Source organism: Vidua chalybeata, chromosome 3, assembly GCF_026979565.1.
Source record: "Vidua chalybeata isolate OUT-0048 chromosome 3, bVidCha1 merged haplotype, whole genome shotgun sequence".
NCBI classification, from domain to species: Eukaryota; Metazoa; Chordata; class Aves; order Passeriformes; family Viduidae; genus Vidua; species Vidua chalybeata.
The window spans coordinates 2,655,945-2,800,123 of record NC_071532.1 but is presented as its reverse complement, the minus strand read 5'-3'; the positions used below and the strand labels follow the sequence as shown (position 1 = coordinate 2,800,123).

Sequence of the window (144,179 nt, the reverse complement as noted above, 5' to 3'; positions counted from 1 at the left end):
GCATCTGTTGTATGGGCTGCATTGCTGAATGGGAAAGGTGGGGGTTTTGCTGGTGCTCCACGTTAGTCCAACATCATTCCTACCAAATGGGCAGAATTCTGGGCACTGCTGAGTGTGGTTGGAAGCCCCCCAAAAGCAGATGGAGTTTCCAGAAATCTGAAGAGGGCAATGAAAGGCACAGACCCCATGCCAAACACAGTCCTGCAGGTCTAACACCTCCTGAGACAGCTGTGAGGGAAAAGGAGCTGCAGGAAAAGTTTACATCAGTGCTGAACCTTTCTCTGTGAGAGATCTTTGAAAAAAAAACCCCAGTGATTATTACCATATCCTTATTTTTCCCATATTCATGCAAATGGTGAGGAGAATTCCCCTGGAGTACATGATTCAGATTAGCACTTCTCACTGCAAGGGGACACAATGTTAATTTGGTCTCTGTTCTCTGCCTTTAAAATAAATGGCTAAAACACCATCAGACAAAACCTGCTTTGTTTTGGGAAATGATCACTTTTAGAGCAGTTTGCTAGCATAACTTTAATGCCTATTTTTCAAAATTACTCCTTATTTAAATGCCACTTATTATGAAGGCAATTTTGCTACTTTTTTTTTTTTTTTTTGTGAGTCAGAAATATTTGCTTTAATTTTATTTAGGACAAGTGAATGTGCTTAGTACAGCATAATGAAGAAAAGCATCCTACCTATATGAAGTCATGTATCTCCCTCCACTGAGGAGCCTTCCTGATTCTTGAAAAGAAACAGCAGCTCCCAAAGAGTCTTCTTTTCTGGGGATAATTAATGCAGAATTAGCTCATGTTTTGTTTGCCAGCAGCTCTGAACTTCAAATGGCTCTATTTGCAATTAAGGCTTGACCAGCCTCTCAGATGTCTCAATTAGAGGGAGCAGATCACTCACAGCTCGTGGGCCACATGCTTTGTAGTGTGGCCATTTTCCCAGCCAACACAGCCTTTTCTTTTAATTCCTTATTTGAACACTTTTGATCAGGTGCAACAGCTCTGATCCCAGGAATCAGTGCTCCCCTCCTAAGCAGAGGGAAGGCAGGAATGTTACTGTGCAAGCTTCCTGAGAAACCTTTCAGAAAGCTTTGATAAAAAAAGCTTTGATAAAACCAACGCATTGGTGTGGAGGAATTGGCTCCTGAATGTCTCTTCACAGGGGTCTCTGAGGGTAAGTTTTGCTAATTAGAATTTGAATTAGAATTGTTCATCAGATTTTTAAACTTGTTTTGCTTTTGCTCTTTCTTCATAAAGTATTCCCCAAACATTGAGAATGACAACTTAATAGATGTTGATAGATGGTATGGTCCTGTTATTTATGGGCATTATCAGTGTATGGTATTTTAAGTACATTTATATAGGGTATAGATAGATTAGACACTTATATAGATACAGGGTATCATAAATGACTATAAATCACAATCAGAAGTTGCCTTCTTTATTATTTTATAGTATGCAGTGATTTGCTACAATTTACTACAATATATATTAAATATCCTTACTCTTGTAAGCTGTTGCAAATGGGATTACAATATTAAGTAACTAAAATGCAAAATTAAAGTGATTTGAATACATTCATTCTTATTACATCTTTTTGTCCTCTGCTCATACCTCTGACAAGATGCTTTTACATTCTGTATTTATCCAGTTGCAGTTCCTCCCACCTTCCCACCTGAAAACTCAATCAGCTAATGCTTCTTCTATCATACAGGTTATTGATGAAAGTATTAAATAATGCCAGGCACTGTGCAATCAAAATGACTTCAATTATAGGTATTAAAAAGCTTTTAATAGAATACTGATAATCCAGGGGCAGCACTTTCCTGGGGGTTACATCAGTTAATCTGTAACTTAGGATACTGTTAGCAGAAAATCCCAGCCATGGTGCTGGGGATGGAGCTGAGGATGGCAAATCCATGCAATCCCACCTGGATCCTCTGACAGAGACACCTTGCAAAGCTGCCACCCAGCACCTCCAGTGCCCACATGGCCCTGCAGGAAAGGGCCTGGAGCTGGCAGTGCCTGATGCTTTCAGAGCAGTGGTGATGTCCCCTGGACAGCTCAGCACGTCCCAGGGAGACAGGCAGAGGAGAAGGGCACAAAACCACAAAGGGAAAACTGCCTACAAATCTGTCCATTCCCTGCTGAATGAACCTCCGCTGAAGCTTGTCCAAAATATGAATCTTGGATGATGAATGATTTGGAATAACTTCTAATTCATTTACAGTTTATCATTAGTAAGTGTATATTCACAAGTACATACACATATCTACGGCGTGCACATAGAATTTTTCACTCTCATTTTTGAATTACATTTCCTGAACTTATAATAATTTCCTGAAATTATTGTCTCTGGTTTATTCTGTACCCTTCACACACCATTTTCAGAGTGGAATTCATGAAATTCAAACTGCTCAGCAAAGCACTAAAACAATTTTTTCTCTGCAAACATTTGCTGCTGGAATTTAAACAAAAATCCTTCGGGTTCCACTGTGCTGAGAGATTTAATGTCCTGTCACGCTTTTTCTTATATTTAAAAATTAATGACTTTGTATTTGCAGTCAGTTTTGCATCAGAACATTCTTGCTTGCAATTAATTCCTTGTAGTCTCTCTCAGCAATGCTCCTTCCCCTGATTCCTGATGATGATCCAATTCTAGACTCCACTGAGGCTTCAAGTAATCAAGAATGAGGAGGTTCTTTCACTTTTTTACAAGTTGATTTATTCACTCCTACTAAGAATTTGTTCCAGTTGCTATCTCCCATCCTCTGATATATATATATATATATATAATTTCTAGATGTATACAGACATGCACATATAAAAATATGTGTGTATACACATATTCTGCTAATTAAATGCTGCAATATGGGATGACCTTCACAACAAGCTGTTTGAATACTGGGCTTCCTTCCATTACACTGAAATGAATCCAGACCCAGGAAAAAGGTACATACTTCACTTTGGGTAGTGTTATTTTGGCAGCTTCTTTGGCAAGTCTGTTTCTTGTCCTTGCCCATGCTGGCTTCAAACTACCAGAAGGAACAGACATATCAATAAAGCAAGAAAATGAAAGTAATTTGGTCAAACTGTAAAGACAACTAGTGTTGGAGAAAAGTAAATTATATGTCTTGTCTTGACTGAAGCCTAGTCATGCTGTGTAAATTATAATTTCCTAACTCCTTCGATTTTTTTTTTCAAATTTTAGCTCATTGAGCTGGATTTCCCATTGCCTTTTCTGCTGTGGCAGGCTTAAACACTGCTGTCCAAACCCAGGAGTGTCCTGCTTTGCCTTTGCTGCAATAACCACAGGAGATGCAAATTTACTGACCCAAATTGGTTTTATAAACATGCTTTGTACCAGTGGGTGACTGCACTCTAGAAGATATGCCAGCAAGAGCCTCATTTCAGTAGTGCAAATCACTCATAAATAGAGTGAATGTTTAACTACTCCCCTTAGTGAAGAGGCAGTTGGAGGGTTTGTAGCAGTGCAGGGATCAGGGGGGTTGAAAGGCTGCTTGCAAAAAACAGATAAGCCTTGAATCTCACAGCCACTAATACTGGGGGGAGAATCAGAGATTTCTTCATGCAGCACAAGGAAAAAACTTGTTTTGCTGCAGGATTTCAGATGATAATTGGTAGACAGTTACTTTAATAAGAAAATATGCTGCCTAGAGTCAAAATCACATGCTGCAGGAAAGGCCATAAAGATATTACCTTGCAAAGCTGAAGAGCAGCAGCATGAATACACAGAAGGGATGTGTCTGTACCTTCTTTAGCCTAAGCAAACTGCAGGGAATGAACCAAACCCAGCTTCCCAGAATCAAGATCTGGGCCATCCTTGAATGATTAATCAGCTGTCCCCCAGGGAGAAACTCCCTGAGGAATATCCTTCCCACTGAAAATAAACCCAAGCAAGATGTTCTGCAGAGACAGGAGGATTCTGCAGAGGCAGAGTTTCTGTGCCTCTGTTTCTCCCTCAGAAACCTGTGAGGTGAGCGGCCTCAGGAGACTGGAATTCCTGCAAACCAAGTGTGTGCCCTGTGGGCTGTGGTCCACTTTCCTGAGTGACCTGCAGGCCACGGTGCTGGGTTTTGGAGGAAGGCTGTGGATAGGGCAGGGCAGTGCAGGAGAGAGGATGGAAGCTCAGGCAGGTGTGGGTTGGGCAGCACTGAGGGGTGGAGGACAAGGCCAATGCCACTTGTCACACCCATAACAACTGGAGGAAGTTTTCCATCTTCCTGTCCAGCCAGCTGGCAACTGATTCTGTCAATATCCTTTTAGGATTTGCTGAGGAAGGATGAGTATTAAATCACCAAAACAGAGATATAAATGTACAGAGTGTAATCCCAACAAACTTCAGAAGCGCTCTGCTTATCCTTTTTGTTCTCCTTCCAAGAGCAGAATTTTAAAGGTCTAATTTTACAAGTAGTAAACTTGTAAAGAAATTGGATATGCTGCAAAACTTCTTTCAGAAGGTTAATTTTAAAAGAAGCGTTTTTAGTTCTTTGAAGATTGGTGGGAACACAAAATAGGAGAAGTTAGTGACATCACCACCATTTTCTAACTCACTATTTCCTTAGCAGTCTTTTTAAAGTTTATATACAGCTCATAAAGTGATTGGAAACATCTCTGTTACATTTATGAAGATGTTCGGAGCTTTCTGTCATTTCCTGACAGTAAGCTCTTTAAAAGTGATCATGAGCATTTTTCTAAAGTTAAATTATCCTGACCTGCAATAAAATGCTAAAAAAAAATGAGTGCAGCCTTATCCTGGGAAACAGCTGACATTCCAATCTGCATTGCTGCCAAGGCATCAGCAGTTTGTGAACACTTCAGGAAGAGAAAGACACTATCAATTACTGATTTTAAAATCACAGTTATTCAGAACTTGGAAGACTGTGAATCTCCTAAAGGTTGTTGATAACAGCAATAAACTTTGCAGTTGTCTATCCCCTGATGCTCAAAAATTCAAGGCCTATCTTAGCATCCTCTCCCTTCAAACACTACTTTTTGAAATTAGTTTTCTGAAGGATATAATTTCTGTGTGTTTGCTGCCTAGCCTTGCCCTGGAAAGGCAACTCTGTCCTGGGGAGCAGAGACAGATTTCACTATCAGTGGACTCAGAACAGCATGGGTCATTTCATTTTACTGTTTTGGGTATTTTTTTTTTCCTAACAGTATATAAAAAAAGATTGAAAAGTCCAACTGAACATTTCTCTAAATACTGTCATTTTCAGGGAGCATTTGGACTTTGCTTTTTTATTTACCTGAGTGATAAAACACCAGCAGATATGCAAAACATATATATAAAAGCTTGGGCAGTACTTCTGAATAGCAATGGTCAGAGAATCCTTTTGCCAGGTATTCACAAATGCAAGATCTATATTTAAAAAAAAAAGTAGTTGTATGTGATAACTTCTTGATACATTAGAAGAGTTATTTTTCCTTTAATAAATGCAGTCTCCTCCAGAGGAAAGCAAATGTATTTGTAACTGTCTTTTGCATCGACTACGAATAAACTCTCTTGTCCTTTGTTACTGTCAACTGCCATATATCCTCTCCTTCTTCATGTGGTTTTTGTTTGGTTTTTTCTTCCCCCAAGAATAAGAAATAGCACTTTAGGAACCCTCAGTTTAGCTCTGATTTATGAGGGGTTGTACAAACCTGACGCTGGAACAGCTGTGAAAGAGCTCACCCCCAGACCTGTTAGTACCTTGGCTGCAGGTCAGGGAAAGATCAGAAACAGCTGGCCAGAGTCCAGATGGAGAAACAGGGGGTCATTCTGTTTTAGGCTATTTTCATTTAATAAACAGGTTTTGCATAAATGTGTCTGGTGTTAATCTGGCATTCAAACCAAATGTCCAAGATCTTATTGCACTACTAATGATAGTGGGGGGTGTCTGTCTTGGTGTCCTACACAAACTTCTATATCCATATGTAAATCTTGCATATAAATGTCATATTAAATGTTATATAAATGCTATAAGAGAGGTCCTTTTCCACCAGGAATTCAGACTAGTTACTTGACCTGGCAGCTGATGGAGAAATTTCACTCAGGTGTTAACTGGCAGGATGAAGATGCAGAGCGTGGGTTTGTGGGTGAGTACAAAACAAGCTGCTGGAGAATTACAATCCTTGCAGGGTAAAAATCTCTGGGGAACAGTGCAAGAGCAATTTTTACTACAGCTCTGCCCAAATAACCCTCCCTGCTCTTTCCTCTCACAGTCAGTGCATCAGCAAGTTCATGGCCCTTCTGTGCATGGACTGGAATTGGCTGATGAGAATGAGAAGGTCAGACTTGTAGGATATATTTTAGGGGAGCATGCACCTACAGCTGAGCTTGATATTAGCAGGATAAGACAGTTTAATAGGCTTTTCCTAACTTTAATACATGCTGGAAAATCCAGTGGGTGCCACTGAATAGGTTTACTACATCTTGAAGCTAACTTTCTGGAACATTTAAATTTGGAAAAGCTGAGACTGAGACAAATTCATAGCAAGGCTGGTTATATTTAATCCTAAGGCTCAGCAAAATGTCAAAGATGGCGTTGCAGTAGGAAATCCTATTTTTCTCAAGAACTGTACGTGGCCTAAGCAGACACATTGTTTTCTTCTGGAACACCACATGCTGTGGAAAATGTCAGTTTAGAAGACAGACCTTCCAGGCTGCTAATACAGCACTTACATAGATTCCTAAGCTTGTAAAATGGATCATTACACATTGTACAAAAATCCATACCATCTTCTTGGCTTAATATAGTACGGGAAGAAATATTTCCAAGACTTCACTGGAGGAACAGATTGGAGATCATGACAAAGAATGAGCATGTAGTGTAATTTATAGCTTGCCTGAATTAGACTTTTCATGTCTGATCTGCAGTTAAAACTGGATACAGAAGGCTTAAGTTGGCTTCGTCAGCTAATGAAGAACTTCTATCAGGAGAGTGGCTGTTCATTTAGCCCGGCTGGGTGCTGCGATCCGGTCCCTGCAGCTGTTTCCTGATCTTGTTGATGTGTTTAAGGAACACACATTTGGTACTACATGCTTCTGGAGGTGGTGTATCTTCACACTTCCTGCGGAGACTTAGCACTCTACTTTGCAGAGTAGTAGAAACAAAAGCCTGGAACATAAACAATCAAAATTCTTCCGGGAGAGGGATCTTAATGGAAAGCAAAGTCTCAAAGTTCAGCCCCACAGAGGGGCTCGTGGCCAGCTTTGCTGTAGCTCAAAACTGAGATCTGAAGAATGCATGCAAGACGTTGCTCTACCTTAAGCTAGTTTGTCAGGGTAAACATTTACATATTTTGAAATACAAAATAGGTAAGAATCATAGTAACAGACAAAACAATCCAACAGGTAACATTTATATGCAAGATTTACATATGGATGTAGAAGTTTGTGTAGGACACCAAGACAGACACCCCCCACTACCATTAGTAGTACAATGAGGTATTAGACATTTGACTTGAATGCCAGATTAACACCAGACATATTTATGCAAAACCTGTTTATTAATTGAAAATACCCTAAAAAACAGAATGACCACCTCTTTCTCCTTTAGAAATACTGCCTTGCTCCTTTAACTCAAGAGCCTCATGGAGTTTCCACAGGCTGCAAGCCTCTGGGAACCCTTGAAGGATCCTTTGGTTTACAGCTGTAAGGAGCAAAAAAAAAAAAAAAAAAAACAACAAACCCAAAACATAAAAACAAAACAAAAAAACCAAAACAAACACAAAAAAAAAACAAAAACCTGGAGAAGGAAACGGCAAAATCCAATCTGGAACGATGTCTGAGGACATATGGAATGGCAGAGATGGAGTATACAACAGGAGGATAGTGCAAATCAAGGCAGTGTGGTGGAGAGGCAGATGGGGAACAGAAGTGTGTGCACAGGAAGAGGATGGAGAGGGATGTGGCTTGGGCAGCAGCTTCTCCCATCTCAAGTGAAACTTGCAGGGAAGGAGGGAGCGTTGGAGCGGCACTTTGCCTAGGTTTTCTCTGAAAGGAATTGCCAGTGGTAGATGGGAAAACAATTATGGATTTGCAATAAAGAAAAAAGGCAGTTTGGGAGTCGTGAGCAGAAGTGGCTTAAACTTGGGGGATTAGCAAAGCTTTAACATCATTGCAGGGGTCTCAGGTATGGAAAGGAAAACTCAGCTCTGCCCACAGACTGTGTCTTTGGATGGTTGCAGCAGCTCTGAACTGATTGCATTTCAACACCCTGTAAGAAGAGTTAAAGGGTGTCCAGCAGGGCAAGCTGTCATTTTTTAGAGGATTAGATTGCTTCTACCTGGCACTAACCTTCAGGTTCCCAACATTCCATCAGTATTCTAAACACAGTGGTGTCTCTCTTGTTCCTGAAAGCAGTTGTAGGAGTGGTACTTTTAAGCTCTCTAATTGTAAAAATAATTTTCAGTTGCGTGAGTACAGGGGGAGGATATGAGTAAAGAAGTTAAAGAGTTCACTAAGATGAGAGATGCCACTTAAAAATTTTATCTTTGAAAGAGGCTTTTACAAAATTTTGTTACCCTCACACTGCTGAACTTGCCTTATTTCTGACCCATTACACTGAAAGGGGAAGGCTACTTTTCCTATTTTGTTTGTGTGCTGCACGTGTTTTTTCTGCACTGTTAAACCCACAGCCTATAGCTTCTCTAGAAACCCTTTGGTCTTCTGGATGCCTGTGCAGAATGGTGACTCAACAATTTTTTTTTTTTCAATCTGCCTGCATCTTCCTTTAACAGAGCATTCAGAAATGATTTCTACATTTGGCAATGAGGACCATGCAGAAAGTTAAGTGCAAAATGTAATGAGCCCGAGGGTACAGCGGAGGCTGCATTTGTGCCTGCTCTTGCCACCCTGTACTTATGTGTGAGAATTATGTCAAAAATGAAAATCGAGGAGCCTGCCAGATAAATGGGTGATTTATGCCTGGTATATAATGGTAAGAAATGCAGATATGGAAATCTTGTCCACCAGGCCTCTGTTTGATGAGGATCTAGTCAGCAAAAATTCTTCCAATACAAGGGAAATCTAATAGACAAGCTGGACATAAGATCAGTTGATTATGACATGAGCAAAACGATCATCAGTGCCTGGGATTGCTGGACTGCTCATCATGGAGAAGACTAAACGTGGTGTTATAGCAAGGATGTCAGAAGAAACAAAAATCCTGTGTAATTTTGGTCCAAAAAGAACAGCAATGGATCTTGTTCTCCCGCAGCTTGAAGCTCACCAACACTGCAAATTTAATTTTTCTCACCAACAGATCCTATTTCTTACCATGCTCATTAAAGCCTTTCTTCCCCTGTTTCTTTGAAGAATGCAGGAAATGACTGGTGACTCTTCCATGCTGGTGGAACACGACATTTCCATGATACAGGACAACATGGAAACATCTGCTAGGGAAACAAGATGTTTCCACGTGAGGTTTTATTTTAAAATCTGGGGTTTTTTTGAGCAAAAGTGGTGTTCACAGCCTGTACCTATGAGGGGAATAAATACCTTTTGCCAGGCTTTCAAAAACATCTGTCCAATTGACAGTGCAGCAGCTATTGCTTTAAAAGTTGGTGTCCAAGGCAATAACACCCAAACCCACAGAAATCCTCTTGGAGTAGGGTTGAGATCAGCATTTGCATTCATGTGCTGGACCTAGTCTTGCAACTTTCTAGAAGGTAACATACTTTTGTGGCCATGGCTCCCTGGGAAAATCAACTTCTGCTCAAATAATGAACTGTCTATGCAAGGGAGGGAGCAAAAGTGCAGGGGACAGAACTGCCCTGGGAAACAAATTTGGATTATGCCATTTATTTTAAAATATATCAAAGTGATCCCAGTTCTCACCATTTTCAAACCTCATTTGAATTAGCATTTCCTTAAAAATGCATCCTCATGTACAGCCTTATACACTGGTATAACTTTTAAAGTTATATATAGTGTATATAAAGTTTATACTGGTATAAATTTTAAAGTGCTCAAGCAGTTTCTTCCCTAGAGGTGGGGGAATTGGATTGGATTGGATTGGAGATGTGGGATTGGAGAGTCTCAGTGTCTTTCAGCTACTTAAGGCAGCATAATCCTACAACTCTGAGGTGACAAAGAAGCTCTTAATACCTGCATAATTTCATGTGGTCTTATTATACAAAGATGAATTGCCTTTTCTGTGGAGCCTTGCATTTAGATTAATAACAAATGTAAAAGAATAGGTAGAATTGTATTTCTGCAGGAGAAATTGATCTGTTAACATTTGAATTCTTTGCCACAGGCTTTAGTAAATCTTTCAGTTGAAGGTAAGATTAACTTCTTCCCTACGGTTCCAACAACTTGGCTTGCAGTACTTTTAAAAGATGCATGAAGGATAGATATCTTTGCCTTTCAGCATTTTGATCAGATCACTTTCATTTGGCCAGATGCTATCACAGCTGTAAATTTCAAAGCTAAAAATAGACTTGACTTTTTTCCCCCCTTATCTCTTAATTCTTTCAAATAGATAATGATTCAGTGCCACCTTGTGACCTTTCAAGTCTAGCTCGCTGCATGTTAAGTGAGCACACTAATTTGGAGAGCAGAAGTCTTGTAGCTTAAGGATTTTAAGGAAGGAGTTAGGTTTTTTGATCTTTTATTTAAAGCAGTAGGTAAGAGCAAGATGATTTTTTTCCCTCACTGCAGGACATATGCATGCCAACTCCAGAGCCTAAAAGCCTGATTCTGGCGTTTCACTTCAAATAATCCTATCAAAAAATCTTTATTTTTCACAAGACTACTTCATTCCATGTCATACTAATATTTAAAACATTATGTCCTGCTTTCACTTGTACTACCTTGCATCTTGAGTAATTGATCAAGGCAAACTGACACCAGATTTATGTCATCACAGAAAAGAGCAAAGTTCAATTGCTGGCTCTTGCCTGCTGTGGCTGCAATATTTATTGCTACAAAGGGACTTTGTTATCATCTTCCTTATTCTGTGACAGGAACTTGTAATGACAGGCTTTGCAGAAAGAATAGACTGTAGCAGAAGATTTGCTTCAGTTTTTTAAAATGAAATCCAGTAGCACAGCGTTGAAACTTGAAAGATCCAGCAGGACACATTAAATAATCCAGAATTCAATTTTTGTGGAGGATGCCCCTCAGCCCCAGATTTTCTGCCATTTCTTCAGCATGCCCTTGTGTGTTATTTCCCAAAATTTCCTGGCAGCCTGAGACAACTGGTATTCCACACACACTGACACCATGCATCTCTATAGAAGGGGCTTTTAGGAAGCTGGGGAATTCAAGACTGTAAATCCATTTTGCTGTTTTGTTTTCTGTTTATGTGCAAGAAGGAAAAAAAATGGTTCTGGTCAAGTCTGAATCTGAAAATTAGACATTGAGTATGAAAAAAAAAATTGATGTCAAACTGAGCATTGGGTAAAATCAGGGTCTGGGTGTGGGAAGGGATATAGAGGGATTGAGTTTGTGAGAGAAGGAGACCTGGCAACAAGGATACTGGAAAGGAACTGCACTGAAATCAGTGCATTGAACTCTGATCTTTCCTTACTCCTCTGGCAGGGTTTTTCTGTTTAAAATTTCTCCTTCTCCACTCATGCCCACAAACCAAGTAAGAATAACAAAAAAGCCAAAACCCAAAGCAAAAATCAAATTTCCATCCCACAGGATGTTTGATGTTTATAGGACACCTCATCAAGAGGTGTTGGATTAGAACACAGAGATTGAGCAGATCATTTATATGCCATTTGTTTCTTCTGTTCTCTGTATCATCTGCCTCCTTTGTCTTTAAGCAATCTTTGGGAAAGGACATCTCAGTATTTGTAGTTAGCTACAGCACAGGCATGCTTCTTGCTTTGGTTTTGCTGGTTAATGAATTGACTTTGCTTTTTAAATGGTGAAAGTTATAACTAAGACAAGATATCAAAACAAGGAAGAGTGCTTAGAGATTCTATGTCAGTTCACTAATACACACAATTCAGAGAAATCAGTGAAGTCCTCCCTGCTTTGGTTTTGTTTAGCTGAATATCAGTTGGTGGGGTAAATGTAGTCCTGCTAAAAGTGTTGTGTTCTCCATCTCTCAGCAGAACTTGAGCAGCATCCCTTTCTAGTGGAGGCTACTCTCAGTGAAGTCACAATGCTTTGTGTGTAGTAGAAACAACCTCAAAATATTGTTTTGAGCAAAAATAGAGAGCAAAATAACACCTAGGCAACCCAGAGATGAACAGTCTGGGCCACACCTGTAGGGGGGGATCAGTAACCTTTTCCTTTTAAGTGGGACAGAGTCTGTCTCTTTTACCACATCACACAGAAATTCTGTTACAAAACAAGATTGTGAACCTGCATCACAAAACTGTTCTCAGGAGTTCAGAAAACACCAAATTCATAAGCAGACCTAAAAAAAAATAAACCAAGGACTGTATTTCTGTTATCACCTGAGCTGGGACTTCATGTACCCATTTGATTTTGTCCATAAAATAACACTACCAGCTTTTTTGGTGTGTTGAAAACACAGTAACTATGATGTGTACACTGGATGAAAATTATTTATTTGCACTTGTCCTGGTTGTCTTCCTTGTGTGTTTCCACCTTTCAGCTGTAGGAGAGAATGATGGAACTGCTACAGTAAGGAAAAATACAATTATAAGAGCCACTCCTACTAGCTTGGATGTAGATCTCTCCCATTTACTGAGAAACACAGACAAGCAAACAATCCCAAAAAACTAAACTAAAAATGATTGAAACCTGTGTTTTTCAGAACTCCTTGTTCCATATGTCAGGGATATTTTCCCTGAAGGGACATACCTAATTCTCAACTTGGCCCAAATGAATTGAGAAGATCCCCAGCCAGAGTGAAAAAATAGGAACTTCTTCAGAGGTAGGAATAAATAGTTCATTCTCCCAGCTGTCTCCTTCCCAGCTCACCACTATCCCAGGGTGCAGTCAAAGATCACTCTTTTATTGAGAAGCAGTCCCTAGGTAAAAACTGCATCATGGAAGAATTTGTTTGGAGCAATTCTACAGTTACTAATTCTAAATTTAAAAATGCCAAGTCCTTCACCCTGGATCTTTGGGTTTTTTTCCTTACTCCTCTAAGCAGCCACCTATCCTCACTATCATTTTACCTGTTTTTTCAGGGGACAGACATCTGTGCTGGGGAGTAATCATCAAACTCTGAATTGTGGCTAGAAGGTATTGTCAACAGAATCTCACTACAAGGACATGAATTCCAGGAACATATATTTAAATTACCTATTTAGAAGAATATTCAGATTCCAAAATCTATAAAACAGGAACTGATGGCATCAGTGTTGCTGAAGCAAGCAGACTCCTTAAATGCAGGCATAAACTATTGGGAACTTCCCCCCTGGATCTAGCAATTTCTCTTAATTACAGATCTCTATATTTTTCTAAATTGTACTGCTGTGTTGCTGGCACTCTTCAAGCCAGTGGAGTTACTGGTTAGATGACCCATCCTTACCACAAAAAGAAAAATGGGAGCAAATGTGCATGTGGGAGAGTTCAAGGTCCAGATTTTGGAAGGAGATAAATGCCTCTTAATTCTATTGACTGTCAGGAACACAGAAAATTTCCAGCATTCCTTGTGACCAGGCCCTCTATCCAAGTGTTTGAATAGAATTAAGTTATGTTTACAAAACTGCTATTACTGTCAGCTGAAATAGGCACTGCTGGCAGTCAAGAGAGCTTTTAGAATGATAACAGCTCACTTTTTATTTGACATGGAGAGAGACTTCTTAAGTAACTCAGTTTTCTGTACTTGATGCTTTTGTTACTGCTGAAAATACACACTTTACTGTTGTGGGAAATGGTTCTAAAAAATGACCTTTTTTTTTTACAAACTTCCCAACTTATAAATTACATGCATTACAACATAACGCAGGAATAGTGAAATAAAACAAATCCCTTCCCTGTTCCAAGTAAAAAAAATTTCTAATCAACCCCTAAAGGTCATTATCTTCGTAACATCACCAATGCAGCAGTTCAGTTCAAAATCATGGGAAAGAGGCCTGGTTACAAAAGCTATGGTTGTTCTGTGGATGAACTGCACTCAGCTGTGGGATAATTGCTAATAACCTCGTGCCCTGCCAGTCTGTCCTTGAAAGAGGATCATGACCTGATTAAAAAAGCACACCGAGTAGGCAGGCAGGGAGGAGGCTCCGCGCAAACTCCGCCTGGTGTTGCCAAAACAAACGTGCCTGGATTGCTGCAGGGTTTTCTGCCCAAAAAAACGAGGCTAGAGCTCACCTGGGGGCAAAGGGAAGGGAACAGAGGAAAAAATAACAGTCTGGCACCTGAGCTGAGAAGGGACAGAGCATCGTGTCACCAGGGTAGGACTTGTCACACCAGTGGTCATTGCAGGAGGACCTTTCCCCTCAAGTCAAGCAGGAGGCACCTTGGCATTCTCCAGGATGGAGCTACAGGGGCTTTGCTGCTCTGGCAGATTCCTCTGGCTCCAGCAAGTGCCTCAGAAAGATCTGCATCCACCCATAAACATTTCTACGTTTAATCTTCAGCCATGGGGGGTTCAAACAATACTCGAGGTCAAGTATCTGTCACTCAGCAGCCTGCTCATGGATGTGAGTCTGGACCTTGATTTTTGCATATGGAAATCTGTTGCAGATGCCAAAATATATTAATTTCTCATCTTTCCCCTCCTCTTTTCAGGAGTTTGGTTTGATAATCCTTGTGTGTCCCTTCCAGCTTGAGGTGTTCTAGGATTCCATGATTTCATGACCTATTTTGCTTAATGATTTAGGTGACTTGAACTCTCACCATTACCACCTGAGCTTTCCTGGAGCTCTGCTGATTCCCTTTGATTTGCCTGCTCCTCCATATGTGACAACAGTCTGTGAAACAGGTGAGATCACAGCAGTCGAAGTGAGAGCTGGGAAAGGAAGCAAACTCCACAAAAGCTTTGGGCACAGATAAAGAATTAGCTGAGGGAATCTTCAGCCACCACCTGTTCTGCTGGTAGCTACCATTCACAAAGGAGAGGCTGGAAGCAGTGAGTGAAGTGGTTTGTGAACAACATTTTCACTCTTCCTGAGCCCATGGATCAGCTCCAGTGGTTATGGCATGTGGAAGCAGAGAGCACAATTTCTCAACAATTTCTGCTCTGCAGCACTGCAGCAGGTGAGTGCTGGGAAGGGTTACATTGCCTCTCAACAGGGCTGAGCTCAGTGAAGGAGGAGATGCAAGATCTGAACGGAGAGTTGGGATATTTGAGCCTAGATTGAGCCATTTTCAGCTAAGGGATATGCTTCTGTAAGCCAGAATTCTGGAGGGGTTCTAGGCAGAGCACAAGTGCTGCATACCACTGCATTTTGAATATGGCAGCTTCATCATGAGGCAAGGGACATCTGGAAAACCCTGTTCTGACCTGACCTCACATAACCTGCCCGTGGATGTGCAGGACTGGTCATCCAGCAAAACATGACGTTGTAAAATAGAAGCAAATTGTGGATTGTCAGCACAATCTTCCCAGCACAAATGATAACAGACCGAGGGAAGAATGTAATACAGGAGGGGGCTGATGCAAGCAAGCAGAGAGCAGTGAAAAAGCAGTAAGCACTTTCCTGATAAGCTCTCGGGGAACATCCATACTGCAGGCAAAAACAACAGAGCTGGCAGCAGTGCATAATGGATGCCACAGAAAATCTAGTTAACACATATCTGTACACAGGCCAGGAGCCAGTGTCATAGCACTAAAACTATGGGAATTTTGACAAGGAAAACACAAGCCACAGATCTAAAGATCACAGGTTATTAGAGAGGATTCAGTGTTTTTTTCTTTAGGCCACCTTTGCTGTAGCAGCACAAATGCACTGAAAGCCTAGCAGAACAAAAATAATAATAAGCAGCTCTTTTGTTCCCCTGATGCTTTCTGATCCTGTAACTTCCAGATGGCCAGAGTGTGGGGAAGAAGATGGGGCACTTCCACATCTCTCACTTTCTTATCTTCTTCCCCTCAGTCTTTTCTACCTTTTCCTTCCTACCTTTTTTGAAAAGGTAGCCTTCCTACCTTTCCAATGCCATCCCTGCCAGCTCAGCCTGCTGCACGTCAGCAGTGGCAGCAGGAATTACAGAAGTTCTGGCATTCTTGCACTCCCTTGATACCCCTCACACGGGTGCAGGGTGCATATCTTTCTTCCTCTGCCCTGGGGGAAGCAGTAGGACTTAGATGAATGTCCAGGAGAGATCTGACCCAGGGTGCAAGAAACACATCAGGTTCTCCTTGCTGGCAGGAGCAGTGTGAGCTGTCCCACTGGTGAGCTCTGCCTGGATGAGGTTCAAGAAGTGCTTGAGAAACTGTCAACCTGCTATTGAGGCAGCAGGATGCATTTCCCTGTCGTCAGGCTCCTGCAGACAAGCAGAGTCAGCCTGGAAGCACAAGCCATGGCCCCAGAGCAGTGGCCAGCACTTATTAGGATCTCAGGAAGGATGAAGCTCAGGGAAACACGTTGCCAAAAATACACTTGGCAGTTGGCAGGAGAGAAGAGAGGCAGAAGTTGGCATCGCTCAGCGCTCTTTGGCCACACACCCTTAAAAGAGCCTGCAGCAGGCATTCCCTGAACCTCATCCTCAGTGGGACCGAGTAGTGGATCTGCATCCGTGAGGCCACACCTCAAATCCTGCATCCAGTTCTGGCCCTCTCACTACAAGAAAGGCATTGAGGTGCTGGAGCGTGTCCAGAGCAGGGCAGTGGAGCTGGGGAAGGGTCTGGGGCACAAGTCTGATGAGGGGGAGCTGGGGGTGTTTGGCCTGGAGAAAAGAAGGCTTGGGGTGACCTTATCACTCTCTACAACTCCCTGAAAGGAGCTTTAAGGCAGGTGGGTGCTGATCTCTTCTTTCAAGTAGCAAGTCACAGGAGGAGAGGAAACAGCCTCAAGTTGTGCTAGGGAAGGTTTAGATTGGCTATTGGGACAGATTTAGTCACCAAAAGGGTTGCAAAACATTGTCAAATAACAGACTATGCATGGAAGGGGTTGAGTCACCATCCCTGGAAGTCTGTGCAGCACTTAGGACATGGTTTAGTGCTGGGCTTGGCACTGCTCAAGTTGGATTCGATGGTCTTTAGATCTTTCCCAATCTACACAGTTCTGTGCTCCTGTTGTATCTCACCAGCCAGCTATAACCTGGTCAAGGAGTGTGGTATCAGGTAATTAAGTAACAAGGTGAAATTGCATTTTAACTGTCAAAGTTATTTCTCCAAACTTCCTAAGAAGTATAATTTTGTCATCATAGCCTTCCATTTCACTGTGAAGGCACCGAAGCAGGTCAGTCTTTGGGTTTTATAAGGAAAGTTTAAAAAAAAAATCCTCGTCAATAGGAAAGCTAGAAAGGAAGAGAACTTGGGGTAGGAGAGCAGATATGGAGGAGGAGATGAGGGGGAGGTGATTTTTATTTACTGTCAGGGGTGATATTGTCTCCTAGAAGAGGAAAAGTGCGCAACTCTTGCAGGGCTTCTGCTGCTCCAAGTATTTTTACTCTTTATAAAATATGAGGCATACTTCCAAAAATAAATAGCTGAATGGGCTAAATTGTGCTGCTTCTCCAGATGCCCTACACCAATCCCAACCTTGTATAAACTTTCTGACACACAAAGGTCCAGATTGTATTTGTACTCTTACTGCTTGACGTGTGTCACCCACGCAGCGTGGTAAAACACTTTTGACATTCCCTTCTAGGGAACACCATCCAGGGGCAAGTGGAGAGTGGCTGTGAGACAGAGCAGGGTTCCTTGCAAAGACTTCTAATAAATCATTGCACCTTCTTGTCAGATTTTTGCATCCTGGATGCTTCTGTGAGGGCAGAGCTCCTATACAGCTTTGGGGAAGATAAATCACTCCATCCCAGTGGCAATAATGCCTACAGAAGAACTCCTCTTCCTTTCTAAAGTGCCTAACTAGCTGACTTCTGACTCTTCAGGGGGTAGGCCTGGTAAAGCAGACCCAGACAAGCAGTATCTTATTTCTCCTGGTTATTTTAAGTTTTCAACCTTTCAGGCCTCTGCCTTGGTCTGGTAACCAGAGTGGGAAGGTAAGGGAAAACTGCTTCTGGCAGCAGAATGGGAGGAGAGCAATATGCTGTCTCCTTCCTTGCAAAGTACAACAGCCTCTCTGGTAAGTGTGTGAGTGCACAAGTGACTGCTGCTGATGGCCTCTGTTGGAGTTAAAAACATTCTTCAGCTTATGAAAAATAGCAAAGTGCCTGGCAGTCCTGAGTGAGTCCCACACAATCTTTTGGGGTAAGGCTGTGTAGTTTGTGCTATTCACAAATACAAGTGGCCAAAAAAAAAAAAAAAAAAAAACACAAACAAAAAACAAAAAACAAAAACAAAAACAACAACAACAAAAAAACAAACAAAAAAACAACAAAAAAACCAAAAAAACAAGTGCAGGGATGTAGCCCTCTTCATGTGACTCAGAGCTTTAAACCTGTCCTCTTTTTAAATCCAAGAGCTGTGATTGCATCACAACACTTTGCTGGCAGAGCACAGTTCTGCTAAAAGCAAGCTGCTCCCTATGGGCCGTTCTGTGCAGAGAAAGTCTCCTTGGAGAGCTTCTGAGAAGGTTAGTAAAAGAGATCCCTTACTAACTTCTGCTTCACTATATAAACCCATGTTACCTGCTATCCAAATAATTCCTGCCAGGCGATGTTCACTTCAGCAAAATTTAAGAGCAAACTGTGACAAACTGAAATTATTACATTAAACTGCATCTGGAAAAACAAGTTTTTCTATTCGACCAGTTCTTGGTCAAAAAAATTATGACTGGTCAAAGTTTAGATTTTCTGGCATTGATTCAAAACCAATCTGGACCTTTGTGTGTTAAGAAGTTTATACAAGGTTGGGATTGGTGTATGGCACCTGGAGAAGCAGCACAATTTAGCCCATTCAGCTATTTATTTTTGTAAGCATGCCTCATATTTTATAAAATGCTCTCATTGTAGCTATCGTGACACCACAGATGTAAAAACTCAACAAACTGGCTGGAATACTGGAATCAGACTGAGAAAACCTCAGGATTCAACGGATGTTTTTTCTCTCTTCTGTAAGGTACTGCAGCCATGTCCTGTCCCATATACTCCTTGCTGCTTTTCATCACATATGGTAAAAATGTGTGAAATCCCAGTCGTACATTCATTCCATTTTTCTCTCTGTTCAAAAACTCTGAAGAGTCTACTTCAAAATGTTCAGTATTGTGCCTGTGATAGTTTCCAGTCCTTGCTAGAGGATGCTGATGTCCCCAGTCTGAAATGAGGAGACAGTAACCCTGCAAACAGGAATGCTGCAGTTCCCTGCCTGTCATTAGTACATGTCAACACTTCATTAAACTGCCCAGAGCCTGCAAGCATTAGACAAATGGACTTTATTCTGCAAAACAAGCAGGAGCAAAATTAATAATTTTTCATCCTCTGTGCTTTGTGGATTAATTGGACAGACATTCAACTGAAAGGACAAGAAAGGCAGCAGTTTAAAATATCATATTCCTACAGCTGGAAGTCAGGTGTTTGTGAGCCATTAGGCTTTGTAAAGACTGAGAGATTGATGTTTCCTGGCATGGGCCGTGAGATAGCCACCTCCAGACACCCTGGGAAAATCAAAAGCTATCATGAGGTCTATTAGCTGAGAATTCCAGTCTGTAAGGTCAGGGCTGAGGCACAACGGATACAAGAGCGCATGAGACATTTAAATCGGTGCTGCATCTCTTGTGTAGGCAAAAAAATCTTCAGTTTCTGGTGGTGTTTCTCGTGCTGAAAGCCATTCTGTATCCCTGAGCATCCATGATTTTTAAATGTAAGTGCTTGGAGCTGCTGAATTGCAGTGGAACATTATCTGTGGGCAGAGAGATCAAGGCACTCTACAGAAGCACGCTGACCTCAGAGCGGAGGAGAGAATAAAGGCAAGGGAAATGAAGCAGCAAAAGAAGCACACTGATGAACATAATTTTGAAAGTGTAAAGCTAAGATAATATTTTGTGAAAATTAATTTATTGCTGACATTGAATATACTTTTATCAGGTTAAAAAGCAAAGGCAAATCATTATAGGGACTGAGCTTATTTTTAGTCTAGAGGAGGAAGAGAATCTAGGAAAGAGGATAAGAATAATGGTAAAGGGATGCCAGATAATAGTGTGAGTGAACATAGAGGGAAAAAAGGATAATCATCATCCTGCAGTGGAAAATGAACCTTTGGGATGACAGGGGTTACTGTGCAGGATGCCTCAAACCTCTTTATGCTGTTCAAATTCGTGAGTGACCAAAACCACGACTTGTTCGAAGCCATTTTATGTTCCCAAAAGAAATCTAAAGTACTATTTCATTAAAATTCTTGGCCAGTCTTTAAGTGGCTGAAAGGTGACCTGTTTTTCCATGTCTATCTAATAAAACCTATTTTTTCTCTTTATCACCCTCTTAGACCAACAATACTACCACTGATGCCTTAAACCACTGGGTGATGAAAAAACCTGAAATAATCAGAGTGAAAAATACAAGAACTCTGAAGATCAGCGGGGGGAAATGTAGCTTAACTCTGTGACAGTTTATGGGAAAAGAAAGTCTTTAGGTAAAGTTAAACCAGATTTCCCTGGAAATCACAGATTTATTGCAAGAAGACAAAAAATGTTCAGAAGAAGGGTAACAAGTGCACAGTCTGTGAATGTGAGACCCCAAGGAGATGCAGAGCTCTTCGGTCCCACCTCCACCCTAGGGCACAAACATGAGTATCCACCCTCCCAGCAAGAGCAGAAAGCTGGGTAAAGGTGCAGGATTTGCAGATTGAAGTGGTTTTGCTGTCTCATGAAAGAATAAAATCCTTTTGTTTTACGTGCCGTGTGCACAGGGCTTTGCACCATCTCATACTGTATTTCAAAATTGGTCTTCTCCTGCTCTGCTTGCAGAAGTTGCAGCTTTAACACTGGAAATGTTATAAACAAAGGCTGAGGGAGCAGACTCATGGCTCTAGCTCCCTGCTCAGTTTTTATAACATAGACCTTGCTACTTCAGAAAATGGGAGCTTTTTTCCCAGTGCCTCTGGAATTTTTTTTTTCCTGAAATAAAAAGAATCTCCTGATTCTGAAGGGAGGGAAAGAAAAAAAAAAAGAATTATTTCCTGAATCTCAGTCTACTTACAGGCTGGAAGACCACTCAGGTGGGCAAGACAAGCAAATGTAGCACCAATAGTCACAAAATTACAGCAGGTATTCATGACCATCACACAGATTTCCAAGAGTTTGAAATTATCTACCAGAATATTTTTAAATGTTTTGATGCTTCTGACAAGCATGAGACTAACTCTAATAAATTACTTATGAGCTCAGATCTATCAGAACTCATGCAGCAGCTGTCTGAGAATCTGAGAAGGGATAGCAAGCTCCTGAACAACTGATTTAATTGAATGCAATTAAGGACTGAGAGGTATCAGACACATGCAATCATATTCTCTCAATCTAGAGATTCATATTAGCATCTCTCAGAGAGCATTTTCAAATTTGCTATTTGCTGATGCTCAATTTTTTTTGTGTGTGTGTGTGTGTGAGATTTATTCCCAGGATACATCTTATTGTATTTAACCAGCAAATTCTGCTTTATTGTGTTGTTATTTATTAAAATTGTCTTTATGGAACACAAGCCAGGCCTAGCAAATCCGAAGAGCAAGGGATCCTCTCTGTCCAGTGGAAGCTACCTGAAAACTAAAAATACTTGCTCCAAAAATTTCCTGTGAGTATAAAATGCAACCCTTAAAAAAAAACATGTCTGGACTCATTGTGTAAGTAATTTTCATGTGTTAACTACATTTATTTGCTTTGTCTGACACATAGATTGGTTACCAGCTCTATCTCCAAATTATTTTGGCAGAAGTTGTGCAGCACCCTTACAGAAAACATAGTTTGAACCATATTATGAACTAAAATGTTGGAAGACCTAACAAGTAATTCCTTCTTAGCAAATAACAAAACAGAAATAAGGATCAGATATTTACTGTAGAGGAATATTATTGTTTCAAAGCTTATTCTATAGAAGTAAAGTATTAAGAGAATTAGACCTGTTTGGCAAAATATTAAATCAAATTATTTTTCCCAGCCATAAAATTGATATTTCTTTCTTTAGGTGATGAAGAATCTACCTTGTGTTTGACATATTATCCCTTACAATTTCTTCAATCCACATCCTGGAAGTAATTAAACTGAAATTACTTTGTTCAACACAGAGTCAAATAAAGATAATAGTTCAAGAATCTGAACATCAGTTTTGGCGAAGTCAAGCTGTCAGCACTCATTTAAGAGCAGGCTGGGATCTGAAAGAACTAGAGAGTCTTTCCAAATAGAAAAAAAATTAAAAACCACACACTGGTGAGTGCTTCCCTGACGGGGGACTGCATTTGTCAGCATCACACAAAGACAAAGGAGAGGGAATATTGTGCTCCTGGAAACCTTTCATCTCTTGCTTCACTGCACATGCCAGATAGCTCGAACCTCTGGGCGTGCCTAGAACAGCATCCAGGCATTCCAAGTTTCCATAGGAATGCTGCAAAGGGAGGCCTGGGCTCTCTGGAATGGTGTGGCTCTTCTTTTATTCTCAGTGCTGTCGCAGAGCCTGACAGGACAAGGCCATCCAGGATCCCTAAGGAACATCCCCTGTGAAGATGGGACCATCCCACGCCTGCCAGTCTGGGGCTCCCTGAAATACTTCAGGAGCTGACACAGTGGGATGCACACAGGAGACACTACCCAGTTTTTTGCAGCCCCTGCACTGTTTAAATGACTTACAGTCCTGTTAGCTCTTGCACTGGTAGAGCTGTTCTTCTGTAGGAACTTTTAGGGAACACTGTAAATCCTTCAGTGATTTTATGGTCGAGGCAGTACAATGCAGTTATTTTGGGCTCCAGCTCAGAGTGCCATACAATTACATCAGATTCTGCATTTTCATGATATAGAAATGGCAAGTTTCTTGCCCTTACAGAAAGCTTTAAGCTTTAAGATATGAAATTGATGCAATGTTATCTGCCTGAGGGCCTGAAACAAGAGCTCTAGAGAGACTGATGCAATGTGATATGCTTGAGAGCCTGAAATGTGCTCCAAGGAGTGTGAACTCCTGTATGCAACTTCATTTCATATTTATTCCTGAATCCACGGTCCCAGCAAAGCTAGGGACAACCATCCCTGCAAAGAGCAGGGAAAAGGCAGGAACAGATAATTGTGGCAAGCCCTGCCTACTCACTAAGTCATTGTGCCCTGCAAATTAATGTAGGCATCACAGGTTACCCTGCTGCTCTTCCTTCTCCCCTTGCAAAAAAAGAGAGGTTTTGTTTTGTTTTGTTTTGTTTTTCCCCACTGTTACTTGCACTGGTTAAGTACAACCAGGAGCAGAAGGCTCCTGAGTAGAGAGTCGTGGAAGGCTCCTTGGCAACACCTATGGGCTCTGAGTTATTTTATTCCAGCCACCACATATTGGGAATGTCATTTAATAAAAGGGTCTAATGAAAAGTAATGTTGAGAGTTCATGAATGTTGCATAGCTTGGTAAACTGTTGTTTTTTTCTGTGTAAAGAGCCCTGGAAGTACACATGGGGATAAGGGAAAGCTGAATCTGTCAGGAAACCGTGTTGAACAATTAGGCACTTAAGGCTAGCAGCAGAAAAAAGCCAGGACTCTGCAGAAAAGTAGAATTAATGAAAGCCATTCTTTCCTTTGAGCCATAATGTTATCAGCCTGCTTTACTCCTACTTTACAGAATTGGCTCATCTCCATTTTTTAAACTCAATTATGTGATATAACCGAAAGCATCATCTGGTCTTTCGGTACTTGTTACTATTTTCATCTGTTAAATCATTGAAGTATTTTTGTAATTAATAAAGGCTTTTAAATGGGTTTTAAGGTGTGGGAGGGCCCTCTTTGGGCAAAGCTGCTGTAATTGCTTTGTTTCTAATCAGCTAACAGTAGCTGGTTTGAATATTTGTGATCTGACAGTGTAATCCCAAGGGACTGAAAATATGCTTATTTCTCATTTACTAGAAGAAACCATGACTGAGGTCTCTATCCCACTCTGAACTCAGTATAACCTTTGGTATACTCCTGGCTTGCAAAATAAAGAAAACCTTAACAGGGAGTTGAAAGGAAATAGAACTGAAGGAGGGAGTCATAGTAAGGCATCTGGAATACAGACAGAAACAGAAATATAACTATATAATATACCTAGATGTGAATGCATTTCTACTTCTCCTTACTTCTCTCTCAGTAGCCCCATTTATCTGGCTACATTTCTGGGGAAAAGAAGCTGAAATAAAGAGATGCTCAGACCTTTTTTTTTTTTTTTTTTTTTTTTGGAAATAAGGGAAATAAATTGACAAACAATAGAAGCGGAGAGAATGGAGACAGCACCGTAGGCTACAGCCAGATTTGCTGCTGTGACTTCAGTTAGGTAAGAGGTTACTGCTGGAACTCTGCTCACCACCTCCCCCTCAGTGTTACTGCCTCTCCAAGATCTGCAGTTGTCTCTGAACATGCAGATTTGAGTTTTGCTCTGTGACTTCAGGGAGTCACTGAGTGTGCAACCCTGCCAGCAGCTCCAAAGGCAGCACTGCTGCAGGGGCAGGAGCACCCAGCCAAGGATCCCCCCTCCTTGGGGGTGGCAGTAACCCCAAAAACCCAGCTCAGCTGCCAGGACAGCACTTCTGACCAGCTACTCTGGCCTCATGCCAAGCCCACCAGGTTTTTACTACGGCAACAAGAGCAGAATGTGACGCATAAAAGCTGCAAACAGAACGGGAGCGCAAGTGCAGCAGTTTGGAGGAATAGGAAATGAAGGAGAAAAAGTTAAGAGGAAAAAAAAATAATATGAAATGAGACAGAATCTGGCTCAGATGTATAAACCATCTGTGGTGTGTATCAGTGTAGCAACAAAGATCACAAAAGCACAGAATCACAGAATATGCTGAGCTGGAAGGGACCCATCAGGATCATTGAGTCCAACTTCTGGCCCTGCACGGCGTTGTCCAAATCCTTCTCGAGCTCTGCCAGGCTTGGTGCTGTGACCACTGCCCTGGGGAGCTGTTCCAGTGCCCAGCCACCCTCTGGGTGAAAAACCTTTCCCTGATATCCAACCTAAACCTCCCCTGACACATCTTCAGATTCTGTCACTGGTCACCACAGAGAAGAGGCCAGCAGCAGCACGAGCCTCCAGGCCACATGGAAGATGAAGAGACTACAAGATGCAGTGGCTTCTTTATAAGCAAGACCTGCTCCAGGGGTTCAAAAGGTTTCAGGCCTCCAGAGGAGTCTTTGGCAGTGCTCTGTGCTGCACAGGTTGTCAGTGAGTCTCCACATGCAACTCAGGTTTAGAGAAGCTTTTTTTTGACCTTTAAAGCTAGAAGAAACACTACTTTTGCCAGATAAATATTTCCTCTCTAAGATGCAGCACAATTCTGCAAAGCAATCCTGGCTTTTTTTTTTTTTTTTTTCTGCCTGAGTTGTGGATCTCGCAATTTTGTCAATAAACCATGAAATATCTCAGTTCACCCTGCACAGAGGAGTGTGAATGGAGGTGCTGGGGTGAGACAATGAGAGACCACTTGAGCATGAAGTCTTCCAGTTGTGATGCTCTCAGGGCACCTGCTCCAGTGGGAAAAACAACTGCTGGGTGTTCTCTCAAGAGCCTGTTGAAATGTGGGAGGGTGCTTAGCACCGAGCTAGTCCTCAGCACAGTAGTCCTATAAATCCAAATAAGTTGAGGGAATAAAGAGCTGTTTTTCATGACTTGAGAGCCCCCTGTGGCTGCAGATTTGGCAGCAGCATCTGACTTCATGTTCCAGAAATCTCACAAAAAAATCTTTATGGTGGAAAAGCGAGGCACATTAGATCTCTAAGCCTTTAACACGTATTTCTCATCATAAACCCTAGGGGGTTTCTGTCCTTTCTTGCAGGCTTGTGGATTAGTTTTGAATGTCTTATATAAAGACTGTAGCTTAGTCCTCCATATTGTTGTGCCCTCAATGCAGACTTGCTTTTTATCTCTTACAGGCAGTATTGGCACCCCATAGGCAGTCAAAGCATTTGACATTGTGGGTTGACTTTTACACCAAGAGGGAAGGAGTCTTGTGCCAGCCCAGTTCTTTTCTGCTGGAGTTACTCCTTGTTATTTATTAAGAATGAGTACTTTTCAAATTGGCTTCCACAGCTATGAGCCTTTCCAGCACAACACAGCTTTGAGATGTCATTTGGACTGGGCTGGTGACTCAGACAGAAGTGTGTCTTTGCTAATTCACAGTTTATTCTGTATTTTAAAAAGCTCCACAGAAGGGGCTGTCACTGTCTGTGAGAAGAGACTTCTGAGAAGTGACTACTCCCTGTCATTTCATGACTTTCACACACAAGTAAAAAGCGTGTTCTCACCTCTATAAAATAAAGGTAACATGAGAAAACTTTAGACTGTGCCCAGGAAACCTGTGAAGATGAGCAACTACAGTTCTTCCCACTTTAAAAACCCCTTAGTCTGGTACTGAGCCCACCTGCACTGGGGTGACTGCTCTGCTGAGCTACTCTTTGTTCTGTAGGGATTGACCAGCCCAGGCTTTACTGAAGATGTGGAATACAGAAATAAAAGAACCTCCAGGCTGGGTCCAGCTGCTGGGACCATCCAGACCAAATGCTGTGTCTCCAGCAGTGGCAATAGGAGAGACCCTCAGAGGAAAGTAGTTTGGGCATGTTTTGCAGCACATTCCCTCAGCTGGACTGGGGGCTGTCCTGGTTTCAGTCAGGATAGAATTAACTTCTTCTCAATGACTGCTACAGGGCTGTGTTTTGGATTGAGAAGGAAAATAATTGTGATGACACACTGATGTTTTGGTTTTTGCTAAGTCATGTTTATCCTAAGTCAAGGACTTTATTATTTTTTTTTTCCCATGCTCTGCCAGGGAGGAGGTATGGAAAAGAAAAAGCCTGTGAGGGGGCATAGCTGGGATAGGAGATCCAGACTGGCCAAAGGGGTATTCCACACCAAACATAATGCCCAGAATATAAACTAGGGGAGTTACCCAGAAAAGGGAATTATCTGAGTTCAGGAATGGGATGTGGCATCAGTCAGTGAGTGGTGAGCAATTTTATTGTGCATCACTTGGTTTTTTTTTTTTTTTTCCCCTTCAATTTTTCAATCACTATTATTAACTATTTTAATTTGTTTTCAATTATTAAATTGTTCTTATCTCAACCTAAAAGTCTTAGTTTCGAGTTCAGACCTTGCTACGGAGAGCAGTACATCTTTCATCTCTTTTAAACCCACCTCCTGTTATTTTCAATTAGTGTTCCTCAGCCCCCACATTGCACAACTTGCTGAGTAACAGCTCCGTGTCCAGCTTAGAGTGACTTTGTAAACCTCAGCTACATCCCACTCCTCCTTCTCCTTTCTACACCAAACAGCCCCTCTTTGATCTTTCCATGCAAGGCAGTGGCTCCATCCTTTGGAAACCTCGTTGCTGTGTCCAGTGTCTCTCTGCCCACGTTGAGGTTCTGGGACCAGATCTGCCAGCAGACAGAGCACATGCTGTGGGTTTGTCCTGCTCCTTTTGTGAAGGCACCCAGGTGCCATCAGTTCTGTTTCCAGGACCCTTTCTGATGGTGTTTTGTTGCTTTTCTGGCTGTTGCTGTGTCCTGAGCCGAGGATTTCAGTGACCTGCCAGTGGTGGCTGCAGGAGCACTTTCCCAAGGGCTCTAACTGCCTCTTTGGAGCTCAGTTTTATGTGAGAGTGACTTTGATATACAAAATACACTTTTATGTGCTCTGAAGTGCATCTGCCACATTTTTGACCTTCATCATCTGCCACCTTTTTGACCTTCAGGGCTTTGTTTGACTGCTAATCTCCACAAACTTGGGGATATTCATTCCACCAGCCTGCACAGGTTGAGATGTTGAATAAAGTCTGCCTCACATCCAGTCTCTGAGAGAACTGATGTTGACCCTTCTCTGCCCTGAAAATGACAGTTTTGCCTTTCCTTTTTGCTTCTTACCCCATAATCAGATTTCAAACCATAAAAGCACCTCTCCTCCAATCCCATGGAAACCTAATTTTTTTAATACCTTTTCATGAGGAGTCTTGTCAAAGGCTTTTTGAAAACCCAAGCATATCGTGTCTACTAGCAATCTTTCCTGCAATTCACAAAACCCTCCTTGTCCTTGTAAGTCATCAACACACAGGGTTACCACATGAGAACTAAATCCACTTGGTTTCAGAATTACAGAATTACAATACAACTTAATTACAATTAAGAAAACTTAATTACAATTAAGTTGTACACTTTTATTTCTCAATTCCACTGTGCAAGGAATAGCCCAGGTTCCCCTCTTACATGATGCACCTGCAAGCAGAAGGTGAGTGACAGAGCCTCATTTGTTTATTGGCAGCTCAGAGATTTTCTAAAATGAGACCTAAAGAAGCAATACATTCTTTATTTAAATTAAGAGGTGGAACAAATATATGGGTTTAAAGGGTAATTATTTAAAGTCTAGTCAAAAGAATAATCTGGGCTTTCATGCTGATCAAAACAGAAAATAACAATGATTTTAGGTTAAATGAAATTGTTTTGAAATCAAATACCATTATTTTGTGAGATTTTAATATACTTTCATGCCATTTTAAATAGTTAACTTCAAGGCACACCTCATTAAAATATATTGTATTAAAATAAACTTTAAAAAATTTTAGAATGTTTTCTGTATTTGTTGATGAAGCTTACTGGCCAAATTTTGGTCTGGATTTACAAATAATTCCAGTTGATCCAAAAGTGCATTATCAGCAAATGAATTTTTTGTATGAAAAATTTCAGCAAACTTTATATGCAGGTCTCCCCGTTTGTAATCACAAATAAAATTCTGTGCACTACAGGATCACGTGTTCTGACTGAATACCAAACCACAATGTTGTAATTCACGCTCAGAGAAGTTTTGTTTCAAAGCGATTCACAGTTCTTCCTCTCCAAACTGCATAAAGTCACCAACTGTATAAAATCACCAACTTTCAAGCTGCTCCTCTCACACCCTCACTGACACCTTGCTCATGCTGATCCGGGGTACAAAACTGAACTACGCTGGTGATTTGATGCCCAGAGGGCTGGAGCCCCTCTCCTGTGGAGACAGGCTGAGAGAGCTGGGCTTGTTCAGCTTGGAGAAGAGAAGCTCTGGGGAGACCTCAGAGCACCTCCAGTACCCAAACGGGGCTACAAGAGAGCTGGAGAGGGACTTTCCACAAGGGCATGGAGTGACAGTGTTGGGGAAGATGAAATAGGAAAGCCTTATAAATATGATTGCCTGGCAGAAGAATTAGAAAGTACAGATATTGAGATGAGAACAAGATTTGCGATACCAAACCTTAATTACTGAGCAACTGGAAAACAATAGTACAGCCAGATTGAAAGCAACCCCCCCTTCTGATTAAACAATGCCCTTTACCTACAGATAGGTCCAAGGGTCAGAGGGAATGTTGTGTCTCACCCCCCAGTGTATGCTTCATCCCACACCTGTAACCCTCCCCTGAAGCATCAGGTATCTGTAACTCCACTGGCTCAAGTCCCAGCCCACCTTGAAGCCCCCGATAAGGTGTGGCCGAGGGACCAGATGCTCTCTTGGAATTTCCTCTTGGGACCCTCACCTGGAACCCTCTCTCCCTCTCTCTCCCTGGGCCTGCCACGAGTTGCAGCCGGCATCTCCAAGCAGGGCCCTTCGCCCTTTATAATAAACCACATCTTCTAGGACCTGGCTGCAGAGATCCCTCGTCTCCATCCATCCAAACCGTCCTGGAGTTCAGCGCTCTCTACAGAGTGGCGCCCAACGTGGGGCTCAAACCCACGACCCTGAGATTAAGAGTCTCAGGCTCTACCGACTGAGCTGAACTAAGTTGGTGATTTGATGCCCAGAGGGCTGGAGCCCCTCTCCTGTGGAGACAGGCTGAGAGAGCTGGGCCTGTTCAGCTTGGAGAAGAGAAGCTCTGGGGAGACCTCAGAGCACCTCCAGTACCTAAAGGGGGCTACAAGAGAGCTGGAGAGGGACTTTTCACAAGGGCATGGAGTGACAGGACAGGGGGAACGGCTTCAGACTGAAAGAGAGTAGGTTTAGGTTAGATATGAGGAGAAATTCTTTACTTTCAGGGTGGTGAGGCACTGGCACAGGTTGCCCAGAGAAGCTGTGCATGCCCCATCCCTGGAAGGGTTCAGGGCCAGGTTGGATGGGGCTCTGAGCAACCTGGTGGAAGATGGCCCTGCCATGGGACGTTGGAACTGATCTTTAAGGTTCCTTCCAACCCAAACCACTCTATCATTCTATGGATTTGCAGTAATTCATTTTTAGATATCAATCCTCTTAAAAGCCAGACCTGTTTTGTGCCATAACTTTTCCTGACATTAAACCTGAAAATCCCTGGAGTGTTACCTTTGAATATACCTCATACTACAGCTAAATTTTGAAAATTTTTACTTATAACATCTTGGAAATCCAAGTTACAAGAGGTTGCCATTGATGCTCAAATCAAAAAGTCAATCAGAAAGAGGGATTTGCACAGGGTGTAAGTGTGGTATGAAATCACAATCAACTATGTATGAATCTCTCTTTCAGAAGACAAATGCAGGTACTTAGTGATCTAACCACATGCCCAAGGGAAATTTGCATGCCAGTGATGTACTCTTCAGAATTTAATAACCCATATGCATCATTAATGTGCTACTTTGCAAACCTAGGGAATATCATTTCTCAGTCAGGCAGAGTTTTTCTTAGCTTCATTTTTTTCCTGTTACCTCACACTACAATTCAAAATGAACAATCGTCTAACATTTTTACTTAATAAAAATTCATTTTAAAACATTTTTTTGTGTTGGTAGGGGAGCTCTTGTTTATCACACAGCAATTTGGGAATATATTGAACAGTAGAGATATTAACTTGCTTACCTTTTACCAACAGCAAAAAGACTAGGGAAAGTGGGGACAAAAAGTTAAGGTGTCAAAACCTGTAAGCAGGGAAAAAAAAAGACAATTTCAGCATAGAAAAACTGAAAAACATTTAGAAGAACACACTACTGACTGTGCTTACTGGCAGGATTTGAAAACACCACAAGAGGGATGCTCCCCCTGCAAACTTCTTTGCAGTACTATGTAAACTTGTAATTTTCCTAAAAAAATATTACAAAAATCTGCAATATTACTGTTTTGGTTTGACTCATAAAATCTTTCTTTTTTTTTTAACAAAACTCTGGAAGAGGGGGAATATTGAGCAATCAGGCTAACTGGTAGTCTCAATGTGTTACACAGGGATATGAGAAAACACAGTTTATAATATCGTATAAAGGACAAAAAAAAATTGTCTATATTTTTTTTTCCTATTTTTTTGATTCTTAAATGTCTTTAGAAGTCCAGCTCTTGGACAATAATAATAAAAAATATATATATTACTGAAAGACACTGTACCTACAGGATCAGTTAGGGATGGTGATGGTGGGGCTCCCTCTACTGCAGTATCCTGGATGGTGTTGCTGGTCCCTGCCTCGGTTCCTGGCTTGGCTGTGAGAGAACAGAAGCAGTCCTTCTAAATAAAAACAAACCGACCAAACACTACACCAACAGATTTCTGATCACTCAGAAATAGCTTTATGATTCTCTGGACTCATTTCAGGCAGCAGGGCTGGCAGGAAGACACAGACACTCTGCTTAAAAGAGATTCAGGTGCAGCTGTTGCCTTGTGGCTCCTTTTGAGGCAGGGAGGGACCTTAGGAAGAGATGGGGTGTTCCTCCAGAATCATGTCTTAAGATTCCTTTCCCTCCTGCTTCCACTGATTACTCTTCTCTTTGTTCAGCTCCTTTTCTTTTTCTCTCATATGTCCTGATTCTTCTTGCCTCATTTTTTGTGTGTTGGGGTTTCCCTCCACCCCCCACCCCGTTGCTTTATTATTTTGGGTTTATTCTTTTTGATCTTTTTGTCTCACTACTTCTTTATATGGCAAAATGCTTGGAAAGGAGTTGTTTTTGTCTGACAATAGCATAGACCACTGCCACAAAATCCTTAAAGTGGAGAAAAATGCACTGGCAGCCCAGAAAGAAACTGGTTCAGCATCCTGATGCTGCATTGTTACAGTCCCACTACAATTCAGCAAAAATATCTAAAACCCTGCAATTTTTTTTTTTTTCCAGAACGATATACTTTGTATGTGTTTGGCACCTGTGTCATACATACAATGAACAGAGGTGGTGCCCATCACCAACACCATGAAAATTAAGCATTAACCACATTCTTCCACCCAAACAAGCACGGGAGGAAGGACGCTGGGGCAGATCTGTGCTTCTACACGTGCCCCACCTCAGTGCGGTGTGACATCAGCGTGACCTGATGCCACATCCCTGTCCTACACAAAGCTGGGCTGGCTCTCAGTCAGTCAGGTGGAAGCAAGAGATGAGGGCTGGGGGCTGCATTGGGAACTGATGTGGGAAATGGCTGAATGGCAACTGGCACTTGTTTTAGGCAGACCTGCTTGAAATGAAGCAGGAAATTCAGACCTGCTTTGCAGGCCCCTGGGGGGACTGTAGTGCTTGCTCAGGAGGTCACTGCTTGGCCTCTCTGCTGCAGCAGAGTGACCCTGTGGAAGTGCTGCTGCTCTCATCTTGGCACTATCAGTGAACATCTGTGATTTGAGCTCGCATTTGCCCGTGTGGTGGAAATGACTGGCAGTGGAGTCGATCACCTCCACCTGAAGCAGGTGCAGAAGGTAACAACAGCTGGTGGGTGACTGTGAGCACTGAGCTCCTGTGCCCTTCCCAGCCCCTCCAGGCAGGCCCATTGGATGATGTACAGCTGCCTCCTCAGGCTCTCCCTGCCTACAGGTGCTTCCCACAGCTCGGTGGAGAGTTCATGGAGACAGACCCTCCTTTGTCCACTCCTGGAAAGTTGATCCCTTTTTGGGAAAGAGAACTTCCTGAATTTAACACCAGGTAGACACTAACAGACACTAACCCATACCCATGGGCACACACAGCAGATGCACCCCAGGAGGGTGCAGGGCTCTCCTCTTGTGCACTGCCAGCTGCACTGTTGCAAGTCTCAGGGTTTTGGGTTTTTTTTTTTTTTTTTTTTTTTTTTTCCATGAGATTCACAACAGATGACACCTTCTGTGAAACCTTGGTTTTAAAATCCCCAGGATTGCATGAGAATTTATTTGAAAGGAAGGCAAGTCCTTGACTTTCATTTTTCCAGGGAAATATTTGAAAATTAGACCACTCAGTGCCTTGGACTGAAAAATCACCAGGCAAATTTAAAAGCTCATTATATTTTAAAGACCTGTTATTTTTTAATGCCCAGAGTTGGCAATGTAGCATAAGTCTGTTGTCAGCTCACAGATTTTACCTAAATTAGATACCAAAGGACTTCAGCAGTCCTTACAAAAAAAAAAAAAAAAAAAAAAAAAAAAAAAAAAAAAAAAAAAAAAAAAGGGCCATCTGTTACCAAAGAGTTTCTTCTAAAATTAAAAATCTCCTTTGCAAGTGCTGCCCAGCTGTAATTGGCTGTGAGGTAAGTAAGCCACCACCTGAGGGCAGAGAAAAAGACAGTGAACAAAAACTTCACCCAGAAAATGATCAGATTTTACTGCATCTATTTCGTCATTTTTCCAACACAAAATGCTTCAAACTAACGAAATGCATTTTCCATGCACAGAAAAATGACATGTAAAAATATATGCATTAAAAAGTACCAATTCACTGAGCTCGTTTAAGTGTGAAGCAGGATTTTCTCTAAGAGACCCTGAGTTAAGATTTAAGGAAGAATGTAGGAGGAGACAGCAGATGCTCAGAGACAAGTGAAAATGATTTAGGTGTACTTCTATTAATACAAAACCTGCACTGCATTATTACTATGAACACAGGATGTTCAAGACACGTGGTAACAGACAAGTCAAGCAGTGACGTGGGAGTTTTCCGGCTGCAGTTGCCTTCCTGAAACCAGGAATAAAAGAGAACGTGTCAAACAGAAGACCATTAAATGTGAGGCTGAAAAAAAAATAGTAATGAAAAGGAAGTGTGTAAAAATGAGGCCTTGTTTCCTGGTAACCCTGTGGAAAAGTCCAATTTAGTGATAGAGATTATACCTTAAATTATGCATGAATGAATGTCACAACTATAAGCTTTAACTTCTGAAGTTCAGCACTGACAGCAGCAGACTTGCCATGTAACCTCCCAGCCACTCTGTCAAATTTGTGAAAAGGAGAAATACAGATGTTTGCTGTCTGGCACAGACACATGAACTCCCATTTCTGATGAAAATCACAGTTCACAGGTTATGGAGTCCCATAGACAAGATTCATGGCTGCAGCAGTTCTGCTCACAGAGAGATAATTATCCCACTACAATTCAGCAAAAATATCTACAACCCTGCAATTTTTATTTTTTTTTTTTCAGCACAATATACTTTGTATGTTTTTGGCCCCTGTGTCACACACACAATGAACAGAGGTGGTGCCCATCATTTTTTAACACCCAGCTATGCTGTGCCATCAGGGTGAGCTGGAGTGGGTTCTGCAGAGCAATGTGGGGAGCCCATAGGAGCTATGGGGACTGCTCCTTGGATGAGGAAGAGCTCCAGCAGGGTCATCCAGCATTTGAGGGGCAGAGCAGCCTGCGTGGGGTCTGGATCACACCAAGGGGCTGCCTGAATGTCAGCCTCAAGGTGAGCACGTGAGGACTGGCTGCACATCCTTCTCAAGATTTCACACAGCAGGTTACCCGCTCCGTCCTGGCAAAAAAAAAAAGTGTCTCTTCCAAATTCTCCACAGGAAAACAGACAAGAAAATGCTGCAGTGGTCCTAAAAAGGAAGCTTCAAATAATGTTTTTGCTCAGTGCAGACCACCAGGGCTGCAACTGTCAGTGCAGGACTGCAGAGTTCCATGGTAATACAAATGTCACTGGATCGTGACTGGATTGTTGGCTTTAGCAGGCAGTTAAAGGAAGGGGTGGAGGAGGACACCTTTTTTTTTATTAGCTTATTTTAAATATCAATCACTCAGCTCAGTCAGAGAGAAAGAGAAAGGTTTTCTAACCAGGCAAGAGCCTGGGAAACAGTTGGGAAAGAATGTAAATAATTCTCTAATCTGTCTTGTTATTCACATTGTTTATAGATATGTTCTGCCACTGTGCATCATTCACTGCACACCAATGGTGTGGGATGTTTTTACTCTTAGACCAATGAAATGTCTTCTCAATGTTCCCTATATATAGAGTGGTACATTTGAAATAAAGAGAGAATTCATTTTCTTTGCCTTCTGATCTGGAGTTCTCTGTTCCCGTCCTGCTCAACAGCGTCAAATCAATCTTAGGGTTTTTTAAAATTAAAATAGAAACTTTCTTGAGAAAGAAAATAATTTTTAGAGCTGACCTATGGAAAGGATTAGTGTATTTGGCACTGTCCCTAATTTGTCCTTACGTGAAATGAATTCAGTTTTAAATTCTCTGCCTCTCCAAAGTGTGGATGCCAGCTGCACAAATAGATCCAAAAATCCTGTACTGTAGGCAAATTGTCCCCGTGTCACTCCTTGCCTCACTGCTTCCCCAGCCTGCTTAATTGCCATATCATGAAACAGCTGCCGTCCAGGTACACCTTATGTATTTTTATTTTCTTTTTATCACTACAATAAGAGATTATGAAACTGATTGCAGGTTGTAATAGAATTTACTATGTACCAAAACAATTATACCAGCAACTGTTTTCAATAATAATTATTAGGGAGCCACTAGAAGTGCCAGCTTTAGTATTTGATGCTTTGATATTTTTCCAAATTTTAAAGCAGTACTAAAAAATAATGAGCTGGACTTTATATTCAAATGTGGTGGTATTTGTCTGCAGGGTTTGCTGCTGTTTCTGTTCAGTTATGGTGGCCAAAACTTTGTGAAAAGAAGGAGGGGAATGAGGACAGATTGATAACCACCTACAGATCAACACCTTACAGCATAACATTGTCCTCATGTCTGTGAACAGCAGCTTGGTGGAGAACATAATATTTGCACCCTGCATGGCTTCCTTCTCAATGAGAAAGAAAAGAAAAGCACCTCCAAGAGGGGCTCTTGGCAGGGACTGGAGAAGCCCGTAGAGAAAAGTTAAGAGTTGCAGGAAAAATTAAATAATGGGAAACCTTGTGTCTGTGGCATGTAAAGAGAGATTTGCTGTATGCAGCAAAAAAAGGGAGACAAGCACAGAGAGTATCCTGCACTTGTGAGGGGTGGCAAAAATGGCATGGACAGGAGCAAGTGAAGTGACAGGAAGGAGAACAGATTTACCACCACGGAGATGAGCAGCATGAAAGCCCTGGTAAATCCATGGTGAGCTCTCAGCCTCCACCTTCCCCCTGGTTTATATTCTGCCACACACAGCAGGGAAGGATCCCTGCTCTACCTTGGGCCAAGCATGACTTGTTCCAAGGAGAGGTCATTAGTGCCACCTCAGAGACCTCAAGCCCTGTCTCCCTGGAAGATTTGTGTTGTGCAGCTCCCGAGCCCATCTGCTGAAAGATAACGTGATGGTGAAAACCAAGCTGCATTAAAATAGCCCTGTTATAAAACTGAGGCATCTTACAGAGTGAGCTGCCAGGTTAGAGAATCGAGTACTGAACCAGCTCCCTAGTGCACCTACAAGCACACAGGCAGTGAATTTCATGAAAACAAACTCCTGTTAAGCATTTGAAATCATGTTGTGAGTACCTCTGCCCTCCTGCCCTCTGTGCTGCCTCACAAGCACTAACCTGGCCATGATGGGGAAAATTCATTTCTAGACTCACTTCAATCAGTGAGCTCTCGACTGTCACAAGCTCAGTGTATGCATGCTCAAAAATGAAGTTACATAAATACAAAGCTGCTAACAAAACAGAAGCTTCAGGAGAGAGACCTCTCAGAGCATCTGCACAATGAAGTCTGCAATAAAGGGCTCAGAGCAGTACTTCTAATGAGCTATTCATTTCCACGAGGATGACTGGTTACCATTTCCTTCTAAAAGCATACTCATTCAGAAAAGGCTCATAGTTAAACTCTCTCTCTCTCTAGGAAAACCAGTTATCACCTGAGGTCTGAGTCAGAGGATGGATCTCGTGTGGACAGGGCTCACTGGGCACAACACTCCTCCAGTGTGAAACTCAGAGCATCATGTGACAGCAGAACAAGCCACCTCTCCCCATGTCACCTCACCCTTGTCCCAGCCTGCACCCGCACCAGAAAAACAACTTTTGGAAGACATTTCCCCATATTTAGTGCCAAAGTCACTTGGCAATAGATCAGCTCCACATAAGGAGTAAAGTTACAGATTTAAAAAGGAAATAAAGAAGACTCTTCTTGTTTTTTTGCCACATTTTAATTAGTGGGAACCAATCTTCCTTCAGCTCTCTGAGCAGTATCTGGCAGGGATGCAGGAGTGAAGCATTTAATGTGAGCATTCTGGTTCTCCATCACCAGGCTGCTTCCCCGTTGCCTCTCTCATGCATCACCAATGCTGACAGGTGACAACTCCGAAGCAAGAGGACATCAGGAATGCAAAATACAAATAATTTCTTTTTGCAACACCGATTTACCGATTCAGTGCTGGGAAAAAGCTTGGAACTCCTTTAACTCTATCCATCCAGCTCAAATTTATGCCCCCTCCCCTGACAGCTGCAAATATCTCATGGTACTTCATTAACAGACCATTGGCATTATCAGTCTTTGCAAACCTTTAAATCAAAACTCTTTGTTTTCCACAAGAGAGCATCTGAGTTAAACAGGGATTGACTCAGGGATATGCAATGCCAGGTGCTATACAGGTCAGACTGTTTGATTACAGCTGGGTTTTTCTCTGGATTTGCAAGTTATTTTTTCCATGCAAATTGAAATTATCAAACTGTATCAGTGAAAAATCCACCAATGTTCATCCTGTTAAAAGAAGCACAATAAAACAGAAGGCAGGAAACAGGATAACTGTGGGTAGCTACTAGACTTTGAAATAGCAGGAGCATCTTGAACCCAACGAAATCAGCAGATGAATGTTCCTGTTCTGTGGGAGCAGGATGGAATCATGGAGAAGAGTTTGATCATCTTCAGCCCTGGCCCAATTTTATTTTGATTCCTGCTTTTTTTTCCTTTCTGTTTTTTTTTTTTTTTTAGGGCATTCTATTATTATGCACAGATCTATACCACATCACATGAAAAACTTCCGAATTGGAGATGCAGTCTGTGTGCAGTTCTGGTTGAGAATTAATTTCACAGGTTATGTTTAGACTCTTCTTGATTTTTGAACTCCTGTTTCTGGTAGTTCTGCTGCATGCTGTTCCAACAGCTCTCATCTCACTTCAGATCTGCATCTATGAGAAGGCACAATATAAGCAAAGCATCCTAAAATGTCATTTATTAAGAAATTTTACAGTTCCATCTCTTCTTTTTGGTGCTTTGTCATGTAAAAAAAAACCAACAAAACAAAAAACACATTTGAAAGGTTTTAATCATACAGTGACATTAAAGGGACCCTAAATAAACATGCAGTTCTTGCTTCATTTCTCACTGCTGTACAAGCTCTTCTAAAACTAGGAATCTGCCTGTCTGCAGATATGCAAAAAAGCAAGCAAAGAGGAAATTAATCATCCTCTGCTACTAAAATAAAGGTGGTTTCTCAGCCCAATTACAGGACAATGAGTTCCTGCATGAAGTCCATGTGGGAACCAGGAGTGAGTGGTGTCCCCCAGACCGGCACCAGTGGTGTTTAATACCTTCAGCAGTGACATGGACAGTGAGATCGAGCGCAGCAGCAGCGAATTCGCAGGTGACACTAAGCCAAGTGGTGCAGCTGATGTGCCTGAGTGTAGGAATGTGCCCCCTGTTGATGGAATAAACAAATCACCCTTTGTCTCCTTAAAAAGGAAAAAAGCCCAGAAGTTTCTCTCCTCAATTTGGTTAAAAGACACCTCATAGGACTTTGGGGACTTCACCTCAAACTTTAGGATAGCCAATTGGACAAGAGCCAAAAAGTCCTGCCTGAGCAATTCCCTAGAAAAAGAAGAGAACAAAACAAGTTAATCACTTTTGTGAAGTGTTTTAGCAGGAGCAAGAACCTCTTCCCTGGCTTGGTTTTTTCTCTGTAAAGAGCTTTTTTAATTTTGCCTTTTATTAAAACTTTTTGTTTCCAACACTGTCACAGGAGCCACCCTGCTTCCTTTATGCTACCTGAGGTAGCTGAGCTATCAAGGGTATAATGCTTATCTCTGAGAGCTTATAAGACCTGGCTTGAAGAGAAAAAGCATTACCTGAGGGACAGGGTGACATCCAGGGGGACCTGGACAGGCTTGAGGCCCACGAGAGTCACGTGAAGTTCAGCAAGACCAAGCGCAAGGTCCTGCACAGAGGCCAGGGCAACACAGGCTGGGGGATGAAGGGGTTGAGAGCAGCCCTGCCATGAAGGACCTGGGGATTCTGGTGGATGAAAAACTGAATGTTGTCCCTTCCAGCCCGGGCCATTCTGTGATTCAGATGCCCGGGGGTCTGCATCAGCTGGGTCAGCAAAGGCTCTGCCTCTGCCAGGAGCAGCCTTGCTCCTGCTGCTCCCTAAGCCTCACCAATTTGCTCTTGACTGGCACCTGGCAACTTCAAGAGCAAGACCCCTGACCCAAGGAATGACTTTTCCTTCCTGTTAAATGTATCTTCCAAAGAATGTTGAGAGGCAGCAAACAGTACAGAAGATAAACAACCAGGCACCTGGCTTCAAGAGCGCTTTGCTTTTCTGTTTTAGTTATTAAGCATCCTTCTTGATACACATAACTTCATTTTTTCTCCAGAAAGACCTCAAAATTACCTTGTAGCCTTTTCCTTATTCCAGCAACTAACAATATAGAAATGAATTATTCTAAACTCTGGATGAAGGCCTTTGTATAGCAGAGGGTCACTGAATAACCTAGAAAAGCTAGGTATAGCCAAAGTTGTTTCATTTCAAAAATTTTGAGGTATTATCTTGAAAAAAAAGACAAATCCTTGCCATTTCCACTGTTTCTAGAATGGAAAATGTTCAGAACCACTTCAGGAGCTTAAAAGCTTGGTTGAGGGCTGTGTGGGAGTATATGTGTATGCACTGTCAGGGGGAAAGAGAGGAAAAGAATTATGATAAATACAGCAATTTTTGGTGTTCAGATGAGTTTCATGTGAAGTCTGCACTACAGCAACTTAATAATTCCCAATGGCTCTCTCTTCAAAATTAGGAAATTTTAAAAAAGGGAAGAGGACAGAGTAGTTCGTAGAATTTTCAGTAATAACATCTTTTGTAACCTCCTATCAAACACCTTCAGACTTCCATGTTTTAATTATTCTGGAACCTACCCTGCTGAGATTGGCAGAAAACCAAGCAGAATTATGTCTTTTACTAGGGAGAAGACAAAGACCCTGTCCTAAAAAGCCCCTCAGCTTCAGTTAGTGTGAATGGCTCCACCAGGCGCGAGTGTGGATGGAGAAATTGGCACCAGGAACAAGCAGGCTGAAGAGAGGGGACACGTGTGCCAAGCAGTAGCATCTGAGTGGCTGCCAAGAGCTGATAAGCTCCAGAGACTTCACAGTCCTGCTGAATCCACAAAAACTGACAAACTGAGCACAGTTTAAACTCTGCCAAATCTGTCCAAACCCACTGGCATCAGCCATGGGTGTTGCATAACGCAGGCAACATCCATGAAGGCTGCTGTATGCAAAACTACAAGATTGTCTGTCTATCTGTGGACATGAATATATAAAACACACACACAGACACACACACACATATATAAAAATGATGAAACAAAATGATCTGGAGGGACTTCCTGATGACATCCTGACACAATCAACACACACCTCTGCTTTTAAGAAACCAGCTGGGGTTGGTCTCCCAACTCCTGCTCCACCCGTCAGTGCAGATGTTTGTGAGCCACATGAGGGAATAAATGAATGCAGGGTGTAATGAGTCCCTTGCTATTAATAACAGCATAACAAAAGATATCTAATAAATGCCGTTGTGTTCCGTGTTTCCCCCAGCCTGATCCCAGAGAAGAGGGGATATACAACAACCCATTATTGCAAATTTAAATTTCTACGTTTTTGTGGATATCGCCTTAGCAAGGGTGCCCGATGTTGGAACCAGACTTTCTAAATGACAGACTTAGGTATGTTTCCAGTGTGACATTTTTCAGGTGGCTGTCACCATAAACGGAGGCATGCCCAGACACGGACACAGGGACACCCCAGACCTGGAGAACTGGTATGGTGGAATGGGACAAATTAAAAAGTTGCCAGGCTCCTCACCCAAGCTTTTGGACCACGTGGGCTGTGAAGTCTAAGGACCACAGTCTCTTCTTCAGACATTTGTTGCCAAATCAATAACCTGTCCCTCTTCTAGCAGAGTCACCAGGACTGACTCATGCTTCTCCCAGCCTGAAGAAACTCCGGTGTTGCATCACTCTGGGAAATGGTTTTCCCCACCCCCCCAGAGACCCCTGTAGCTGTAACCATGTTAGTCTAACCCTTCCTTCCTTCCTTTCTGGCCCCAGCTGGCTGGGAGCCAATTATCTCTTCCTAACAGGACTCCAGATAATGCCCTGCTCCTTCCTTGTTTGCTCTCTTTCCCTCTTCCTCCCCTGGAAACCTCCAGGAATAAACGTCTTGGACCACATCGGGGGTTAGAGCCTCTTTTGGAATCTTTTGCCTTAACCCTGAAATATTTCCCCCAAAGCTCTCTCAGATCCCCTTGTAACTCCAGGGGGCTGCAGGGGTAACTCTTTCACCCCAGGGCCACCAAAATTGACCCCAACAATAAAATGACTTCTGTGGCACTCATAGCAGCTTGGCTCAGGAGCCCACCAAATTCAGATGGCCCTTCATATTTTCCTGTTGGCTCCAGTCTTCATATCACCAGACAGGAGTAATCTCCAGGGAGAATCTATCAGGAGTCTGTTCAAAACAGTCTTTATCTCTAAAACTGGGCCTGCTTCCAGCACTCGCCCAAGTTTTTCCCCTTCCTGCCTCATCCCATCTCCCTGCTTCTACCTGCCAGATGGATGATCACTGTCATTTTCCAGAAAAAAAAAAATTTAATTGTGTTGACTATTTACAGCAAAAAAAAAAAAAAAAAAAAAAAAAGGACAAAAATGAGCCACCCAAACACTTGTGTGGGTACTGGTCCTGGTGAGTGTTTTTGACAGGAACAGCAACACCTGCTGAGGGGGTTATCCTGCAGCATGTTCCACTTCCAAGCACTCCACAGGCCACAGGCAGGGGAATCTGCTGTACTTTTCTCAGGAAAATAAATGCCTTTGCTTTTGTACTTCACTTGGAGGCAGAGACCACACCAGAGCGTTTCTGAATGCAGTGGGTGACGAGTTAAATGGAAGCTATGCTTTGATGTTAACAGGAAATAGTTCTTTTAGAGGGACCAGCCTTTCAAAATCCTCCCATATTGGCTGGATTTGCAGGACCTCTTGTGGTTGAAGCCCTAACTTGCAGTTCCACGTTTTTCTGGCGGTGGGAGCACATCTGTGCTCTTTTTCTGCTACAGCTGAGCAGCAGGGAAGGAGAGGCTTTGACTTGGAAATGTCAAGCAGCAATGTTAGTGAAAGAAAAAGTTGTGCTAACTGGCATCTGGAGGCAAATAATAATTTGCCAAATAATAATAAGCAAATAGGAATTATTTTTATAATAATATTTGCAATATTATTTGGGGGTAACACAATTTTTGTAATAATATTCGCAAAATAATAATAAAATAATAATTTTTCTGTAGATTTAAGCTTATAAAAATAAGTTGTTATTTTTGGTTGGTGCTCCTGTATCTCAAGCATATACCAGCCAAGAACCATGGAATGGAATTTTCTTACAGAGTCACAGGACCACAGAGTACTCCCAGCTGGAAGGGACCCACGTGGATTATTGAGTTCCAGCTCCTGACCCCGCACAGGACAGCCCCAAGGGTCACACCACGTGCACCATGCGTTATAATGCATCAGAAAATTGCTTTTAAAGGACATAGCCTCACCAATTTATATGGGAAAAAAAATAAAAAAAACCCAAAACCATGGGAAGAGATCCTGTGGCACAAGCATGGCAGGCAGGGAAAGGGGTTTGGGGGCAGTAGCTGTTGTCCCAAAATAGGTTCTTTGACTTGGTATGTGAGAGGCCAATCCACACACACGGAGCTGAGGTATTTGGTTTACTCACAGTTCTGCACAGAAAAGGGTGCTGGGTGGCAAAGCCACAACGCCAGCACAAAAACTACCAAAACTTTTAAATATTTATACATTCTAATAAACAAAGGCACTAATGTTCACTGGCTAAAAGTTACACAGGTCTCTTATTAATTACTAGTCTATCTTCTGGTTATTAATGATTCTCTCACTCTTCTGCTGACTAGTCCCATACTCAGACTTTCCCTTCTTTTGGGTCAGTGGGTTTTTTGGGTCCGTGACTTGGTGAGATGACAGTCACCATCTCCCAGAATTAACACTGGAGCTGGCTCAGCACAGTTGCTGAGTTGTCTTTTTTCGTTTCTTCCTTATCTTTGGGGTCCTGCCAAACGTCCTTGTGGCCCGTAAATCCTGCATTCTTTGTGTCCACTATCAGCTGCACATCCTTCTCCCCAGGCTTTGTTAACCTCCCCTGAGGTGGGAGATCACCTTGAGCCCTAAACCTTCACAAGGTAACCCTACCCACAGGTAATTTGCCTTTTTAAAAATTTGTCCCGGGTGTCACTCAGCGATTGCTCGTCAGCGGGTTAAATCCCCTTCCCTGCTGATTAGGGTTGGAAGCACGCTGTGAAAAACTTGGGTTTTTCTTAATTTTTTAAAGTTTAATAATAATAAAATGGTTATAAAAATAGTAATACAATTAGAGCAATAAAAATTTAGAGTTAGGACAATTACAAGACAATAAAAAGCAAAGAATTCCGGACGTCCGGATGCTCTCGGGCACTTAAGCCATGACAAGCATGCCTTGTGAACAAAGGAATCACCTTAAAAGCAATAGCCTGTTGCATATACAAAACACTTCATGATTATGCATATATTTTATTTAAACCAAGAAATTCGTCTGGTACTTGTCAAAAAGTTTCTGTTAATTCCCAGGCGCCTTCGAGTCTAAATCAGGCTTGAAGAAGTTCGTTTCTGTTGATAAGGAAAGCCATAAATTCCTCTCCTCTGGAAAATTTAGGGGTTTCTGTAATTGTTATCTTTGTGCAAAGAATTCCTTGATTATCCCATCTCTTTCTTGAGCTAGTTATAAAGTATCTTACATAGCATAGTTTCTATTTTAACATTGTGTTATAACCTAAAAATACATTCAACACACTACTTGAGAGAATTAATACGGCATGTGAAAAATGCATATTATATGGCTCTACACAGATATTTACTATATGTGTTATGCTAGGTTGGAAAGTTATGCTGTATTAACATTTTAATAATATAGTAAATGTAGTTTTGTAATCAAAATTAAGCTTTAGTAGTTAAAATAGAAACTATGTGTGTGAGATATTCTTTTTATTAGAAAAGGAGGAGATAATCAAGGAATTCTTTGCACAGAGATAACAATTACAGAAACCCCTTAATTTTCCAAAGAGGAATTTATGGCTTTCCTTATCAATAGAAATGAACTTCTTCAAGCCTGACTTAGACTCGAAGGTGCCTGGGGATTAACAAAAACTTTTTGACAAGTACCAAATGAATTTCTTGTTTTAAATAAAATATATGCATAATCATGAAGTGTTTTGTATATGCAACAGGTTACCCCTCTTAAAGAGTAAATTCTCTTTTAACGGGGTCCTTTTCCTGGCTCATTTTTGTCCAGAAAGAGGTACCCAGCCCGGGCTGTAACTCTTTGCTGTTATTGTCTCATTAATTGTCCTAACTCTAATTGTCTAACTTTTATTACTATACTTGTATTATTATTTTTATAACCATTTTATTTTTATTAAACTTTTATAAACTTGTAAGACAAGCGACTGGCGTTTTCCACACGGCGTACCTTTCCAACACCACGCCTACAGTATTCATCGCAACATTTGCGAAAAAGCCAATCACAAAATACGCATTCTCCACGCGCGCGAAGATCAGACACCGCCGAAGGAAACTTCTCGCGGAAATTTCGAGACGTCCCAGTTCCGCCCCAGTCAGGGCCAGCGGGGAGCCGGGCCCGTCCCTCAGCGCTTCCCGCCAAAGCTGAGGGCGGGGCAGGGCGGGGCCGGGGCGGGGCCTGGCGCGCGGGTTTGGCGCGCAGCGCGGCCCGCGCTTCCCGCCGCGGCCATGTCTCGGCAGAGCACCCTGCTCCGCTTCTTCTCCAAGGCCGCCCCGCCGGGGGCGGCCGGCAGCGAGCCCCGCAGCGAGCCCCGCCGCGCCTCGGGCGAGCGGAACGGCCTCCAGGCCGCCGGCAGCCCCCCGGGCGGGGCGGGCCGAGCGGCGGCGCGGCGCGGCGAGAACGGCGAGAAGGGCGCGGGGGGCGGCGCGGCCGCCAAGGCCGCCAGGTACCGGCGGGGACGGGGGAGGCGGGAGGGAGCTGCGGCCGCCGGCGGTCGGAGCGGGACCCTCGGGCTGTGTCGTTGTCGCGCCGTCGCTGGCGCAGTCGCCGCCGTTCTCTGGATGTGGAGCCCGGCCGGGCCCGCGGGGCCGGCCCGCAGCGGCCCTGTGCTCCCGGCGGGACAGCGGGGACGGGGCCGTGCGGTCGGGCCCGTGCTCTTCGGAAGTAGCGTTGTGCTTGGTGTTTTAGATTTTGCTTTCCGCGCTGTGTCGTGGAATGACACGGTGGGTCAGGCTGGAAGGGACCGCAGTGGGGCGTCTGGCCCAACCTCCCTGCTCGAGCAGCATCATCGCGGAGCACATGGCACAGGGCTGTGTATTCAGACAGTTTGGAATATCTCCGGTGAGCGAGGCTCCACCTCTCTGGCCAGTCCGCTCCAGTGCGCAGTCACACACAGAGTCAAGAAGTTTTTCCTTGTGGTCTGGTGGAACTTTGTGCCCTTTGTCTCTTGTCCTAATGCTTGGTGTTACCAAGGAATGCCTGGCTGCGTCCTCTTGGCATTTAGGTATTTGTATAAATACCTAAATAGGTGTATATATATAAATATCTCATTTAGGTATTTATACATACTGATGAAGTCCCCTCTCAGTCATCTCTCCTCGGGACTGAGCAGGCCCAGCTCCCTCAGCCTTTCCTCTTAGGAGAGATGCTCCATTCCCATAAATCATCTTTGTTACCCTCTGCTGGACCCGCTCCAAGAGCTCCATCTCTCTCTTGTGCTGAAGAGATGGCAAGTGTGCCACATGTGAAAAACTGAGTGTCACTGGTTGTTGGGCCACAGCCTGCAGGAGTGTCCCCAGCCATCATCTGTGGGAACGTGGCAGTGGCTGGGGGTGAAATCTCTGGGAAGGAGGAGAGAGCAAATAAAAGCTGCATCAGGTGCTTTGCAGTGCAGGTAGAGTTTTTTGTTTATTCATTTTTTGTAGCCTGAGGGGTTTTTAAGTCTTAGTCTTTTCATTAAGTGCCTGGTTGAAAATGAGTTTCTACAGGAAGAGGGCATGTGGTGACAGGGCGAGGGGGAATGGCTTCACAATGGAAGAGAGTAGGTCTAATTAGATATTAGGAAGAAATTCTTCACTGTGAGGTTGGTGAGGCACTGGCACAGGTTGCCCAGAGAAGCTGTGGATGCCTCATCCCTGGAAGTGTTCAAGGCCAGGCTGGATGGAGCTCTGAGCAACCTGGTCTAGTGAAAGGTACCCCTGTGTGTGGCAGGGGGCTGGGACTAGGTGATCTTTAGGGTCCCTTTGAACCCAAACCATCCTATGATAAAGCTCTGTCCCTGTGGGAATGCGGCAGAACTTGGAGGAGCAAATCAAAGAAGTTTAGGACGAGCATTGGTGGTGGTATGGAAGAACTGTGTAATTCAGGTTCCCCCCCGGGAGGCCTCCAAAGACCATAGGAGGGCAAAATGCTCAGCAGCAGTGTGCAGTGACATTTATGAAGAGAGCTGTTCCAAATGTTTGTGTTCCTTAAATGACACATTTTTTTGTCTCTGCAGTGTCTCCTGTGAGTATTCTCCTGGGGACTTGGTGTGGGCCAAGATGGAAGGTTATCCCTGGTGGCCGTGTCTCATCTACAACCACCCCACTGAAAGAACAATACTCAGAGGAAAAGGAAAATCCACTCGTGTCCACGTGCAGTTCTTTGATGACAGCCCTACAAGGGGTTGGATCAGTGTTAAATACCTGAAGCCGTATAAAGGTAAGAGATAGAAACAAAACTGTTTGAAATGGAATGATGCCACTTGTTTTGGAGTTACAGGCTTGGAATATAGGATATGTTATTCTCCACAGAGAAAGAGCAGCAAAACCAAGAGTAGAATTGAGCATGCTTTGTGCTTTGTAAGCGACAAGCTTTTGAGTGTTACAGGTAGATTTGTGTTTACACAATTATTGAAGCATAGAACATTAAGCCCTTTTGTTTATTGGATTAGAACAACGAATTAAGCAACCTTAAAGCTTGCTGATTTTGCAGATATTTCCTTTATTTCAATATAAAAATGATGTAAAAGATAAATCCAGTATTTCCACTTTTAGCCCTAATATCCTTAAAAATATTAGAAGTGTCCAAACCCAAGCAGCTGTTTAGGAACTGCAGTATGTCCAGAATTAAAAGGCTAGGCCCAGGATATTGGGTAAATGAAATTAATAAAATTAATTCTGCTGCAGAAGTGTTGCTTCTCAGCAGTGCAGCAATTTTGTAAATAAAAGATATAACTTGAGCATTGAGTGTTGGTGAGAGCAGTCCTTGTAGTTACAGATCAGAGTTGATGTTTTTCATACTGAAGAAATGGCATGGCTAACTAGTGAAAATCAAATGTAATCAAGAGTTAACATTTTGCATAATAAATCTCACCTTTTTAATAAGCATAATCTGTTTTCCCCTTATTTTTTTCATAATTTTACTGTTGCTGAAAACTAAATAATTGGCTGTAAACTGTCTTGTTAGTCAGGTACTTCATATGTAATACAGTATTTCTGATGCCCTGTAGGATTTGCTTGTGTCACTGAAAAAAACCCTGAATTTAAATAGTTTCTCCCTCTTTAGAGTCAGCGTTCCATCTCGTGATCACATGGCCACGTTTTTGTCTCCTCTAAACTTCAGTGCACATCAGCCACAGTTTTAAATTAAAATGGTAATGTTATTGCCATGAGCGTTAGCATAATTTATTGCAAGTAAATTGGTCCATGGTTATATGTGTCTTTCCCAAAAGTATTTGAAAACAATCAAAATATTCTGAGAGCTTGTAGTTGCACTTAGAAGCAGATACAGGTAAGGGGAATTTGTTTACCAAAAGAAAATTGCCAAAATGAAGTTTAAGCACAGATACACAGATCCATCACAGGAGAAGTGTTGAATGCAGAGCAGAATAAAAAGATTTAAAATACCTGGTTTGCTTTAAATTCAAACAAAAAGCATCTTTGTATACAAAGGAGAAGTGTTAGGGTCTTTGGGTAAGAAAATGGATAGGTTTCTTGGATTGTGTTATTTTTTTGTACCTGAGTAAATGCAGACAGCACAGGGCCAGACCTGTAACAGGTGGGCATGTAGGAGTGGAGGTGCAGAGCAGCTGGTTAAGTGAATATGCAGGTGTTGCACCCTTGAGAGGGCAGCTCAATTACATGAGAAGATTTTTCTTCTGGCGTTGTTCAGTCACATTTAATATTAATGCAAAGTACTTTTGGACCGCCTGGTTGCATTTGGAAAACCAAAAGGGAAATCTGGATTGTTAATGTGTTGCCTTTGTGCTGTAGAAGCAGCTACTTGTAACTCCCTGCTTTGCTACTGTGAACTCTGAGCTGGTTGTGAGTAAAGATTTTGTTTGATTTGTTTCTGGGGTGTTTGGCCTCCTCCAAGTCTGCCGCTGGTTTAGAGCTGAAGCTTCAGTAAGTGATGGGATTCACAGGAGTGGGGAAAAGGATCTGAAATCAGTCTGTGGGTTGGTTGGCTTTGGGTTTGTGTTGTGTGCAGCTGGTGGCAGGAGGAGGAGGGCATGGAGCAGACATTAATAGCAGGCTTTGTTCACTGCCCTGCAGTGTCAGGCTGAGTGGCCAGCGTGATTGGCCATCAGCTAATCTGGCTAATGGGCTTGGGCTGGGTGCCTGGCTGCACTCAGAGCAGCAGTTTGGAGGCCAGCAGAGCTTTGAGGTCTGTGCCATAGCTGGCTCGTGCCTAGAAAGTGAAGGTAACTCTGGCTGAGCTTACCTGCCATTGCCAAAACAGCCCTGTGGTCTCGGTCAGGTCTGTCTGCTGCTCTGCCAGCGTTAAATTCAGTATTAACTACAGTCAGTGTGAGTCAGAGCTCAGCCTAGGAGGGCTCACATGTGCTAACGAGTTACAGAAATAGAAGCAATTCTTCAGGTGATCATGTAGGTAGGCATTTCATTTGTGAATGTGTATTCTTTCCCCAGGGGTAGTTCATCAGGATGAAGGAGTGATAGGTTGCTGTATTTAAGATGTGGTGGGAATGAGTGGTAGCAGCACAGAAGTTCACTTATCTGAATATGAATGCTACTTGTCTGAATACATTTAAAAGTGAACTATGAACACTGGCTAAATTCTAGACTTAACAAATGTTAAGTCTAGCATTTAGCATTTGTTCTTAATAAATCTGTGTTTTTTACAGGTTCATCAGATGGGGAGACGATGAAGGGAGGTATGTTTTACAGCACAAAGCCTGAAATTAAAAGAGCCATGGTGCTGGCAGATGATGCCATGAGCAAAGATAAAACCAAGAGGCTTGAACTGGCAGTATGCAATGAGCCTTCAGACACAGAGGAGGAAGAGGAAGAAATTGAGGTAAAATGTTTCTTAATTGCTGTCATTTGCAGAAATATTGCTAGAACTTAGAAGCTGTGACTTGGAGCTAAGCAAGGAATATCCTGCAGTTCTCTGGTACAGTAATCACAGCTTATCTCCTTGTTAATCTTGCACACATATGTATCCATTTGTCTTTTTTTTTGTACTGCTTCTGTGTTGTCAGGTCATATGCTGGTCTCTCATCTTTTCTAGTTGGAAAGACAAGTCTCTTTGGTGTTCTGTATGGTAAGGACTGACCTCACAATCTACTTAACTTCTCTGACTCTCTTCACTCATCACTTCCTGGTGACCTGCTTTTTCACTGAGAAATGCTTTTTTCTCATGCATCATTTTATCTTCTCAATCTGCTATTCATAGTCCAAGTTGCCCTAAGTTTGATCTGAAGTTTTAGTGTGTCTTAATGTATAAATTTATCGCTTTATGACTGTTTCATCTAAGGCACTAAATTGAATTTTTGGAGCCCACCCTCATCTTGTGGAGTAGCGCTAAAATACCAGTTCTTGCACTGTTAACAGCAGTCTTGGTGGAGTAACTAAAAAGTGATGTTTTATTGTATTGTATTCATGTTGTCTTGATTCAGCTGTTATTTCAGTAGCACCCTGTGCCTTGGGATGGATTTCTTTGGAGAGGAATGGCATGAGGAAACTCTCAGTGGGGTGGTGGTTTCCCTTAGCTCATCTACTCAGTCTCCAGTGTGACAGTGCCCTGAGGGACAGGTGCCACTCCAGGCGCTGTGTGCAGTGGCCCTTTGTACTCACTACAGTCCCTCCACTGCTGCTTTCCCATTAAAGTTTGAGGCTGAAAAGGCAAATCGTGGAGTTGCTTTTCTTTCTCCTACATGTGCCATATTCTTTTTTGTGTAGTTTAAATGCTTTGTTCATCAGCATCACATAAGCACAGTAATGAATGAGTCTCTGAAGAACACAAATAAGAGTAGTTATGCCACTGGCCAGTGGCAGTTAGTTATCCAGAAAAAACCTGAGATCTGTTAAGATGGAATTGGCTGTGGCTCTGCTGTCTCTTGCTTGAAGCATCATAAGTACTGTGTTACTGCACATTTTTGCACTTCTTTATGCAGCAGTATCTTTGTAGCCAGAATAAATAAATACAGACAATAATAACTACAGATAAAATAATTTATTTTTCCAGGAGATGAGTGAAAATGCATCAGGCAACAGTGAAGACTGCAATAGTGAGGAGGACGTGAAAAGCAATAAGCGAGTGATGAGCAGGGAAAGAGCTGTAAAAGCCAAGAGAAGGAGAGTGTTGGATTCTGACAGTGACCACGATGGCTCTGATGTGGAGTTCAAGCCTGATGGGAAAGAAGCAGCAAGCAGTGAGGAAGCCAGTAGTGGGGTGGATGAAAATGAGTCTTCTGACACAGAGACAGAGGCAGAGAGTGTTGCAGAGAGCCCCATAAAAGTCCCTTCTAAACGAAAGAGAAGTGAGGTGAAAAAGCCTGCTAAAAGGAGTAGCTTGGGAAATGAATGTTCTGAAACACCCAAAAGAGCAGCAACGGTCTCCTCAGAAGCCAAGTCTAAGCTGACATCGTTTGCAGCGCCTGAAAGTTTTGAATCTCAAGGAAATGCTTGCAGTGGAGGCACTGGTGGCTTCTCAGTGTGGGAGCACGAAAAGCTTGACTGGCTGCAAGAAGGGAAGAGGAGGGATGCACACAGGAGGCGTCAGGGTGACCCCAATTACGACCCCTCTACTCTGTATGTGCCCGAGGATTACCTCAACAAGTGCACGCCGGGCGTGCGCAGGTGGTGGCAGCTCAAGAGCCAAAACTTTGATGCTGTGATTTGCTACAAGGTCGGAAAGTTCTATGAGTTGTATCACATGGACGCAGTCACTGGCGTCAATGAGCTGGGCCTGATCTTCATGAAGGGCTCCTGGGCCCACTCAGGTTTTCCAGAAACTGCCTTTGGCCGATTCTCCGACGTCCTGGTGCAGAAGGGCTACAAGGTGGCGCGCGTGGAGCAGACGGAAACGCCCGAAATGATGGAGGCGCGCTGCAAGTCCGGGGGCCACTCCACCAAGTTTGACAAGGTGGTGCGGCGGGAGATCTGCAGGATCATCACCAAGGGAACCCAGACCTACAGCGTCATGGACTGCGACCCCTCCGAGAACCACAGCAAGTTCCTGCTGTGCGTGAAGGAGAAGGAGGACTCGGCCGGGACGCGCGTCTACGGGGTCTGCTTCGTCGACACCTCCATGGGGAAGTTCCACGTTGGCCAGTTCCCAGACGACCGCCACTGCTCCAGGTTTAGGACTTTGGTAGCTCACTACACCCCTGTGCAGGTGCTGTTTGAGAAGGGCAACCTGTCTGTGGACACACAGAAGATACTGAAGGGCTCGCTCGTTTCTTGCATTCAGGAAGGGCTGGTCTCGGGTTCTCAGTTCTGGAATGCATCTAAAACACTAAAAGTCCTTCTTGAGGAAGGATATTTCAAGGAGAAGCAGAATTCTGAAAATGGATGTTGTCTGCCCTCTGTAATCAAATCTCTGACTTCAGAGAGTGACTCCCTGGGATTAACTCCTGGTGAAAACAGTGAATTAGCTTTGTCAGCTCTTGGGGGATGTGTCTTCTATCTCAAAAAATGTCTGATTGACCAGGAGCTGTTATCACAGGCAAACTTCGAGGAATATGTCCCTGTGGATATTGCTACAGCAAAAACCATGAGTTCCAGTAGTTTGTTTGCCAGAACAGGCCAGCGGATGGTGCTGGATGGAGTCACCCTGATGAACTTGGAAGTCCTGCAGAATGGAACCAATGGAAGCACAGAAGGTACTTTGTTGGAGAGGATTGATTCTTGCTGTACCCCATTCGGGAAGCGACTCCTGAAACAGTGGCTCTGCGCTCCGCTTTGTAACCCTAAATCCATCAATGATCGTTTGGATGCTGTCGAGGACCTCCTGGCAGTGCCAGATAAAATGTCTGAAGTCAGTGAGTACCTCAAGAAACTGCCTGACCTTGAAAGACTGCTCAGCAAAATTCACAGCATTGGGTCACCACTCAAAAGTCAGAACCATCCTGACAGCAGGGCCATCTTCTATGAAGAACTCAAATACAGCAAAAAAAAAATCGCTGACTTTCTGTCTACCCTGGAGGGATTCAAAGTAATGAATGAAATTGTCGAATTCATGGAGGAGTTTGCCGGTGACTTCAAATCCAGAGTCCTGAAGCAGCTGGTCACCTGCAAAGCCAGAAATCCCGATGGCCGCTTCCCAGACCTGAGCGCGGAGCTGACGAGGTGGGACACTGCCTTTGATCACAACCAGGCTCGGAAGACGGGGGTGATCACCCCCAAGCTCGGTTTTGACCCCGATTATGACGGAGCACTAGAGGACATCAGAGCTCTCGAGGAGGATCTTCGGAAGTACCTGGATAAGCAGCGCAAGCTGCTCGGGTCCAAATCCGTGCAGTACTGGGGGACAGGCAAGAACCGGTACCAGATGGAAATCCCAGAAAGCGTCATATCCCGTAACCTGCCCGAGGAGTACGAGCTGAGGTCCAGCAGGAAGGGCTACAAGCGCTACTGGACCAAGGAGATCGAGAAGATGCTGGCCGCGATGGTGAACGCCGAGGAGCGCCGCGACGCCGCCCTCAAGGACTGCATGAGGCGCCTCTTCTACAACTTCGACAAGAACAGCAAGGACTGGCAGACAGCTGTGGAGTGCATTGCTGTGCTGGGTAAGAGCTCTGCCTCCCTCTGACACGCGGTAAAACTAGCCCTTGTGCTGATGAAATCTGATCTGGGGAAGCTGGGTCCAGCTCTTCGCTTGTCCTTTGAAAGCTCTTGATTGTGGTAAGGGCTTTGATAATTAACAGTGATTCCCTTCTTTCCTTCCTGTTGCTAAATAGCAGGACGGTTGCTGGGCCTTGTGATGTGTGCAAGCTCTTTCTTCATTCCTGTTGCGTGGCTGTAAGATGTGCAGCCAAGTGTTTCTCCCAGTTCGGTGTAGCCTGGTGGGCCTCACTGCTCCCAGAGCCTTGTGTGTGGATTAGTAGCTTCTTATTAAATGGAGGTGTAAAAATCTAACCTGCTGGTAAGTTCCTTTCCATCTGAGCAGGATGCTTTCTGGCCATCCTTTAAAAATCAACGTGCTCAGTGTCAAGCCTTGAAGAAGGTAGTCTACTAAGAAGGCTTCCCCAAATCCTCCATAAATTTCTGGGATAGAACAATCTCCTGTATTCCCTCCTCAGGACTGGCATACTTCTGTCCTGTGGATTTTCTGCTAAGATGAGGCACTCTGGGATGTCTTTGTTCCAGGGAAAAATGAAAGCACTCTCTGAATGCCACTAGAGCAGAAAAGGGAGGGCAGGCAGGCAGGGAGTGTTGGCTGGGAATGGATTTGCTGGGAGAGCTGGGAATCAGTCACATCAGCTACACCACAGCTCAGGGCAAGTGCTGAATTGGTTCCCAGCAGAGAGGAATTCAGTGTCCAGGCTCAGCTGTAATGTGTGTACATAAAGCCTCTAAAATCATGAACAGTCTCATTGTGTAGGTGATCAGCTTTCAGAACCTCGGGGCTCAGCTAACTGAGGGGTCTTGTGCTGCTGTTTCCTGCTGGACACACAGAGTTTTAATATTTATACAGTTTTCTCTGGCAACTTTGAAGCAGAATTAGGATTCTTCACAAAGTAATTCACTGTCACAGAAGCTGATTTCCTCCTTGTCCTAAATGAAAAACCAATGCAATAAAAAGTAGTATTTTATACATGTACTTTTGAAATGAAATGATGTGGGTTTTAAAGACTTTTGAACTAAAAAAACTATAGAGGAGCGTTTTTATAATGACATCTGTAGAAATCTGGAAGGAATGAGGAAAGACACTGTAAATATTCCCATCTTTTACTTGTTCTGGAGTCCTTTGTGGGTATTTCCCTCATGAGGAAAATGGAGTAAAAAAAAAATTGTTTCTACAAAATTGCTCAATTTTTCAATGAGTAAATGAATTCCAGTGTATGAAGAAATTTGAAGGTGTGACTGACTGGAATTTCTCTTAATTTTCTAGATGTCTTGATGTCCCTTGCTCACTACAGTCAAGGCGGTGATGGACCTCTGTGCCGACCTGAAATCCTGCTGCCTAGGGATAATGCTCCTCCCTTCCTGGAACTTAGGAATTCCCGCCATCCTTGCATCACAAAAACTTTCTTTGGGGATGATTTTATTCCCAACGACATCGTGATAGGCATCAAGGATGAAGGCAGCAGCAGTGAGGCCTCCTGTGTGCTGGTGACTGGCCCGAACATGGGTGGCAAATCTACGCTGATGAGACAGGTGATTGTCACGTGTCCCACGGTACCTCTGGGGCTCGGGTAAGGGAATTACAGGGCCTGGCTGTCAAGGGTGTCACAGGAGATCCCAGAAGTGGCCTTCAGGGTGTGCAGCAATTGCACAGGCTGGTAGAAAGTGCTCATGTTCAGAGAGGTTTTCTGCTTTAGGGAGGGGTAAGTTCTGTTTGTTCTAGGAGAGTTGGTTGGGAAGAAGTGATAAGAGCATCGTTTCTCTTTTTCAAGGGACTTACCCAGGACTTGGCATCAGCTAGCAAAAGATGCTTCTGCAGGTTGAACAAGATGAAACTAGAGATCAGCAGGGAGGTTGCTTTATAAGCACTGCTTGCTGTGATAATTTGTGTTTTGAAGGCTTTCAGAGCAGTTCAGTTCTGCCAGAGATGCTGCTGCTGCAGCCTGGAGCTGTTAAAGCAGCGGGAAGCTTTATGTACTCCAGTCCCTGTTTTAGGGGAAACACAGCTTCGTGCCCCCGTTGCGTGTGTGGAACTGAAACTGCAAGCAGGAGTGCCAATGTGAATGTCCCTGTTTGCTGTGCAGGCTGGTCTCCTGGTGGTCATGGCCCAGCTGGGGTGCTACGTGCCCGCGGAAGCCTGCAGGCTCACGCCCATCGACCGCGTCTTCACGCGGCTCGGCGCCTCCGACAGGATCATGGCTGGTGAGTGCCTGACACACAGGGCTGCTGGCACCAACTTCCTGCTCTTGCTTCGAGTGGCAAGTTGGGAGAGCTGGGAGATTTTGCAGGGAGAGCTGGGCACTCTTCTCTTGTTGTTCAGAGTGGAGACAGGATTGTACCTTAGGCTTTATTTTTTTTCATGTGTGCGTCCGTTTGATTTTTGACAGACGCAGGGGATCACTTCCTAATGAATTTTAATATTAAAAGCCTAACTCCCAGCTGGATCTAAGTCTGAGGAACATCTTTTTTTTAAAATTGATTATATTCTACTCTCACTGATACCTTTTTGTAAGTGTTCTGAAATAGGACAGTGATGTTGGGGCAGCTGTTGCACAGGAGTTGTTTTTGTACCTTCTTGCAAGGTCTACAGAAGTCCCTTGTTTCAGTCAGAATGCCTTATGTTTGAAATCTGATTTCTTCTGATGAGCAAGAGAGGCAGATGTCCTTCTTGGAAGTAGTAGTTGACAGTTCTTGGAGTATTTTGTTCCTTTAATGGAGAGGAAGACGCAAGTGGAGGATGACACGACAAGTGGAATGGTAAAGTCTGCCAGTGGTGATGGGCAAAGTGCCACTGGGCTAGAAAAATAAAATGATTGTTGTGGTAAGAGTAGTATCACTGCTCATTAAGGAGGGCACAGGTTTTCTGTGATCTGTCTGCTGAAAAATATGGGTCAGTGAATATGAAAGGAGTTAAGCCCACTGAACTTGTTGCACAGAAGGAATTTGGAAATGAATCATTCCAAGTTCTTAATTAAAAAAAATATTTATACTTCCCCAAATCAAGGCTTTTCTTTGCAGCTAGAGAATGTTATTAAGGCTTTCTTTGCCCAGCTCATTTCCATTTTGTTTAATTTCAGTACAGGAAGGAATCAAAAGTGTGAAAGAATACTTAAGTGCTTATGGTAGAGATGAGAAGGGCCCTTCCTTCATGAGAGATGGTCTAGCAAAATGTAGCATTTTCCATTTTTTTTTAATTAACTGAGGACTGTACTTCTAATTTGACATTTCACATTGTGAGGAGGGTGAACACTGCAAAGAAGGAGCTTTGAAATCTGTTCTTGATGCATTTGTTTGCACAGTGTAGATAGGAAAGCACAGAAGAATTTGTTCCACAGCAGTCACTTTGTAAGGGATGTCAGCAGGACTTTCATGAAGCTAATTTTTTCAGTAATAAATGGTTATTCTTAAATATTGTTAAAAATGCTAAATCCTGGTACTTTCTTTAAATAAATGCAGAAAATCAGGATTGGTGGATGCTGCTTAATAATTCATGTTAGAAAACTTATGTTAGAGCAAAGCAGTGCTCATGCAGCATGTGTACAGGAAATAAATGCTTGCCTTTAATGGAATAAATTGCATTAATTGCTGCTACTTGTGATAATTTGCAATGATCTCCACAAAGAACAAGTAAATCCCAACTTTGTAAGTGTGGGTTTATCATGTGGAACGGTGTGAATAATTGTGTAATTCTGCTCGTAATCTGCTAAAACAAATTCCAGGTGTAAATTTCAGGCCTTGTATTATCTGGGTTGCTGAAACTCCCATGAGATCCTTGAGCCTTAGCAGCAGAATATTGCTTTTGTCATACTTCGAGGAGAGAAGGTACAAATAAAGCCTTTATTATCCAAATAGTTCCCTCCTGACATCACAACCAAACCAGTAATTCCAGTCTCTTAGTCTTTGATTTTCTGCTTGTTTTTTTTACTGGAAAGCCACAAACACCTTTGGCCTATCCTATGCATTCAGAGCAAGAAAGGGGCAAAAACTCTCCCCACTGTAGCTTTTCTCTCCCTCTTTTTGTCCATCTGTTACTTTTGACTGGTGCTATTAAAAGTAATCAGGTGTGTTGCCCTGAAAACTTAATTAATTGTGCTTGTGCACAATTAATTAATAAGAATACTATTAATACAGGTCATATGATAATACAATAAATAATAATAATTAATAAAATTAATATTAATTAATAAATAATACCTGTACTCTATAGGAAGCAAAACTTGTTTTTTCTGGTGAATGGGAACCTGCTGTTTTCACACTGCAAAAAAAGTGTCATGTTTTTGTTCATCTTCAGTTTGCTACTGAGTTTCACTTTAGCTTAACAAAGATTCTAGTGCAGATTAAATGAGGTTTTAGTTGTGGTTCTCAAATCTTTGACTACTTCATGGCTTTTTTTTTTTTTGTCATTTCCTTTAAAGGTGAAAGTACCTTCTTTGTTGAACTGAGCGAGACCTCCAGCATTCTGCAGCATGCAACAGAGCACTCCCTTGTTCTCATGGATGAACTGGGTAATCAGACTATTTTGTAATAGATGAAAGCTAAATCTGAGGGATAAAGACTGGCTGCAAGGTTTTTGGGCTGTCTGAATGGCAGCCAAGTACTCAGGGCCAGTTTCATCATAATGATGCTGGTGTTTAACTGGTGTGTCAGCCTCTCCAACATGAACACATTTTGGGTGCCCTGGGAACTCATCACCACCTCCCACTCCCAGTCATCGGTGCTCTCTATTTCCAGCTGCGGTTTCCTGCTTTTGCTTTGCATAATTACTTGCAGCAAACCTCAGGAGAGCAGGAACATCTTTTTTTCTGCAGTGCAGAAGAGGGTGATTGTTACGGGGCCAACAGCCAGGTCACCTTCCCCTGGTGCTGGTGGCTCTTGCACACAGCGGGGAGGGGAACGAACACACACTACAAATGCATCGCTGCGTCCATCTGTAGGGCGCCTGTCTCCAGCAGCACGGGAACTGTGGGCTGACTTTGCTGTGCCCCTCGTGTCCCCCAGGCAGAGGCACGGCCACGTTTGACGGGACAGCCATAGCGAGCGCCGTGGTGCAGGAGCTGGCGGAGAGGATCCGGTGCCGGACGCTGTTCTCCACCCACTACCACTCCCTGGTGGAGGACTATTCCCACAGCGGCGCCGTGCGCCTGGGACACATGGTACGTGTGCCAGGGTGGGATTTTCCCTGCTGGCGTTTCTCCTGCTTTTCTGTGCTCTTCTGCCCCGAGAAAAGGGTGTTTTGGGAACGGGACGCGATGTCCCATGCGTTTCTTAGGCTGCAGGTCAATATTGCAAACTCTTAACTTGCGCTCTTCCCAGGCGTGCATGGTTGAAAATGAGAGTGAGGATCCAAGCCAGGAAACAATCACGTTCCTGTACAAGTTCATTGAAGGAGCCTGCCCAAAGAGCTACGGCTTCAACGCGGCAAGACTTGCAGATATTCCAGAGGAAGTCATTCAGAAGGGGCACAGAAAAGCCAAAGAGTTTGAAAAAACAACCATCTCACTGAGAATATTTAGGTAAGGCTCTGGGTTTCTGTATCTAAGTTGCAAATGGCTTATAGGAGACCATCTTAATATGTGGGCAGTGGCTTTTGCTCAGTTACAGCACAGAGGGGCAGTTACAACTACTTTTGTGAACCTTTTGGGAGGGAGGTACTGGGGGAGGGCAGAGATGATAAGCAGTATTTTAAGCCTTGGGTCGTTGTGCTGGTCCGAATTTGCACACAGAGGTGCTGGGGGGGAGCCGCTGGCAGCCTTTACACCAGGCCCAGCATCCACGTCTCCTAAAGCTGTTGCAGAAAAGGCAGCCTTAAGCTCTGCCGTCAGTGTCCCTGTCAGTAAAGGTGGTTATTTCCCTCAGGTACCTGTGCCAGGTGGTGGATGGAACAACTTGTGATGCAAACGCGGTTCGGAAACTCACGGCGATGATCGACCGGCTCTAGGAACTCGCACGGGTTACTCAAGAAGGTGTGAGCAGACAACGTTATGATCTAATAAACTTTATTTTTTAAAAATGACCATTTTTCCATTGTCTTTCCTAGGAAATTAAACCCTTTAATTCATACCTACCCTCTACATAATGGTTATTGAGTACTCCACAATATATTAAGTCTAGATGTTATGGTACATGCATACACTTTCAGGCTGTTGATTACCCACTGTCACCAATACACATAAATGGAAAAAAGCTATGAAACTGTATAGGGCTGTATATATACTTGTCTCAGCTTCATTAGAGCAGGAAATTGCTGTGATTTCCAGCAGGTTATGTAAGTAATGTCCAGACTGTTCAAAAAAAACTATGAACAGAGTAAAAGTACAAGACTGTTTTGAGGAGACTTTCTACTGTGTACTTTAAAACATAGTAAAACTTCTTTCACAAAACTCAGTTACATGGGTACTTTGTTTTATAGTGCATTATAGTCTAGGAAGTCTCATTAAAACACTCGCTTTTCTTTCTTTTGTTAGGGTGGTTTGAGTACAGACTATTGCTGGGGCAGGGGAGGAGATTATTTTAACTTCAGAGGACACCAGAAAAATTGCTGGATATAATTTAAGATTAGTGTTTTCTCTTTCATAGAAAGAAGGTACATACTGGGACATGAGTACAGTTACAGCAAGTCTAGGTGTGCTAACAAAACAGGACACATTCAAGTACAATAAGATTTTTTGCTTGAAATTAGAAACAAACTACATGAGATTAAAGCATTAAATTCATATTTCTCAATCTGAATAAATGTTAAAAAATCAAAAGAAATGCAGAAGTGCTAGCTCACATTTTTACCATGTTACAAAAGCGATTGGTACCCATGTCCATAAAGGCAGCAACAAAGAATGCTGCTTGTCTACAGAATAGTACTACTGCAAATTGGACTGCGTTTCAATGCTACTTGTAAAAACACCAGCTCTCAGAAGTTGGTATCTGTACAAAATTGCAGCTTATTTTTCTTCACTTCTGTCCCTTCAAAGTCTTTGTTTACACAGTAATGCTAAAACGCCCAGTTCTGTTATCCTGAGTCAACATATTGCCACTTTCTTTTTTGGTAGGTTGAGCTCCATAGTGTCAACACCTCACACATCCGCTTTAACACAGTCTCTTTCTGCAGAAATGGGCAAGTGTAACTTCCTCCAAAAAAAAAGTTTTAATAGTTATGACATTAGAATGGCAGGACTTTCTTTCTGAGAAGGAATTCAGTTGTGCTGCAATGTATTAGATTCTATAGGTGGAGCAGAGTCATATAGTGTATCTGTATCGTGTGTAGGCTCTCCGGCGAGCGTACAAGGATTGGACAGTGTTCCAGCACCACAGTCACAGAAAAACCTACAACACATAGAGACAGCTTAGTGGCCATGCCCTCCTGCTCTGGGAGCAGCCCCACGCCCTCTGGAAACGTACCTATCGTGTCTAATGAATTCTACGTCGTGTCCTTGATGGCACTTCTTGATGCAGTTCACACAGATGGCGTTACGGTCGGTGGTGTTGCAGGTGTGACATCTGGAGGGAAAAGCAGCACGTTAGGCAGGAGCCAAAACCTGACCAGCTCTCAAGGGAAGTGCTCCAGGAGGCTGGAGGGCCAGAAATGCACTGAAGGAAAGAGGGTGCACAGGACTGTGAAGTTTGAGAATTTTACACAAACTTGGATTCCACAGCACACTTTTTGTTACTTGTGTCACCAACACAGTCGTGCTGTGAAACACCCTGGGCTCGGGTTCACAGAAATAATCTCTGTTTACCTCAAGCCCAAAGTCAATTCCAGAAAATGGGAACTTATTAAATCCTCTTCTGTTGCAGCTGAGGAAGGGCACACATCTGTGTGTTCACTCACACCCAGCAACTGTTCTAGGGCCTTGCAGGAAGAGAAAGGAGGTTTCTTGGAAAGCCTTGCTGTAGGTGATGGGAAGGAACCTGTTACCTGTAGAAGTCATGCATCGGGTAGCTGGTGTAGCTTGAGATCTTATATAAACACTGGCCTCTACTGACAGCTTTCTCTATGGCATCTTGATTGTTCATTATTTTGTTATCTGTCGGGGGGAAAAAAAATCCAGAACTAATCACATCTGGATCAATGACTTTTTTTTTTTTTTTTTTTTTTTCCTTGAGGCACTGAAGCAAAGGGCCCATTAGGAACAATTAGTTCTATACCTGCATTTCAACTCTGGCATTTCAGAATATAAAATCCTCAATGCCCACATGCCCAGAGTACCATGCACTCCTGAAGCAAGTAACACTGTTCCTCCTTGCACACATGGCATGAAATACCTGATAGCCTCCATTTAAATACTCTTTTTGAACTTGGCTGTTAATAAATGCTTAGAGACACACAAGCCTTCCTAGCAGGTGTAAGTTTTCTGCTGAGGAGCCTGAAACCCAATGTTTGAAAGCCTCTCTTTCACCATAAGACCTGTTATTACACATCCCTTAGAAAGAGGAGAAGGATGGCTCTTTCCCCAGCAAAGTTTAGGAATAAAGTACTTTCCAACACAACGGAAGTGGAAATTAGGTCTGACCAGCTCCAGTACTTCAAAGATGTGTCCAAGGCACAGTGAGTTTGATAATCCCCCCTGTTACTCAACTACCTGATCTTCTGTCTAGTGCCAAAGTGCACCTCAAAAAGTTCTGCCCACTCCCAGCAGCATCAGAGCACCGAGTGATGTCATCACAAAACCCAGGTGCTGGGAACCAGGGAGCCAGAGCTTGTGTCTTAAGAGGCACAAATCCACAGGAAAGGGTTTAACAGGTACAGGCAAGTATGTAAAACTCCTGCAAACTGAACCTTTTTCATCTTGAAAAACCTCCTGAAGCTGTCTGGCATTCAAACCATCATTCCCATCTTGTCCAAGAGGATCCTGTCTCATGCACACTTTCTCCACTATAAAAGGGAATTTTATGTATGTGAACTGTTCATATTTTCTGAAAAAACATGTTTGGGATTGAGAATGTTCATGCTTTTAGATCCTAAAAGCCAGCTGAGGTGTGTTTCTTTACTGGAAACATGTTTTTGGATATGTAGGAAAAAGACTTTCCATTGTAAATCAGAATTGGAGTCTGAGATGGGCCAAAGATCAGGAACTGGTTCAGAAGTGATTTTGAGACAGAAGAGCTGATCACAGTTTTAATGTACCAGCAAAACCCTAAGTTACCTTTGAACCCATCTGTTTGTCTAAAAATCTTAACACAGCTTAATGTGGCTCATTACCTTCAGCTGAAACTTAGTCACAACCCTGCTTAAGGTGGTACCAGCTGTGAGTCACACAGGGTGCAATAAACCAAAGACCCAGCAGCACCAAACAAATGACCAAACACAGGCCAGGAGGACTCGGGCTCACCTTTCATCGTGACATTGACACCAGATGCTAGAAATAAACCTCCAAAGCGGTTGTTGAAAATCTGATTGCCTTCTAATGTTGCAGTCGCATGATTTGTTATTTCAATACCTTCAGTGGGTCAGGGGAACAAAGGAGAGAAAAGAGAGTGGCAAAGTTAAATCCCTGCTGGTTGTACATTTGTACCTCTCTCGTCATCTACAGCTTGGTTGGTTGTTTGTTTTTTTTTTAAGCCATCATAAACTCAAGGGGAAGAAAGAAAAATGACACAGCTATGAAACTGCACTGTAATTTGTTATAAAACTGAGGTTCAAATGCTGCTGTTGAATCCTTTCAAAGAGCTACAAGCTGGCATGCAAGGCTTCTGGGAGGAACAAAACACTACTCGTTTATCTGATTATAAAATGGTACTATGACCATGTTTATTTTCAAAGGGGGTATGATTTTTGGGCACTTAGAGCTGTCATCTTCATGTACATTTGAAAGTTCTTGTGCACATACCTTACCCTTTTAAAAATATCTTTTTAAAAAAGTTCTCAAGATGGGCACCTAAAATTCATTTCTTTAATTCTTAGCTTTTATCAGTAACCCGTGTCTTCCAAGTCATTTGTCCAGGACTGCTCTTGACAGCAACCTATCCTTCCCCCCCACCACACTGAAACAACACCTTTAGAGGTTCTTCTCAGAAAACTTGCTTCTTCTGAAAGAAAGATGGGAGAAAACTCAAGAATGCAATTTTAGTTGAAATGGAATGGAATGCAAGACGTATGAAACTGTGATGATTAAACAGTAAAATTGCAAAAAATCACTGTTAAACATTCCTCATCTCTTTTGGAGAAAGAAACGCTCATTTTTACAAGTTTTCAGCTTTGTGGAGTGCAAAAGTTGAACTTGAGATGCAATTCAAATCTCCTTAAAACGTGTATTTGCTCCGTTTCTAGGTTTTAAAGCAGCAATAAGATATTCATACGAGCATCCAGCACATCAACTACAAATGTATCCTAGACAACTTTACCAATTGCTTCTAAAATAAAATAATGAGAAGTATTTCACAAAAAAAAAAAAGACAAGACAGAATATGTGTCACTTCCCAACATGCTGTAAAATACACCCTGACTACAATTCTGAATTCTCAAATGACTTTCAGAATACACTGAAGGATATCCCAGTTGCTTTTAAAACATCTAAATACCATGGGGTAAAGAAACCTAGAGTAAGCTTTGTGAAAGGCTCACTCCAAGCTTCCAAATTTGATTTAAACAGCACAAACCTGCAGCAAAACCATCGAATATTCGGTTTTTCCTTAGCACAGGGTGGCTATTGGTGCTGATAAGAACACCAGCTTGAGCATTCCTGAAGATATCATTCTCTTCCAGAAGACCTATGACAGATCAACAAATGTTACATTTGAGCTTGGGAGCATGTCCTGACCTGTAACCTTTCTATAAAATATTTTCAAAGGATCTTATGTGTCACAATCCTGTTAATAACTCCTTTCACTTGGAGAATATGCACCAGTAGCACTGACATCAATGATACTAGTTAAAAGTAGCTCTCAGTGTATAATTTTGGAAGTGTATTTTTTCAGTACACAGCATGGAATTTGCCATCACAGGCACCACTGCAGAAAACTAAGTCTTTCTGCTTTCCAAATTTTTCTTTAATTTTTCTAACACCTCTCTCATCTTGTCTTCTAAAATGAACAGACTGCCAAAGCCAAGCATTTTTTTTTTTGTTACAGGACAGGATTCCTTTAAAATGCTGAGTTAAAATTAAAGCTCACTTAGAGCAAGTGATTATCTACAGAGTATCAGAAGCTGATATCAGGGGACACAACAGTCAGGGGATTTCAGACAGGGACCACTTCTGAATTTACAGAATTCCTTAAAGATCTGTGGGTTTTTTCCCCCCTGAATCTTGGACACTCTGGCAGAACCTAAACAGCTCAGGTGCATGATTTTGAGTACGTGACTTGAATCCAACACTGTGTTTCAGTCAAATGACAAAGCTTACAAAAGCAAATGGGATAAAAGGACTGTCCTAAGCAGCAATCTAACAGTTATCTTGGATGAGATTAATTACCTCTCTGCCTCCCACAGATTTCAGTATTACTAATGTAATTAAGGCTAAAAAGCATTAGGGTATGTTCGCTATAACTATTTTATCACTTCAGAAGACAGGAGCTGTGTTTCTAAAGAGCACTTTAAAAAGAACACAGCTTAAACTGAAATTTAACTCTTATCCAGAACATTCAGTGAAAAACAGTAAGGGAAAAAAGTTACCTCTTCCTCCATTAAATATACAGATGCCTCCATCTCTTCCATCATGGATTTTATTTCTTCTTAGTGTAGGATTACTGTCTGTTTTAATCCATACACCAGCCATTGCGTTATCAAAAATTTCATTGTCTTCTATAAATCCAAGCCCTAAAATTGAAGGAAGGGTGGAAAAAAATAAAATCAAAAAGTATAATAAATGAGAATGTAACACCACAGAACACAGGCAATTCTGGATAAACATGAAAAACAAACCTACCAGAATTATAGACAAGAATACCACCGTTCTGACCACCCCAGATCTTGTTGCGTCTGATTTTGGGGTTGCTTCCAGTTCTAGAGTGAAATGTAAGCAAAGAAGTCATTTCAAAGTCATTAAAAATAAGTCATTTATAGTCATTTACTATATCCTAAGGCCAAATATCTCAAATACTTCTAAAGAAGTGCCCCATGGATCTCTCTGCTTAAAAATCTTAGTAAAATACAGTTCTTTCCAAACATGCAAACATAATTTAGCTTTACAGACTTCAAGGGCCACATATTCCAGTCAATACCCAGGCTGTATTTTTGGTAACTTTCTTGTAGGTTAAAGCAGAGGGTATTCGGACATACTGGATTTCAAAAAAGTTATTTTTATAAACAAAATGACAAGAACAGCTAAAAGGACACAATAGAGCACATAACAAGCTATGCCTGTTTTGGCAGAAAATCAGAATAAATGTTACCTTATCTGAACCCCTGAGTACATGTGATTATAGATGTCATTGTCTTCTAACACGCCATGTCCATTGTCATAAAAATAAACTCCAACCTAACACATCAAGAATTATATTATTAGTTCCAAAGTAATGAGGCATAAAACCACAGGACTTTCTTTTCTGTGGCCCTCTTGTAACCACAGAGCAAAACTCACTTGTTTCCCACTGTGTATTCTGTTTCTCCTCAAGACTGGAGTGCTCCCTGTTGTCACCCAGACTCCAGCCAATGTATTGCTGTAAACTTCGTTTTCCTCAATCACACCTTGTCCTTTTTCATGCTAAATACAAGATGGTTTAAGAGTTAAGAAAACCTGCTAAACACCAACACTCTTTTTCCTGCTGTATCCATCCCTCCCACCCCTGGCTTCTTTACTGTAGCAAAGTAATTCCTTTCCATTTGAGTAAGCTTTTTTTGCTCTTTTTTTTTTTTTTCTTTTTTTAAAGTAACAGCATATCATGATTTGGAATGTTTGCCATGAAACAAAGAACATCCTGCATGTAAATCATTCTGTTTCAAGGCTCTGCAGTATTTGTAAATGTCTGCTGGCTGTTGGCAGGAGAGGTGCCTCCCCAGTGCTGTGCACTCACATGAAAGCCCTGGCTCGTGGTTCTTAAACCTACACCCAGCTCTGTCCCCAAGATGGACAAAAAGCTGGCTCTGAAGGTCACCACATGTGCTCAGAGGTCAAACCACAGTTTTCTCAGTCAGGGGAAGAAGCTGTTCTGGTTAAATTTCCTCAATGAAGAGATGAAGCTGCACACTTGCAGCGTTAGCTGGACCTTAGGTAACCTTTGGCACATATTTCTGAAAATCTGGTATTGCTTAAGGAAACCTGACAGCTCTTTCAGTTCAGTTAGCAGAGCCCTTGCACACGTTGGGAATTGGGCTTTATTTCCCACTTTTTCAATGCAACAATTGCAATTTCTATCATCCTGAAGGCAGTAAAAAAAAAAAACAACTTCTCTGAGGTTAGTGGTAAACACATTACACTCCAAAAGAGCTGAACAGACTTTTTTTTTTTCAAATGATGACACACTACTATGAAAACTAAGCCTTTTCAAAAAGCTTTCAACCATGCAGTGATAAAATTCTATAATCTATCCCATTTTAAATATTTTACTCTGTAATAAGAATAATTTAGTGGCATTTATAAAAACCTTCATCTTTTAAATACCAGCACCAGCTTCAGTCTCTTACCATGAACCTGGTTTCTAACAAAAGCTCAAGCATTGTAAGCACAAACATTTCACACAGGGTCCTTCTCCCCTTGACATTTCTGAAACAGAACACAAGTGTGTGCCTGTCCTAGGCTGCACTTACTACATAAATTCCTCCATGTTGACCATCATGAATCTTGTTGTGTCGAACGATGGGACAGCTGTTTGTTCGAATCTGTATTCCTGCTAATGCATTACCTGTCAACAGAAGTGTTATTTAATACAACTTACACATTCATTTTTCTCAGAAATCAATATGCAGCAAGCAAATCAGCTTACCATAAATGTCATTTCCTTCAATAAGGCCTCTTCCATCACCAAAGATATAAACACCACCTTGATTCCCATTAAAAATTGCATTGCCCCTAAGAAAAAAATCAACATTATGAAGTTATTCTAATACACTGTACAATACTACATGTGTAGATAGTGGCCAGGACTGTGTCCCATTCAGATTTTAAATAAAAAAGTTATGTTCTGTTGCTTTGAGAAAGACCTACCTCTAAGTGCACACACAAATTAAAAATGGAGTTCAACTGAATAGAGACAGAAATTTCATTGCTACATATACAAGAATATTTACAGCTCCCCAGAATTAAATTAAATTAAAGTGCACTTATCCCATCCCCATCAAATCTCTTCTATGTAATAAAATAAAAATGAGGAAAACAATACCTTATTGTCGGGTCACTGTTTGAGGTAATCCAAACACCTGCAAAGTTGTTTGCATAGATTTTGTTCTCTATGAATTGTCCTCTTCCTTTTTCATGCACATAGATTCCTCCAGTCTGGCCGTGATGGATTTCACACCGCACCACTGTTGGGTTGGCATATGCTTTCACTTCAAAGCCTGCTATCCTGTTTCTGTGGATGTTGCAGCTTTCAAAATAACCCTTAAGACATAAAACATGCAGTTTCTTATAAAAGTCCTTTTTTAAATGAAGGTTATTCCCTCCCCTTTAAACTCAATCCTCATTTAAAAGGAAACAGTACCAAAATTGACAACATATAAGTACTTATATAGCTAATTAAAACAACTACTGACACGATATAATTTCATTTTTCCAAAAATAAAATACTGTTTCAAAGACACTGTGTTTGCATTGCTATTTATGACTACTCATGGAATACCAAGAAAAAATGGCAACTCTAGATATAGCACATTGAATAGGACTCAGTATCAGGTTTCCTCAGCAGCTCCTAAGGATCAGACTCCTTTCAAAGGCCATAAAGCCCAACACAGGAAGGAAAGTACTATGGAGAAAACTACCTGCTTGTTTTCAGACCAGGAACTATATACATCTGGCAAAAATATGGTTTCTTTAGTGTGCTAAATTTCTTTGAAACCACTGATCAAAATAAGTAATATGAATATGCCAATTCAGTAATTTTTCCAGGGTTGGATTGGTCTGAGTGGCATCTCTTATTGGAAATGGTAAATAACCACCAAGTGGTGTGCTGTAATTTGTGAATGGCTTAGGTGCAAGCTCCTGAATGCTCCAAAACTGTCTCCAGCAGGCACCATTTTTCCTGTAGCCACCTAAGTTAGCTATTTCAACTTGCTCATCATGAAACTTGTTATACTTGTGCACTAAAAAAAACTCAAACAAACAAACCCCAAAACCAAACCAAACCAATTAAAAAAACTAAAATAAAACAAAACACCCCCCCCCCATAAGTCCTGCTACTGCTCAGAGTAACTGGATTCCATGCTCACATGATCTACTACCAGGAATGCCTCAGGCCTGGAGTTACTACTACCTGTCACGTGGAAATTATTCCATTTACTGCCAGCCTAGGCAGTCAGCACCCTGTTTCACTGTGCTGTGAATTGCTATGGGACTCCTTCAAACACTGACTACAAAAAACCAGAAATACATCCAATTTAACAAGGAAATCAAGGCAGCATGCTCTTCTCCCTACTCTGAGAATTGCAGACAGGAAAGGCAGTACGTGGATTAAAGATTCTCCAAAAAAGTGCTATCCATGTGCACAGCTTGGCTCCTCAGACTCCTCTGGGTAACAAATAAAAGTCAAATGGAAGACACATTCTGTAGATATTCAGAGTATTTTTTTCAAGAACTTTGAAGAAACCCAATCCTAAGTGAGTCAAGATGGTTTCAGAGTTCTCAAGGAAACTACACACTAACAGAGAGGGGAATCCAAAGATCTCAGAAATATGCCTTCATGCCAACAGGCAGTCTTTTGACTTCTTATCCTGAAAGGAATCTCTTTTTTTCCCCTAATTTGCACTTAAAATGAAGCTCTCAGAGAAACTTACCTAAAGTGACAATTTGGTATATAAAGGCAAGCCTGATTCTCCTGATGGAATACACAATTTCAGTTAAAATATTACTAAACATGGTTTGACATATTTTTAATTACTTCACACATTAGTCTCTCTCTGAGTGCCAAATATGCTTTTGACTACAGCACCATGATGAAAGAAAAGGGGTATTTCAGGTGTGCTTCATCAAAGTCCTTCTGGATTCCAGGTAGAAGTTGCAAACAAACAGAGCCTTTCTCATGTGGCCTGCAGGAGCTCCACAAGCTTCAGCAAGCACCAGTATTTAACTTGAAAAATGTTGGGACTGCTGATTCAGAAGAAAGTGGGAATTTGCTGTAAGCCTCTGTGAAGGAAATGCTCCTTCAAAGAGGGGGAATTAAACAAAATAAATCTGTATCTCAGATTCCTTTATAAGCCTGACTAGTGGGTTGGAAAGCCAAGGCTTTCTGCTGAGTAAGATCCTGTAACATTCAATACCCATGAAGAGAAACTGCATTAAACAGCCCAGTCCTCCTTAATCAGAGTCAGCTTAAGCTGAAGGGCTGGCTTTGAGTTGATGCAGTTAAACCCAGTGGATTTCTGCATCTGTTGAGACCAAGTCTGACCATCACCTGTGTGCATCATTGTTAAACTCGAGTCAGCTACACCAACAGAGCTGCTGCTTGTCAGAAACACATGCAATTCCACCATTCTGAGCAACCACCTCATCCCAGACCTCCTATTTCCTATCCCTCTATTTCCCAGGACATTCTCTGTTGATACCAACAACTTCTTTGGCCCCAAATTCACCCCCGAGAAAGGGCTAATACTGACTTCAGTCTTTAAGATGCCCTCAGGCAATCCCTGGTATCTTTTCAGCCACCAGACCCACATCCCTTCAAAAGGCATTACTGTGCATTTGAACTCCAGCCCCTCAAAGAGGTCTGGTGATGAACTTGTGGATCCCAAAAAATCACGTATGGCTTCAGGCAACACTTTTTCTTTGGAACATAAGTGAGTATTTTTTTAAAACTGAAACTGTGTTTCTGACCTGTTTGTTACCCACAGGGTCCACCAACACTGCTGTACCACAAAGCTTACTGCCAGCTCCAGCTCCAACAAGGTACCACCATCAGGCACAGCTGCTCCTCTCAGCACTCTCGAGCTGCCCAACCCTTATGCTCTGTCCAGTTGTTTGGCAGCTCAAGCTATTGAGGTCAGGAAGTCTGCACAGAGGGACTGCAAGCCTTATATTGCCTCCACCTCTTTCTAAGAATGGTTTTCAAGTGTGCTGGGTGTTTGACTTGGGCTCTGTGGGGGTTTCTGGTTGTAATTCAACAGCTAAGAGAAGAGGAAGCTGGAGGGGACAGCACCAGACAGTGGCAGGATTGCTAAGGAAAAAGAGACCCCTATGATTAGTGAGAAGGAATAGAGGATGCATGTGGAAAAAGTATTACAATCTTACACAAAACTACCAAGTAGCTTACTGCTTGAAAATCCTAAATATTAAAAAGCAGCTCTGTACATCAAATTTATTTACAATCCCAGGTAGAGCATTAGCTGTGGACACAAAATGACAGCTACACTGACAGCATGTGTGGGCAAGAGCACTGCTGCAGCCCAGTAAGATCTGAGCAGGTGAAGGAATCAGAAACAAACACCACAGCAATGATAATGCTGATATTCCCACCTGGCACACACTGTACAGAAAAAAATGTGATCACAAAGATTGGATCTTACACAGCTGGAAAAACTCCAGACTTTTTATATCAAGATTAACTCAGTGATTGAACTTGGATGCTTTTTTTCTTTCTGCATATTGTCCAGTCTAACAAACATGGCTCTGAAATGCTTTAGAGTTAAAACTTTCAACTGATGGGATTTTCTTGCTGCTTTTCTTCTCAGAGGATTTCTACCCCCTTTATTTCTAAAAGGGCTTTTTTTCTTTTTCTGTCTTGAAGATTACAACATTACAGAAACACAGAGGTATTTAATATTACTGTTTGAACAACACATGTATTAAAAGTAAAAATATATAATTGTGTAAGGTTTAACATTTCCCAAATATTTATTGACTCTGGTATTCCCAATTGGGTAGAAAAAAAAAACCCCACAAAATTAAAAAAAAAAGACAACAGAAAACCATTATAGAAGAAGAGTAACTGCCTATGGTTATAAAAATGTGCTTCCTAAACCCTGGAAGGGTCCTTATTTAAGAGTTAGTGCATTTTATGGAACTTCAAATGCAACATAAAGAAAATCACATCCAAGATGCAAAACAAACCCTTTATTTTTATGCACAGCAAAATGCAATTGAGTTTTTAATGTAGTCTGTATAGAATCTGGCATATGCTTAATTTTTTTTTGGACTTTAAATACACATTTTTTTAAAATTGTCTGATTTGTAGTATTTAGAAGACAGAGAAATAAACTAGGCATGATCACCCAACTTAGACACATGCTGCTACATTTTTATTTCAGCAGAAAGAAACCCCCCAGGCTTCTCATTTGGGAGCAACGAAAATGAAAACTGTTTTGCCTAGAGCTCAGCTTTAAAATTAGGCTTATTCTTACATTAAATTGGAACTTCTCTGTTGTGTGCACACAACAACAAAATACAATTTATGACAGGTGCTTGGTAACTCATCTCAGGCACCTGAGAGGTCAGGATAAGGCACTCAGGGCTGTCAATGCCACACTGCATTTTTAATGCCAGCTTGTTACGTATTTGTCACAGCACTAAGGCAAACATCAGGATATTGCCAGTTTAAAAATAAGAGGTTAAAGTTTCTACAAGTATCAAAACACAAAGAACAGTTTGAGAACGTGAAACTGAAAAACAAAGCACTCTTGAACCTTTTGGAGACAGCACTCCAGCACAGAAACCCACGGGAAAAGAACGTGTAGGGTAGGAATTCAGCACTGGAATCCACTTGTCCCACTTCACAGTCACAAGCAATATTAAAAAATTACAGAAAGTAACAGAAGTGAGAGAAGCAAAAATACAAACTCCATTGATTTGTTTAGGAATATAGGATTTGCATCTGAAGGATACCATGCCACTTTGTCACATAACAAACATATAAACATTGCCAATGATGTCATTTCATTGACTATCACCAGACACGATGCAAAAGCAGAAGATGCTGCTAAAGCAGACTTTGAGACATGAGGGGACTAAATCTTTCAAAGGAGTTTATGACTATGAAATACTTCAAAAATATTTGCAGCTGAGATAAATATTATTCACACATTCTCTTTAATGTGCTACTGTTTCCCTTAAACAAAAGGGAAACATTTATTTCTATTCCGTTTTGCTTGTGATACCACACTGATCACAGCTCTGAAACAGACATTTCATTGGTAAGAAAAAAGATCAAATACACTTTTATTTAAAATTAATCAAGTGAATTCAGCCTGGCTTTTTAATTTTTTAAATATTTCAGTACTCATATATTTAATATTTATACTTCAGTACTTAAACAAGAAGCAGCTCCTACCAAGACTTTCCAATTAACCCTCAAGCCTACACACAGCCACATCCCCTGCAAGAGCTGCTGAAGTACTTTCCTTTACCAGTTCTTCTATAGCTGAAATCACTTCATTCCATGTTTCCAAGCCTGTTTAAGTCTTGAAGTATGCACCCACTGAAGTGGATCAGAAATGCCTGTACAGTATGTTAACACAGCTTAATGCAGTCCAAACAATGAGATAATATAAACCAAAGACATCTGCCACCACTCTTTGCAAACTAGCCAAACAACATCATCTCTAGAGGACAGAAAATGATGTAAAGCCATCCATCAGAAGAGGGCTGCCAGCAGGGCATTCTCAGCTGGTGCAATATTGCCCAACACAGAACAAGCACAGTCCTTAGGATGTAACTATCACAGTGGAGAAGAGGCACCTACCAGCAGAATCCCACCATGTGGGTGTTTCACCTCCACTGGCAAGATTTTATGCAGGCAGCAAAAGCAGCAGCCCTGTGACCTGTTTGCCTTCCACTGCAACCAGAAAACCACAAATCCAACAGCTACAACTAGCACTGCCTCTATCCTTTATCCCTGCCCCTCAGCAACCTGGGCAAAGAGGAGAAAGGTCTCACTGGATTGCACCCACAGTGGATTTCCTGTTAATGCTATTTACAGTCTGCCAACTCTCATCAAAAACCTGAGCAGGACTTGCTGACTAGTTCTGGATTAGAACTTGCTGAGGGTGCACTTGATCCCACTGTCTGTATCACTGATGAATGGTACTGGTCCCAGTACAGACCACTGAGGGACATGATTTAGCCACTGGCATCTACCCTCTGGATGCAACTATCCAAACAACTCCTCATCCACTAAACAGTCTATCCATCAAATCCACATCTTTACCACTTAGGGAGAAGCACGTTGGAGGGGAGTGTGTCAAGGCCTTACAGGAGCCCACGTAAATGACATCCATAGCCCTTCCTGTCTCCACTGAGGCAGCCACTCCACCAGAGAAGGTCACTGGGCTGGTCAGGCAGGACTTGTCCTTGGTGAAGCCGTGCTGGCTGTCCCCAGTCACCTCCCTGTCCTCTGTGAGCCTCAGCACAGCTTCCAGGAGGAGCTGTTCCATGAGCTTCCCAGGCACAGAGGTGAGGCTGACAGGTCAGTACCTGCCAGGCTCCTCCTTTGTGCCCTTTACTGAAAATGGGTGCAATGTTTCCCTTTTCCCATCACCAGGGACTTCACCTGACTGCCATGACTTTTCCAAAGTCCTGGAGAGTGGCTTGGACCCTACATCAGCCAGTTCCCTCAGGCCTCTGGGATGCATCTCACTGGGCTCCATGGACTTTTGTACATTCAGGTTCCTCAGGCAGTCACAAACGTGATCCTCTCTTACAGTGCGAGTGACTTTGCTCCCACTGTCCTTGCCCTGAGGTCCATCCAATAAAGAGGTGTGGGAAGACAGACTGCCAGTAAAAACTGAGGCAAAATGCTCAGCCTTCTCCTCATCTCTTGTCACTGCTGTTACTCATGGAGGGGGTGGGGTGATGTGCTTTTTTGCTGCCATTCCTTTTCTGAAAGACATACCTGTAGAAGCCTTCCCTGTCATTCCTTGCATGCCTTGCCAAGTTCAGCTCCATCCATGCCCTGGCCTTCCTGACCTGGACTTTTCCCAGGTCACCTGTCCCTGCTTCCTCTTCCTTCTTGCCCTTTAGTCTCAACCCAGCAGGTCTCTTGCCTTCCTTTCCTGATTCCTAACACCTGGGGATCAAAAGCTTTTGCACTCTATGGAAACCATCCTTAGAGATCTGCCATTTTAAAAGAAAACTGCTTGTTTTGCCAGCTGGGCGTGGGGAATTGGGACTTTGTCATTCAAACAGGAAAAACAATGATTTGGCACTCCTTGGAAGACATGCAGAATATTTTCCTAAAACAAGTCAGCAAATAATCTTCTATTTCAGAGACAAAACCCCATTCTATTTCAAGGGCTATGAATGTCATTTTTCACTACTGTACATGTACTTGGAAGTGATGAGCTTCACCCCACACAAATAAACATATTTATGAAAGAAGGCCTGAACTCTGATATGAAATTCGGTGTTAAAATTCCACAACTAATTCCCTGCTACAAAAGTCCTCTTCCCAGAGAATATGTACATACCCTATGTCAGAGTTTTACCATTAAAATAAGGCAAAGTCTCCACAAAGCTTTTTTTTTTCATTTCTAAATCATCCAGCACCTTATTTTTGTTCAATTTCAAAGGGAAAAGAATGAAGTATAAATGTAAGCCTACGGTTTACATCCTGTTTCAAGAGGTATTCCTGTCACTGCAACATAATACAATGTAACAGGCTGCCAATCAATTGCAAAAGCTTGCTTAAACCTCTTTCAGCTAAAATTGTCTTTAAAGTGAAGTCTCCCACTTAAGGGCAAAAGAACAACAGCAGGCATATTTTAAAGTATCTGCTCATGACTAAATAAATTTTTTTTTAAGAAACATTTCTCCAGTGACAGGCAAGATTTGCAGATTTCAGTTCTACACCATCTGTATTTTTTTCCTTCAAAAGAAAACATATAGGTTACCATTCCGTGGTCAAAAGTGAAAACGCCAACGTCACGTCCGTGGTGAATGTGATTCCGTCTGATAATGGGATTTCCGTGGTTTTTAACCCAAATCCCTGCTAATGCATTATTGGAGATCTCATTGTCCTCATATATTCCCTGGGAAATAAAAGCGTAAATTAAGACAGGAATCAAGAACAGTAAACAACTTTATCAAAGCAAAGAAATTAACATGGAAAATTACCTGTGCGTGGTCTGTAATATAAAGTCCAACATTTTCACAGTCGCTGATGTTACAGTGTTTAATAGTAGGACAAGCTCCCTGGCCACTAACACATACTGCAGAGCCAACTGGAAGAAAACAGTACAGTTACCATAGCTTCAAAGCATAGTGTACTTATAAATAGTCTGGCAGTGCTTTTGCAAGAAAAGTTAGTGTGAACTGATATTTAAAAAAGATCTGGTGTGTACAGAGCCAAAGCATTGCAAGCCACTGGCAGAAAAACACTAATGTCATCATTTTGCAGATGCAAAAACCACAGTAGGAGTCACTTTAAAATCATCCTGCCAAGGTTAAACAGCTGCCAGGACAATGGTTTATATAATAATTCATGCTTATGAAAGTCCTCACCCATTTATTTGCCTGTGTTAGGCCCACTGTATGCTGACTGTTCATGGCAGAGCACAACAGAAATCTAACAAAATTCTCTGCTAATTACTGCCTTGTTGTGCTTCCCTTTAAATTTTCACAACTCAGTACTTCAAAGAGGCCAAACAAGAATTTTGTAGCATACAAAGACACACTGTCTACCCAATACTCAGCAGGACACAGACACACAATCTTGAGTACAGAATAAACATCAGAAACCAACAGGTCTCTACCCAGTTGAATTACAAAGCTCCCTGAATTATTTCAGCTACCATACCATAACCCAGAAAATAAATATTTTCCAGGAAACTAGGACTCAAACTGCTCAGGACTGCAGCATATCAGCTCAATTCCCTGAACTCCATGAAGTATGACAACACATGAAATTCTGCAGCCACTAAAATCAACAGAGATTTCTGAAAGGTAAGAGCTCATCTCAGGGAACCTGGCCTACGTCACACGTGTTCCCCATAATTAAACACCACTAAATAAGCAAGCCAGTACCTGCTCTGTTAGTCAGTTTTCACATATCCTTCTAGCAAAGCATCACAAAGACTATGCTTAAATAATTCACAGACTCATTTACAGAGAACTTATTATTTTTTAATTCCTAAAGAAATTATTTTGATTGTCTAGTCTGACCTTATGAATAATACAGGCTATACTAATTCCCTGAATTAAGTCCTGCTTCAATTCTGGTAGTAGGAACTTCAGCACATATCTTGTAGAAACATATTTAAATTTTGATAACTTTATGATTTCCAGCAACTGAGAAACCAGCATAAAGCTTGTTAGCTGGCTAGAGGGCTGCTGTCCTTTTAATTTACACTTTAACTGCTCATCTGAATTCCTCCAGTTTGGCACCCAGTTCTCTTTGTACCAGTGTATGCCATTCCCAATGCACACACACATTCAGTGCAAGCAATTTGCTCCTTCAGAGTTCTCCTTAATAAAGTAACAAATTGCAATCACTGTGTTTTTCACTACAACCAAAGTTTTCTGCTTTACCTTATATGACTTTTCATTGAACAGTTTCTAAATTTACCAACATGTTGCTATGGACACCAGAAAAGAGCACTTTATTCTGAAGCAGGACCAAGCAGAGGCGTTAACATTAACACAGTCTCTCTACTTCTACTCAGTATTCCCACAGGTGTAACTAAGGATCACATCAGTTCTTTTGGCCACTTGACTACATGAGGGCTCACATTTAGCACTTTATCCACAGTGACTCTTTAAGCTTTTCCCAGCTTTCCAGGAGAGGGGTTTAGCACTTAGAAATAGGGACAAAAGCAAGTTGTGTGTAACACAGCTTGCACTTTGTCAGACTAATGTGAGTGGTGCTTGACAGTCCACCTACCAGGAAGGTCATAGCAACCCATCCTCCTGGTTATTTTTAAGACTGTAGTTATATCACATTCATATTGTATCTATAACACTCTATAGTAAAGTCTACAGGTCTTATTAATATGGATCTTATTTCTTCTCTTCAAGTCAAGAAGTCATCTCTGAAATAACCACCAAAAAAAGCCATTACAGTTACCCTGAAAGTTATTTTTCATCTATTTGGGGTAGGCTCTAGGCATTCTGTAGAACTCTAATATTTTAAGGCACTATGTGTTGATGTCAAACATTTTTCAAGGATCTGTGTAATTATACTGGGACTGTTGCCTTCTTTTGGTCAAAGAAAGTAATCAAAAATGCCAACAGTGTAATGCAACCATTATAACTTTCTGTAAATACACACTAATTTGATTCATCATAAATTTTAAATTCTTGATTGACCAATCCCCTGCATTTACACCTCATCATTTTACCCAGGATCAACAGGCAGTACTCCTGCCATACTTCATCCTGGGTAGTCTCTCCCCTCCCACCTCTCCCAGGGACAAAGACCATCTCATTGAGGTTTCAAGTTACCATTGATACACAATAGGAAGCCAGAGAATTTCTTGGCCTGTTCTTTCTAAACTCCTGCATTATTTTACAATGTCTATTTTTACAGCTGTTTAACCTCATCCACAGTTACTGTCAAAGTGGAATGTGTTTCATTATCCCTCTAGGGGATGAGGGCATTTATCATTCCTGCCTATTCTCATTAAATATGGAACAAAAATTACACAACACTTTGCCATTCAAATTTTTCCACTCTATGATGGATCAGCATCACTGCTTTGTTCCCCAAATTAAGACACAAGCACTGTCTCTTCTAGACAGATGCTGCATCTTCTCTTGTTTATCAAGTTATTTGTGGCAGTAAAGTGGTGTGTTTTTATTTTGGAGGGACGCCCCACAGTTTCCTTCAATTGCTAATTTCCTATTCGTATTAACTGTTAATAACAACTTCTTTCTTGCATTTCATAACTGCTTTCACTCCCCTTCCTCTATCTCTTTCTGAGACTGAGGAGCTATGGATTTTTGGAACCCAGTGTGATGTTCTAAAAGCATACCTCTATCACATGTTGCCTATTTAAATGAAAGCAATCTCTATTCTGACTCACTTCACTGGACTTGAGTATTGACTGTATGAAATTGGACCTTTTGGAGTACAAAGTACATGTAGTAGTGGTTTAAGCTTTATTTTGTTTACTCAGAATATAATGATTGCACACACTTCAGCAATATTAATATTTAAAAAAAAAGGAACACTGCCATCCACTACTACTTTTATCCATCAAGGTGAGGGCTAACACAGATTTCTTCTACGATGGATGCAACAGAACCTCTAGACTCAGGATCTTGCCATTTAAGCTTTATTTGAAAATATTTCAAAAGATGCTTTGGACTGGCAGCAGGAACCTCCAACTTAATGCATTTGCACTTACATAGCTCCCATCTTTACATATGACATACATTAAGAACTTTACATATGACATAATGTAAATATGCTTTAATGCAACTTGGAGATCTACAGAAAGGATATCAAGCATGTGCTAGGAAAGAGGTTTTGAATGCCTATGGATCAATACTTCAGAGATGTCAATTATCTGGAAAGAGTAAATGCCTTTTCTGGCAGACTGCCATTCTTCCTCCTTTTTTACACAAACTCAGTACTTCCTGAGTAGGTAATAGCAAGGCTTGGTAGGATTAAAAAGCCACTAAAACTTGATAATCAATGAGTGATGATAGTATAGCCTACACACAGCCTCCACAATTGAACAGATATTTTAATTCTGGAGAAGAGAATCAACAATTCAATACAGTAAAAATTCAGAAATCCAGAGTTTTGGAGGGAACAAAACTTCAAAATTCTCAGAAATGGAAAGTGGTCATGAAAAAAAAAAATTATCAAAACTTAATTTTCATAAACAACGTTCACAAAAATATCAGGATCTAGTAGCTTATATAAGCATGTTTCCATATGAAATCATGCAGCTCTTCAAACTACTTTAACATTCAAGTTGAATGCAGTCTTATCTAATTCCTCTCACTGGTTATCAGGGTCCCCAATACTGGTATATGGTAAGTTCCAGAACACCTTTTCTTTGAATATTTTGATTTCCCAGTATTAGCATTAACACTGGGATACTGGGAGCAGCTCGCTGTCCTTTGCTCCTCTTTTGTAATTTTTAACACTTCCAAGTTTTCACTGATGTGTCTCCAATAAAAGAGATGGTGATGCAAAGCACAGAGCTGCAAAGCAGAGAACTGCCTTGACCAAGAGCAGTGGATTATAGCTCAAAACCTTCAAGAAAGCTCATCTTCCTCTAGAAGAGAACTGCCTTGACCAAGAGCAGTGGATTATAGCTCAAAACCTTCAAGAAAGCTCATCTTCCTCTAGAAGAGAACTGCCTTGACCAAGAGCAGTGGATTATAGCTCAAAACCTTCAAGAAAGCTCATCTTCCTCTAGAAGAGAACTGCCTTGACCAAGAGCAGTGGTTTATAGCTCAAAACCTTCAAGAAAGCTCATCTTCCTCTAGAAGGCACACACCAGGAATCCTTCTACCATTCTCACCATGATTCCCTGCAGTATTCTTCACAGGCAGTACCAGAAAAATGTAGTTTTTACATCTAGTTGGAAGAACTCTTTTCTTTTTCCTTGCCTTTATGTTGAGCTGAGCAACCTCCATGCTGCACACATCCATTCCCACATCCTGCTGCACACATCCATTCCCTCTCCCTAGCTGCCCTTGGGGAAGTTCACATGGCCATTTCCACACGAGGACTCACTGTCTTAATTCTCCTGAACCTCTTCTTTCTGACACTCCAACTCCACTTCATCTGGTTGTGTTCAAAGATGTTCAACTTGCCATGTCTTGTGTCAAGTGATTACAAACTGCCATGTCTTCCTGCTGGTGACTAAACTGCCATCCAGCTGCTCACTTCCAGACACTGACTCCTTCTTTCCTCAACCTAGACTAATTTTCCCCAAAGCAGGCAGTATAAATTCCTCATTGTCTCTGATGGTAAAGTGAGTCTTTCAACACTTCTGCCTGTAGAGCTACTACTCATCCTCTGAACACGTCAGATCATTCCACCCAGAAGTGAGCTGAGCTTAGCAGTTATATCTCGTGACTGTTCAATGCCATCAATCCCAGTACTGAATATCAGAGCAAACCCAGTGAACAACTCCCATGTGTAACCCTTTCAAGTGCCCCATCCTGCCAGCTACAACTATACACCAAACCCAGGTATGTTTATTTAACTGTCACTTCTCTATTTCAAACCAACTGCCCCAAGAGTCCAAACAGATTCAAACAGAAAACCAAGTACACATTATCACAGAGGTTTTGGACACAAAAAAGTCACTCTAACAGTGATGCTCCGAGGCAATTAAGGCTTGCAGACCTGTATTGAATACCTGCATCAAAAAATAAAGATATGCCAATAGTAATCATACTCAATTTGTTGTGTTTCTTCAAACAATAAAAAGCCCACTAACCTGTACAAGTACTTCGGATAATACAGTGATCTATAATTGGACTGCAGTTCACGGTAATCTCTAAGCAGTGGTGTGCATTGTGGTGCTGAGCAGATTTGTCATCAGGGTTGAACTGAAAAGGAAGAAAACAGAAATGTTGTATTTAACTGCTCAGGCATTAAAATAAAATTTTTTAAAGATCTGTTTATGGGTGAGATTCTTACCCTGATTGTCATATATCCAACATAGGCATCTTCAGAACCCTCCATAAAAACGAAGGTGGAATCTCTAGTGTTTTCTATTATAACTTTATCTGCTACTTTTCCAGGTGCTGCAAAGAAAACAATTAAAAAGTCTTAGCTTATGCTGCTGGAAAAAATTCCTCAACTTACTTACAGGATTCTGTTTGAAGCAACAAAGGAAAATTAACACTACTATTGGCACATAAAGAGTCTTCCTGTCAAAAGGATCTTAAAAAAGGAAGTTTCAAGGACAGTGAAGAAACTAGTCTTTAACTAAGACAATCTGACACCAATTTACTAATATCTAGTACTGTGAGAAAAACCTCCTCTTTCACAGATCTAGTTTTTGACTACTACTTACAATGAACTGAATGAACAGCTTAAACATGGGTACCAGGCTAGAGGCAGTTTAACTCTGCTCCAAGTACAATTTCTTCTGGTATTCCAAACCGTTTTATTAATGCTAAAAACATTCCATCACTGACATGAACCACTATTTACTAATCTACTCATGACCTACACGTGACCTCCCCACACTTCTTAAACGTAGGATTCAGAGTTTTGAATTGATAGCCTCATTACTCTTTATGAAAAAAAACCCCAAAACTTACTGAGTTAGATTGAACTATACTACTGGCAGTATGTACAAAAGGTTAGCAAGTGGTTCACTTGCAAGATGTGTCGTTTGATTTTACCAGTGAGGCTCTGCTGGGTTCTTTACCCTTAATGCAAAGGCAGGTGATGTTTATGTTGGGATGGCACAAGCCAGCAGAGGGAGCACCAGTTAACCTCAGCCATTCACTGGAATAAATTCAATGACGCTCATTCACAAGCAAGATCGTTTGTCTGATTCAAACCTGCACATTAAACATGCAAGCCAGAAGCAGCCCTCCCTCAACACACCAAATATAAAGATGGAGGTTTCACATACTATAGCAGATAACTTATCTGATAGCATTTTAAACCGTTCCCAACTCAACACAAACGTGAGCAGGCATTTGCCCTAAATTCTGTATTTTATTGAAAAGCCTACGCGCAGGATTCCTCAGGAGCAGATCCTTTTCTCTTGTCTGTTGACATTAGTACAGACAAGCAGTATGTCCTGCTCTTTATCACTCTGGCAGAAAGATGTCAGTCAGAATGAGGCAACATTTACATTATTATCCATTATTATCTCACTATCTAAAGGCCCAATCTCCACTTTCATTACTGCAGAGCTGCAAATACTTTAAGGTAGTCTGGCTCTCCTCTACACCACTATTCACTTAGTACTAGATAACAACTAAAAGAGGCTTTGATGTGGAGTTGTGTCACCATACAAAACATTTTTCTGTAGTTTTGTAACATTTCTATGTATTCACCATGGTGCAAATGCAGTGGCATAAACAAATCTGTGTGTGCACATGGAAAGGAACAGCACCACAGTACTGCAGGTGAACCAAGCCCAGGAAATAAAGAGAGCCCCTAGGAGGATATGAGAGCCATAACTCAGTATCAGAACTTTCAGGGTGGCATAAAAAAACTGCACTTCACATTGGATGCTCTGAAACTATCAAACAGATTTGTGGAATTGTTTGCAAAGCACTTGGATCATGTTCTCTACGGACACCTTCCTCTCATCACACGAGTTCCTACACAAGGAGTAACTTCCGAGCTGGGAAGGTCCCAGAATGCCCATCATGGAACATGCCAGTTAGTAAGATCACTGCACTTAGATCTCCCTAGGAAAATAGTGAAGACTTCCTTAAGCATTAGTTTCATTCCAAATGCACCAATGAAATCCTCTGCAACATTCCACTCAATCTTTGTGAAATCATCATTCAGAGAAATATCTCTATTTCAGCTTTTGGCTTAGGCCACTTTAGAATAAAGAAACCAGTGTTAGAATTGGAAACGGAAGGAAAGTGCCATTAATTTTGTAATTAAGCAAAATACAGCTCCCAAGAATTCAGTTTACTGGAACCTAAGAGAGTCATGTTCCCCAGGATCAGAATTCATGCTCAGCTTAAGGACCATGGATAGACCATTTAGAAATAATGGAACGGAAAACCTACAGTAAGGGACTGTCTAAAGAAATCTACATTTACTGGATATTGCCTCAGAATTACTTAATTCCTCATAAGGAATAGAACAATTTCACTTTTCCCTGATCACTTTTGTCTTCTAATGAAGACAAAAAATCACTACCTTCTGCAGGAACTAACTGTGACACTGTCCAACTGTACCAAGCAAAAACCAGATGCTCTTTTAGATCTTACAGCCTACAAGATGTAAACCACAAAGGTCTAAACCAGTCCAAAATAAAGCCTTCAACTCAAAGCTGCAGAATGGGTATTTGAAGAACTCAGGCATGTGAAAGTACTCTTGCACTCTGAAGTAAAACAACATCCAATTATAATAGTTTTCTTACAGTTTTAGATTTTCCCACCCTTAAAATGACAATAACCATTCCTACTGGTTTTAATAATTTTTTATTGACTGAAGAATCTTTTGATAATCCATTTTCACTTACTTGCATATTATTTAAGTCAAATGGAAAATGAAGGGAAAAAATGAAAGCTGTAGCTCTGAAAATACACATTAAGTCAAGAGTCTCAGATCAGGACACGTCTGTAGAACTGCTGAAACTCAGCAATTGGGAGATTTTGTGTCTTGAGTGAGATGAGCACTCCATGGAAGGCTCCTATTCCCACAGCAAACACACCCCCCTCTCCAACCCTGGAAAATAGAATTATTTTTAAAAATTCAAAGGTATTTCTGTCTGCTGAACCAGATGCAACAGTTTTCTTACAGAACCTCTCCTCTTGCTTCTTTCTTGGCAATTCAGATATGCCAGAGTACTAGTAATACTTCCAAAGCCTTCCTTTTGAACCAACTCCTTCCCTCAGATTTAGGGGAAGAAATAACCCCAAAATTAAAGAACAAAAAACTCAGAAAACCAGGCATTATTCTGTAAGCACATTTTGCTTATGTGACCAAACAGAAGCTTCTTCCAAGCTCAAGGTATGTTAAGCTGCCTTTCTAATAATGTTGTGCTTCTTCTGAAGCCAGAAGAATAAACTATTAAAGAAATTTGAGTAGAAATGCAGAGAGATTTGGTGCTGCCTTAATCCTACCATTCTGAAAAGCATGCCAGACTGAACAGAGAAGAGGTAGTTCTCCAAGGCTTAGTGGTTCACTTTAATTTGTTTTCTTTTCCAGTCAAATGAAAATTGACTCTCTCTACAATGTCACTCACCATTCAGTAGAGAAAGTCTGAGGAAGTGAAGTCAGCAGTGCCAAAAATTGAAATATAAATACATCTAGCATTGCTGGATTCCTCTTGGAGGTTTTGTTCCCCAAGACAGCTATTCTGTTACAAAAATACACAATAAAGATCCCTGGCTTTTAAAGGACTGTACTTAAGATAACTGTTTTCTGAATAACTTAGGTTAATTCCAGAGGAAGGGAAAGCAGATGGCTTTTCTAAACTTGAAAAGAGACAGAGAACATGCAGAAGTTTACCCAGATATTCACGGTATCATTTCAAGTGTCATGAAGTGGGTGGGAAATCTTGTATCTTAGGACAGTGCTGATCCAGTTTCTCTGGATTTTAAACACTTCATGCATATGACCTGCCCTATTTTTACTGTAATCCTTTCTTCTGTAAAACAGAAGCCAGGGGTTATTTGTCTGTGGTCAGATCTCCATTAGCAAGCACTGCAGCCTAACACAGGAGTGGTACCACAGAGGGAACCAGTGCTAGGATCAGCCACCCCCAGCACATGCTGCAGGACAGGGAGGGGAGAAGGGACTGACTTTCACTAGTCCTCACCAGGTCCCTTTGACTGAACACACACTGGCTACTGAAGGGCAGTAAGAGTATTCCAGGAACATGTCTCTTAAATTAGTCTCATCCAAAAGGAATCCAGTTTGTGCTCCAAAAGCTCTCCACAACACAGACCAAAGCACTGTAAGTGGGCATGTTCAGAATGTTAGCTCCAGAAATGCAGTCACAAACTGACAAACTCACATACTAACACAGCCACATCTTGCAGATCTGTGGGGACAATTTTTCAGAATAACACTGGAACAATCTGACTGCATTGCCCAAAACCATTCTCCCTGCCAAGGCTGCAAAACTCAGGCAAGAAGTGCCAGAACAGTCTCACCCAAGAACAAAACAGTTGGTATGAAGAACAGTTAAATACCCGAAAAGAGAAACTTTGCAAAACAAAGAACATATCCATAGGAAACACACCCACCAAAACAAACAAAAACCCCCACCCTAACAAACAAACAAAAAACCCCAAACCCACCACCCTCAATAAAACCCATAACCGAGTAAACCCAACCAACCCAGAGACACAGCTTCTCAGAAACACAAAACAGCAGGTAATTCACTTCTAGATCACCACAGGAGCAAGAGGTCTGAGACTCCTGAACCAAAATCTCTACCAGACACTAATACAGCCTGAATTCCTACCAGTTACATGCTACTGGGAATTGGCATGCTCCTAGTAGTGACACGAAAAGCAAGCAGCTCCACAAGTATCACAATTTGCAGCCTGGTACATTATATTAACTTCCTAAACATTTCCTATTCTCCAAGTCTTATTTCTTTCTCCATAAAGGCTCCAGTTCAGAGGAACAGTTGGCAGAGAACAGAGGAAGAACCTCTAGTCTCAGAATCTTTCTGCTGGATGCTCTCATTTCCTTCCTCAAGATGGAATTATGATACTGAAGAAAATGGGACAGATACTAATTTGGGCTTGTTACCACTGCTGGCTTCTACTCTGGAGATGGGTTTTTTAATATATATATATATATATATGTGTGTGTGTGTGTGTGAATATAAAAGTTTCAACTGCAGTCCTATTACTGAATAAGCTTTCTGACAAATTCAATTTTTTTCTCATAATGGAATAAAAAGATAAATTAAGTTATTCTGAGAACTAGCAAGCAGACAACAGCACTTCAGCCTGAAGCATCAGCTACTTTTGAGTTAGTGACACCTGTACAAAAAACACTTATTTGCTAGGCAGATGAAGGAAGATGGGCATTTATACTGGATATTTAATACACCTGAGTATCATGGTAATTAACACAAGTTTGAGACAGTGATGCTCCCAGTTTACATACCTGCACCAATCATGGTGATTGGAGACTCTATATATATCCATTCATCAGTATATATACCAGAGTGAACAAAGATAAGTCCATCAAAATGAGCTTCTTGAACTCCACCAAGAGCATCCTCAATGGTATCATAATACTAGAAGAAAAGGAACAAATTTAGAGTAATGTCCATTTCCATTTATATAGGTATATAAATATTTTTAAGAAGTGCTTTAAAAACATACCAGCATATTTTCTCTTCCTTTGTATCTTGCAGGATTACTGTAGAAGTGTTCAGCAAAACCTGGCTTTACATGTGCTCCTTTGTACTGAAACAAGGAAGAGAGTTTGTGAGAAGCTTGCAGACAGGAGATCTACCAATTCCCTAATTAACAAGCCATTTGCTGATACCAGTTTGTCCCAGGAAGTAAGGATCATATACTGAGCTCCCACTCTAGGCACACAATTTGAAATGACAACACCGAAAAATATCAGAGCCTAAGGGAATGATTAACTAAGCCAAGAGTCCAACTACTTACACAGCCATAAGCCTCAAAACTGACTGAAAAGCTTCATACACATGAAACATTACACAAGAGCTGTCCTTACTTCCACCTCTTGATTCTCTAGCAGCTTGCCACAAAAATTGCATTTATATGATGAGGAAAAGAGAATCCCATACCTTCACTAGTGATTGAATACTAAACAAAGAAGCCAAGTCAAGCATTTGCCCTCAATGCACTTCAGAAATTCATTAACCAACAACACATGGCATTGTGTGATACACTCACATGGATGTTTATTTCCCTTATGTTTTCCTAGTACCATGCCCAGCCATTGATTCAATACCTTTGAAATGTTGGATTAGAGGTGCAATCACATTCCTTAAAGGAGAATTTTTTACCTCCAGTCAGGCCAGCTGCAATCACTATTTAGCCCAAGTGATATTACAGTATGTGTTTGGTTCACCAGAGGAAGATGCACACAAATCTGATAACCAGCACACACACTGGTTTAGTGAGATATGGCAACAGCATCTTTCACATTGTGAGTGTCAGACCACGACAATCTTGTACAGAAAATTTCAGTGATGCAAACCCCAACACAGCAGAGCTGGCTACTTGAGGACTCCACTTTACCATGTGGTGTCTCCCTAAAGTGTGCCTCAAAACAGGAAATAAGTTCTGAATTCCCCCTACTGCACAACACCACAAGGATCTTAAAGTCTAAACTCAAGATAATTACTGATGTCAGCCACATTTCAGAAGTTGGTGTTTTTACTTTTATAAATACCCATGAATTTGAATATAAATGAATAAAACCGTTACCAGCTGCTGGAAGCTTTCTTTCCAGGGATTTGGATGTTCATATTCTTCTGGATTAATCTGATAAAATTTACCAGGTTCAGGATGCATCATCGGACGAGTGTACTCAAATACTTCCATATACAATCTTTTCCTGAGCAGAAGAAAAAATTAATGTGTTTCTAGTTACTCTTCCATTTTAACATAAAACCAAAGGCTAAAACCCAGGATTTTTTTTGAACAGAATTTGCCAGTGACAGGGAATATGACCAAGATCAGCACTTACCACTTAAAAATCAATTTTTTTTGTTGTACTGACTTTTGTGTTTTTCTGACAAAAATTCATATGTGTTTTATAAACCAAGAGAAAAAGATCTGAACATGCAATTTTCATGAAGATACTTAAGCAGTTACATATACTATTTGTGAATCAAACTGTACATTAACTACAGCATGAACAGTTAAAAAAGCTAGTAGCACAAGTGTAACAAAACTTAAGACCAAGCGTGCCACCACCTCTTCCTCACCTTGCCAAAAAAAAGCCTGAAAAATGCATTCACTGAGAACAAGTGATGCACTGTATTCCAAAAGGAGTTCATCAGTGTACAAATTACAGTGGTTTAAAAAGAAGAAAACAGCACACAGCAGTTGGATTCTTTTCATTAGTGCCAGAATGCAAATAATTGCAGTGTCTGAGCCTGCTGATATTAAGCCCAGACTTACAGGATGACACTGAATCACAGAAGTTGTAATTCATCTGACAAGGCATCCCCTAAGCTGTCTTTAGGACAGGAAAATGGGGTTGTTCTGTGATGTTATTTTATTATTTTTCTTTTAGTCTTAATCTTTACTTTTAAAACAAAGCAGCTCAAGAAATATGTTGGTTTTTTGCCTTATAAAAAATTTAGTTCTCATTTATTAAAACTCTCAATAACCCAGGGGTAGAGCAGACTCATATGGAGGAAAACAGCCCAGGTATCCAACCATTAAACAAAACAAACAAAACTCAAACCAAACAAGAACTCCATTTAAGTAATACTAGACAAAGCTCATATCTAAGTTGAAGAAATGTTTTCTTCCTTCTGTATGAATCAACACAATCCCCATAGTAGCCTAAAAAAGCTTAAAGGGGGAAGAAAGAATGGCAACTGAAGGAACTGATTTTTTAAAAAAGGCATTGTTTAACTAGTATCTACACTACTAGAGAATCAAGTTTTACTGTTTAATACATATAATACAAAAATGATACTTAACTGAACCAGACATAATAAAATACAAGTGGTTTTCCTTCAACTAATTGTAAGCAGTATTTCAATTTTTCTATTGTACTGGCATCTTGAGCAGCACATCTAGTATTTCCCAAGATAATGAGGAATAGCTTTTCACTTACCACAGAATTGGATCATTAGCCAGCTCACTGAAGCGTTTACACACACAAGCTGCTCTACAGAGATCCTGCTCCAGCAGGTAGGAGAAGATCTTTAGAACCACTTCATCTGGCAACTTCTCCTGAAGATACTGTTCTGCAGGTGCTGCTATTAAACAGTAATCAATACAAGGTTACTGACATATCTAGAGAGTTCAAATTCTGACTGCAAAAAAGATTACCAACTTGTTACTTGAAAGATTCCCTTTAAAATGTCAATTATCTCAAGGCTGCCTTTTTTTAAAGCTCGTTTCTTCTAAAACCAAAGGCAAAAAATCTGACAGAAGTTACAGACTTCAAGTCTTCTTTCCAAACTTCTTATTTCACCTTTTCTATTGGAGGAATCATTCTGCAACCAAGTGCAGATGTTAAGCAGGCTACTGTGCATGTTCCAGAAATGCTGGCTTCTCACTGCTATTAGCTTCATTGTGGTTCAATTAACCCACATTATCTATACAATAATAATAATGCAGCCCCAAAGCCAAAATGTCTGCAAATGTTTTCAAACACAAAACAATTTAATCAGAAATAGTCACTCTCTGGAAAAACTACTAGGAAGACTTCCTTGTTCTCCCACAATGAACACATTAGGGAAAGAGGACATGTGGGATGTAGGAAATCAACAGCCATCAATAACGCCCAAGTCTCCTCCCTCCACTTACTCCCGTTTATGTTCTTCCTTTTAAAATGAAAAATCTAAACCAGAAGAAGTATTAGTCTTGCCAGACGCATTTCTTCAGAGAGGCTGGAGAAAGTTGTATTCCCATACCACTGTGTGGAGACAGGAGTGCACTTTGTTAAACCCTGCTTATGGGCACATGGACACCCCACATACAACACAAATTCCTTTGGGAAAGCCCTCGTGGGGCAGGAACCCTCAAAGCAGACAAGTTCTGCTTGCAAAGGTCACTTCTTTGGCTAATGCCTTCAGGATCCTGTCTGTGATCCTAAAGGTACAACCACACAGAGCAGCTTCCAAAGTTTAGAGGATTTGTATGCAAGGCATTCAGAGTTTGTGCCTGCTAAATTCACAGCACAATTACATCCATGTAATGCCCCTCACATTATATTTTCTTAGAACATCTGAGCCTAAGGAGCAACAGGATTGTCATTTTGGCTACTACAAGAAACCTACTGAAGTGACCTTAAGAAAGATGACCTACTAAATATGAAGGAAGAACATTCTGAAAAATAGTATCCATGCGAGATTTCACATATAAACAAAACAAACGGCCCCAGTATTCCCCTGGGCAAGACAGCACCAAGAAATGTGTTATTTCCAGCTATAAGATGGAGAAGACAGGAAGTGCAGCCACCAAACTGTGACTTTTTTACTCCACCTTAAACTGGGGTCTGCAGACCACATCACCAGAACCTGTGTACTGTGACAGAAGTGATTTTTCCAGGTGTCATGCTTACACCTCGGATCAGACCGGGCAGTGGAAATTCTGAAATATTCCTGAGATGGCAGCATCTTCCCTGAAAGTGTTCCTTATTGTGCCTTCGTATGAATGTCCCCTTAAGTGATTCCAGAGCACCAATTTAATCTGAGATGCCAGAGATGCATTTTATGTATATATGCAGTTGACAGCTGCTCACAGAAGTACCACAGTTTACACCATAAACTATAGGTATGTGCCACTTCAACCCAACAAAAATCTATGCTGTGCCAAAGTGGTAAGTGCCATCATTCCACATGCCCACAGCTATTTGCTCCTACAGTATCCTATCCTCCTCCAGAATTTTTTATGATCAGCTCCTTCCTGTAGTCCATTGCAAGCTACAGAATTGCTAGCATGGGACACAAGGAAAGACACAGGAATGAATGCTCAGAAACTGGCCAAGTTCTCTTCTGAAACGGCATTAATGGCAGATTACAAAAGAATTCTTTTTATTCAAGAAAAAAACAAAACAAAACAAAGCCTTATGAGCCAGGCTGAAGCTGGTAAGTTGGTAAAACTTATGAAATGCAAGTAGTCTGGAAAGGCTTTCTGCTCAAGAGACACTTGGGGAGCCTGAAGAGCTTAACAGCAGCCTGTAAGGGGAACATGGCTGGGCATCACCAAAAAATGTTATATGCACTATCAGTGCTGGTTTTAAAAAGGTGTTTTTCCACTGGAGATATAAAGGGTTCTTCCCTGTGTCAAACAGGCAGGAGCAGTTCTTTCTACAGTCCTAATTGCTCTTGAAATGCATCACAGGATAATTGGACATTGCTTCTGAATTTATCTTTTTCTGGTAGCTTTCCAGTTAGATGTAGTCTTCTACTGTCTTCTACTGCAGACACAAAACAATAAATCTTCCCAAGTTTTCCACAACCTGTCTTCTCCTTTTAACACACTAATCCCTGAGGCCTACAATTTAAGTAGTTACTTCCATAAACAAACTGCAGGTTTTCTTCTTCCTTTATCTATGTTAGGACCTTGAATAACTTTTATTGAATGGAGAAGCTCACTAACACAGTGCCCTCCCACTGCTCCAAAGTTCATACTCCTGTTTTCCTCCCTATGCTCAAAGTTAAAATTTCAAAGTTAAAATTGAAATCCAGATGTGTTTCCTTACTGCAGGGGACAAGGAACAACTTTGAGAAAGTGTCAAAACACTTGAAATAAAAATAATAATAAAAGTTTTAAAGCATCAATTAACCTTCTTGCCCCTGCAATTTTTTAAGTTGCATTTACTTGGAAACTTAGGCACTGCTTTCAAAATGAAGATGATGATTTTACAGGTGTTTGCTATCCTCACTCAGCTTTATTCAAAATCCTGTAGAAGTGAGCAATTTAATTTAAATTGCCCTTCTGCTCAATTAAGCAGGGCTTGATTTGAGATTTCTCCACTCAAATCACTGATACAGTGATTACCAGGTGAAATTCTCCAGTATAATTTGAAAAAGCTAATTTGCTTCTTAATGTGAAGACTCCTCTGTATCCAAGAGAGACCTACATGCTTTTGTTCTATAAATCCACACTTCACATCTTGGGTACCTTTTAGCTATGTGTCAAAGCAAGGATGTAATCAATGTGCTCTTCCTCTCAGTTTACAAAAATGAACCAGAACAGTTTTAAAAGGCTTGTCTGGCCACCAGATCAGAAGCATTCATATGCTCCTACTCCTGACAATTTCATGCCTATTGATGAAGTCAAGGTAATGTACAAAATGTATTCTCATATTAAAAGAGCCCAAACAGTTTTCCAAATAATTGTTAAAACCAGACAAGAATAAAAATGAAAATCAAGTGTGAGAGGTCATCACCAATCTTCATCTTTGCCCTAACGTAAGTTGAACTATTTATGATTTGGTAAGCTTTAATATTCTGCATGCCTGAAATTTAGAAACACAGCTAGTTATGTCATTCAGTTTCCACAGGATATTCACGAAGCTAATTCAGTTTCAGTTTTGCTGACAGGGACTAGCAAAGTAATACCAAGACAAAGAGCAGGGAAAGCAGCCTGAAAGTGAATTCCCTTCTTTGTACAAAGACCAAGAATGCCATCCCAAGAATCCAAAATTACAAATTATGTCTTATATGTTGCCTTTTTTGTCCATTTTAGTGGAGAAGATGGAGACAAATAGCTTTTGCTCCATAGGGACGTATTTAGTAAAAATCTTTTCTTGTTAAAAAGCAGAAACATGTCAGAAACATAGCATGTATTGTTCTTGGGAAAGCATCTTAGGAAATCAATAAGAAAAGAAAAAAATCGATTTAAAAAGTCAGTAAGTTCTGTAAACTTATGCATGCTCCTAGTGTAGAGAACAATCAGTGAGTGAGCCAGTAACCTCAAATCTCAAAATGTACTGCAAAATCCATAGTTCAGTGAAAAGAGAAATTTAAAATAGCAACACTCCCAGCAGAACTAACTCTGAAATCAGTATTAAAATACATGTTTTTCCAACTCCTGGTTTCACTCCAGTTGGAAACTTTAGTTGACAGGCATTTCTCCTTTCAACTTCACTGAATTTTCCTCTGCTCATTCTGTACAATAAGGAATGGTTTTCTACCAAGAAACATTCCTGTATTTCTAGTCCCATGCCATCATTTCATTGACAGTTCTAAAACAAACACCTGTGCAGCCCAGAGGACAATACACAGTCACCACTCATGACAATCCAAGAATTCTCACATCTACAACTTAGTTACAACAGCTACCATTACCTATGCCAACAAAAAACATGAGGTCAAGGGGACTGTGTGCTAAAATAAATCTCACCAGAATCAATATTTGTAAAAATTTAGAGGAATCTCTTAGAAACTCAACAGGGAGAATAAAAAAATAACCATCACCCATACTGGGAAACAGATTAATAAAAATGGTTTGAGGAGGACACTCCTTTCTTACATTGCAACTGGTTTGAACATGGTCTTAAAAATAAAATTGTAAAATCACTGTTTACAGTGAGTCCTCTGTTAATTCCATGCTGGAGAAGCCTCCACAATCCCTGTACTTTCCCCACATGAGCTCAAGAAGCTAACAAATGGAATGCAGAGTGAAAGCGTGGAGAATTCCTCAGGAAATCAGTGTCATTCATGTTGGAAAGTTACACACTCTCACTAAAGAAAGGGGGAGAGGAAAAGCACAATGACAAACACAGCAAAGAGAGAAAGAAATGGAAGAAAAATTAAGAACTGTCAAGAGAAACAGAGTCTGTGACAAGACAACTCTACACAAGGCTCCAGAGAGCCAATCTGGAAATGAATCAATGCAAAATGACACAGAATTATGTCCAATTGGTTTTGGCTATTTCAAAAATATAAATCTGAACTTAAATGGTTCTTAAACAGCTGCTGAAATTAGAGAGCTGGTCAAAGAGGGGGAGAATAAAACAAAGGGGGCAAAGGACAAAGAAAAAACAAAGACAAAAAACTATGCTATGGAGAAAATAAGAAGCTAGAAAGAGCAGACCTCAACAGAAGACAAGAAAACAGACCCAAAGTCTTGTGCCAGCTGCTCAGCTTTAATTCACAATATTAAGGGAGACGTGCACTAAAAAAAACACAGAAGCAAGAAAAGCAGGGGAAACCACATCGATGGGAGCTGGCAAGTGCTGGTGTTGATTTTCCAGGCAAAAGTGACAGCAGATCTCCTGGAACTGAAGAGTGTGTCAGGAGACAAAAAAGAATAGAAGCAGAGACTTTGAAAAACTACACAGAAAACAGAACAAGCAGGAGGTGTGTGCCTGTATAAAATGTGTGCACACAAATAAAATACACACACAATACAGTTATACACACAGGTATTGGATATGTGTTTATTATACAACACACATCGACCACAGATGTGTGCAAAAATCTACGTACATTATATATGCAGGTATATCTGGTGTTTATTTACAAACACACCAAGTCTCTCTCTCTCTCTCCACAATGAAGTGCTGTGATGACATACCCAAACTACCACTAAAAATGCAATGTAACAATGCCATCAATATGAGAAATGGTAATTAAACATTGCAGTATTATTGCTCCTAACAGCAGCTTAGATTCAACTACATAGCACTATGAGAATAAAACACAATCAAAACATGCCTGCAGTGAAGCAGACAGAACAAAGGATCAGATTCTAAAAATTCTGATTAAAATCATGCTACCAAATTTAAAGATCAGAACAAGCCTGTAGTTTTGTTTTAGTATTTCTTCCCCTCTACTGTTTCTTAGTTGGAGAATACACAGAAAAGAGAATACACAGTTTGAGGACAATCTGTGTGGGAGAATGTGCGACATTAAAATGTCTCCAACTCCTTCTCCCTTGCCCCTTTTTTTGTACAAAAGTTATTACCTGATAAATCCTGGGATTTCCCAGATACTCTAGCACGTTTTGCTCGGTGACCAAAGTTTTCAGTAGCTGAAGTAGAGGCACCCTTTAATGAAACAAATAAGAATTAGTTCAGTCATTAGCTAACTTAAGAAAAATATTAACTAGTTTCATATTCTTGAAACAGTAACATTTCCTTTACAATTAAACCCGAAGAAGTTACCTCCATACTGCTCTTTGTAGGACAAGCTGTTCTTTTAGGTAGAAGAGTTTTTCTGCGAAGTTGGTATGGGCTGTTTTGTGCACCAGGACCTGATTCTTCTGCAACCATATCTGCAGGTACATCATCATCTGCAAAAAAAAAAAAAAAGAAATTCAATAATTTGAATTGTAGTTTTGCTTTATACCAGGGAAAAGCTACAGAAACTTCCAGGTAAGTACATAGTCAGAAGGGTGGGGAGGAAGTGCTAGAGAGCAGAGTACTTCTAGTGAAAAACAAGGTCAGAATATCACAGTATACAAATCTAAGTTCCTTCATGTGTACTTTCTCCAAACACACACAGGAGCTACACCAAAAGCAGCTTAAGAAAATGCAAAAACCTAGGCTTCTGGTTTATCTGCAAGCATTTAATTCACTATGCTAATTCAATCACCTCATTACTTCCAATTTTTTACCTAACACTAACAGCAGAATGAGGAACACTGAAGTGTCAATTATTAACTACATGTTATCAAGAAATCCTTTAGTAAACATAGCACTTAGTAGGAAACTCAAGACTGAGTTTTCCTCAAACATTTTGGGAATAGCTCAGGCCAGCACACAAAACCTTCTGTAAAATGGAGGTAGCTTTAAATACATACATTCTCTTTACCTAAACTACACTTGAAAAAGTAAGAGCATATTTTCTCCCTGCCCTTTAAAAAAGAAGTGCAGAAAGTGTCATGAGTATAATTCTAAAGGCTTTGATTCATTAGTTTCAATTTTCCCTGTTCATATATTTATGGAACATACTTGAAACAAGCAAGAAATAATTACTCATCACTGCATGCCCTATAACTAACATTACAGTATAAAGCTGCAAGAATTTTTAAAAGGCAGAACAAAAAGCAGCTAGAAAATAAATTAAAACCAACTCCACTTAAGAAAAATATATACTTTCTGCAGATGCTTAACTGTAAGAAAACAATTTTGCATTTCCTTTTCATTTTAATTGCCTTTTCCTTCTTAAACTGGGCAAAATGTGATGTGAAAATAAAATCAATGCCACAGAGCCAGCAGTTTTCCTGAATATATTAGGTTGAAGAGACTAGTGTAAAAAAAAAATCAACATAAAAAAGAACACAATATGCCACCAATAAAACTTCCCTACTCTTCCAATACTACAGTAGTCTGTTTAAAAAACAAAGCAATGCAATTCTGAAGTGACTCACTCACATTTCAAAATCTTAATCTCATTATTTTCCTAAGGGTTTCTGGTTTGGGATTTTTTGACATAAATTACAAAACATTGTGCTTATATTGGATTATACATACCATGGAGCCTGACCTGCTACATCAGTGAAAAAAACCACCAAAACCCCAAACTATTTTCCCCTTCCTTAGCAGATATTTATAAATGGCAACCTCACCACATACCATTAGAGAGCACAACACTGCCACAACATCCAAATAAAGGACAGAAGCTGTGCAAAGTTGAAGTTCACTGGTGATGGGTACACCTCCACACAGACTCCTCAGAGCAATAGAGGAGAGCTTCATCAGCTCATTAATCCACCTGAAAATTAACCTGCAAGTGCCTCCATGATCAGCCTTCAGCCAGCCCAGCACAGCCACAAGAGCACATGACTGGGAAGAACCACCAACAGCACAGGTTTTTAAGGACAGAAGTGAACTGTGAAATTTCTATCAGGACACACCACTTTTTAAAAGAGAGCCACCTCCAAAACTCCAACTAGAAGCTGGCTCACACTCCCTGTCTGCTGCTTCCCAGGCACACCTCACATCTCACCACTTCACTACCTAGGAAGGATAAGTATTTATGAATTATGCAAAAAGCCTAAAGGACATTGAAAGATGAACTGTAGTGAATTTTCCTGTGAAGGCGTGTCTGGCCCAGTGGGGATCACTGCCTGTGTGAGGTCAGTGACCTCAGAGCAGACTCAATGCACACTCATGGTTCAGTCACTTGGTTTCTTTGCATCACTGATGGAAAACACCCTCTCAATTTAACAAGGTAGGCAGAAGACAGAAGCTGCTACAGTAAAGCTCCCAGCCTTTCCCTGGCACGCCAGAGCAGCAAAGTAGCCGTGGGTGTGAAGCAGGCCCTGCCAGGAGGAATTCAGGCACCACCACCAGCCCCAAGGCTCCCCACAGCAGAACACCCAAATGTACTCGACACTGGAGCAGGGATAGATTTTGCAGCCCTTGTTTCTATTTCAGATTTGATACAGTAACTATGATTACTGTCACTAATATCCCCCAGAAACTACCTGGGGACTTCGAGCATGGTGTCTCAAGCCCCCTGTACTCCCCTATTTTGCATTGAAGACACAAGATGACTGTCAGAACAGCTGGGTTTTTCCCCCTGTTCTGGATGGTCAGTACAATGGTTCAAAATTGCCACGTGAAACACAGCAACAGCATAATAAGCAAAGATAACAGGGAAAAAAATAGAAAGCGAAGCAGAGAATTTCAGTCTCTCAGTAGGGTGATGGAAAGGGCACGGATAAACCCCACTCAGGTCCTTCAGAACACCACTCATGGAGGCCACAAAGGACAGAACATATTACTGCTGGAAAGAGACAGCAGAAGCCTGTGGGGTAAAATGGAAGGAAAGGTCAGTTTGGTTGAAACACTGAAGGACTGGCTAAGCAGAACAGAAATATGTTCATTTTCTTGCAGTGTGTTGAGGAAAATGGCAGGAGTCCTACTATAAGATTGCTCTTCTAGCACAGATGGCATTAAGGGATATGCACACTCTCACAGCAAGTATCACAAGAATTAAAATCTTCCTTTTTCCATCTGAACCCCAAGGAAGATGAGGGAAGGGTACCATGATGTCTCTCACCAGCAGATTCTGCCACACTTCTGAGGGGCTTCTGCACAGATTTCTGACACTTCAGGAGTAACACCCGATCCTGTTTTGCCAGATACATCCTGTGTAGTTACTGCCAAGTGAAACAGTACCAGGAAAGGTCCTGAGTGACCTCTTCAAGCAGTAGCCTTGGTGCTTGGTTTTAGCCTTCCAGATGCTCCTTGAAAGCCCCGAGCAGACTAAAGCAGATGCACTGGGAGCCTTCAGAGAGATGCTGCTCACAAAGTAACACTTCAACACTGCACACTGCCCTTCCCTGAGCAAGAAAACTCTTAAACCTGACTGCAAGAGCTGTATTTTGAAAATCCATCCCCAAAAATCACTTCAACATACACCTGCTTTAAAGCAGAAATGTCCGTTTTAAAATACAGTACCTCAAAAATATTTTGCAAAACTCTATTTTAAAGTGTAACAGTATCAGGCAGACACATTCGTAAAAAGCATTATAATCACATTCATTGATGATAGAAGCATAAAAGTCAATAAACAAATTTGGAAGAGTGTGTGTGTAATATTAATATCATCATACAAACACCTGCTGAAATGACTGCCAGATGCCGTCACAGTTTCAACCAAGTCAGTATGTTTGCAGTTTTTAAGAGATTGAATTAAGCTGAGTCTGCTCTCAAATAAAAATATTTACCCGAATATTTTACACCAATTATACTGTATAGTAAGATAAAATATTTTCAAATAATTATGTCCAAAAAATCATGTTTACTGAACTTCATGACTCTGACAGGTCAAAATCTAAATTTAAATTAAGACTTATCTCATCTGATAGTTCAAAACAACTCATGAACCTGAACAGTAACGCTGTAAGATTTAAGACCCACAAAAGACCAAAAAGGACAAACTCTTCCAGGATGAAAAGAAGAAAAATCTGCTATTCTAGCACCTACTGTCAAGAGTGCTTTGTATTTCCACAGATGCTGTGGAAGTGAGTACATTAAAATAAAGAAAAAAAAATACAATTGACTTCTTTTGTTTCATGAAGACATAAGTTACAGAGAAGTAACAAAGTGTTGTCAAGAGCTATTTGTAAAAAAATATACACACTTCTAGAGAAAAATGATCATGTTCCAAAACACATGCACGTGGTTTCGTTTCTACCTTGTATGTGTTCAGATAATATTTCCAAAAACCACTGTTAATATAATTGACAACTGTAAGGTTGATAAATTCTTTAAAATAAAAAGGAAAAAAGCTTTAAATTCTCCCAAAAGACTCATCATAAAAAAGAAAAAAGGGGGGAGAGGGTCCCAAGGAAGGCAGCTCATACACTGATCTGTAGGATTTGATCACTTAAGTTTTTACTCTACAACATCACATTTTTGTGCTGGTTTTCTCTACCTTCCCCAAACAGGGCAGGAGGAGCAAAATCAACCAACCAAAAATATTTGTAGTCAAGAGAAGCAGAGTCCTGGGCGTGGCAGGTATTTCCAAACAGCACTGAAATTGCTCCTGCAAGCTGGGGGAAAATCTGGTGAGAAATCTAACTAACCAGTTTTCAGACAGGAAAATCCGTATCAAATTGAGAGTAGATCTAGAAGAGCAGCTCTGAAAAATTAAGTTAATCCATACTGAACCTATCTGAATGAAGCCATGATTCATCTTTCCTGTCAAACTAATTTTAAAAGGAAGAGTGTTTTAACAGTGTTTTAAGTAGAACCAGTACTTCAGAACAAAATAATAAATTATTAAAAAAAAAAAAAACTCCAACACTGTCCATCTTCATAACCAGGAGAAAACACAAATTAAGCAACTAAGATGTTAACTGATACAGCTCATTTGCTCTGGACTGAGCTCATCTTGCCATAAATCTGGCAATATCCATATCAAGCATCCTGCCAGCCTGTGAGATGACAGCCCCAGCTACTTGATTGGCTCCACTTCTGGATTAGCTCAAAATTCCAACAGAGAAGAGAGGATGACACAAATTTAAGGGAGTAGAGAGGAAGGAACCCCCAAGAGAGCTAACAATGAAGGCAAATAACTTACAGAACAGAAATTCAATTGTTCTGTATCTGCACTTCCAGCAACATCTCTGCAACAAACTGCTGCCCCAAAAAACAAGCAAACACACTCAGCCACCATTCTTTAAGGAGCAAGTCTCTGGGAGCGAGCTGTTAAATAAATGCATGTATCAGTGGTGGGACTGACACTCATCATGTGTCCTTGAAAAACATTCCTGACAAGTGGCTGACACCTGAAAGCAGATACAGCACCAAAACATGAAAGATACTGAATACAGAATTTGCACATACTACTCTGTGTCTCAGAGCAAAGGTTCCTCACACCAGTAGAGAAACGTTGATTCCAGGCAGCATTTAAGGATTAATTTAAATTATGGATGGCTTAAGGATGCTTTTGAAATGGAGACCATTTTCTTTTGAGAGCTATCTGAGGACCTCTCTGAAGAGAAAAAAAAACACTAGCTAGGAATACCACAACCAAAAAAAGCAAGTGCACCCCCAGAAACTCCCACCCAAAGCAAACAAAACCCCTACAAAACGGAGAAAAACGACATGTAAAGTTCACAGAGGTCAGATCCAACATGTCCTAAAGGCAGGAGCATTGTGATGGTCCTTTACAGTCAAATTCCACTTCACCACAGTGAACTTGAAAAAAAATGTCCATAAGAAACAGAAGGCATGTATACAGCTACTCCATTTTATGTTGAATGTCAAAAACATGGCATTAAAATAAGTAGCTGCAAACTCATTTGCTACTATTATCAGAGACTTTAATAAATGCTGTGATATATTTTTAAATTATTATAGAAAGAAAAATCCTGCAGTATTTTTCAAGCACTACCCAGAGCAGCTCTGACAGAAAGGTAAAATCTAAAAAGTAGTATTTTGTGTCAGGTTCTGATGGCACTGGTCAATGAGAAGGATTAAACTCTGGACTGGAGACAAAGCTGTTTGGAATTGGAAGAGACCCTGCAAGAAAAAGATTCTGAGTCAGAACTGCTACTCAGAGAAGCAGGCTCTCAGATTGGAAAGGGGACAGACCTAACATTAAAAATGTATGCTTTCCTAAAGACTACAGAAAGACCAGACTTCCTGAATGCCATATGGAATAAAGAGATTCTGCCTTCTGGGAAGCAACAAGCAGACACAATAACCATTACTGACTACTAGAATATTTTAAATATACATACAATTTCTTACTGGCAATAAACCAAAGATATACAATAATATGCAAAGCACACTGTAGCTTCTAACAGTTTATCAAATAAACAAAAATTGTGTGGAATACTTTGAAATTTTCCTGTATTAAATTTATTTCTTAAATTGAAAGAGGGGGGTTAAATTATGCTTAAACTGTAAGTCACAGTAGTTGTATAGAGCAAAATGAAAAAAAAAAAGAAAAAAAAGAAACACACACACACCACACTAACTTCCACCAAAAAAAAAAAAATCAAACCATTTTTTCTGCATTTACATATTAAGCTTTTAAACATCAATACCTAAATAAGACATCTTATTACTCTCTCTGGAAATAGGTCATGCAGTCATGATGGCCTAAAAAGAGTAAGAATAGATCAGACACTCAAACTCTATCTGTATTTATCCAGAAGCTCATGTTAATTTTACAACACATTTAGAAGTATTTTCTAAAAGAAGAAAAACAACTACTTCTAGCTACATAGAGAGTTTCTTAAAGCTGACATTATTTCTCAGTGTTATTCTTAGATAAAAGTTGATTTCCATGAGATCCCAAGAATCTGATCTTTTCTCCTCCTCAGCACATTGTGAAGCCCACTACAACAATTTTCACACAGGTCACTCAAACCAGCCAGGGAGACAAAACTCCCTCAAAGGTCTGCTAGGTCAGCATAGGAAAGCCTGGTTTATACAGCAAAGCAAAATCTTCAGTTCTTAGAGCTGACACAAAACAGACTAATAGAAAAGGAGACAACTGGGAAAGATACACTGGCTGCAAGCCCAAAACTTGTTCTCATCTATATTTCTTAAAAAATTATCAACAGTCACAAATAGCTATTCACATCTTTACACATCATTCCCTAGGGAGCTCACAGTCCAAAACCACCTAGCACAAAAAACATGTGTTAACACCAGTTTAAAAACCCTCCAACTACTATGAAGAATACATTCCTTTTCAAAAGCCAGAATCAAAAAGTGATAAGGAGGATTTGATGAAAAATTCTGGTTTCTTTCCACAAGCATGCCCCCAAAAGAGATATTTAACATCAAGTTAAAGACTGAATTTCTAAAAAAAAAAAAAAAATCATTAACATGCACATTTTTATTAAGACACACACAGAATAATTGTGCAAGTACCTGCATACTTGAGCTACTTGTTAAAAAACTCATTTTAGAGAGAGAAGAAAAAGACCTTTTTCTTAGAACAAGCACTCTAATGATCAGCACTAGCATGTAGAACTGATAAACTACAATTAGAAGACCGATTTTATTTCCTGTATTTTTTTTTTAATTACATTGTTTTCCCAGACTGACGGTAACTGTATTATAGCACCATCTATAACATTTAGCAAAGTAATAAACAACTCTCCAGGTGGCTGCTGTGCAAGTATTAAGGGAACTTCCCTCCCTGCTTAATAGGCAGCTTGACTTCTGCTCTGACAAGCTTTCATTGAGAAGGGACAAGGAACCCTTTTTGGGTGCATTCCTCATTAAGAAAGCAACACTTTCAATGCTGTGGCATTGCTGCATGGTTCCTTGATGCTACAGTGAAAAGGCTGAGCAAGTAGATTTTAAGGTTCAGAAGTACAGTGCTAAGAGCCTTTCACTGTTATATTTCTGTATGACACTAAATAAAATAACTATTGCTACAAGCTGATTTTTTTTTTTTTTTTGTCTATTGTGATGATTATACTCAAGATTCCAAGTAGGACCAATTAAAATTTCTACCTGGCCATACCACTTCATTTGTTAGGGCAGCCAGATTACCAGTCTCAAAGGTCAGCTCCCTGTCTGGCTGAAATACAGCAACTTTTATCTCATTAGAAAAGCACAGCCAGTGAGAACAATAAAAAACACTGAAATATGTTCAAGTACTGCCACTTTATTCTGACCAAAAAAATGTTTCTGATCAATCCTCCAACTTCAGGCAGTACTTTAAGGTGCCTGAACAAAGAGGTGAGAATGGAACCCGGTGACCATACCCTTTGGGGCTACAAAAAATTCCAAATTCCCATTTTACCAGGAAGTAAAGTGTCTCTCAGACAGGAAGGAATTACAGATTCTCCAATAGCAATGCCAAAGTCACCAGAACATGTAAACACAGGAATTGTGGAATCAGTACTGGTACTAAAAAAAAAAAAAAAAAAAAAAAAAAAAAAAGGCAAACACAACCCCCACCAAAACATACAAACCAAATAAACGATCCAAAAAAAATACACTACCAAACTCAGAGAACTCACTTCCCTGAACAATGATGTCAGTCAAATCACTGGACATTAATAGGATGAAAACCAGCCTCCAAAATTCAGAAGGAAAATGTTCTAACAAGCTTATGTAAAATTAATAAGAGATACTTGTAAGGACAGATTATTTCTAATAAGCAGAGAGTACCTGAACTATGAAGCAGAAGCCTTACCTTCTTTAATTAGACTAAGTCTGGATATTCTTGATACCAGTAACTACAGAAAAATAATTAGAAGTTTGTGATTTCCTCTTTGTATTAACTTCTGGCAGCAATTATTTTCAGCCTCACCTCCTTTAGCACTGCTGAACTGAAGAAGGAGCAGGACACTATTCATTTCTTCTCTAGCTGAGCTTCTGGTATCTTTGAAAAAATCTGGGGCAAACCCACAGTCTAGGAATGAGTAAATTCAATGAGAATGCAGAGATTTCACTTAACGCATCCTCAATTTACACTTCCAAGTTTTCTACACTCCATGACTGATCCATTTACAGAATTTTTCATTGATCCATAGGAAACCAAGAGAAACATGGCTCCTCTTGAAAGAGCAATAAAACAATTCACAAGTCTCACTATGAATTAACACTATTGCAGCTATTCAAGCATAACCCCTGTAAACCACCAGCTCAGGGCACAATCATTTCACCCCATTTTCAGGAAATGAAAGCCTCCCACAGATTTCACCATCATGAGCCACATCTGCAGAATACTGTTGTAACACAGGTAGAAAAAATACATATCTCCTGTACTAAGTGCAGTAGCAGATTTGGAGATACTTGCCATGCAAAGCCATCTGCCTTCTGTGGACTCTCCATGAGAAGTAACTGACATCTATCAATACATTGGCTCAGCTGAAACCTCATTACATCAAAGAGCAGTTCTGATGAACCCTAGGAAATTCCTGGTTTAGGGCTTCAGAATTAAAAGAGTTTCTGAAATGCCTAGCATGACAAGGAAAGGCAGTCATGCATCTGTCTTGCAGCGGCAAAAAGGCTGAGGAAAAAAACAACCAAGATGAAAAGCCAGACAGTGTTTTTTGTGTGCTGGGTTCCAAGGGGCATAGTCAGCATCATTTCCTCTAAGAAAGAAGCAAGAGGAGGAAAACTATATTAACAATACTTTACAGCTTACTGGTTTGGCTGTCTTTCTTCCCTACTGTACCAAAATTTCCAAGCTGATCACTAGGCTATGAAGAAGCAGAGAAACAGCAAACAGTCCAGAGGAAAAAATATGGACCTTGTAACCTTGACAGATAGCTGGGAGGAAAACACACCTTGTGCTAACACTCCTCACAATTTTGGATGTTCAAGAGCATGTCTCTAGAAAAAGACAACTTGCAAATTGCAAAAGGAAAAAAACTATTAATTCTGCTACTTTTTTTTTTGCTATTTCCCATTACTATTACACTGATATTAAACAAGCACACTGCATTTTCCTGCTGCCCTAGTACTACAATCAACACTTACACAGAATTTCAAATGTTACAGCTGAAATGAAAAAAACAAACAAAACCTAAAAGAAACTCCAGCACATACACTCCCCAAAGAAACTGTGAAATACCACCATAAGAACACCATTAGAACATAAGAACACCATAAGAAATACCACCATAAGAACACTAACAACAGTATCCTGAAAACATAAATACACTGGACAGGAAAAAACAATTAAATATCATTAGTTCCTGCCAAATTATTACTCTTTAATTCACCAAAGAGACTCCTTGTCATAAGACATAGTTATTTTTAACCTTTCAAGAAAGGCTATTTTATGAAAATAATATATAAATGTGTGTTATTATGCCAGAAACATGCACACATAAAGAAAGGAAAGCAAGCATTTCTTATCCTTGAATTAGTCAAAAATATGTTGTATCTAACACATGTCGTAGTAAGGCCGAATTTTACAAGCCTGTGTCAAGGTTTACATGCAGTCACTTATCTGATCCTTACTCTGAAAACTTCTCAATGACTGCTCCCATTACTCTGTTCCTTAAATTACCAACTCTGAGGTGCCTGTCAAGAGCAGGAAGGCATGGTTCTGTTTAGCTTCAGGGAAATAACTGAGAAAACAACATGTGGAACCATAATAAGTGCCAAGTATCGTCAGGGTGCAGGAGGGAAATACTTATTTGCCAGCATATATGTTATTAAGATGGGTTAAGAAATCTGTCATCGAACTATAAAACACCACTGCAGTAGTCAACATCTGATTGAAAACTAAATTTGTTAAGAGCTACAGCAAAAATAAGAAACTGCTGACAACACCAAAGACTGTAGGATTAAGGGCCTACCTAAACTCAAGCTGCTTTGAGAAAAAGTAAATCCTACACAGAGAACAACTAGCATTAATCAAACCTGTTCTGGGAGATAAAGGCTAAATACCTTTTCTACCAAGTTTTACTGTATCAATACATGACTTAAATACAAATTGGAAGAACAGGATCATCTGTTTTCCACTGCCAACATGTGTTGCAAAACAAACATGAGGAAAGCTGGAAAGAAGGTTTTGTATTATATGTTCAAGGAAATTGCAGCACAGGGAGGACACTCTGTTCTTCCTTGCCCTGTAGACTAAGGATGTCTTAAACACCTCAATCCAGAAGTTACTGCTCTTGGATATCTGGAGAGGAAAAAAAAATAATAACATTACGTCCTCATTTTATTAGAAAACCAAATGGTATAGTTTTGATACATTAATCAAGTTTTCACAGTTTTTTGTTTTCTCTGCCTTTAAATAGAATGTTTTTTTAAACCAGGTTTATTTTTACAGACACACACTTCTTTATTCACTGTGTGAATTCTGCACACATTAAGTTATTCAGCCCATTCCACAGCACTGCATAAGCAACCATCCCTTGACACTCAGCTGGTTTTAACTTTCCCGTTTTCACCTGCAAGGAGAACGGGCTGTCAGATGCTGACTGATGATGTAGCTTTGCCACTAAAAGCAGTATCATGCATGAAATGCTGCATCAATGAACTTCTAGAAGCTTTTTTTAAGTAGCTATTAAATTTCCATTAGTATTTCCTATTAACACTGTCATTTCACATCGTGAGGAGCTGTTAGATATATATATGTATAAATATATCTAACAGCTGTATATATATATATTCAAACTTCAGAAACATATTTTTAATGAAGAACAACTGATTTTAATTTCTGCTTTTGGTAAAACTTCAGCGACTAAAAACTGTCAAGGTGTGTGGGTGGTGGTGGAGGGCAAAAATCTGTGTATTTGGCTGTTAATTATGTCTTTTGGTAATTAATTACATTAATTGCAGATACATTTTTCCTGATAAATTCTGAAGTTAAATGTAATGGTTGCATAATTTAAGAGTTTCCAGAATGAGACTTTTTGCAGTGAACGCTCTCAAGTTTAAAACCACAGATGATGCCCTGTATATGATGAACTATTTTCAATTACTGATAATTTCATTTAAAAATAAATCTAGCTTCTTTTCTTAGTATCTCTCAACTGTTTTTCTTATGGTCCCAATTTGACTAAAGCTCTGTTACACTAAACAATAAGGAAATACCCAGCTAAAAAAAATGGCCTTATAGATTCCTCCTTGCCAAAAGTAGAAGTTTATTATTTCCATTTCAAATTTATTCTTAACAACATTAAGAGGAAATAAAGTTCAAGCAGGCAGAGTAAGCTTGGTTACCTGAGAGCAAGCAGAAGTCACAAAATGGAAAGAAACTACTAATTTTTTTGGTTTTGTCAAAATAGACCAGAAATACTGACAGTTTTCAATAGGGTTGTTTTTGTTCTTCCACAGTCTTTTTATGTCTAGTATTTTTGTATATCTACAGCAGAATCCTGAACTTTTCATTTCTTAAACAGGTCCTCCTCATGCACCTGAACTCCCATTTTAGTTTCCCAAATTCTGCATATTCACTCATTTTAAGACCAGACAGAAGGTGGGTTTTGCCATTTATTCTGTCTCCATTTTGAAGGTCTGAGCCACCATACTTCCTACAAATCTGTTATGCCTCAGTATAGTAAATTTCTATTCAAAAAAGTGTTTTTAGATCATGTGCATTAACTGTAAAAGGTGTTTGAACACATGCAGCAAAGAGCAATAGGGAAACAGTATGGTTGAGGAAGAGCCCAGTAACAGCCCCTTCCACCCAGACTCTCAAAGCCCTTCACTACACACAGGAATCCTGTGTTGGGAGCCACTGAAAGACATTGAAACAGCCATCAAAAAATAAACCCTACACTAAAAGGCCACAAGAACCTAAAGAGGTTTTAAGAGGAATGTTCTTTCTCACTATGCCAAAAAATCAAAGATAATCTAGAAGTCGCACATTAAGATGGTCAGTTTCCTCTTTTCATGTTTGCATAGTTCTGTCATTGTCATTGACCTCAAATGTTTCCTCTTGGCTATCTACACCAAGCAGTGTATTTACAGACCAGGGCACTTTGGAGAGTCAGTGGACAAAACACATGCAGAAAAAAAAAGAATCGATAAACTTATTTTTTGGTTATTTTACCTACATTTTCTGATTTTTTTTTCCAAAGAAAGACTCAAAGAAATTGAAAGACTGATTAGAAAGTATTCAAAGATGTCAAGATGTGGCATGACAGCTGCCTCATGGTAAGGTTCTCCTTCATGCCTTGACTAATGCTGACTATCCCTGCACCCTCACATCCCCAACAAGCCCACACAGTTTGATCTTGTCCCTTTCAATAATTTTTAGTGCTGATGAAAAGTTAAACATGTACAAAATAGAAATGTAGCTGTGTGTGTATGCAGAGCTGTCAAGGCATTCTTCTGGAGACAAATTTGATATATACACAAAAACACACTGTGAGAGAAGAGTCACAGGTGTGCAGACCTGAAACAGTTCTGAACACACTGATCCACCAGAACAGATAAACACCCCTTGTTTAGCCAAACTAATTTTACTTCATGCATCAACAGACTATGTGAGTCACAATACCTTGGTTGAAGAGGGCTGCCATTTCACAGCACTAATTTATTGTGGTTTTTAGGTCATCTCACTACATCCTTAAAAAGCTGCAGGAATAAAGTGTATTAATGTTAAGAAGGAACACCATATTACAAACAAGACAGATGGCCAACAAACCTTCAGACAAGTTCTGTATGACAAATAATCTTATAGATAATTATCTCTTCTGCAGGACAAACTGCTCAACTATTGAAACTAAAAACAAAGACTTCCTTGGCCCAAAGCACTGTAGAAATTCACTGAGTTTACAGCTGTACACAAATAAGGTGAAAAAGCATTTAAGCACTGGAAGGACATCAGAAAAAGATTTCCACAAGGAGACTTTTTTTGACTGTGAGGGTGACTAAGCAGCAGCACAGGTCGCCAGAAGTTTGTGGAGTCTCCAAACTACGTGAGCCCTTTCCAAGATGGCCATGGCTTTGTTAAATGTGGCAAAGGCAGAAGGCACCATTGGAGAACAATTCAATCACTGCTTGACTGCAGCATTCTCATCAGGTAAATGTTCTCCCATTCCTGCTTAAGATACCAAGACCTGAAGTATTTACCCTCCAGATTTCTATTACAAGGCCTGACCACTGGCCTTCACTGAAGCTGCAATCCAACTGTTTAGCTATAAAATATAAGTTTGTAGAACTTCAGCATCCCAAAAAACAGCCCATTTTAATTTCTAAAAATCCCAGACATGGTGACATTAGGACAGGAAGACAGACTGTAGTATTTTCAACCATACACCTGTAAAACTACACTGCTACATGAATGTGGGTATTTTCAACACCAGTGTTACTATGTTAAGTTGTCAAATAATCTGTATCAAAACATATTTTGTCATCAAAATTCTATTACAAAGAAATACTATTTTAAGTTAAAGCATCCTCAGAGCTGCAATTTAAAGATTTGATTAGAACTACTAAAATAGAACTTGTTAAAGTAACAGAAACTACCTCCTTCTCTTAGATTTCCATAATACATACATTACATCATTCCTTCCCAACTGTCAGACTCAGCTTCATTTCATCATCATCCTGGTCCAAAGGTTTGAGAGCAGAAAAACACCAGTGCTGTGCATTTGGACCCAGAGTTAGGCTGTAAAACATCCCAGGGCCCTTCCATACACTTGACCAGACAAGTGGGACATCACCAAGTCTTTATCCATTTGTTTTTAAATAAACAGTGTTTTTGTAAAGGGAGAGCAACTGATAAGGTATTAGTAACAAAAAGCTGTTTTAGAGAAGCAGCAATGTTTCTATGAAGCTGAATACTGATGAGTAGAAACATCCTTCCTTTTTAATTTCTTTAATTATATCTACATAAAAAAATCCAAAGAGGTCAGTCTCAAAGCCAATGTGCAGAAATTTTAGAGGAGGACTCAAGCTGCTTCTCTCCTCACCTTTCCACATGAAAGACCAAAAGGTGATGAGGTATTAGTGTTTACCTGGACGACCAGCATGAAGTAAACAAACCACTGCCTGACTGTGTGATCTTGTTTACACTGCTCAAACGTGGTTATAACTGAAATAAAAGCTTTGATTACAGAGCTATGGGAGAAGATTAATCCCTTACTGCTAGAGCTGAAAAAGAAGGGAAGACAAACTCTAACACATCCATCAGACCTTTGTTTAAGAGCATTAAGATTTCAAAAATCTGCACTTCTAGGGTGCTAGCAGAGCAGGGGTAACCCCCACCTCTGTTCAGAAGTGGAGCCTCCCAGGCACAGAGAGCTGAGCAGAGGCCATGGTCCTGCCAGGCAGGAACCCCTGGGCTGTGCCTGGTGAGCTCTCCCGAGGCTCAGAAAGGTCTCAGGGGTATCTGTAGAAAGCTGTGCTCCCTTCCCACTCCTCCTCTCCCCATCTCATGCTCTTCCAGTCATTTCTGCTCACACCAGGAAGATGACATACAAGCAACACCTACTTAAGGGTGATCTTCAAAATAGTATCTACCCCCCCACCCCCATGTCTTTCACCTGGAATGAGGTAATACTTACACTATTACTGTACACCAGCTTTGACAATCCTGTGAATGCTGCTGCTACAGAAAGAGATAAACCATTCTTTCTCCATATTATTAAGCTCTCAGCAGTTACAAAAATAAAATTTAAAAAAAAAAATCAAGAAGTGCTACTGTGCCAATTCAGGGTTTCAAGGACCTTTGCAGCTGTAAATTGAAGTATGCTGGAACACATGCTGGTTGAACACGCTGAAAAACTCACCTGCTAGACAAGATCACACCAGCTAGAAAGTCAGAATATTAATATATTCTACCTCCTACACCTTCACTCTAAATTACAGTCAATTTGCTAAAAGCAAAGCCACACACAATCACTCTCCCTTACAAAGTATGTTCCCAAACTAATGAATCTACAGGCTGCACTAAGATGGTTATATAACATCAGCAAATTGAATTTATTTTCCAGGCCCTATTTTCTGTCAGTCTTTGTAATCATCACCTCAGTTTCAGCTTCCTTCATCAAGTCATCCTGTGACAGTTTCACCTGTTCTGAATTTACCAATCTGACACACCTGCAAACTACTCAAATGTTCCACTGTTATTAATGTGCAGGAGCACCTGGAGATGCAGCCATGGCAGTCACTTCAAACACTTCCAGCAGAGGGGAAAAAACCCAAACTTACCCTGAAGAGCTCATGGGCACAGCTGCAAGCAAGGCTAGAGCAGGAGACAGTAAGACAGCATGGAGGCACGGTGAGCTTGCTCTCACATGGGCTTACACTGGAGTGTTGACCATGCAGTGCTTTGGGGTTACATGAACAGTGCTCACATCTCTTTCCCTGCTGGTTTCCTTACAGCCATTCCTTCTCCTAATGGGTCATCTGGGATGAGATGATGGCACATTGTTTAAGAACTCTACACTCAGAAAATTGCTTGAAACTGCTGGAGCCAAACCAGCTCCAGAACTGGCTGCTGCCACCTTGCACGCTCCACCTGATTCATGAGTTAAAGGACTAACACCTTTCAAAAGTAGGTGGGGAGGATTTAAAAGACATTGCTGCTTATATTCTTTCACCTGCTGGCTCTTTCAGACATCACTACTGTAAAGCAAGGGTAGAAAAAGTATTTTCTGTGAACTCATTTGAATTTAAATACTACTGAAAATTACTGGTGAAAATAAAGGAGAATCTAGTGAACCAGTTTCCAATGTTTGATTGGCATTACTTTACTTTGTGTTAGCACTTAGGAGGAGATCAATTCAGTACCAAAAGCCCTTAATTTCATTAACCACACTTATCCCATATTTTTCTTTACTGAACTGGACAACTATACAGTCACACTTGTTACTGTGCAACTGAAATTTTCATAGTGCAGCCACCCCCTCCCTCCAACCCAAAGGTACCAAAACCACTGCAATGCCATTCCTGTACTTCTGAAACAGCACTCCCAAAAGGGCTTTGGGCAGCAGTTAAACTGGGAAGAAAACACACAGCCCATGGCTTCTATGTTCCCAGGTAAGGGCTGGAGAAGTGGGCATTATCCAAACCCCATGAATCCAAAAGCTTGCAGCCAGCACAACTAGAAGGCAGGCAACAGAGAAATACACCTTGAAGAACCCTATCACTGTCACAAGGAGCTGCTTGACAATATTTTTTTCTTTAGATGTCAGAGCATATGCCACCACTGATGACTAACAAGTAAGGAACACAAAGAAATTTTGGTGCATCAGTCAAACCATGGCTGAGAAACTATGAAGCCTGACATCAAATCAGGCTGCTATCTCTGAAGTGTAGTACTTAACAGTCAGTGACTTATTTCATGCCAGTTCTTGTGCATTTCTGATACTGGCACAAGATGAGAAACAGGCCAGTGACTGAACTATGATGGAATGAATTTTTATTTCCATATGATAGACAATAGACACTTGTAGCAGATGGATGCACTGCACTATCTACAGTGATATTCTGGGAAAATATTATGGTAGTTGGAATGTCCAGTTATAACCAAAAATCAACAAGTTAACAAAGCTGAGACATCACTGTAGAGATTAACTTCCCTTAACAGATGCCTCTCATTTGCCACATGTAGGAAAATATTTCCAGAAAAAGATAATCTACTTTATATCTCAGACTCTCAAAGGACTTATAGGAGGTCCTGTCTTTGGTGGAGGAAAGTTCAAGACTCTTGTCACATAGCAAGAGCTACGCATGTCTGCATACATATATTAGCTAATTAAAAACAAAGTAAGAACCAACCTTAAATACTTAGAAGAATAAGAGTCAGAACCACTTCATTCTGCTCCTGTCTTTTCACGTTTCCTGTATAATTTAATCCTGGAGAACTGCAGTGCTTCAGGGAACACGGGTCAATGCCAACAATTCAGCACCAATCTAGTACTAAACATCACTTCTAAACACAAGAGGTTTTTTATTGACTATCTAGCATCTTTACCTTGAAGGGAGCCTCTGAAGTGTCCAAGTGTTCCTAGAGGAAACCCTTGCATGCAAAGCAGCTACAGACTGATGATCCTGTATTTACACAGTCACTCCACATCCACCTTCTTCACACACCAATGCCTACCATGGGATAGCAATACCATAGATGCAAACTCAGAACAACAAATCACAGTGAGTTTCAAATCCTACATATGTAGAATGGGCAAGACACTGTCCATCTGCAAGCACAAAAAGCTCCCTATTACACAACTACATTTATGTAGTCTTGTCAGATTTGAAGTGCCAGCACAGACACAAGCAGATTCAGTATCTCCAATCTAAAAAGAAAAGAATCCCTCATGAGCTGTTCTTAAATCATGAGCATTCAAAACATTTCTAGCAAGTGAAATATATTTTGTGCACTCAACTTCAAGTATGCCACGAGGGTCATGAACACAGTTAAATCCAGCCTACTAAATAAATGGGTATTTTCCCTCATTGAACTAAAACATACAATATTTGTCAATTATTAATTATACTGCATCAAGTACAGCATTCTTACATCTCTGTTCTAGAGGCAAAACTGTTTCTCTAGAGGCAAAACTGGGATATTCTCCACATTCTAATATGTACCAAAGATAGTTTTTAAGTGCATTGAGCTTTGCCATGTTCCCCTTGTAGTTTGGTTGAGCCCATGGAGTATTAGTCATCTTTGTTATATTCATGCTCATCATAGCTAAAAAATTGTCTTAAGATGTATTCTAAGCAACTGTCAGATTGAATTTTTGACATGTTTGTTCTCAAACTATGGCTAATTTTAAAAACAAACTATTCATCTTCAATAGGTTGAATAAATAAACTTATACAAAAAAAATGCTAGTGTATTTATTGAAATAATTCATGTGTAATTTTATGATTGTTTTACACAGAATACATATTTTAAGAATAATTCTTTAAAATACTGCATTATGTCTCACCATTCTGAATTTAATCAAGAAGTTACCTACAGTAACCTTTACTTATTTTCCTCCACATATAGCAACATCCATCCTACATCCAGATGCTGTAAATATGGTGGTTTGGGTTCACTTTCTGAGGTTTACTTGATTAATGAGGTTTTGTTCACAACTTCACAAAGCAGTATTTTGGTAGGTACAAGTGCTGCTTCTGAAAACTTTTACCTTAATTGAAATGGGCACTCTAGCAATCCATATTCCTCAAAAAACATAGGCACTCTCCAGAAGGAAAAGTCCACAAGCAACTCCATGCCTCCAGGCAAGAGGCTGGTGGCTCCTATAAGCAACATACACCTGTTCCTTTTAATTAAACATACAGAGAAGTAAATCATGCAGGAGCAGATTGAGCCCTGGTAGAAATACAGTGTACAGAAATAACAAATTAGATACTTTCTGATCAAGTGCACTAGTCAAATGCAGTTATCAGAATGAAAAAAAAAATTAAACATTTATAGCAACCTAGACTGAGAGAGTAAAAGTCATCTTTAGAGCTCAGACTAGATTTGTTGCCAGGCAGTAAACTGCTGAATGCATGTAATTAAGGACACAAAATCAGTATTATGCTAACAAGACTTAAAGAGCAGCACTTAGGTGAAAGACTAAAACCATCTTTCACAGCAGCTGAGTCTTCTGTATTCCAAGGGCAAGAACCATCCATGCTATACATAGTGCCATCTATTAGTCAGAAAATGTCATCATTCCTAGGAACAAAGTGAAGAGCTATGAAATAATAAGTTCTGAAAATTTGTTAATAACATTTCACATTTGAAAACCAGAGCCTTCAAACTTAAGAAGAAAAATAAAAGAAGTCATGTGCATCTCAAAATCAAAATCCAGTTTGGCTATTTAAGCTTTGAGTTTAAAACAAAAGTAAACCCCTATTAAAATATTTTATGTTCTTTAGGAAATAAATTGAAAAAAAGAGATGTTTTCCCTTAATGAAGAGTAATCAATTGTGGCTGAAGTCCTGAAAACCTTCAGTTATGACAGTGTTGGGAAGAAAATCTTACAAAGTGAAAACTTCTAGAACAAACACAGCAATAAAACTGTCAATGACACATGTGGCAAAAAGAGCTGGTTTGTGCCCTTAGTGGACAAATACAGAGGTGCAGTTATCTTCAGTACAGGTCAGTTCAAAATTATTTTCATTTTTTATAAAGCCAAACCTTACTGTCAAGTTGCTCACTGTAAACACAGAAGACTTCTGGTTTCCCAACAAAGAACGGATTTGAGATATAAAGGAGGGACAGAGTCCCAGCACCACATTCCTCCCCACTTGATCACAAATGACACTGGAGACTGGAGGCATGTATGTACTGAAACACAAAATCACTAAAAAAACACTAATAAATACAAATAACTCCCCTGCAATGGGACAGGCTCAGACAGGAGGGCCTACATCAAGTTGTCTCTGATGTGTACCTGCTGGGGAGCATGGTGCTCATGTAAAGATCAAAAGCAAGGCAACTAAATCATGGACTTGAACATCTCAAAATACAGACAGCATCAGTAAAGTTCTTTATCAGAAATAATTACACTGGAAGTAATTTTGAAAGTGCCACTGAACTTCATTTTGCCAGTACAAACGAGTACAATACTTTGTCAGTGCCCTTTCTGGACAGTTGTAACATTTTATCTCAAGTCATTACAACTTTATTTTTTTAAATCAACTTTGAAAAGTACAGAGAACTAAATATAATTTCCTGCAAATGTGAAGTAATTGTTAAAGTCAAATGTTCCCACTACATCTACAAGTAAAAAAAACCAAAAAACAACCAAAAATTGCTTTCCTCTAGCAAACAACATAATTTTGTAGGACAGATCTAAGGAAAATTTAAATTCCAGACTGTTCTCTGAGCTACATGTAGCAATCAGAGGATGTCTCAGACATGTTCTATTGCATGTTCATAAGACTTCACCCTTAACAGGCTGGAAGCCCTACTACTTACTCCTAGACACGATTGTGAAAGGCACAATCAACACTGAGAGATTCTGAGACCAAACTAGGGATTCATACCAGAGCAAAGTCAATAAATGCATGTTGCACATGTTCCCTTTAACAATCTCTGGTCCAATGGATGGAGAAGTGGACAGAAGGGGATAAAGCACCCATATGCCAGGTACCATCTTTATAAAGGTCCTTTTAGGGCAGCCAGTAGCTGGCTCGAGTTAGAGCAGAACATCATCTGTAGCAGCCCAGATTACCACTGAGTACTAGGAATGCATTATTTAAGTTATGTTGCTTCCTAGCCTCTCCCCCCAGCACATCAGAGGGCTGTATGGCATGGCCAAGTTATAGCAGGTAGAGCCAATGTAAATGCTGGACTTGCTAAGAGTTTCCAGAACCACTAAACTATAAATTCATGCCTAGTCTTGAAGAAACAAAAGAGCCAACCACCAAACAAAAAGAAAGGGAGTAGTACTTCCCCTTCTGATAGAAATATTCAAAGCTGTTCAAATTAAAAGCCATATACTGTTTGAATGCCAGCTGCAGTGTTTTCTCCAACTACTTATTTTCTCAACAATTACCTCTTATAAACTCACAATCTTCCTCAGATAAAATGTTACCAATGTTTTTTTCTCTTTCTGTTCACAGCAATGTGCCAATATGATCAATACCATTAGGAGTTCCCACATCCTTACTCAGAAGCCTGTGATAAAGTTTCTGAAGAACCAGAGCAAAATCTCAGAGTTTAAATCTTCTGCATGAGCTGTAGGTCATCTCTCGATGCACTTCCTTTGGTATTTGTGCTATCACAATGTCACACTGCATTTTAGTAGGAATGTGTAATTTTCTTGTGCCATACGTATGGTTCAGTGCACCCGCAGGCACACCTAGGGCTTCACAACTGTCACAATGTTGTATCTCAAAAGCACAAAAAAGAGTGTATAAGGGCACAGAATGCAAGTTATAAGAACATTATTTATTCTCACAGAAATGCCCGCTGTTCCTCTTGGGATTTTTTTAAAGTTAATTGCACAAACAGTTAAAACAAGCCTTACTCTCTGCCTTACCCAAAAATAAGGGCTATGACTGACACACACACTGGCAAATAAAGAAAAAAAAAGCCTGCCAGGCAAAGCAAGCCTCAACCCTGCCAGCTGCCCCTTAGAATGTAAGTTGTTGCCCCAATGACAGATGGCCATACAGCTCACGTGGCACTGCAAGAGCAGCTCCAGTTCTCAGCCCAACATAATTAAGCCAACCAAGTGCAATTCTCCTTTACCTTCATATGCTGCCCTGAAATATTAAAGCACCACCACAGCCATATTCTGAGCCATTCAGTGATCCCTGTCTTGAAAAAGGATCAGCTGGGAGCACAGGACAAAGGGCAACTGAGACCAACAACTCCCAGTACACCCATCCAGATTCTAGCCTGGCACAAGCTGAGCACTAAATTAAGTCCAGAAAGAAAACAGATATTGTACTGAGAGACACCATGTGGTTCACAACTGGAGTACCAACCACAGGAACCCAAGGACATCACGTTCAATTCTGTGCTTTGCCACAGATGTGGTTCCATGATAAAGATAACACAATTTAAGTGTGTAATACTGCCAAAAAGAAGGGTGCAGACCTTTTCCCACCAGCTCCTACACACAGTGGGAGTGACTGTACAGGTACACAGTCATTGAAACAAAGGAAGGAAGAAGCAAAGCACTGAGAAAATCCCTTTTGGTAGCCATTTGGAAACACACTGCTTAAAATATCAGTGAAACTGTGCCTACAGACTTCCCTGGTGACTTTGGGCAAGTTCTGCCATTTCCTCATGCTTTCGTTTCCCACTGCTGATGTCAGAACAATGGTACATCAGAACATCCCAGGTGTGCAATGACAGCTACAGACATGACTGAAGGTCTGCAAGACACCCGAGTTCTGCAGTACAAATATCCAAATTAGTAAAACAAAGGGGATTCTTTACCAGTAGCTGAAATTACTCCAGGCAGTCACTAGTGACAGATTAACAGGTATTTCCCCATGTTTACTGCAACTCCAACACAAGACCTTCAGGCAGAAGGGAAGGATTAAAGTTGAGTGCACTGATTAGTATTCTTTTTACATCACTGACTGCTTGAACAGCTCTTTCCCAAGTAAACTCTGAGCATATCCAAGAATAAGGATTTCTGTGAAAAGATCAGTAAGTCAGGAACCTTCTGGACTAGAAACTGCTCATTAGTCTTACTCCACCCACTGCAGTGCTGTTACTAGAAATACTAAAAGAGGAAACAAAGAACCACTGAATTGGTCCTCTCACTTTAAAAATTAAATATGCACATATGTATACAAATATACTCTTAAAAGAAATTTCTTATTTCTTATTTAATTTAAACTCTTAAGGTCATTAAGTCTACTACAGTGATTGTCTCTAAGAGAAATTTTATCTAGATGGGGAGATTTTTGCCAGCCACATTTACAGAATGGGATACTTAAGAATTGTCTCTAGTGAAAAATACGTGACAGGGGGGAGGAAGAGGCAAGGATTGGGAGGAAATATATTACTTATCTGTTTTAATAAAAAAAGAGCAGGTTAATTTTTTTTTTAACTGAGAAGAAAACTCAACACAAGCAGGATACCACATTCTTAAATGCTGCTCTTCTCATGCCTTTGCCCTTTCTCAAACCATATACAGATTTCAAAAGCTAGACAAATTAAAATTCATTTTCTGTAATGTAGTTGGCCATTTCTGTAGTACTTTTGAATTTGGGGAAAAGACAAAATATGTCCCAGAAATGTTAAGGAAATCTCAACCAGGCTCAAGCAGTTACCCCAGCCACCATAATGCACACAGCATTTATAATATTGCAAAACATAATCTTTCTGCCAACAGGACCCTACACATGTTACAAGAAATAAATTTTAGTTAATGCTTAATACTCAGTATATATATAATTCTACTGACTACATCTGCAGCAAAACATCATAAAGATAGTAAGAAAAAGAAATTGTCTGTTTTACTATTTAAAACTTGCTCATTATGAAAGTGGTAATTATTTCTGCCATGAAAGTGGCATAAAGAGTTGAAAATTTCTGCCTTTCACAGCCATTAAAGAACCACTTCACCAGACTACCTGTTTGCTAACAGTGATAGCCCAGAGGAATGCTCGGGGCCAACGCTACTGATAGGGAAAAAACACTGCGACAACAACTGAAGTGTATTTAGTCTGAAAAATCACTGTGCCCAACTCACTATGATTCAGGTAACATTCTTGATTCCACACAATTGTGCAACATTTCACAAATTTCACACAAAAATACACTGGCAGCTTGTTGCACTCTTTGTGATACTGGTCATTGAGTCAACTGAAATTAATGAAAAACTGTGTGCTCTGCTGGGATTTACCCAAGAACATGGCAAAACACGCTCAGCACCAATGGATAACAGGTGTTGTCTGGCAGGTATAAGGAAAGAGAGGAGTTAAAAATCATGCTTTTTCCACACACTACCTACTTTTAACGTCTATTGTATTAATCAGCATATGAGCAACCCACAGCAGAGAGAAAACTCAAAGCTTCAGTTTCTAAAAAAAGTTATCCAGAAAAATATAGGTTGAAAAATTAATGAATTTTTGAAATGAATTAATAAAAACTGGTCTTGAACTGGAACACCACATACTATTGAGACTGAATTTTTAAAATAAAAATTTGTTTGAAACAAATTTTCTGCTCTCTCTTTGCCCCATGTTTTTACAAATGTACAGATTTCAATGTTAGTATGACCAATACATTTTCCTTCAAACTAACGTATTAAAGTTAGGTTGTCTGTAACTGAAAAATCAGAATAATTTCACCTCTTCTTCTCTTCTGGCATTTAAAAAACAATTTTAGAGGAGATGGGGCTGTTAGTAAACATTATTTCCTGTTTAGACTTTTGAAGTTAACAAGTTCATACGTTCAAGCATTATTTAGACAAAATGGGAGATCTAACATCATATTGACAAGTACTGTGATGAACTGATCTTCAGAACAAAGCTTCACTAGACAGACACCCACTGAACCCACTGGGATATGCCTTTTTCAGTTACTTAAAACTCTTCAAATTTAGGTAAAATTTGACAATGACTAACAACCATACTGATACTGTCAAGTGTATCAGCAGATAATTAATCACAAGCTGTTGATCAATGAGAAGATACTTGGCAAGATATGAAAGGTTCTAAACTTGTTATCAAAGGCCACTTGAAGTTGCTCAGGTATCACCCTTTATCACAATCACATCCATTCTTCTTCTAGTCATCCTGACAGCAACAGCAGCCCAAAGCACTAATCCTCTCTCCTCCCACTGATGCTTAGCTGGCCAAACAACTTGTGTTGAAGGAGGTTCTCTCTACAGCAATCCAAGTCACGTACCTTAGAGGTTCAATTATTGTAGAGCTTTGCAGAGACTTAAAAATGGAACTAGAGGAAGCTCCAAATGGAACTCAATACAAGAGGGGTGAAATCAGATTATTTTTAAGGTCTCTTCCAACCCAAACGAGTGTGTGATTCCATGAAAAGTGATTCTTCTGTGATGGAAAAACCACCACACACTTTCATACGTGGCAATTGCCCTGAACCTTCGCTCTTCCAAGGTCATAACAGATGGAGCTCAGCTATCTCTTGTCCCTACCCACAGTCTCATCCTGGACAGCTGCAGCCAACACGGGTCCAAACAGAGCACACAAAACTTCAGAGCAAACTCTGGTTTATTTTGAATAACTGCTCTTCAAAGACTGTGGATGAATGTCCAAGAACATGGTCACAAATCTTACCACCTTCAGAGAAAGGTGAGACATCACATCTTGACAATGATTAATGTAACAACCATCCAAAAGCTGTAGTTCTTCTGTCAAGACAGCAACAACTGAAGGAAATAGTAAACATTAATTTGAGCAGCCACTACACACAATTTACATTGATGACCCAACAGCATTTGGGTCACCTTTCTGGCCTCCTGCTTTCCCAGTTGTCAGGAAAGGCTTATTTAGACAAAAAAGCATTCCATTTTGTCCCCAGCTCTTAGAAACAATGCCTAAAATCTGAAGTTTTCCCATACATCTGCAGCATAATGTTCTTTCTAAAGGTACGTTGACAAATGGAACTTTTTAAAAGTATGTTGATAAACTTCCCAACTATTTATTTCTCACAGGTCTACAAGTCTGCACCAAGACCTATGCCTCAAATTCCAATTAAAGAAGAAATTTGCACATTTCCTATGACTTTTCCAAGTACAAGAAGCTTGGGAACTGTAAATTTTACCCAATTATCTCCTAGAAAAAAACATTTATTTACAAAATAAGAACAATAAAATAGGAAGGATACTTTATATACACAGAGGATCAGTAATGCAGTAATTAAATAAGGACATTAATCTGTGTTAAGAGGAAATGGAATAGATTCAAGAGACAGTTCTGAATTTCTCTTTGTGAGCCTTAAGAATTCAGTAAGGCAGCAAGACAGGATGGCTGTATCACACTACTGAAAAATGTTTTCCCATAAGCATTTAAGTAGTATTTTAGGTTTTTAACAATTATTGGTGAACCAGACTGAACTGGATTTGCTGTTGCAAAATCAAATTTCAAATAAGAACTAGGCACTAAAAAGAAAATCAATTGTTTTACCTTTCATGTCATTTCAGATCAAATTCAAGTGCCATCTGTAGGAAATGGGAATTTCTCAGTTAGCCAGGATTTCAATAGGCTTTAAATGAGAACATCAAAAATTGTTACTGCAGTATTTGAATTATTTCTATTACCAAGCATCATCTGAGAGAAATCACGATAAAACATACTTCTTCAAAAACAAGAAAGAAGTATACCAAGATACTGTGAAATAAACAACTTGCTTTATGTGTTTATAAATGCACAAATAAAGCTTTGTATGTTCTGCTGAAGAAAAACACACCTGGCAACTGTAACATCTGACTGGTTTTCAGGATAGCATCTTTGTAGGATTTATTTCTTCAGCAAGGTATGGTCTCAAAGCTGCAACAATACAGGAAGTTGGTGAAGTCCTCATCCTGCTGTTGTACAGATACAGCCAAACTAGCTGAGAGACAGAAACTGCATTATTGTTTTAGCCAAGGCTCTTCAGTAGGTCTAACAATCCACATGGAGAAGGGAGTGCCTTGCAAGAGCATAATGAAAGAGGGTCAGGCTAACTCAAATTACCTTCCATTTGCCACAGGCTAAGAGCATACACATGAACAATTACTGTGAATCAGACACCACAGATCAGCTGACATATGGTAACCTGTCATCCTACAATAACCTGTCCAAAGACAAAGATAGCTTGAAATTTAGACCTGCTGCAGAGCTACAACTCACCTCTATTCAGAAAGCAAGACACTAAACCCTGGAACCTTTACTTCTGGATGTGTAAGCTGAAAACAAGCAGCAGAAGAGAACCCAAAATGAGAGGTAAACAGACTGTTTCCAAATATTACAAATTGGAAATTACCAAAAGGAAATAGTTACTGTAACGTGACCTATTAATGCTATCCAGCCCTTCAGTATAAAAGCAAACACACAGATGACCATGAGACTGCAAATTCAGCTCTTCTGCTGGTGTGGACAGTGGTTATTTAAAATAAGTATAGGAACTCCAAGTACAGTTGTTGATTTGGCCTTGTTGCCATGTAGTGGCAATTCAAAGAAGGACAAATCCCAAGCTTTTGTTTCCCAATCTCTCTCCACTCTCAGGAGTGCTCATCTCTCTATGCTGTGTGTACCTACCAAACCCAATGCAGTCAAGTCAGCTCAGAACAAGTGAGGAAAAGCTCTGTAGGCTCTACCAGCACTAGACTGGCACTCACATGGTACAGCTGAATCAGTTTTTTGGAACACAGAACTGGTTGGGCAAGAAGATAAACACTACTATTATTTTGATCCTGCAATACCAGCGATATCCGGTATGTATGGGAAGCATATCTGTAGAGACTTCTGTGGAATAACCTACATAGAATCGAGGTAGAGCTGTTCAACAGAAACAAACCTAGGAGCCTGAGTGACAAGGTTTCCAGGCAGAGCTCAACTATGCAGCAGTTTGAGCTCCCAGAACAAAGCAGTGCCTGAACTCTCACATACACGACATCAGAGGGACCTGACAAACCTGGCAACGGAATGGAAACTGCAGGTTTCTGTTACAACGAACAGTAGGTTTCATTGTATGTCCCACAGCACAGAGCAGAGCACTGAGCCCCAGCAGCATTGCAACAGCTCCTCTCAAATACACAGGACTGGCACCAGGCACTGGGGAAGGCTCCAATCCCACACAACAGCCAAGCTGATCTAAGGGTGACCTGCGAGGGCAAGGGCCAGTCCCACTGATGGCCAATTCTCTTACTCACTTGCCCTCCCCTGCAGTTAGATAGCTCCAACAGCTAAACCAGCAGGTAACTACCCAGTGTTTTGGAGGCCTGGTTTCTGTGGTGATATGGTTCAGGGAACTAAGGGTGTCAAAGCAAGGCAAAGGCTGAGCATGAAGTTAGAAGCAGGAGAACCAGGACAACCTCTTTCTCTAACAAACCTCTAAGGCTCTACAATTACTTATCTCTCTTGGAAAAATGCAAGTAAAGGAGGTATCTCAGAGGAGAGCACAAAAAGTAGTCCCCAAAAGCCTATTGAAAGAACTCCAGGTTTTATAAGTGTTCATTGCCTGTTTATCCTAGCTTCTACCCACAAATGAATAATAATTTTAAGAACAGGCAGCAGTATAATCAGGAAAACTGTTATTGAGAGGAACCACAATAACTACTATTCAAGCTATCTTTTACGACGGATTCCAGATTCATAGATTTAAATCACCTCAAGAAAAGTTCACTAAACTTTCTAATAGGAAGTACAAGGCACATAATAGAAGATGCCTCTAGAGCATCTTCTTTACTCAGGAACCTACATCTAGAACTTACTCTTTTCTTCTAAAAAATTTAAAAGCAATAATATACTACAAAAGTAGACTTTTGACGCTCTGTAATTTCATTGCATGTTTTAATTTGCTTTCTTTCCCTCCCCCCTCCTTGGTCCCTGTTTCACAAGAAATGAAGGACTCAGACTAAAAGCTTAGATTATATTCAGATACTACAGTTTAGTACCATAAGTAAGAATCACGAAGTTTTGCTCCCTTGCCAATCCAAGTGCTGAATGCAGAAGCACTGCACAAGTGAGAAACAAAAAGAAATACCTAATAATCTGAAACCATGAAAAGATTAGGTAATGACAAATTCAACTGAACAAACCTTCCATTTTCTCAATTCCTGTTAGTTCAGTCAGTTCACCCCTGCTTTTTTTTTTTATCCGTATGTTGTGCAGCTCTGGGTTAATTTTCCTATTGCACTTGTTGTAACATGTAAGACTAAATACATTTAATCACTAATCAATGCAGCTTAGAAACCTCACAGAAGCACACTACCTCCTCTTCCTAGCAGACCAAACAGTTTACAGGCATAGCCTGCAAGAGGAAGTTTAAGTGTTGCCACAGGTGATGCATGTTAACAATGCACCTGGTGCATCCTCCTTCCAAACACCCCAGTGACCCAGAGGAGAGTGTGGGCCAAAGGATTTGTCCTGGCTGCAGTGGCAGCCCCTGGATGCCACGTCTGTGTGTGTGTGAGCTCAGTGTGCTGAGCAAACACAGGCACGGCAGTGGCTCTGCACAGGCGCTGCACATTCAGCACTCGCGAGGCACACCGGGCTCACCACGCTGCTGAGGGAAAAGCAGGCTGCCAGCCTGACCTTCCCAGGCAGCTGCTGGCCTGACAGAGCCTTCCTACTGCTCCAGTTCTATGCACATACATCAAAGCCTCCTATCCAGTGCACAGAGTGTTTATTTATATGCTCAACAAATGAGATGCTTCATGCCTGCACACCTGCAGTAAAAGCATGACATACTCTGCACAGCTTTGGTCTACTCTGTAGCTGTGATTGTCCCAGGAACACCACAGCAAGGGCACAGAGCATAACCTTCCCCCAAAGATATAAAAGAGACCTGTGGAGGAGGCTTCATTATCTCTTAAACCACTGGGCTCCACGTTTTTGTAACACAGAAAGTAAAAAAAGATTTTATATTTCTGGGAAACTATAACTGATGTTAATAGACTTATGATTGACTAAAATATACCAAGACTATAGGCAATGAACACTACTGTGTATGCCAAGAATAAACACACTTGAATTTGATCTCTCCAAATGAAATAGAAAGCTTTAGCATAGGTTTAGGCACATATGAAGGACAAAAAAGGCACACAGATACTCCTTTGTACTCCTAATGCAGAATGAGGCTTTGGGAAACAGAAATTGTGCTTGAAGAACCAAGTTTATAGATTCTAAACTTTTATCTGTAAGGTAGGAAACTTTTCACTGCAAAGCCAAGAATTATATTCCCATATGTGAGTATATCTTGTCCCAGCCCATGACTCACGTTCAAGAAATAAGAGAAAATCCTTAACTAGATTTCTTTCCATGTGGGCACCTGATGCCCACTTGACTTCTTACCCTAAAGGATGACCCTACAAAAACTGAAACCCATTTAGCATTTAGATGCTTTGATGCAAGTCTGTGCATTTGTTTCAGAATAAGAATAATTTAATTCAGTTACTGTTCCTGCCCTGCACTCACCAAATAAGCCTTTTGGTGCACATACCAAAAAAAATCATATATAATCATGCACGTGCTTACACACATACACTTGAAACAGAGCCAAATAAAGACTCCTTACCTTTCCTAAGATATTTATCTCAACATTACAAAATTCAAACGTTGTGAGAAAGAACTCTACTGGAGTTTAGTTTCTACATGTTTGTTTTACACAGCCTAACCCAGTCTTTTTCCCAATCCGTCAAACCCTCGTGTCCCCTGTACAGACAAATGACTAATTCAATTACCTTGTGTGCTGACAGGCCAGCTGGTTGCTACTTCTTGGCATGGGTAGAAAGGGTGAGTTATAAATGTCATTCCCTCATTGTCTTTATCCTCTGCCCAGCCACAAAACTTAACTTCACACCCCTTTGTCAACTTTGGTTTAAATGAGCCAACAAGTTCAGAAGTTGCAGGGTGACACACAGACTATATGGGTGTATGTATCTTGTTTTCACTGGAAAAAAGATTGGGGCGAGGAGGGGAAGCAAACTTGCAAGGTAGGTTTACAGCACGCATGTATTAAATTTGCCTCAGCTCCAAAAGTATTGACCCAGCTTAACCCAATCTAAAATGGAGCTGCCACAGTCCCACCACACCCACAGGCGTTCAGTGTTATCCCTTCCCTTGTAGCAGCACTCGTGCCAAAAATCAACCTGGGAAAAAAAAAAAAAAAAGAAAAAAAGCAGCTAGCGTTTGGCGCAGGCAGCTCCCTGCCTTGTCACATGGACACCGCCACCACGGCCCAGCTCCGTGGCAGATGCAGCTGGCTACTTATCAGCACACAGGAGCCGACCCTAAGAGCACTTAATTGTGGACATGCAGCTCAGAACCTCATTAGTGCTACAGCTAGCGATGTGCTGGTCTTACAGAGGCACACATGCACTAATGGAGTTATTATTTTGAGAAGAACAGAAATAAGAAAAAAATATTCATATGATAGCTCTGAGGTTGACAATTTCAGCTGCATTCTGGACAAGATCTTTTGGTATATAAAATAAGTGTATAACCTTGTCTTCTTCCTAGCAAAACTAGCCAAACCTATACACTCAAGGAAGAAAAAAACAGCACTATAAGCAAACATGGGAATATGTAATCATAAACATTGCCAAGTCCAGATTTTCTTTTGGGCAGACCTTTGTCCTAAAGAAAATAAAAGCACACATCTATTCTATATCATTCATGCAGAATTGCAAAACCACTGAATAAACCACTGGAAACCCCACTGGTGACTGGGGAGAGATCAGGAGGGAGAAGGTAGAACAGAAGTGGCACAGTGGCTACCTTAGATGGAGGGAGGTGTGAACAGCAGAGCATAAGGCAAAACATCTTGGAAAGTGTATCCTGATGACATCTTATCTTGGCTGTGAGTCTGGGGAGAAAATGTTTTTATCTGCATCATTTATGATCTCCCTTCCCCACTAATCAGAACACAGATACATAGGTATTGTTCATCAATGTGTATTATAGACAGCATGGTTACATATTCATCAGATTTGTTCCTACTACACACATAAAATGAAAATCCCTTCAGTATAAAGCACAGCTTTGTATGATTTTTAAATTCTTACAAGGAACCTCTGAGGAAGGATTTTTATAAAAGCATTTTTTCCCAGTGATCTATTTATTAACAATAGGCATCATAACTTGATTTTTACCCAGCAGTGAACATGTAACAGCTGTTACTCAGTTGTAAAACACTGTCTACTTACGCAGCATTAAATAATAAATAAAGCTCAAGACCTAGTACATGTTTTACTAAGCAATCTAATGATATGAAACAAGAAGTTCCAAAGATTAACTGTGAGCTGTATTATCAACTCTGTCCTATGATATCTGTACCTATAAGTACAGAGCTGTAATATGAAGGAAGAAAGAAATCAACAGTAACAAAAAATAATTTCTGTTCAGTCACAGCTGCACTCACAGTATTGAGTAAGAGGGTTTTTTTAACAAAATTAAATCTGAGTTCAATAGAAACCCTTTCTTAAAAACTTATACTGATTCTTTTGTACAGCCTTTTTTAGGATGACCTACATTGCTTGGGAATAAAGGTGAAAAAAGTCAACACTGATTTGCATGGTATAGTCTAACCCCAGCATATTGGCTTTTAATTTAGTAGCATTATTCATCAGCCTTTACTGCAATAGCCCTGCACAAAGCGAGCAAAGTCACAGGTAAAACTGAAATTACCTTCCAGATATAGTGGATCAGACCTTGCAAATCCTGAGGTAGAACAGAAGCTGCACTAGAGACACCCCAAATGCAGATGGAACACTAATGACAAAAAAACCTTAGTGCTGTTGATAGATTTTTTGGGCAAGTGAGACCTAGCACAACTGACCTTCAAAACTGCAAGGAAAAAGCCAGCAGTGATCCACATGGAACGGTAATTTCCACAAACCATGGAATTTGATTTTGTTATAATTTCATCACCACTGAGTGGTCAACAGCACAGAACAATGTGGAAAAAAAATAAAATTAGGTGAGTCCAGAGTTCCAGAAATGTCACAGTAATACAAACACACTGCAGCCTCACATTTTAATAGAGAAAGTTTCTGTCTGTATCTTTAGCAAATTAGTAACATATGAGCAGTGGCAATCCAACGTAAAACTGAATAATCACTGCATTTAATCCATAAGCACATCATTCTGGATGCCTTTTTTAAGTTGTATTTTCATCTGTTTAAAAGGTGAAGTAAGCCATGGGGTTGAAAAAAATCCCTATATTCTCCATATGGAACATCGATGATGAAAACCTTCAGTGCACGTCTTTGAGAGGAAGAAGTTCTTTTTTTGTTGTTGTTTTGCTTTATTTTCTGTGTTGTTGTTTTTCTTTTAAATGTCAGTATACCAGAGAAGTCATTTTAATCATATAATTACTGAAGATTTTGGAAGGTTTACTCAAGACCCATAATTGGGCATAAGACATCACATCCTCTGGTTATATACACAGCAATCTGGTCTGGGTAACATTCTTTGCTCTGACCAATGTGTGCAAGGGGGGGCGGGGGAAGGAAGGGGAGGGAGGGGAGGGGGAGGAATGGAGAATTAAAAATACTTCCTCAGATTAAATTTTCTTTACTTCATTTACTTAAAATGTTCTGATTGCATAAAATGCACTAAAATATTTATCGCGACGCATCTCCGTGGTTAAAATACCTCGTTCTCAACGTGATATCCTAGATATTCAAACAAAAGACATTCAGCTGACAATGAAGCCTTTTTTTTTTTCTTCTTTTTTAAATTTAAAAAAGGCATTTGTACACCTAAGACCGCACCGCGGATCAGTCTCCTTTATCACGCCGGAGTTGTGACAGGTAACGCATAAAAAATTAAAATCCAATCCACCAGATAAGACATGCAAAATGTCTCCTACAATCCCACCCCCATCTCGCCTTCAAAAAAAGAAAAAAAAAAAAAAAAAAAAAAAAAAAAAAAAAAAAAAGGAGCCCAGCCACCACCAGCGCTGCACATTCGGAGCACACGCACAGTGGCACCCCCAGAGCCACCACTGGGGCGACAGCGACAGGCCCGAGGGGCCGCCACCCCCGAGCCCCCCCCGCACCCCTCTCCGGGCTCCGTGAGGGGCGAATCCCACCTCGCCGCTTCCTCATGCCCTCACACAATGGTGCTTTCCCCCACTGGCTCCGAATTGTCAACATTTTCACGCTAGGCCCCGGCCGGGCAGGGCTGGGGCGCGGGCGGCCCGAGCCCCCGCTCCGCTCCGGGGCCGCGGGGGCGGTGTGGCCGGGGGGGGATCAATGGCCGATGGGCCGCGGCCCCCCCCCGCCAGCGCTGGAGCCGGAGCCCGAACTGCGCAGCAGGCGCGGCGCAGCGGGCCCGGCCCCGCGGAGCCTCGGCCAGACCCGGGGCCGCCGCCCCCGGACACCATTTCGGGGAAGGTGCCGCCGCCAGTGGCCCGACACCATCGCGTCCCCCCGCCCCGCAGCCCCCCGGGCGCTCTCCCCCCGCGGCCCTCGGGGGCCCGGCCCGCCGCTCCCCGCGGGGAGGCACCGGTGTTCCCGGGGGGCGAGGGCGGCTCGCCCGCTCGCCGTCCCCGGGGACGGGGCGGGGGCTCGGGGGGGTGTCCTGTCCCGAGGGGCCGCGGGCGATCGGCTCCCCCCTCCTCGGCCGGGGAAGGGGCCGAGCCCCCGCCTCCCCCCGAGCCGGGGCAGAGCCCGAGCCAAACAAAGCGCGGCCTGAGCGGGAGCCAAGGGTGAAGCAGCCTGGGCTTTTCCTGCCGGTCCCGGCGCAGGGCGGGCCCCGAGCCCGGCTTACCCCGATCCCCGGCGGCGGCGGCGGCGGCGTTGTTCCTCTCCTGCTGCTGCTGCTGCACCGGGCGCGGCCTGGACACTCGCCTGGGTCTCCTGTTGGCGGCTCGGACCGAGTTCATTTGCCGGCTCGTGTGGGCGGCGGGAGGGGAGGGGGGGAATCCTCCGGCAACCGGTGCCTCGGCGGGGACGGGGGCGCTCGGAGGGAGCCCCGGGGCGGCCGCCTCGCAGGCGCGGGCAGCAGGGAAGGGCGGGGGGGAAAATCTCCGGGCGCGGGTCCCGCCGCCGCTGCCGGCTCGCTCGAAGGCAGAGGAGCCGCCGGCTCTCTCAGCGCTGCTGTGGGGGACGATAGCGCCGCGCCCCCCCCCCGTCCCGGCCCCCGGCGATCCCGCGGTCCTGCCCGGCTCAGGCCCGTCGCTGCTCCGTGGCAGGAGGAGCCATTGACACCGCCAGGGACGCGCTCGCGAGCGGGCGGCCGTTGGGCGGCCGTGTTCCGCCAATCGGCGCGCCCCACACAAACGGCCGGCGCCGGCGCGGCCAATCCGCGCTGCCGTACTATCGGTGCGCGGGGTGGGGAGGGGCGGGCGGGCGGCGCGGCGCGGGGTGGGGCGGCGCGGTGCCTATAAAGGGCCGGGGCCGCGCGTGTGGGGCGGCAATGGCGGCGCTCGGGCCGGGCTCTGGCGGCAGCGGCGCCCGTGAGGAGCCGGCGCGGCAGCCGGGCCCGGGGCAGCCCGGAAGCCGCCGGCAGCAGGCGAGCAGCAGAGGGGTCCGGCGGGCTCCGCTCGGGCCGTGTGTGATGGAGGAGAGAGGGCGGGCGGGCGTCTGGCGACGGTGCCTTGTTGTGGTGCCGTGCGCCTTGGTAACCCTGCCCGGGCTGGATTAGCCGTGCTGTGGGTGCCGGCTCGTTTCGGTTTCCTGACTGGTTGTTAACCATTTTTTTCCCCTCTGGATTTGTGTATATTTTCTCGGCTGGTGTGCCCACTCGCGTTTGTGCTGCCTTTTGCTAATACAACGATAATGCTCTTTAGTTTGGGCTTTAGACAAGTGCGTGAGGCTTTTCCTCCTTTATTCTGTTTGTTGTGTTGGTGCTCAGCTGATGGCCTCAGAGCAGGGAAAAGAAGTAGACGAAGCTAGCTGTGCTCTTTTTCCTTTTCAGGAGTCACTTAATAAAATGGATGGCACAACCCAAGCAGTAAGGAAGAGATCATCTCTTTGTGGGGTTGCTCAGGAATCTGCTTCTAATGTTGTGAAGGTGGGTTTGTGTGGAGTCCTACTTAAACTAAGCTCTGGCAGCTTCTGGAACCAGGGCCCTTGCCTATGCCTGAAAAGCAAAAGAGTGTTATCTGGTAGAAAATGTAAATAAATTATGGTAATTAAAAACACATTAGGTAGGAGCTTGTTTCAAGCTGACTAATGAAGGTATAATATAGCTAAAGGAAAGAACAGCTTTCAGAAAGCAAAAAAGCTTTAAAAACACTTATACTTGGATTCGAAAGGAAATTACAGTGAAATTCTAATTCTCAGTTCATATTAGACCAAGTGTAAATATATGAGAAATCTCAATAGTTGTTAAGGAGCACTTTTTAGACTTAACATTTTGTTGCCCTAAAGAATGACTGGAGAAACAGTAGAGGATATTTTTCCATGTCTGAGAGAAATAATTCTTGCCAACTTCCCTGATATTAGGGGAAGAGATAATGAAGTTAAGCTCCTGTGAGAAGAACTTTTTAGGAAAAAGAATATAAACATCAGTCTGTTTGGGGGCAGTTTCTGTCATAATGATTACTAGGCTACTGTACTGAACATTCTGTAGAGCTACATAATTACATGTAAATATCATTATTTTTATTTTTGGTAGTAGCATTGTGAAACTCTGCTTTAACTCTTGAACAGGAAGAATAACCCTACCCAGGTATTGTGCTGAACTTACTGTGTCATGGTTAAGGGCTTTTTCCCCCCTCACTGGAAACTTCTAATCTGTAAACTGGAATATTTCAACTATTTGAATCCATTTCTCTTCAGCTGTTCTAGTTGTGCTCTCTTCACCAAGGAAATGAATTCTTGGTGTCACAAGATTACCTGAAATTGCTCAATGTAGGTATACTCCAAATTTTTAGTGCTCTAAGTCTTTGAAAGCTTGTTCAAGGATGGATGACAAGCTGATTTTCACACAGAGCCTTCAAGAATCTAAAAGTTCTGGTACTAGAATAAAACTTTATTTAATTGAAGCAGATTCTAAACTTTCTTAAGAAGTCTTGCACTGGTTTGAAACTGAATGGTCTCTTGGCCTACAAAAACACTTTCTGTAATTAGCTCCTTAAGGTCCAAGGTGTACTTTCACTGACAACCAAAATAGATTGAGGGCAATCTATAGAAGTTTGGGATAAATGCTCTGAGTTGATACAATGAGAACCTCATGCTGAATTATAAAGACTTGATTCAATAAATTACTGGTGCAGAAAAAGTGATTCCTGTAAGTATTCAGTGTTTGATTGCAAGGCATGGAGTAAAGAAATACTTGCAGTGCTCTTGTCTGACATTCTTGGCTGTACTTCAGAAGGCCAAACAGTAGAAAGCCTGAAAACTCATCAAAACATTATTGACTAAATCTCTGTATCTCTTCTCATAGCTGTTAAATGTATCCTGCCTGGGACTTGGTCATAATTTCAGGTTTGTTTGTCAGTCTTTAAAATGTTCTACTCAGCCATCCTGTGTCTCCCCTGCTGCTGTAAAGCCTCTGAGAAGGAAAACACCGTTCTGTGATGGAAATGGCACTGAAAGCCCAAATTAATAATTTGGGCTTCATTGTGTTGACCACTGTGGAGGTGCTTTAAGCCATCCTGTGTGATGTGCTAATAAGCCATTCCTGAATGTGGGTGTGATTTATACCGGCAAGATAATTTTGCCTTTGTCAAGACAGCTTTTTCTTTATTTAAATTGGGAAGAGAAGGAATGGGAAGTGGAGCTAAACTGTACAGTGATCTTTTTGCATAATTGTCGACAATAGGAATGCTTGCTGGTCTGGTTATGTTGGCCACAAATCACCTTTTGGTGACCCTTGAACAGCCTCACATTATGAACAGAAAAAGGTGTAAGACCTGGGTGAAGAGCTTGCTTGGAGCATTTATAGCATAAGCAATTTGGACAGAGTTGTCAAGTGCTAGCTCATCATATTCAGACTATCTTGTAAGCTGCACTGAACTTCAAATGAGTGTGTATTTAAATGTTAATGATAACTGGCTCTCTGTTTCTTGAAGAGTTGGCTGCTGCTTTGAAGAGATCACCTTCCTTCCTGCATGAAGGAAGCGATGCCACAGAGTGCTTAATGATAACAGTAACTTGTTAATTATGTGTTAACACAGCATGGTTAGAGATGAGGCAGCTCCATAGGTGTAGTGCAAGTTCTCATGGAGGGCATTCCTGTTTGAGGGTGATGTGCAGAGACAGAAGAGTAACTTTGAGTCAGCTTTCTCTAAAGTGAAGACAGTTAAAACAACTTAAATATCAAGATAGTGAATCAGTGTTTCTTTTCTAGAATCTCAGAGTATTGCTGTGAGATTAGAGGTGGTGGGCTCACAGAATAAGCAGGACTGGGAAATTACTGTGAGAGAACAAGAAATATTTTGAGAACATGGTTATAGTTAATTATACAGAGCCTTTACCTACAGCTTGTGGATTTAAACAAGAAATACAAGGAGTCTTTCTTTTTTTTTTTTGTATTTATTAATCGATTCAAGTGGTTTTGCAAAGGAACCACATCTCTCTCTCTCTGTATGGATGAAAGTGAAGCAGAGAGGGCTGAAATGACTTGTCCAAGAGCATTTCCAGGCTATTAACAGGGCTATGAACAGAACCCAGGGTATAGGAGTCCTTACCTAAGGCTTTCTCCATGGTGTCATGTTACTGCTTTCAGAAGTATAAGAATTTTGCCTGTTATTTCTAACCATCTCATATGCTGCTAATATGTTCCTAGACTAAAAATACTGCATTGAAGGTTTAGGACTGACCCAGTGTGAATTTCTGACTTCTGGCTCTTCAAACTTAGAGGGTTGTTTCTCCTGAGATTGGAAGTTATGGGCCTTTCAGAAATAGCTAATGATATCTAGAACTGGTTGAACATGCTTGCTGTGCAGCTCAAAAATTCCAGTGTCATTTTGTTGCAATGTCTCTGACCCTCAGTTCCTCTTAATTGTGTTTTACAACCCGTCTCATGCAGCCAGAATCTTCCCACTCTTGCAGAAAAAGACTCTTAAATCTCTCCTTCTTTTACCTGGAATCCATGTCTCCTGAAATCCAGCTTGATGTTAGCTGACCTTCCTGGATTGCCTTCTGGGTGAATGTCTGTGGCTGGGATGTTTTCTGTTGCTATACCAACCTGGTTTCTGCACTAAAAATAAAGACCTCAGGGTGGGGAATGTGTCTTGTTTCCTATAAGCTCACATGACTGTTGCAACATGTTTATCTAACATATTAATTCTAATTCTGCCCTAACAAAAGCTCTCTGGAAGCATGAGTGGTACTTCAGTTCTCATTAATTTTTTTTTTTTTTTTAATAAAAGTAACTTCTAAAAAAAGTCCTGGAAGGATTGTGTTTGAGTTTTAAAGTATTACTAGCTGTCTTGGTAGAAATTTCATAGCTAGATAAATATCTACACAGCTGCCTTCTGGATTTTTTGGGAGTATGTTCAGGGGAGGGAGAGGGAGTGGGAGTGTGGAGCTGTTTCAAGTATCCATACTGTATTTTCAGCCCATTTTTCCTGACAGTACCTAATGAAATCCCCAAACTTGGTCCTCTGGATTGTATTGAATGTAGGTGTTCCAGATAGTTTGAACTAATAGAAAGCTTCATTTTTAAAATTAATTAAAATAGATTGGGGATAAATCACATAATTTTATGGGTGATGAGATATTATTTTGACTTGGTGGTTCTCATTCACTCAAGGTTTGCTTCTCACTGTTCATTTTCAAACTTGCATGTACAGAGGTCAAGTATGGGCTTCATATGGAAGTTTTTATTCCTTGGAGCCTACTTTTGTTTTGCACATTGCATCAGCAGTATGTCCATATGATGAGTTCTGTCTTTAGAGCTGGGGTTTTCTGCCCCCCAAGTAAGGCTGGTGTGGGTGTTATTTATATTGCCTTGGAGAGGATGCAGCCTGAAGAGATCTTTCAACATAATGAGTTGAGTCAGGTCCCAAATGAGAGATGTTTACAAGAAGTACATCCAATACTCCCAACTGGAAAAATCAATCATTAGATACCAGGAGGCTGGAGTTATATGAGGGCCTGGCTCCAGATTTAGACCTAGCAAAGGAGAAGAATGGCTTCTTTATGAAAATTTTTGCTGATTTAGGGGGTGGTTCTTCCCTTAAAACATCTCAGTGGGATTCTGAGCTCCTCATTCTTACAAAGTACTAAAGTTCCCTGAAGCTGGTCTATCACAGGCCTAGAGGAGCAGGAGCAACTGGGGACACTTTGCTTCACTTTTGTTATGAACAACTAAACATGAGGAATCCCAGTCTTCATTTTCAATGTGTCAAACAGTTGGCAGCATTGTAGAGCATCCAAAGGTGGGGTGCTTAAATGGGATTTGGTATCTCCATACAGAAAGGGGTCAGCAGTGAGAAGTGATGCTGCTTTCAGTCCTCAGGGCAGGAAGACAAAAGTGGTCTCACCATCAGCACGTGAATACAACTGCCTTCACTTCAAATCTGGAGAGCAGGTGGGTGTGGGTTTTATTGGTACTGACAGTTTTAACTCTAACAGCAGCTGGTTTTGTTAACTGGTGGGAACAAGTTCTTCATGGTAAAAAGAGAGAGATTACAGTTTTTCACTTTGCTGCCTGGTAGACAGATGCAATTTTAAACGTCCTGCTCTAAAGTTGTATCCTTTTCTACCATAAGAGTTCCCTGTATAGGAAGATTGGACCCACCCAGGAAAAAAGTGTGTAGCCTATTGTGTACCTTTGTCTTGCCAGCTTGCTCCTCTAGTTTGAACAGGTAGAAAAGAGGAAATTATGTCCTTTTTCTCCATCTTGCTGTCTCAGGTGGACCTCTTGGATGTGCCCTATCTGATAAGTGGGGGTAAGGTCTAATTACTCTTATGACCAAGAGCTATTTAATCAAAAAGCATTTTTAGATGCCCTGAAGAGTGTTTTGCAGTTGGGGTCCAAATTGCTGTTGCCCTTAAGAAACAATCCTACTCTTTACATTTTTGCTGCCCCTGCCCTGTACCCTGCTCTGTCAACCAGCATTTCTGCAGCAGCACAGTCAGGCAGGTCGAGAAGGTAAAGTGACTGCAAATGAATCCAGCTGAAGGCACGGCTATTTTTCAGACATGGGCAATGGTAGTGCAGAAAAGTGGTGGGAAAGGATGGCCCTTCCATGACTTGCAGACAGATTGGCTCACTGTGATCCTGGAAGGAAGCTTTTAGTATTTCCCTGGGCTTGTGGGTGAAAGTCATTCCTAATTAGATCTGTTTTATTGGAATGCTCTCAGCCGTGGCTGTGCTGCTGTAGGAGCTGTCTGGGCTGCTGCTGAAGCCGCACGTTCTGCTCTGTGCTTGAGCTGTGCGTCCAGGCGGGTGGCAGTGCGTACTTCAGAGATGACCAACTCGGGAGCACGCAGCCAGCAGGGACTTTAAGCTCCGCAGTGACTCCAAGCAGTTAATTTCTCTCTGTTGCCACGTGGTGGTGATGTTTGTTGTTGCCTTCGAGGAGCTTTGGACTTCTGCTGCTGAGGGCATGTGACAGATAAATTGGCAAGGAGTGTCTTACAGGCCAGTAGCTATAGGTGACTTTCTCCAGTGCTGCGTGGTTTGTGCAGTTATCCACATGGTGATGATATGTTTGCTTCTGTTTGTCCTCCATCTTCCATGTACACATTCCTACACCTCAGCAGGGCCAGCTAATGAACAACAGGAGGTGTTTTCCTAGGAATAACTGACAAAATAGAATAGATTTCAAGGGTAGCATGCTGCAGGTATCCCCTTTTGAGTCTGCTCAGTTGTCATCTTAGGTTATTCCAGATCTAGAAAGTTTTCCTATCCCATCTTTATCACATCAAAGGCTTGGTAGTGATTATTTTGATTCCCCAATGACCCTGTTTCTTTGGTGAATCCCTAATGTGTCAGGTTCTTACCATTATCTTATTTTATGCTGATAAGCAGACACAGAGGATAGATAATCCATTCAGAAGAATGTGTTTATAAATGAGATCAATGGCCCTGTAAAATCCTCTCCACCAACTCTTGGTGATGAGCACGAGTGTGATCTAGGCCTTAACAAAATTTGTATAGTATATGTAAATGCACATTCACTGTAAGGGCAGCTTACAGAACAACTGATTTAAATACGTTAAATAAAATCTGGTTTTTCTCCCACTCGGCTGTGTCCAGTACTACAAACTCAGATTTACTGAGTCACTGAGTTCCTGAGTCTTAAATCTTCTTGTTGCTTAAGTTTTTATGGTTTTTACACAGCAAAACAGAAAAGAAAAATGGGAAATCAAGATTATCATATATTTTCATGTCACAGCTAAGATGAGAAGGAAAACTTGAGTGAGGCTAGTGTAATATTCTAGAGAATTTTCCTTTTCGGAATTGGATAAAGGGAAGTGATGTCTCTATGCTGTTTTATAGAAACAGATTACTGACTGTCATTCTAAGTTCATGTTCAACATCAGTAGAGAAGCTGTTTATAAATGAAATTTATAAAAGAAGTTTATAAATGTTTAACCTTTATTGTTTGTTTTGTAATCTTCGTTTCTTAATAGCTGATCATTGTCTTTGTTTTTTATCAAGCTGGTCATCCTATTACTGTGTGTGATTAAATGGATGACTTTGTCTTGTAAACTGCTTGGCAAAACCAGGCATATTTGGATGCAAGTTGGGTTTTTTCACATTTACATCTGTGTAGATGGCATTTCTTCTGTGAACCACTTTGGGTATGGAATAATTAATAGTTGTTCACAACAAAAAATGCAGTCAGGCTTTTTTTTTTTTTTTTTTTTTTTTTGTGAGGCAGAAACCAACTGAGAAGAAGGAAAAGCATCAAATCTAATTTTCTCTCTCTGTGCTTTGTTCCAACATGACCTTAGGTGCAGTAGTCAGTGTTGGGCAGTACTGTGGCAGCTCAGTGCTGGAATTTTGCATAGCTCTGAACACGTTTGGGTGGAAAGGGGAGGTGCAGCTCTCACAATCCCAGAGTTTCCACAGCCTGTGTGAGCATCTTGACAGGTCACTGGTTCTGTTGCACCACACTCTGTTGGGCTGTGTGTGTGTAAGGTTTCCATACTCAGCCTGTGAGATGTGGAAAAAGAAGGTGGCAGTCCAATCTATGAGTCAATTTTTGGAGGTGTGGAAGAGCAGTCAGTGAAGGAACATAAAAAGGTGAAGATTGGGGAATGGAATGTTTGGCGTTGGTTTTAATTAGAAACATCCTGTTCATCACTCATATGTGAGATAAAAAGGGAAGAATATCCATTACTACAGTACACTGACAGAGGAAATATCTTTATTATAGTGAGCAATTCTAATTGAGCTGCCAAGTGTAATTGAATTGAAATACAGACCCTATTCCAACAATATTTCCCTTATTGTAGTGTATGAGTGAGAGTCAACTGGCATTGTATTTATTCCTAATCTTTCTGCAACTGATGACTTTTGTCTAAAATCCAAAGCACTTCAGTACTAACTCAATATTAAATTTAGCAATTACCTCTGTCAGCTGAAAGATGAATAAAGCTCAAAAAACAGACCTTTTTTTCATAAACCCAAGGCTTCTTGTACCTGTTCCCTCACAAAGGTACAAAGATGTCACTCGTACCGTGACCTAGAAGCGTGACTGTGTAAATCAGAGGAGGAAGCTGATACTTGCAAAGCTCAGAGCTGAAGGTTCTTTTGGTTTTGGAGGGGGAGCTTTGTTCTTACCGAGGAGGAGCCAACCACTGAACTCCTCTGCTCACGTTTTCCTAGGCGTGGTGCTGTGACTCAAGAGAGGGCTATGTGCTGCCCTCTCTAGCTGTGACTGCAGCTGATCACCCAAAGTGACCTCTCCTCTCCATTCCAGCACTGCAAACCAGCTGCGCTGAGACTGTTACTCCAAGTGTTACTGGAAATTAGATTAAAATCTGCTGCTCTTGGATTTGGTTAATTAGATGGCAGTACCTTTAAAATGCTTTTTTAGAGCATTTGGACAGTGGTGTGAAACGTGCATCATTTGCAAGGCTTAAAGCTTACTAAATTAAGTGAAACAATCTGAGATCCTTCCACATATCAAAGGGAAAAGTTTAAGAGGTTTAAATTCAGGGTGTTCTACACTATAAAACTTAACAAATATCAGTATAAATGGGTACAAGTAGTCCTTCCACCCTCCAGTTGATACAAAAGACTTTCCTCACTTTCTATTAATGTCTCTATGTAGACTGAAGCTTCCTCTGAACCAAATTTTTTTTTGCTTCTGATTAAAAAGCATGTGAAGAGATGCTGCAAAGTCAATACTTTCAATTCCTGTAAAGCTGTGACATGTCATACCTAAAAATAGTGGTAGAGAAAAGAAAACTCCTAATTTCTAAAATTTTTCTAAAATACACAGAAAGACATTTTTGACATTATTCCGTTCAGGTCATCAAATTGTTACAAGCTATTGAACTACAATGTAAGACATAAATTTTAAAAGAACGAAAAGTGCAGGAAGTTTGAATGATGCATTACCATAAATTTACTCATCTTTTATATAATGCCTTCTTGAGGTGCTGACATTTTCAGTACATTAATTGTTCATAATGAATATGCTTGCATAGAACGTTCAAAGGTAATTTTTTGGGGCCAAAGAATGACTAAAAAGTTATTCACTAAAGAGCAATCAATAATCTGTATCCAAAAGAACAGTGGTGGAATGTGAACTAAACTGATGGAACAGGTAGAGGAGTTTGCATATATAAAAGAATCTGCCCTTTTTACAGGTTTGATGCCCTAAAACAGAAGCCATAGAGTTGGTGTGGACTGGTGCAGAGACAAAATCATTATGTTCTAATCATGTTTCATGGAAGACAAGGAAAAAACCAGCTTTGGGCAAAATATCCATATCTCTTGTGGCAGAGATCCAGGAGGTAGCTACCTGTGCTGCAGGTAATGCATGATTGCTTTTGTGCTGTATACTTCAGGATGGGTAATAACAATCAGTGAAAATATGTTTAAAGGATGTACTGAAATATCAGGAAAATAAATTAATTGATCTAGCAGGCTTCTTCCATGCAATAGATTTTAAACAACTTGTCAAATATTTCTTGGCTGTTACACCCTTGCATAAGAGCTTTCCCTGGTTCATAAAGAAAATTAATGTGAAATCAATAACTGTATTTAAAAATTCACCAAACACTTCCCATCCAGTGAAAGTCTCACTTTCAGAGTGCTACTAATGCAACAGGCAGAGTGGGAAGACCACGCAGGCTTGACCTTGGTGATTAAAACAGAAGCCAGTGCAGATGGAAAGTGCAGTGAAGAGATGCTTTCAGAAGCAACCAGGAGGACCTGCCTGCTTCCCCACAAGAACAAACCTCTAAACAGAGCCAATTGTGAGCATCAGCTTGCAGAAGTCTTGTTTGAAGATGCAGTCGAGACACTACGCTGACTTCCTGCTAGAAGATACAAACTGGCCTGAACAGCAAGGAAAAAAAAAAAATCACATAAGGGTGCAAACCACAACAGAAGAACTCTAAAGTGAGTTTCCTGTAACATCATACAACCCAATTTCAGACAACAAAGAGGGAATGTTTGCTACTTCAGGTTGCTTCATGCTACTCTTGCAGAAAACCTGGAATCATGTTGGAAATGGGGAGAAACAAGCCATAAATTAGATTTGTGTTTGGTTTATAGCTATTAATAAAAGCACAAAGAGGAGTAAGACAGTACATGGTGATTTTGTGGCCGTATCCGCATTTAGGTGATTTTTCTGGTGAAGGAGGTACGTTGTAGTTACCATGTATGTAAATTAATACAATTGTAATTACCCACCATTGCCACATTTGATCTGTGAAAATAAATAGTATTTGTCAGTATCCCCTCTTCTTCCCCTTCCTCCCCTAAGTGATTCAGAACTGTCTTCCAGTCTCTGGCACAGGGTTGTTCAGCAAGGGCAGAGGGTGAAGTGCAAGCCTGGGGAGTTTGGGGGTGGTGGTCTCTCCTGGAAGGCTGATGTAGTGAGCCACTGCATCCAAGAGCAAATTCCAGAGTTTGCTCAGTTTTGTCGTCTCCAGGCACCCAAGCCCACGGTCTCTCGGTGGTATTCACAAAAATTTAAAAATATACTGCTTTATTGCTTGTGGTGGTATCTAGTTTTGGGGGTCCACATGTCTCACACCTCCCCAAGCTTTTTTTATCTGACAGAGTTAAAATTTGTTTTTAGGTTAGAATTCAGATTCAGATGGAAGCGCTTGACTCCCAAAGCTGCGTCCTCAACCAGCAGATAGGAGATGCACGATAGAATTGGCAGAATTGCACCGCTCTAAGCACTTTTGGAGACATATGCTGCTTTTCCCACTCCTGGAAGTAGTCCCACAGATGCCTCATGATTTATTCACTTGAGTCATGGCCGCAGAGTTGACTTTTTGGTGGTTTGGATTCCCAGATTCCTATGCCGCACGCTTAACAGAAGCGCAAATTCCGACCGAAGACCTGCCCGGTTGAAAACAGCGAGGAACCGCTTAACCAAAACCCAATGCTTGGAAGGTAAACTTAAACCGCCTCGTGGCTTAGAACGCTGTTTGGCGAAAGCGAGACATCTCCAAGGAGAAAGAGACGCCGAGCGGTGGCTGCGGGTGTCGGTGTCGCTCGGTGGGGACACTCCCGGGGCGCGGGGCACCAGGTGGCGCTGGCCCGCGACATCCCGCTCGGAGAGAATTTTCTTTTTCTTTTTTTTTCTTTTTTTTTTTCTTTTTTTCTTCTTTTTTCTTTTTTTTTTTTTTTCTTCTTTTTCTTCTTTTTCTTTTTTTCTTTTTTTTCTTTTTTTTCTTTTTTTTCCTTTTTTTTTTTTTCTTTTTTCTTTTTTTTTTTTTTTTTTTTTTTAGCGAAATCGCTCCGCGGAGTCTGGGTGTCTTTCCCTTGTCTGGGGTTGTCGGAGCGGGGCATCGCCAGCTGTGCCACTGCTGACCGGCTCTTCTCCCAGGTTCGTGTGCTCCGTGAGGAACGTGGGAGCACTGAGCCTGTGCCTAGCTCTGTGCTGCTTTCCTATCTACTGTTAAACAGAATAATGGCTTTTTACCTCCCCCCCGCCCCCACCAGGTGTGCTCTTGCTGTTAAATGAATTATTGCATGCTGCACCATGAGCAAATGTCAGACAACCTGAGAAAACTTTAATTTGCTTTGTCTTTTAAAAATTACATCAGTTTGGTTTTTTGGGGTGTTTTGTTTTGGGCCTCTCCTCTCCTCTCCTCTCCTCTCCTCTCCTCTCCTCTCCTCTCCTCTCCTCTCCTCTCCTCTCCTCTCCTCTCCTCTCCTCTCCTCTCCTCTCCTCTCCTCTCCTCTCCTCTCCTCTCCTCTCCTCTCCTCTTTCCTCTCCTCTCCTCTTTCCTTTCCTTTCCTTTCCTCTTTCCTTTCCTTTCCTCTTTCCTTTTCAACAGAAAAGAAAAACAAATTCTGTCCATAGCAGTCCTTTACAGAGTTCAGAATATTACATATACCCTGCAAACAGAGATTTAAAGATTCATTGGATACCAGAGATGTACAGAAATGATAACCATTTCTCAGTGCTTTCTCTAAATTTTCCACAAAGCTTCTCGAGCATTGGAATCAACTGACTCTAAGTAGGTGCAGTTTTCAGGCAAGGAAAGTTGTTTTATTTTTCCTGGCTGGTAGTGTTTTTACAAGAAGTGAGGACAAGATCAGGCAGATGGAAGGGGGAAAAAAGTGTGAAGGAATTGTAAGATCAAAATCTTTAAAACTGCATTATTGGTTTGAAGAAATGAAGACATTAGTTGTGTAGCTTCTGTGTCTAAATTACAGAATGTTTTGAAAATGCTATTTTAGTTTTAAAAGTTGCTGCATTTATTCAGAGGCTGCTGAGAATGAAGAGTATTGATAAGCCCTACTAAGCATTTTCATATGGAATCTATTTTCAGCCACATACCAGAAAATGTCTTTGTTATTTTTTTGAATGAGACCCTAATCTCGGAATGACTTTTCATTTATCAGAGCCTTTTAAGTCTGCTATTGTGTTTCCAGTCAGATCCTTTCCACTCACTTCTTTTTTTCCCTGTGTCAGCCTCTTACAAACTTGCCATAGGGCAAAGTTCGCAGTTATTTTCCACAGGCACAAGGATTTCCCCTCTCAGGGGTGCACTTGGGCTTTATGCAGTGGAAGCCAAGCACAAATTAATGCCAGCTCTAATAGTTTGTGATAAAGTTTCATGTGGTATATCATACTTAATAGCAAACCCTACAATTTGTGATTTAACTTGTTAGCAATTCAAAGGCTTTTGTTTCTTATGCTGTTTAGTCAGATGAAATGGCTTAGTGGTTTTTTGCATCACCAGCATTGGCATTTGTGTCTGTTGGTGTTCTTATTTAGCATTGTGTTGGTTCCCACTTTAACTGCAATTTAGTAATGTTCAAATACCACTTTCTAGAAAAACAAAAAAAGTAAGTTCTGGCATCTGCAGCTGAGAAGTTGGAAAATGTGAGTTGTGTCTGCCAAAAAAATCCCCAAAGAAATATAATTGACTCCTCTTAAAATGTCATTATTTTTCTGTTGGTTTGTTTTTTTGGTTTTTTGGGTTTTTTTTTTGGTTGGGGTGGGGGAGAGGAGGGGTGGATTACAAATGTTGTAGCACTTCAATTTCCTGAAATGTATTTATTTTAACTTCTTCCAGGGTGTTCAAGTTTATTTCTGTGTATTTTATGGGCAACAAACGGCTGAAATTCTCTCAAGGAATTTAAAAAAGCACAAAAAGTGTTTGTTCTCTCCTAATTCACTGTTACACATTTTATGACTCCTGGTATCAAGAAGGATTTGTGTTCCTAGCCTTGATAGAAGCTTCCACCTCTCCATCCTTCTGCAGTGAGGATGTGCCAGCTGTCAGCCTGGCTGCCATTTCCCACCCTCCTGCAGCTGAGCAGAGCTTTTAATCAGTCTTGGAAAGTGCTTTGCTGACCCTTCCCTTCCAACAGAGGCTGATGTTCATTCAGGCTGTAGTTCCTTGTGCTTTTGGATGTCATGCTGGGCATTTGCTGCCTTCAGCTGGAGCTGGGAGCAGCAGTTGTTTGCCTGTGTCAATGACCAGCTAATAACAGGAGAGAGCAGAGGATGCATGGATCAGAAAAAGAGCCAAAGCCATCCTGGTTAGTGGCACCGTGGGCCCAGATTGCTCAGTAATGGTTTACCAAATATCAGCGTGGAAAAATAATCAGGTAACCTAACTTATCTGTTAGGGGCAGGTAAACATCTGCATCACAAAATGCAAGTAATGGGCAAGAAATCTGGGGATTTGTGTAAGTTCTGTTGTGGAAGAGCCAGCCTGGTCAGAGTCAGCTCTCTGGGACAGTGGCACCAAGGAGCCAGCGCAGATCAGCCAG

General features: G+C 41.2%; 2 protein-coding genes and 1 long non-coding RNA gene across 5 annotated transcripts; 2 read left to right on the top strand and 1 right to left on the bottom strand.

The window, feature by feature from the left end:
- Positions 1 to 45,450: 45,450 nt before the first annotated feature.
- On the top strand, positions 45,451 to 59,649 carry MSH6 (mutS homolog 6). Of its 2 annotated transcripts, XM_053936764.1 has the most exons (10): positions 45,451 to 45,511; positions 47,063 to 47,265; positions 49,691 to 49,863; positions 51,034 to 53,578; positions 54,904 to 55,169; positions 55,721 to 55,838; positions 58,052 to 58,141; positions 58,635 to 58,789; positions 58,950 to 59,149; positions 59,493 to 59,649. In XM_053936764.1, exons 2-10 carry the CDS (start codon positions 47,106 to 47,108, stop codon positions 59,572 to 59,574), a joined length of 3,789 nt encoding a protein of 1,262 aa, XP_053792739.1. In that variant the 5' UTR covers positions 45,451 to 45,511; positions 47,063 to 47,105; the 3' UTR covers positions 59,575 to 59,649. The 2 variants fall into 2 exon arrangements, with proteins under 2 accessions (XP_053792739.1, XP_053792740.1); XM_053936765.1 differs by lacking the exons at positions 45,451 to 45,511; positions 47,063 to 47,265; positions 49,691 to 49,863 and adding an exon at positions 50,046 to 50,109.
- FBXO11 (F-box protein 11) lies at positions 59,616 to 130,055 on the bottom strand. Of its 2 annotated transcripts, none has more exons than XM_053936766.1 (23): positions 129,618 to 130,055; positions 95,064 to 95,191; positions 94,865 to 94,946; positions 89,055 to 89,199; positions 87,689 to 87,818; positions 86,606 to 86,689; positions 86,385 to 86,517; positions 81,246 to 81,352; positions 81,043 to 81,154; positions 75,755 to 75,861; positions 75,532 to 75,669; positions 67,884 to 68,101; positions 67,488 to 67,573; positions 67,312 to 67,406; positions 66,146 to 66,268; positions 65,958 to 66,043; positions 65,492 to 65,568; positions 65,239 to 65,382; positions 64,227 to 64,337; positions 62,960 to 63,067; positions 61,546 to 61,654; positions 61,029 to 61,127; positions 59,616 to 60,953 (listed from the first exon to the last, which is right to left on the bottom strand). In XM_053936766.1, exons 1-23 carry the CDS (start codon positions 129,730 to 129,732, stop codon positions 60,824 to 60,826), a joined length of 2,667 nt encoding a protein of 888 aa, XP_053792741.1. In that variant the 5' UTR covers positions 129,733 to 130,055; the 3' UTR covers positions 59,616 to 60,823. The 2 variants fall into 2 exon arrangements, with proteins under 2 accessions (XP_053792741.1, XP_053792742.1); XM_053936767.1 differs by having other exon boundaries at positions 89,055 to 89,196.
- Positions 130,056 to 130,402: 347 nt separating this feature from the next.
- On the top strand, positions 130,403 to 140,632 carry LOC128784890 (uncharacterized). The gene is made up of 3 exons (XR_008429668.1): positions 130,403 to 130,862; positions 135,218 to 135,332; positions 139,574 to 140,632. It is a non-coding gene; the product is annotated as an uncharacterized LOC128784890 (long non-coding RNA).
- The last annotated feature ends 3,547 nt before the right edge of the window (positions 140,633 to 144,179 follow it).

What these genes read in the sequence shown, in the direction of transcription:
- MSH6 (XM_053936764.1), top strand. Translation starts at nt 47,106, where the DNA reads ATGGAAGGTTATCCCTGGTGGCCGTGTCTCATCTACAACCACCCCACT. An exon ending in CTCCGACAGGATCATGGCTG is followed by an intron (nt 55,839 to 58,051) that starts GTGAGTGCCTGA and finishes TTTCCTTTAAAG; the next exon opens with GTGAAAGTACCTTCTTTGTT. An exon ending in ATCTCACTGAGAATATTTAG is followed by an intron (nt 59,150 to 59,492) that starts GTAAGGCTCTGG and finishes TATTTCCCTCAG; the next exon opens with GTACCTGTGCCAGGTGGTGG.
- FBXO11 (XM_053936766.1), bottom strand. Translation starts at nt 129,732, where the DNA reads ATGAACTCGGTCCGAGCCGCCAACAGGAGACCCAGGCGAGTGTCCAGG. An exon ending in GAAATCCCAGGATTTATCAG is followed by an intron (nt 89,200 to 94,864) that starts GTAATAACTTTT and finishes ACTGTTTAATAG; the next exon opens with CAGCACCTGCAGAACAGTAT. An exon ending in AAGAAAGCTTCCAGCAGCTG is followed by an intron (nt 86,690 to 87,688) that starts GTAACGGTTTTA and finishes TCCTTGTTTCAG; the next exon opens with TACAAAGGAGCACATGTAAA.